The following is a 143,722-nucleotide window of genomic DNA, read 5'->3' on the forward strand; positions in this document are numbered from 1 at the left end:
CTTTAGGGTGATAGTGCCTCCCCCAGTTTGCTGGCACTTGCTGAGATTGCAATGCTGGTGCCATCAAGGGTGTCTGCGCTTAAGGCCTGCCTGACAGGACCCAACCAACCAGAATTACTTGGTCTTTGCTTAATTACCCAGCAAGTTATTGTATACAGTAGTACTTATTGTGGCTTGACAAGAGCTGATAAAAATGGTATATTGAAAGTGGTACTATCCTCTTTGTACCGATGGGAAAAGGGTTCAGTCTCTATCAAATTCAAATACCATATTTTTCAAATTTTTGACAAGAAATACATTTTCCATTGTGATCCAGTACACATAAAATTGAAACAAAGCTTTTAGGAAATAATCCTTTTGATGCACTTACATGTGATGCACTCCAATCCATGACATTCCATTAAAAAATGCTGGCTCCTGGGGCTGGCCCCATGGCCGAGTGGTTAAGTTCGTGCGCTCCACTTTGGCAGCCCAGGATTTCTCCAGTTCGGATCCCGGCCACGGACATGGCACAGCTCATTAGGCCATCCTGAGGCGGTGTCCCACATGCCACAACTAGAGGGACCCACAACTAAAATATGCAACTGTGTGCTGGTGGGATTTGGGGAGAAAAAGCACGAACAAAAAAGATTGGCAACAGTTGTTAGCTCAGGTGCCAATCTTTAAAAAAAAATGCTGGCCCCACCCACTAAGTTAATTTCAGGACCTACTAATTGAAATTGAGCGCTAGAAATGATTGACTCTGGGTGGGGAAGCTTTAGGAAAGTCTTTAGAGGGAAATGATGCTTGGTGTGAACCTTGAAAGCTAAAGAGATAATTAACAGCTTGAAAAGAGGAGAAAGGGGGCTTCAGGCAGAGGGAGCCTTGTTAGCAAAGACAGAGAGGTGGGGAGAATTCGATACGTTTGGAGAAGTGTGTGTAGTTTGGGGTGGCTGGCACACGGATATGGAGGAGATATCGTGAGAGAGAAGGTTGGCGAGGTTGTCAGTGCCCAGATCACAGAGGACTGAGTGTGCTGTGTGGGTGTGGGTGGGGTTGGCTGGGTGGCTAGAGGTGGAGAGGATTCCAGGCAGAAGGAACAGCATATGCAAAGGCGACAGCATGTTCAGGGAACTGCAACTATTTGGTGTGACTGGAGTGAAGAGTATCTGTGGGGATGTGCTGGAGGCCTGATATGGCTCTCAGAGTTTTTTTTCCACTAAGAAAATAGACAAGTATATTAGGGCAGTGTTTTCTCAAGGAGAGGGCAATGTGAAGGCAAAGCTTTGGGGAGACTGGAATGACAATGAACCAAAGGTATTGTGCTACAACTGGGGTCTGGGGAACCCTCTGCCCTGGAGAGAATATTGTTCCTTACCTCTCTTTCCAGCTGGATGGAGTTCTGCGTATTCATACTTGAAAGTCTCTCACCTTAACTCTCCTCTTAGAGCAAGCTTTCTTCTTATCTGTAATGCTTAGATAGAGCTGGGGGTCCTGAAAGTCTTCTTTCCATTGGCTTGGGACACATACGCCTTTTCTAGAAGCAACAGCTTCTTGTCCATGCATAGGGAGACCTAAAAACAGGTAGTAGTGTTGTGCTTGTAAAGGAATCAGCATAAAATTGTAGTGAAAACCTTAGAAGAAAACACAGTATCTCCAAGGATACAAGAAAAAAGAACATGAAGTCAGAATCTTCATTAACTTCTAAGGGCCACAAGCTTTAGGGAAAGCTCTAAGGGACTAGAGAGACCAATACTTTCCAACCTAGCAGAGACCATTTTAGCATCTCTCCTCCCATTATTGGGACTATGCACCTTGCTGGAACTTGGTGGTCTGAGCCCTCTGACCCCCGTCCCCTCCCAACTCTCCACATGCTCAAACCTCCTGCCTCTCACCCACTGTCCTGCATCATCCTGCATCTCCCCAGAGCTCCTAACACAATCACAGCTCTCTCCGCACTTGCTAGACGACGTTGCCACAGGAGTCTGTCATCCTCCGGCAGAATGGTCAGGAAATGCTGCAGTGGGAGCAGCTCCAGTATCTGCTCTTTTGTACAAATGTCTGGGCTCAGGCTTTCATGACACAGCTCTTGCAGTCTGCTCAAAATCTCATGGCAGGTTGGCATCACCTGTTATGAGAATTTCCTAAAGCACTGACATAAGATCTCTTGGCTGGTGTTATTTTCTTGGCTGCATTTCTGCCCCCAGTCGTCGTCTTTTCCCATCATCTCTGTCCCATGCCTCTCTTGCTCAGGTGGAGCATGGAGATCCTAGGTTTTTGAGTCCTTGAATTATTCACTTGTCCCAGATGAGATCTGCTGAGCCCAACACCAAGAGTTCTTCGAATTCTTAATTATTTCTCTTTTGGGCCACTCTTCAGATATAATAAGTTATTACCAATGTAGATATATGACAACTGTTGTTGGGAGCATGTATAAAATATACACAAAGCCAGTCACTACTGGAACTTATAATTAAAAATGGAGAAAAGACCTAAAAGGTACCAAAATAATGATAGCTATAATATCTCAACAATGAACAAAATGGGTTTGGACTATATGTCCTATAGAGTTGAAGGGTATTATTTGATTACAAAATTATGTGTAGTTAATCTTAACATCAAGTACAATGTCACAGAGAAAAGGAGATTATCAGATTAATACAGGTCTTGGTTCTTGGGTTATATGGGGTCCATAGATACTTAAATTTTAGAAGGAGACCAAACATACAGAATGAAATCAGTTATCAATAGAAAAGAGCCCAGAGACTGTCTGTGAAGACCCGAAATCCAAACTCGGTCACCTCCAGGGAGGCACAGTGGGATAGGGCTATAAACAGAAAAGGTTAAACCAAGTCAACTGCATTGTACTCTAGCTTGAGAAAGAATATGGGGAAGGTATCTCTGAAAGGGATGTTCAGAGACAAAATGACTTCTCTCACCTCTAGCACCTTGGGAGAGTGCTTTTTACCCATGAAGATGATTATCTAGCCAAACTGACAGGTACATCCGTACATGGATGACATGTACATCTAATGACACTGGATGCCATTAAACTTGGTTATCATTCTCCCTGGTATGATTCCATGCTGTGTGTCTCCAATGTAATATAGCATAGCATAAGAATCTGGACTCCCATGTAGATCTCCCTTCAAGAAGGAACGACTATTGGCAAATACAATTATCCAACTGACTGACAATTATATTTTTCACTAGAAAGGAATTAATTAACACTCCAGGAATTAATTATACATTAGTCCCTTTTGAGTCTGGTTAGCATTAGTGTCTTGTGAAGCCTGCTCACCTGTGTGAACTAATGCAAGCAGGTTGCCGGCCCTATAGAGTGGATGACCGGAGTGGAACAAGACCCTCCAGCGTTACTGTCATCCTTAGGCAGGCCTTGCTTGAAACTGCAAGTCTATAACATACTAGTAAGTAACTTCACAGCCCATCTTGACAGAGGTTTGTGCCAAACATGTGAAACTAACTCCTGAAGAGCTTCTACTGTTACTTCAGTAACTAAGCGATATTGAATGAAGTTCAAGGTAATCCTTGTACTAAATTTTATTCCATAATTTCAAGGCAAGTTTCCAGCGGATATCACTTAATGCTTACATACAACACACTTTCATGGTTTTTAGCTACATTCTATTCACAGGAGAAAATGTTAATCATATCTTCCTAAAGTAGGTCCTCCAAGGAGTCCATGAACAAATTTCCTAGGTTTGTCATATGAAGCCTTCAATTGTAGAATTTCCACTTGGAATAATTAACACTTTTTCCAAATACTTATTCCCACTGTTTTGTGGATAATTATATATTGATAATATTTGCTCAATGTTGAGACCTTATCTCCTGTCCATGACGGACGTAGGAGAAAGGGCAAGGCGGTCTCACTTCCTTTTCCAAATGTTATCTGGCTTGTTCGTGCTTCATTAATTATATACTGTTTTCTCGAACGTTTGTAAAACTGAAACTATCCTTACTGAAATCCAGTCACATGATTTTCAAAAAGTAGTTCTGAAATGTCTTGTGAGAAGCGAGACTGCCTTTTGAGAAGCTCCGTGCCCAGGTGAATGACTTCTTTGTGTCGGCATTCCCCAAAATGTGTTCTGGGAAAAACCGCGTTGGAGAGATATTATTAGGGTGTTAACTCAAAAGTCTCTGTGGTCAAAATGCTTGAGAAACACCAGGCTAAACAAAGTTAGGCGAGTTCCATTACTGCAGGGCTCCTCAGAACAACTTAATATTCTATTATTAACTGTGCTAGGAGACCATAGTTCCAATCCCAAACTTATTTGTCCATCTTTTATTTTCCCCTCAGGAACACAGGATGGTAAAAGCTTCTTTATATGAAATACTACGTAACACAATCTTATAGTGTCGGAGAAGGTAAATCCGCTGCACGAAAGAACATATACACACACACAGGATAGGACGGCGGACATTATCCTCATTTTAAAATTGAGGACACTCAAGTTCAAAAACTTCAGGCAGTGAGCGCCTGCGGCAAGTGGCTGTCCTGGAAGAGAAAGAACCCAGCTGGTGTCCCGCAAGTAACCTATAATCGCGAGAGTCCCATTTCTCCTTGGAAAGAGAACGTGATTTTAATCCGCAGGGAGGGCGTGCCCCTCCCACCCTGTACCTTCTGTCCTATTGCAAATTGCGCTCTGTGTGTTCCCCCTTTACCCCGCTGTTCTTCCAGGGCCACGGTTCCTCAGCTTTTGACCTGACTTCTCACTCCCAAATCTGGCCGCAATCAAATATTAAGGTACATCTTTGGTTTTAGTTACTTGACTTTTTTATTTTATTGAGGTCATATTGGTTTTAAAATGGGCAAGACGGCCGTTCTCTCAAATACACAAAAACAGGCCCTAAATTATGTTTTTTTCTTTTTTTAAGTTGGGGCGTCCCCATTATTTTCTACGAGCCAGTTGGCCTCCAGCAGTTATAAAAAGGAACGAAGTCCATAGCTCTGGGTATTCGGGGGACGATCCCGAAGCATCACTCGGGGGAAAAGGACCCCGGCGCCGTGGCTTCGAGGTAGCCCCTCCGTGAAGCCTTCCTCCCCTCACCTCAACTCCGCGGCGTGCGGGTCCGCAGACCAGGCTCCGCCTGCGGCCCCCCGCCCCGGCTTTTGGAACCCGACAACCCTCGGGACACCTCCCAAGAGCCCCAACTTGAGGACAGAGCCTCCCGTCGCCCGCCAAACTCCTTAAAGGGGGGCGGGTGGGGCGTGGCCGGAAGTGGCTCGCCGGGGGAAGTCTGTCTCCGGGGAGTCTGCGTTTCCTCTCTAGGAGTTGGGAGGTATCCGCACTTCTATGGTCTGGACCTCGCGCGGAGCTGCAGCACGAAGGAAAGGGGGCGCCGGGTCCGGCGGGTTAGAGCGCTGAACCCTGCCTCCCCTTTTCTGCCTGTGTGCACTTGGCAGCACTATTGGCAGAGAGTCGGAAATTGCCCTCGTCACGATTTTAAAAAATGGAGATACAGAAACCCAGTAAGGCAGCCGCAAAACTCCTCAACGGTTTTCTAGCTGTTTTTTGTTGGTGTATGCGCACATATTTTGACCTGAGTCTAACTTTCATGCAATAACACTGCTAAAATGACCCTAAATAATTAAAAAAAAAAAAAAAAAGGCTTTGCATTTGAAGTACCTTTTAAACTTGAACCCCCGGCTGGGGCTGGACCTGCTGCTCCCGTCCCTTCTCACAGAGCCAGCCCTCTTGTTCCCAGAACTGCAGGGATGAATGAGCACACCTGCTCCTCCCCTCACCCCTGGGCGCCCAGCTGGCTCATCTGTTGATTCAGAGGTTCATGTTACCAACTTTGACTACTCTCTTATTTGGATTTTCGGCTCTAAAAAGAGAAAGGGAAAACTATACAAATACAAATATAGAGTCTAATAAAATTAGAATTGTTTAGGTTTAAAAAATGTAATAGCATCCAACACAGAAAAGGGTGTGGTGAAATTAGTTCATTCTGGGCAAACACAATGGAAATATGCAATCCTGTTGAAAAACTACTTGGCATCCTGTATCAAAACTCATTTAACTCATTTAACATGAGATGTTATCTGTGGGAAATTTATCCCAACCAAATAATCCAAGAGAAAGGAAAAGCTGCATTTCTGAAATTATTCTACAATAGATAACTGTTGATTTTGCTTGCCCAACATCCAGTTTTCTTTTTTCTGATTTTAATACTATGATTTTTATGTGGGAAACTAGTTAGCTCTCATTCCACTTCTGGGGTGGGCACATGACCCAGGCTGGACAATCAGAATATCTCAGCATGGCATGGAGGTAAGGTATGAAGCCAGAGGCCAGGCTGCCTGGGTCCTAATCCTGCCTCTGCTGCTTAATAGGTACTTAATGAACTTCAGCTTGTTCTTTATCCTCTTTGAGTCTCAATTTACTCGCTTGTTGAATGAGGATATTGATAATAAACATCAACTTCCTAGGGTTGTGGTGAGGACTAAATGAATGAAGCAGGTATGCTAAGGCCCATCATGTACTACCGTTATCATTTCCCATCTTCACACCTCTGAGCAGGTTCTCACCACCTTTCCTTGACTTACTTTTCTTTTTGTCTTCCACATACTCCAATATCATCTACTGCAATATCTCAGAATTCTATTTTCTTTCTTTCTTTCCTACTGGAAATACCCTAAAGTCAGGACCGTGTCTTATTCACCTTTATACCTGGGTGCTTAACAAAGTTCCCACTCCAGAAACGGTCCTTAATAAAGGTTTGTTGAACAAAACTGAATACTCTCCAACACAGAGCAGAGAAGGCTGGAAGAATGAATGAAAGTGTAATAAATCCTAGAGGATAAACAAAAGGGAAATAGAGAGAACCACATGAAGCTAGAACAATTTTCTTACAAGAAATGGCTCGATCCCTGGGGATTGCAGACTCTATTTCTTCCTGGCCCTGGACTTACTCTCATATGGTGGGCGGATGAGTTCCAGCGATAGACTGGTACCTAAAGCCAACTTTCTGAATTACTGCTTCCCTTTTCTTCCTTTGACCCATCTCTTCCCCGGGGGATTGGCAGGAGAAAAGACGACTGCCTTCAGAGTGATCAGATCTGCACTGAGGATATCAGATACCACTCTGCAAGACCAATATTCATGTGTAAAAACTCATACATACAAGGCAAAGTAGAGAGGCAGCTCAAGGGGGCGGGCTTCATTCAGTGCATGGAGCAGGTGGATCATGCCAGCCAGGAAACCCTTTCTAATGAGTGATTGCCTTGCTTCTGATGGTGATACTGGGTTAGTGATATCAGCATCTATTTCTCTGCCATATGAGACTCCCTTGGAGCCACACTCATCTGAGACTCAAAAATTCTTAGAGTTGGTAGAGATGGACAGGAACATTTAGATTACCACTGAGTGTAGTGTAGATATCATCTATGTCATCTTGGGCCATGGCCACGGCCGCTTAAGCTATGAACACTCCAATGACACCCAATTCCCTGGTCTATGAGATAACCTATTGTAGGGGCATTAGCTGGCATGCCCCTTTAAAAACCATGTGTCCTTGAGGCTCCTGTCTGCGCTATGTGCCAGCACTCATGATGCTAACAGTCCTGGGCTTGGCCAACCCAGCTGCTTTCTCATGGGAGAGTTAGCACCAAAACCCTTGCGGTCTGAGGGAACACAGAGGCCCTCTGGGGGCTCTGGTCCTTGGAATGCAGGTCATACAAGGACGATCCCCCTTGCCACGCACATAGCCTTTGTTCCTCTGTCTACTTAAGCAAGCTTCTCTCAGGGGTTGATAGCGGGTGCAGGTCACTGTCCAGCTAGCCACCACTGGACCTTTCCTGTAACTCCCAATAAACCCATATGCTTTGTTTCTGTCTCCAGGTCTTTTCTTTGGTGTCTTGGCAACTTATCCCACACTGCTCACCCAGATGGGCGTGTGGCAGAACTCTTGGTGAGCCAGCCAGGAGAACAAAGGAAACTGTGTGAGTGCCAAGACTATGGGGGATGGGAAGGGGAAATCCATGGGGGTAATCCTGGGTTGGCTGATGTCCTCCTTGTGGGGGCCAATTGCCACCATCCTTGATGGATGGGGCCCAGTGCATGAGGACGGGGACACCCTGAAAATGCCAAAGGACGTAGGGGAAAGTCCTGGGCATGAGAGAAGCCCAGGCCATTGCCACAGCTGTGGAGTAACCCCTCTCCACTGTAGGACAGCTTGCAACAAAGGTAAGGGAAGTCATATGATAAATGATGAGAGAAAGAAATCAGAAGCCTGAGCGGTAGCTGCTGCGGTGAGATGGCCCCTCCTTGCCACTGTTCGCTTAACAACAAAAGCCAAAATGGAAGCTAAGGCGAAGGTGAGGCAGCTACAAGAGAAATTAAAATTAGAAAGGGAAGCACAGCTGGTTCAAGTCAAAACGATCGAGGCTCTGTCAACACGCCTACGGGAGTCTGATGAGAGGACAGAGGTCTGACCAGCCCCAACTGCAGGGGTAGAGCCCACGGATCTGCCTCAGCCTGTTTGGCATGTGCATTCCACCATGTGGGATTTCACTGCTGCAGAACTGGAGGAATTGGGGAGCAAGTAAACTAAGCAGATGTGAAAAGGGTAAAAATTTGAGGGGGAACCTTTTAACAATAGTTATATATTATGGTATATGTATTTAAAATAGCCCAAGATGATGGCTAACTGTTTAATGTCAGATGAGGTTTTTGTGAGTAATCTAAACATAATTCTTGGGAACAAATGATTTAAATAAAAATGGGTAAGAGTTTTCAGGTACAATAATTAGGTTTTATAATATAAACGCTTGAAAAACAGCTTCCAAAATCTTTTTGGTAACTTGAAACTTTAGGGTTTTGCTAAATTAAGTTAAATGATAAAAATTCATGGAGCATCTTGGTCATTTTCACGTAAGATAAAATCTTAAAAATTGATTACTAAGCATAGATTTGTCTGCTTTTGTTTTCATGTCTCAAAGAACCTAAAAGATGCTTGAGTTTATTGATAAACGTGTTTTGTACCTGATGAGGAATTTTCTATGAGAAAACATATTTCTAAAAAGTCTCTATACAAGGAAAGTAAAATGTATGTTTTCAATAAAGAAGGTATAAAGAACAGAGATATTTTTCTTTATTTTGTTACAAAAGATAAATTTGTCCTAAAGTACTAGGAAGGAAAAAAAAGACGTGGGACAAAGTCTAAATGTAAAAAGTAAGTGACAAAAGGTTTGTGGAAGTAAAACCTCAAGGAGTTTTGTGTATGGTCAAGTTGGCTGAGATTAAAATAAATAAGTTTCAATATCAAAAGTAAGGCAGTTGCATGAAGAGCTGCGGGCTCCAGCGTGTGCACAGGAGCAAGGGCAGGCCAGGAGCCCGTCTGGCCGGGGGCAGACAGTGCCTGCGGGGGAGGGAGAACACGGTAAATGCATGGTCCAGCCACCCTGCCCCAGCACAAGCAGCAGGTGGCCAGGACTCCCTGCCCCTCCCTTCTCTCTGGCATCAGCACGACTGAGGCTCAGCAACGTGCAGAGACAGCAATCTGCACAGTGACTGCTGTAGCCCGGGGAAGCAACAAGCACCCCTTGGGAAAAAGTGATAAACAACCAAACGCTGTTCTGGTGGCTCTAACAGTGCCCCCAGTGACAGCTGGGGAACACCCTAGCCCCCTCAACTTGGGGGAGCGCCAAAGGAACTCGACCCATCCCTGCAGCGCCTGCAGATGGCTTGGGTATTGGGCGACTAGAGATCACATGTGGAAATAATGTCTTGGTCTACAGGAGCAAAAAGCATTTTGCTGTTGGGGGTGGAAATGAGCAAAACGGCTTCCGTTACTTCTCACCCCACCCTGCAGCAACGCTTCTGTAACACCGCCTGGTGGACAAACCCCCCTGCGCTTGCCTTGTTTCATTATATTGATGGTGTCATGTTAAGTTCTGAATCTTTTCCAGATCTTCAAGAAGCCTCCAGCTCCCTCATCGCCCACCTATGCCAACGAGGATGGGTCGTAAACAACAATAAAGTCCAAGGGTCTGGGGTGTCTGTCAAGTACTTGGGTGTTGTCTGGTCGGGTCAGACAAAAGCGGTTCCTGCTAGTGTTATAGATAAGATACAGGCTGCCTGTCCTCTTTAAAAGTTGGTGCCAAAGGGTATTATCTGGGACAGGGGGACCACCAAGCAGGAGGCCTTCACCCAAGCCAAAATAACAGTGAAACAAATCCAGTCCTTGGGTGTTTAAACACAAGGACAACCGTGTGAATTGGGCGTTTCCAGTTACTCAGAGGGTTTCAGATGGGGTCTCTGGCAGAGGCAAAGCAATAAATGAGTGCCCCTTGGCTTCTGGTCCCAATTGTGGAAAGGGGCTCACCCTGTGGATGGCACAATGGGCACAACAAAAGTGGCCTATTAATGGTCTCCCATTGTGGGGGGCAGAACTCTAGGATGGTATCTGGCAGCGGGTCCAGGGAATGACGGTAACAGTGTACCATGTGTCTGCACATCAGGTGACACCACCACCAGGAAACCAACAAGCAGAGGAGTTAGCTCAGATCCGTCTCCTGGAAGAAGTACCAACTCAAAGAGTGGCAGAGTGGCTACACAAGAAGACTGGACACAAAGGACAAAGGACCTATGGGCTATTGCTAAGGCCTGGGGCCTCCCCCTGCGCTGTGCTGACGTGGTGCAGGTCTGCCGGGTGTGCCCTTCTTGTTCCTTGCAGAGGCCCTGGGCCATTCCCTGGAACAGAGGCCACTTGCCAGAAGCAACCAGCCCACTCAACACTGGCAGATGGACTACATCAGGCCCTTGCCTCTTTCTGGTGGCTGTCGGTATGCCCATACTTGTGTGGACATGCCCACAGTACTGCTGCAGGCATACCTCAGCAAGAGGGCCACACAGAAGACCACCATGAGAGGCCTGGGACACCTCTGTGCTGTGTACGATGTTCCCATGGACATTGGCAGTGACCAAGGTACACATTTTACTGGTTACCAGGTGGAGACATGGGCTGATCAAATGGACAGACATTGGCATTTTCACCTGCCATACAACCCCACGGCCATGGAGCTGGTGGAACAGATGAATGGCTTGCTGAAACAACAATTGAGGACAGAAGAGACGATACCCTAGCCCACTGGATGAGATGCCTGACAATGACATTACATCAACTGAATAAACATGAGATGCACTCAACCCAGTGCATATCAGATGTTGACACAAGGACCTGATGTGACAGTATGTCTACAGACAAGGCCTAATCAAAGAGAGAAACTACAACCACAGCTGGGCACTAAGAACAACTTGCTTTTGCCTCTACCACAGAACTCCCTACTGGGACCCACATGGTCACTTGGCCCTGGGACTGGCAGGTGGAGCCCCACTGGTATCGTCTCTTAACCCCTTGGGGGACAGGCTTAACACAGGATATCATGGTAACACCTCCAATTCCCCAAGGCATTTTCATCCTTTCGCTCTAATGTCTTTATGGATGGTCATGACCTCTCTGTTCTAGTCTCCTCTAAACATCTTACTTTTCGTCCTTAGGACAATGTCTGCCAGCCTTTTCGCTGCTTGGGCACACACCGTTGCTGACATCAAAAACTGCTCCAGCTGCTGGGTATGCAGCGAGCTGCCTCTCTTCAACCACGGGGCGACCATGGCGTCTCCAAGCTGCCAACACCTCTGATGGAAGGGCCCTACAAGAGTGGAGGAACACTGCCCACTTTCCTATTTCTACGCCCCTCCACCTGGTGACATGTTTTCTTTGGTGTCCTTGCCTTTTTACTACTTTTATTTTCATATTGTGCTCTCTGTTGCTGTTGTGGTCTCAAGCTACAATGCTCTTCCTGTGTCTAGCTCGAGGGAAACCGTGGAAGACTGGCGTAATGATATCGTAAGGGCCGTTCCAACACGTGGGGGGTGGAGTGTAGGGGCATTAGCTAGGGTGCCCCTTTAAAAACCATGTGTCCTTGAGGCTCCTGTCTGGGCTATGTGCCAGCTCTCATGATGATAACAGTCCTGGGCTTGGCCAACCCAACTGGTTTCTCATGGGAGAGTTAGCACCAAGACCCTCTCGGTGTGAGGGAACACAGGGGCCCTCCGGGGGGGCTCTGGTCCTTGGAATGCAGGTCATACAGGGACGAGCCCCCTTGGCAGGCATTCAGCCTTTGTTCCTCTGTCTACTTAAGCAAGCTTCTCTCAGGGGAGGCAGCGGGTGCACCTCACCATCTAGCTGGCCACCACTGGACCTTCCTTGTAAGTAACTCCCAATAAACCCATATGTCTCGTTCACTGTCTCTGGGTCTTTTCTTTGGTGTCTCGGCAACCTATCCCACACTGCTCACCCAGATGGGCGTTTGGCAAAACACCTATTTAGTTTATGGGACAGTTATAGTTACTGGAAAGTTTTTCCACTGAGTCCTAATTGGTTTTTATGTAACGATGTCCCAATTCAGGTTTTCCTAATCCTTGGCAATCTTTGGTGTTGCAACATGAATCTAACAGATATAGAAGGACCTCCAACTTCCATCCAGTGACTGTGAGGTCAGTGATGTCACATTAGTAGTATTTACACCACAGAAATTGGCCATGTCACAAATCAGATCTACCCCCTGCCAAAACCAAAACCCAGAACACTGCTCACAAGCCACTAGCTGCCCTCGTGCTTGTGTGAAACCCACTGATTAGGAGGGAATGTAAGATATGCACCAAGTATTTACAACCCAAAGTTGTAAGTGGAAAATGCCATGTGTGGCACAAACTCAATGCGGAAGGAGTGAGGAGAAGGGAAGCGTCCCCTCAGACAATGCAACTTGATCTGAGTTCTGAGGCAGGGGGAGCAGAGAGAGGGTTTCATTCGTCAAAAATATGGACGAGGGGATTTTCAGCAGAACAACTGGCAAGAGAAAAGACCTGAAGGTGAGAAAATCCACCAGGTGCCTGAGAAAAAGCAAATTTCAGAGCGGGCGAGGAAAGAGACTCCATGGTGAGCAGCAGTGAATCTATGGCTGAAAAGTCAGATTGGGCCAGACGATGAAAGAATCAACCGTATTAGGGAGGAGGCTGGGAGCCACCGAAGGTGTTTGAGAAAGGGAGGGACATTACAATAGCAATACCTTTGGAAAATTAATTCTCTGAGCTTGCACTTTGAAAAATTGAGATATAATTTGCACACCATAAAATTCACCCTTTTAAAGTGTACAATTCAGTGGTTTTAGTATATTTGGAAGGATATGCAACCATCACCAACCACTATCTAATTCGAGAACATTTTCATTACCCCAAGAAGAAATTTCACAGTCATTAGCAGTCACTCCCCATTCCTCCCTCCCCTAAAGGTTTGTACTTTTTATAAAACACCCAATTTGGTGTCTGTAAAGTGGCTTGAATTTTGAACCCACATGTGCTGTCTACCAAAGATAAAGAGAAAAAGGGAAAGAGCAGAACTAGGTTTTTCCAAGGTTCAGGTGATGTAACCAGACATCTCTCTCTCTGTAACTCTGCATCTCTGTATCTATCTGTGGAGAGAGAAAAAAAATAGAGAGAGAAGAGAGAGAGAGAAGGCAATATTAGATCCATACATGGGAGCAGAGAGAAATGAGCATGCGTGAAGTAGATCCTCAAATGCACTATCTGAATAAATTAGAAGTTACGAATGTTAAAAAAAATTCCTGCAGGGGTTATTTTTTAAGTTTTCTTTGCATCTCCTGTATCAGTTATCTTCCTGTACCCTTCCAGCCATTGCTATTCCTGGGGAAACCGAGGGAAAAAGCAGAAGGGGCAGTTACTTTGGAAAACCCCTTGCTTGGAAAGCCTTCAGAAAGACAGTTGCTCTCTGCTGCCCTCTGGGCTCTCCACAAGGGGCCGTGAGGGCTGCTGGAAGCAGGAGGAGGGCCTGGGAATCCAGGGCTGTGGTGCCCGAGGCACCCCACCCAGGCATGGGGAGCGTCTGAGCACCAGGAGAGGATCCTCAGCTGGTGTGCAGTCTACTGAAGCATCTTTTGCAGGATGAGCGTGTTTGACAAAAGAAGGGGACCACATAAGACTAATACAAATGGGCTGCACCAAGGGTACATTTTCCTGGGGTGGCCTCTCCTAAAGTGAATGCTTCTTGCCCGCCACCCCACCCCTCGCTGATCACTTGTGGTAGGAATGGTCGGGCATGTCCTTGGAGCGCTCAGTTTTGTTGAATGTCTGCCACATGGAATCCCATTTTGGGGTGGCTGGTCTGAGTCCAGAGGGGCCTGGCTTTGTCGGGAGCACTAAATCCCACTCTGCCAGCCTTCGGGCTGATCGAGCTTTTTATTCTACTTAGAATACTAAGGCCATATGATTTTAAAATCGGAGTGGACTTTTGAATTCATCGTTTGATCCTTTCTTATTACGAGGGAGAAACTAGAGAACCAGAGAGATTAGGTAACTAGATCAAAGCCACCCCTCCAATTAATCCATAGTGACAGAAAGCGGATCAGTGGTTGCCTGGGGACAGCAGGGGGAGAGACCACAAGGGACACAAGGCAGCTTTTGGATGTGATGGATATGTCCCCCATCTCGATCATGGGCATAGTTTCTCACGTATATACATATATATATATATATCAAAACATTGAATTGTACACTTTAAATACGTGTGGTTTAGTGTATGTCGATTATACGTCAATAAAGCTGTTAAAAATAGTCACACTTCCGGTCAGAGGCAGAGCAGGGTCAGGACACACATCTTCACACTTCCCCTGAACCCCAGCGCCGTCTTAAAACCGAAGCCTATTTCAAGTTGTGAAAATGCCTTTTCTCATAATGTCATGTTTTAAAAACTCCATAGTTTCAAATTTTTTATGATGAAAAATAATAATGCGCTTAACAAAACAATAGCAGATGCCGGTCAACAGTTCCACCCTGACCTGGTCCATAGATAGACAGAAGTGTTTCTCCCCGGGCTTAGGAGGAAGGTGGGGACAGAGCAAGACGTGATTTTGTTCCATTGGCCTATGTTTATCTCTGGCAATGCTTGGGAAATGCATCATCTCTGGATGCATCCAAACTGTTTAATTTGGGATAAAAAAGATAAGGATGGGTTTTTATAGGACTGTACTTTGTGGCGTAGCTGATGGCCTCCACTGGGCCAAAATAATTTCTGAACAAGCCCTGGATGAGGAAGAGGCAGGAAACCTTCCAGAGAAGTTCTAACTCCTCTTTTCCTCCCTCTCTCCCTGATCAAACACAGCCAGGGCCGTCAGGTGTGGCCAGCTTCCGAGGTCTAAAATAGCTTCTTTGTGGGGAAGGTGAAAGAACAGGGAGACGGGTGTGTGCGCTCCACCCACACTTGGCTTTATTGCTGAACTGGAGCTGACCAATGGGTGCACAGAGAGCGTCTGTCCAGCCGGCCCGGTGTGCTCACTGCATGGCAAACAACGCCTCTGGGTTCCCCACCAGAATCTGTTTTCCTGAGCTGTTGCCTCTTTAGCATCAGCTAGGAAGAAACATTCACGCCTCTAAGGTGGTTCCTTCCTATTACTTTTTAGAATTGCGAATGTCATACGCGCTTGTAACAAATTCAAACAAGACAGAATCATATGAAATGTAAACAGACGATAGAGCCTGAGCAATGGCCCAGGGAGTCAGAGGAATTCACTGTGATTTCTGGCCACGTCAGGGAGTCAGGGAGACGTCAGTGCAGGTGTGGGAGGTGCTGTTACTGAGTCATCCAAAGTGCTCGCGGACACGGAATCAACTCTGAGAGCTGTCCTCTGGGCGTCCACAGTATGAAAGACGTGTAACCCATTGTGCTCCTTCTTCACATTTGGTTCCTCGTGTCCCTCCCACCCCCGGATCCTTTGCCCTTCTCTGCCGGGCGCTGTGCTCCAGGAGATGGACCCTAACACACTGTATCACTGGTGCTCTATTGCTCTCTGGTGTCTGGACTGAACAATGGGAGGCACCAGAAGGAGAGAGAGTCGGGGTATTTATCCCCCAGCATCCTCTCTAGCAATGGCTGTGTCCCTCTAAGGCGATGGCCCTGCATGGCATCCCTCCACCAGGGCTCCAGCTCTCCACCCCTTGGGGCCTGGGTAATGGCAGTGGCTTCCCATGGTTGCTATTCTCTGGAAGTCTCAACACCCTTCGTGGTTCCTTAACCCTGCCCCAGCTCTAAGAAGGTCTCTGTCTGGAAGCCATTTGATGCATCCATCATGTTGAAATTAACTGTTTAAGATTCTTCTCCTCTCCCACTCTGGGAGGGGACCCAAGGGCTGGGAGCATGACTGTTTAAGTTTTATCTCTTCAGCGCTGACAACAGGGGACTGAAACAAGTGTTGAGTTTACCAGGGTGTTGGGACATTTTACTGGGAGGGACCTTAGACCTGGGTTTTAAAGGTCTGCTGTGTGGATGACCACATCATTGTGCCTGGATGAGGTTTATCCTATGGGGGACAAGGTCCAGGCCCACACAGACCTCATTGTATAGTAACCAGGGCAAGAGGGCCTTAACAATTTAGGCCTTGAATCACACCGTTTCATTGGTGAGAAGGAAGACATTGATGACTATAGTGACAATGATGATGATGATGATGGAATGTCCACTTAACCTCACTGAGTCACAGGAGATTTCATTTTAGCACTTTTTCCCTTTGCCATATTGTAAGATATTGGCTTTTTTTTTTTTTGAGGAAGGTTAGCCCTGAGCTAACATCCGCCACCAAGCCTCCTCTTTTTGCTGAGGAAGATTGGCCCTGAGCTAACATCTGTGCCCATTTCCTCTATTTTATATGTGGGACACCTGCCTCAGCATGGCTTGATAAGTGGTGCAGAGGCCCGCGCCTGGGATCTGAACCTGCGAACCTCGGGCCGCTGAAGCGGAAACAAACAAAATTTATAACAGTTTGATCAAGTACCTGTCAGCTCCTTGAGACAGGGACTGGGTCATATTCTGCTTTGAATTCCTGGCTCTAGCACAATGCCTGGCATGCAGTATGTTTCTTGTTTAAATGAATAGGTGAATTAAGTCAATTATTTTTTTCAGGATACTGTCACTAACCTTTGAACACCACGTTACACATTAGGCCCTTTTGGTTGCAAGAAACAAAGATTCAAGATATGTGGGAGGATTTGTGAAGACACACATGCCCCCTGAAAGACACGGGGTGAGGTTAGCCCTAGGGAAGCTGTGTTGGCCTCATGGCCCCTCTCAACCTGTTTTGTTTGTTTTCTTTTCTTTCTTTCTTTTTTTTTTTGGCTCGGAAAGATTCACTCCGAGCTAACATCTGTTGCCAATCTTCCTCTCTTTTTTCTCCTCAAAGCCCCAGTACATAGTTGTATATTTTAGTTGTAAGTCCTTCTGGTTCTACTATGTGAGCTGCCACCACAGCATGGCTACTGACAGACGAGTGGTGTGGTTCTGTGCCCAGAAACCAAACCCAGGCCACTGACGCAGAGCGCACGGAACTTTAACCACCACGCCAGCAGGGCTGGCTCTGCTTCGCTTTTCTGATTGGCTTCCTCTGCGCACCTTTTGTTTCTGCTTCCTCCTAAATTCAGCTTGCATTTGGCCCCAGCTTCCTCCAACCCTGACTTTACTTCTGCCTGGCTCAAGTTGACATTTGTGAAAGTAATAACCTAACAAGCTCATGTAAGCTTTCCAGATCCATATCATAGTCACATCGTGGGCTGGAGACTGGCTGCTGAGTCACATGCTCAGCATCCCTGGTCCAATGAGCTAAGGGGGAGGGGGGGGGTCCCACAAAGCGTGGTTGCTTGGAGAGCAGGGCCTGACAGAAGAAGCGGCGTGGAGTGGCTATCATTCTGGGGCCTCTCCTATCCTGCTACCAAGCAAAGTCCTTTGTATTTTTGCCCCTCTTTGCTCCTGAATAATTTAAGTTTTCTCATCCTTGATCTTAGAAAAGCCACTTATCTCCTTTCTGCTTAGGGTTTATAGAATTAAGGAATGTTGAAGCTAGAAGGAGGCTCAGAGTTCATCTGCTCCAGTATATCTCAGTGTGTGTTCTATAGAACACTAGGTCCAAAAGATGCTCCATAAAAGAAAGTCAGGTTATTCCAGCACTTTCCTTGGGGCTTAGCTCACACCAGGGACATACTTCTCAGTGGCCTAGTCTTCTGGGAAGGATCCTTCTGGGAAGGATCTCTGGGTTTCCACATGGATGGATCCCTGTAGGGTCTCGGATCCTCGAAAGGTGGTTGAGTGCTTTAAAACAGGAGTCCACGGAAAGGCTCCAAAGAGGACCAGCCATGAACCCCTTGAAATTGTTTGCAAACCTGAGTCAGTGTTGTATGATCATGAGTGTGCACAGGCATACGTGAACACGTTTCCTGAGAAAGCATCCATTTCAGCAGATTCTTACAGGTCTGTCTGACCAAAAACATGGATGAGAACCACTGCTTTAAAGGGACATCAGTTGACTGTGCCTTCCTGAGGCAAACCCCTCTTGGTTCACTTCCAACTTAAACATTTTATCTGCCACAATCCGTAGCCATCCAACTCGTATAAATAGGAAAATGTGCTTTATATGACAAAACCAGAATAGTCCTGATGATTACTTAGAAGGGTCATCCTTTTAGTTTCTAGATATGAAACACCAAGGACCAGAGAAGTAAAATATGTCTTGCCTAGACCAGGCAGCTGGCCCAGTAGGGACTACAACTTTCTCCTTTCCTTCCTTCCATTTTTTATTAACGAATGTCTCGTCAATTCCATTTATGATTTGTTTTCCCTAAATATTTCTAAGCATTCGTTGAGGGCCGGGCACTGTGTTACACATTTCCCCATTAAATGATATAGCAACCCTTCTGTTGGATATTATTATCCCACTTTTTACTTTTACTTTTCAGATAAGGAAACCGAAGCTTAGAGATGTTAAGGAAACTTGCCCAAGGTTGCCCAGCTGGCTAGCGGCAGAACTGGAATAGGAAAGCCTCTTTTTTTCACCGCGCTGATTAATGAGCGGCTTTGTCTCACTTCTGTACTAATTCCGCTGCAGGTTGAAAGACTCGCTCTTTGCGACAGATCCTTCACTCGCGGGTCCTCAAGGTGCGGGCCTCAGCCTGAGACTCCCCAGGCCCCGGCAGAGCCGGACGTCGCCCCCTGGCGGCAGGTGGGCGCCAGCACAGTCCATGCTAATGAGCCCGCGGCGCGGCTCGCGGATTGGCTGGCGCGGATCCCGGCCCTCCCGGGGGCGCGTGCAGAGCGGGAGAGAAGGGGGCGCCGCCGGCAGCCCCGCCCGCCCCCCAGCCCGCCGCGCGCAGCCGCCTCCCCCGGACGCCAGGGCGTGTGCGGGGCTCGCGGGCTCCTGCGCTCCGGGCTGGTCCTTTTCTCGGCCGCGTGTGTTCTGGTTGTGAATTCATCCAGGGTCCAGGATGACGATCCGACACCAAGGCCAGCAGTACAGGCCGAGGATGGCATTTCTCCAGAAGGTGAGCGCGGTCCCATCCCCTGGGCCCCGGGAGGTGCGCAGGGACCCAACTCTGGGAAGTGTCCGAGGAGATGCTGGGGATGCTCGGAGCGTGTGGGCAGGAGTGGAGGAGTGAGGGCATCCCCTGTGGTCCACTAGTGCTGCTCGATGCTATTAAACGACTTATTTGCTGTGTGTGCATGTGTGTCTTTTAAAGACTGTGATGATTAGGTTTCCTTGTAAGCTGTTTATAGTGGAGAATCTGAAGCCAGAGGCAATGGTCTGCTGGAGGCTGAGAACAACCTGTTACTCTGGAGAGGCGGGTGCCAGAGGCAGTTTAGCTGAGGCTGTGTCAGATCTGAGACAGTCTCCTGATATTGTTATAAGGTGCCCAGATGTTAAATGAACATTTTTGCCATTTTTCTGATCTAAAACTGTAGTATTTTAAAGGAAGTGTGTGTGTGGTGACTGTGTATACATAGACCATGAAAATGGTGTGATTTTTAGGATGAAGGGACACCCCACTTCCAGCACCCCCCGATCCCACATTTGAGTACGTGTGTTTGTGTATCTCCAGTCTCTCTGTGTTGGCAACAGAAGTCAGAACCTTTCCCTTCTTTTGCAAAGGCTTTCTCAGACCAAGTGACCAGGCACGGGGTGTCCTGTGGATGTGTGGGAGGTGGAATGCACCTTGTAGGGTGCTGTGTTTGGGGACGAAGTGGCTTATTTTGTTCTGGGCTTTCGAGATGACCAATGTCAAAAGAGATTGACTGAGGATTAGGTCCCAGGTCACTTGTCCACCCTTCCATTCACAGCCACTTTTCACAGTGCAGTGTCCACCTTCTTAGGCTTATCTTGTTGAGTAGAATTAGCTGAATGCTTTGTGACGAGCTGAGCCCCTGGGGCTCAGCAAATTGGCGCGGTCAGTGGCCTACTGTCCTGATTTACCCAGGACTTTCAATGCTAAAACCTGGACAGTCCTGGGCACACTGGAACAGCTGGTCATTCTCAGTCCACCTACTTCAAGAAGCTGGTGCTCATAGTCCAGGTAGTAGAGGTGAGGCGACCATCCATAGAAAAGAGGTGGAACGTTGTCTTGCTCAGAAAGCACCCTTCAAACCCATATTGCAGCCACCACTTCTGAAAAGCAGAAGAAACCACTGAAGCTCCGTATCTGAAAGCCATAAATCATCCAGGATTTCCCAGGGCGCCTTCTTCTCCCAGCCAGGGCAGCTTGGGCTTGGAGGCTCAGAGAGTAGTTGTCTAGAGACGTTCTGTTTGTTTTCTGAATCTTGGACATTCTTTTCCATCATGACTGTTATTTGGTAGATTTTTCTCTCTTTACCTTGGCCTCCAGACTGGTGTCTTGGTCCCCAGCCTCCTGTCCACCCAGCACCCCCAGCCTAGCCTCCCCTCCTCCACACCAGCCTCCCTTCCCACCCCAGCCTTCTCTGCCACCCCAGCCTCCTGTCCTCCACCCCAGCCTCTCCTCCTCCACCCCAGCCTCCTCCTCTCACCCCAGCCCCCCTACCTCCACGATATCTTTTATAAGCACACTGGTTTTCTTTCCCAAACCAATGCTCGACCTGAAACCCTCCCCTGGCTTCCCATGTTCACAGCAAAAAGTCCAACCTTTTCAGCCCAGCCACTCAGGAGCCTGCTCTGGCCCATCTCTCTGGCTTTACCTTCCCCCAGCCTTCCACACCCGCCCTCCAGGGAAGCAAAACAAAGCAGCCACAAGCACTCAGCTGGCTGTTGCTCGATGACCTGTTCACCTTTCTAGGAAGCCCACACCCTTTCATGCCTCAGCTTCCTCTGCTGGGAAAGCCCTTTCTCCCTTTCTCACCTGCCGAGCTCCTGCTCTGCCTCCTCTCAGGCCCAGCTCAGCTGCCCCTCCTCGGTGAAGGCCGTATCCCCCCAGCCCCCAGTCCTGCCGAGTGACTTCCTCTCTGCCCCGCAGACTCTGCCTGCACCTCCAGTACTGCTCTTTCCTTTGCCTTGAGGGGAGGGACCCGTCTGTCTGTGTATTCTGAGGTCCTCAGTCAGGTCACAGAGTTTCTTAGAGCAGGTCTCAAGAGCCTGTGCCAAGGGGCCCTTCAGGATGGACCAGTGAATTCAGTAAATGTTTATGAAGTATGCTGTGTCCCCATTGGGAGCCTTACATGCATTATCTCATCTATTCCACAAGACAGAGGTTATTATCACCATTTTACAGAGAATGGAGCTGAAGCTGAGAGCGGTGAAGTGACTTGCCACAGTCCTACAGCTACCAAATGGTGGAACCACGAAAAATATAGGACTCACCATCATCTGTCCCTGTGTGTGATACGATGCTGTGAGCTTTCCTGTGATGTAGGGCAGAGTGGAGGCCATGGGAAGCCCTGACTAAATGTGCCTGGGGGACCCGGAGCTGAGAACTGAGGGGTAGATGGGGGTTCTAGGCAGATAGAAAGGGAAGGATGTTCCAGGCAGAGGGAACAGCATGTGCTAAGTGTGTGTGTGTGTGATGACACAGAGGACTGGCTCTGGCCAGTCCTGTGAGCTCTTGTTCTGTTGCTGGCCCGTCCCCCTCTAATTTCCAGACCCCCAGCCCAGCCACTACCAGTTGATGCTGCCCTTGGGCTTCACCATGGGCCTGACTCCTTGGTGCCTCGTGGAGAAGCCTTCTGTCAGACTGCTTCGCTTTCTCGTGTGGCTCCTGGCGTCTCCTTTTCTTGGGAGAGGAGTGCAGAAACAGGAATATTAGGAGACCTGGGCGGAGTGTGCTGTCTTGCTCAGATCCTTCTTTCGTTCAACATGAACACATAATCCTGCACCATGTGCTTGGCACTACTGGGTGCTGGGGACACCGTGGGGAGAAGGACACAGCCCCTTCCTCCTGGCACTTAGAGTCTAATCCAGAAAGGCAGGTGCATAAATAGGAGAAAAGTGGGAAGTGGTCCATTCTTCCTGAGGTGGGGGAATCACGAGAGGTTTCACACGACGGGTTGTAAGTGAGTTGAGGTATGAAAAATTAGTAGTTTATTTTTGCCAGGAGGATGGGAAGATGAGTGACATTTTAGGCAGATGCGTGCAATAGCATGGTGGTGTGGGGGAGTCATCAGCTGGCCTGGAGTGGGTAGGAGTTTGGTTGACGGAAAGGCTGATGGTTGAGAAAGGCCCAGAACCAGGGGCCCCGTATGAGGTGCCGAGGAGTGTGATGCTTTCTGTGTTCAGTGAGAAGCCATTCGATGTCTTCAAGTCAGAGAGATGAATAAAATGAGTTGGTTTACATGCGAGAAAGATGATTCAGATTAGAGGGTACGAGTGCTTCTCTATCCTGGCTGCACTTTAAAAAAGATTGACATCAAGTCACCATCCTAAAGAGTTTCTGGCTGACTTATGCAGTAATTAAGTAATTAAGTGAGGTGGAGCCCGGGCATGGGTGTTTTTAAAAAAGTTTCCAGGTGGTTTGTGTATACAGTGAGATGAAACCCCCTGAGGATATTTGGCAATGTCTGGAGACTTTTTGGGTCGTCACAGCTGGGGAGGGGGATGCCACTGGCATCCAGTGGGTAGGGGCGGGGATGCTGCTAGACGTCCTGCGACACACAGGACAGCCCCCTCCCCCCTAACAAGGAAGGAGCGGGCCCCAAATGTGAGTAGTGTTGTGGTTGAGACCCCTGGGCTGGAGGACACCCTGAAGGCCGGAGATGTGCCCGTCGAGAGCTGGATGCCAGGTAGGCAGAACCTGATGGTCCAGAAAGGAGGTGAGATGTTCGCATGAGGCAGGATTTAGTGGGTGCTTAAGGGACACCTCAAAAACAAAAGCAGAGTCATCAGAAGTTGGCCACTGTCAGCTGGGGTCATCTAGAATGCTCCCTGGCCTATGTTTTGCTGCGGGGCAGCCTCCTAAGGACTGTTTAGGGTCTGGTGCTCCTGAGGGTCTGTGGGCCATCAGGGTGAGGTGGCCCGGAGGTCAGCAGCCCCTCCGTGGCCAGGCTTGTTAACAGGAGCACCTTCTCCTCTGTTAGCAAAACAACCCCACGGTTCTGGTTACTTTCCCCATCTTTGTACAGAAAACTACTGATTATTATCATCCCCTGGGAGCCTTCTCGTGCTTACAGGAAAATTCCAGCCCCAGAGATCTTACACAGTGAGTGACAGCTCCTTAATGCGAGGAGCGGCGTGGGTGTTGGGGTGGGGGTGTCAGAGCCCTGTCTCAGCTCCTTTGTGACATCGAGGTTCCCTGACCCGCCTGCAGTCACGCCGCAGCACGTTGGCATCTGAGAGAGGAGACGTGGGGCTGGCACCCCATCAGGGCCCCCAACACGGGGTCACACGGGGTCACACGGGGTCCAGTGGCGCCTGGTTCCCCAGCGTTTGTTTGTTGCCTGGGTGCAAGATGTGGTCCCTGGGAGGCGCGGGGAAGCAGAGTCTGGTTAGGAGTGGGCCCTGACATTTGGGGTGGGGATGGCCATCCTCTCCCTCATCTCTGGAGGGACGCCCACGGGACACCAGGAGGAGGATGTGAGAGCTGGCAGCAGTTTGGAGCAGAAAGGCAAGGGCATCTTGCTCTCTGGAGAACGTGGGAAACAGTTCCACCCTCTCCTCTCTGCCATGGGCAAGGGGGTTTCCAGCTTGAGGAGAAAGACAGAACCCGGAGTCTGCCTTAGTTTGCTGGGGCTGTAACAGAGCACCACAGGCTGGTGGCCTAGACAACACAAGCTTGTTTCCTCGCCGTGTAGAGGCTCCAAGTCCAAGATCAGCAGAGTTGGTTTCTTCTGAGGCCTCTCTCCTTGGCTTCATGGCCGCCTTCTCCCTGTGTCTTCATATGGTCTTCTCTGTGAGTGTCTGTGTCCTAATTTCCTCTTCTTATAAGGCCAGCCGTCAGATTGTATTAGAGCCCACCCTAATGACCTCATTTTAACTTAGTAACCACTTTACAGACGTTGTCTCCAAATACAGTCACATTCTGTGGTACTGGGGGTTAGGACTGCAGTATATGAATTTGTGGAGAGGTGGGGAGAAACACAATTTAGCCCATAACCGAGTTTCTCTGAGTCTCCTTCCTGGGTGACTGGGGAGACTCCTCGGAGGAATTTGTGTGAGGAAAGTTCTGAGGAAAATGGATCAAATAAATCCCAGTGGGCCGAGCCCCCTCAAAATGTTCTCGAGGCCTCTGTGATGTTCCCTCCTCCCACCTGCCCTTCCTTTCTGGGAAGGGTGACGCACCTGCTGGGAAGAAACCTGACTCCCCTATTGTGTTTTTAAAATAACTCTCATTATTCCTCCTCTGAAGGTTATTTTCAAACTCTATATAACTAGATTTTTTTTTTTAATGATTAGAGAAGGAATCAAATTCGCTGACTTTCTCTCAGAGAAACTCAGGTTTCTAACTTGTAAGGCGGGTGTCTCTTTCTTCTTCAATGTATGGACTCCCTGTTTCCATGGAATGCTGCTGTTTCATCCAAAAAAAAATTCTTTTTTAAATGTGGGATTTCAGCTGACAGCTAATGAGGGCTGGGGGAGGCCTGGGGGAGTCCTGGGCTCCCCCAGCAGAAAGCTGGGCCCTTCCAGGAGTCGTGTATAAATCCACAGCTCACGGTCAGTTGAGAACTCTGGAAGGAATGACTCCTGAACCCTGTGGCTCCTCAGCCCCCTGGGCAGCTCCAGGAGAAGGGGGCCACCTCCCAGCCCCCCACACCCTGCTGGAGTCACCTCTGCTCCCCTCGCTGCTGCGGGCCTCTTGGCTGACCCAGGGCCCCGAGATGCTGCCAGGCCCTGACACTGCAGAAGGCCGGGGATGACAGCTCCAAATGGATAGCTTCTGTTCCAGAACAATTCTGTGAGCCAAGAAAGTGTCCGCGCGGGTGAAGCTCGCAGTCAGTCTTACATGAGAAGCCTGGGCACTGCGTGGGCCCGGCCTGTCTCGCCTGCTGTCTGAGTGGTGGCCTTGACCCTGCACCTGATGCTGCCGCTTCCTGAGACCGTGGCTCAGCTGCAGATGCTGGGTGAGCAGCAGTGGTTGAAAGGGAATCCAGCCCTCAGCGCTGCCTTAGGACGCTGTCCTGTGCTCCTTCTCTCCTTGGGGGGGTGGGGCCTTCCAGCTCAGGAGCAGGCTGGCTGGGTGGGAGGTGGCGGGTCGAATTTTCCAAGTCAGGGCTCCCCTGCACCACCCTTCACCTCCAATATAGCCAGCTCCATCTGTCTCTTTCTCCCTCTTTTTTTTTTTTTTGAGGAAGATTAGCCCTGAGAAACATCTGCTGCCAATCCTCCTCTTTTTTGCTGAGGAAGGCTGGCCCTGAGCTAACATCCGTGCCCATCTTCCTCTACGTTCTATGTGGGACACCTGCCACAGCATGGCTTGCCATGCCGTACCATGTCTGCACCCAGGATCCAAACTGGTGAACCCTGGGCCGCTGAAGCGGAACATGTGCACTTAACTGCTGCGCCACTGGGCTGGCCCCTCTCTCTCTCTCTTAAAAATTTTATTTTATTGTGGTGACACTTAACATGAGAATCTCCCCTCTTCAGTTTTCAAGTGTACAAACAATATTGTTAACTACAGGTACAATACTGTACAGCAGATCTCTAGAGCTTATTCACCTTGCTCAACTGAAACTTTATGCCTGTTGATTAGCAGCTTCCCATTTCCCCCTCCCCCCAGCCCCTGGCAGCCACCATTCCACTTTTGGATTCTGTGAATTTGCGTATTTTAGATCCCTCACATAAATGGAATCATGCAGTCCTTCTCCGACTGGCTTATTTCACTTTGCATGTTATCTTCCAGGTTCATCCATATTGTTGCATACTGCAGAATTTCCTTCTTTTTTTTGGTGAGGAAGATTGGCCCCGGGCTAATATCTGTACCAGTCTTCCTCTATTTTGTTCACCACAGCATGGCTTGAGGAGTGGTGTATAGGTCTGTGCCCCGGATCCAAACCTGCAAACCCTGGGCCGCCGAAGCGGAACACATGAACTTAACCACTGTGCCACCAGGCTGGCCCCTCCCTCTTTTTAAGGCTGAATAATATTCCCTTTTATGTATGTGCCACATCTTCTTTGTCTGTTCCTCTGCCGGTGGACATTCAGGTGGTTTCCACGTCTTGGTGTTGTGAATAGTGCCGCAGTGAACGTGGGAACGCTGAGATGTCGTCAAGATCTGGACTTTAATTCCTTTCGATCAATACCCCAGAAGTAGAATTGCTGGATCCTATGATAGTTCTATTTTTAATTTCTCGAGGAACCTCGATACTGTCTTCTGTTGCAGCTGCACCATTTTACATTCCCAGCAACGATGTCGGAGGTTTCTGATTTCAATCTGTTCACTTGCCTGCTTAGAGAAGCCCAGGGCTTTCTCCTGCCCTCCCTGCCTGGAGGACAGCCCCTTCCTCACCGGCTAGGAAAATCCTGCTCACCCGCTATGCACACTTTTCTTGTTCATCTCAGCCTTTCTCTTCTTCTCGTGGTTCTTATTTCAGTCAGTACCTTCCTTACTTTTTGGTGGGAATTCAGTGTGCCATTGCTGTCTGATAGATACTTTGTGCATAGTGTGGTACTAAGTGCTTTAAATGCTTTATCTCATTTAATTTTCACAACAAACGTCTGATGATGTAGGTACTATTGTGACCTCTATTTTACAGAGAAATTAGTCTCAGTGAAATTTAGCAATTTACCCAGTTTGTACACTGGAGCAAGGATTTCAACTGAGTATTTTCTGCACTCAGATCGCTAGCATTTATCCTAGTGAATTTGTTCTTTTCTTTTTTTGAAGAAGATTAGCCCTGAGCTAACATCTGCTGCCAATCCTCCTCTTTTTGCTGAGGAAGACTGGCCCTGAGCTAACATCCATGCCCAACTTCCTCTACTTTGTATGTGGGACGCCTGCCACAGCATGGCTTGCCAAAGTGGTGCCATGTCCTCACCTGGGATCTGAAGCGGTGAACCCCGGGCTGCCAAAGTGGAACGTGTGCACTTAACCCCTGTGCCACCAGGCCGGCCCTGAACTTTTTATTTTCATACGATTGTCTTCCCAACTCTCTCAGGACTGGGAGTCTGTCTTTTACCTTGTTGTAACCCCCACAGTGCTGGGCACTTAAAACACCATCAATAAATACATCAATAAATGTTTGGCTGGTTAGTAGAGCTGTGTTTTTATTCCCAGGCATCTAATCACAGCCCTGTCTACAGAGTTTCAAAGATGCATTAATTGTACGAATGCTACCAATGTTAATGATTCTAACCATAACCCCTAACGTATCTCTCCTTGTAAGGTCTGTATCTTTATGCTCATATATCTTCATACGTGTATAACATGTATCTATTCTTCTAAAGCATTTTTACACAATTACTTAATTAGTCTAAGAGATTACAAAACCGTATCGATTGGTTGGGCACATACTGTCATTGTCCCCTTTTTATGGTACAGAAAGGGGATTCAGAGAGTTAAGTGAGATCCTACCGTTAGTAGAGAAGGGGAACCCCACTGAGGCTGTGAGAACCTTGGGTTCCTTTTCTTTGGACCACAAGCACATGCACCCTCTAAAAGGACTTTGTAAACTTTAAAGGGCTGTACAGTGGTGGGGGGTGTTATTTCATTAAACAGCAGAAGAATAATGATGAGGTAGCGAAGTTCGTCAAGTCGAGAGGAGGCGGGTGGATGAGTGAGCTGTTTTAGTTTGGGTAGTGGCTAGAATGTGGACAGGTTGGGTCTGAGGTGTACCCCTCCTTGAGGATATGTCCAGCTGTACGCAGCTCCCCTGACCTCAGGAGAGGGCTTCCAGCCAGAGAAGGACAGGAAAGGTCTTTGTTCCTACTTGCCTGTTCATATTTTGTGTTTCTGCTCCTGCTGCCCCATGGGCCTGGAATGCCTTCCCCCACCATCCTTTTCTCTTTCTGCTGCCTAATTCCTATTCATCTTTTTAAAGATTCGTTCCAGGAGTCACCGCTCCTAACTTCCTCCTGGCACTGCTATGTTCTCACCTTTAGCATTGTGCTTCCTGTATTGTCCTATTACATCCTTGCACCAGACCATGAGCTCCTTGGGCTCAGGAACCACATCTTCTTGTCTTTGGTTTCCCAGAATCAACCATGACTGTGTTGTTTGTTGAATGACTGACTGACCATTTGCAAGAGAGGCTGCTAGAGTACACAGTTTCCCTCTCAGTGAGGGGTTTCCTGGGGGAGCATGAAGTCTGAAACCTCTGCATCTGATGCTTTGTCAATGCCAATCACCAACATTGACAAGAGAAACACTTGGATTGTCTTTTTGTGCCAACCCATCTAGTTTGTTTTAAAATGTCCTTCAGTCAAAGCCAGCCCTGATGACCTAGTGGTTGAAGTTTGGCACTCACTACTTCAGTGGCCTGGGTTCGATTCCGGTCACAGAACCACATCACCCGTCTGTAAGTAGCCATGCTGTGGCAGCGGCTCATGTAGAAGAACCAGAAGGACTTACAACTAAGATATACAACCATGCCCTGGGGGTGTGGGCAGGAGAAAGAAAACGAAAAAAAAAGAGAGAGGAAGACTGGCAACAGATGTTAGCTCAGGGCGAATCTTTCCCTGCAAAAAAAAAAAAAAAAAAAAATCCTTCCATTGATTTTATTTCCATTTACTTTTTCCATTGGAAAGATATTTTTTATTAATAAAAATTTAAGAATACTCCAAAGACAGTCAGGGCTGCCTTGGCTCTCTTCCTGCCATCCAGTCTTCCTTGGACAGTTCATTCATTCTCTTTGGCTTCAACTCTCTCTTCGATATTCATGACTCTAATTCGCATCTCTGCCCCTTATCTCTTTTAAACTTGGGACATTCATTTCCAGTCACTTGCAGACATTGTGGATGTCACCGCAGCCTTTCACAGTCAACATTCCTAAGCAGAAGCTTTTGCCTTCAGAAGGTGCTCCTTCTTGGGCATTTTCTCTCTTGGTAGCTGGCATCTCTGATCATGTAAGTTATGAACTTTGCCACCCGACCTGAACCAGTCAGTCACTTGCAAGTACAGTTGATTCTAGTTAACTAGAATTAGAACTAGGGGTCTAAAAGCCATGCCTTCTTATCATCTTCCCTGCCGCTGCCTTCATTTATTTATTAATTCATGCATCATCTGTTGATTGAGTACCACCTGTGTGCCAGGCACTGTTCCAGGCGGTTGAAACATAACATCGAACAGTAACAGATGAGAGACCCATCCTTGAAGAGCTTACTTTCTAGAAGCAATGGAGACCCACAATAAACAATGTAATAAATAGGTAAATAATTTTGTATGTTAGAAGGCGAGTGCTATAGGCAAAGAGGGGAGGGGAACAGGGTGGATCAAGGTTGCTGCAGCAAGTGAGCTGATCAGAGTGGGCCTCCTGAGACTAATGGAAGAGGAGGGAGGGAAGGGAGTGAGCCATGAAGATCTCTTGCCAAGAGTGGTCCAAGCATAGGAAGGGCCAGAGCAAAGGCCCTGAGGCTGGAGACTGGAAGGGTGCTTGGCATGGTCAGGGGTCAGCAGTGGGACCAATGTGGCTGGATTGGAGGGTGGGCAGTGGTAGGAGAAGAATCAGGGAGGAAGGGGTCCCAACCACATGGACCAGTAGGGGAACTTTGCCATTTACTCAGAGTGGAATGGTCCTTGCAAGGTTTTGAGCAGAGGAGTGACACATTCTAATATAATTGAAAGACTAAGTGATGAGGGTGGAGGCCCCGTCGTTTCTTGCCCCGACTATTGCAGTATCTTTGAACAGGTCCCCCATTTTTCTCTACTTTGGCAAACTTATTCACGCTTCAGTGTTCTCTCTGGTGTGGGCCACATTTCCAAAATGTGGGCCAGATTGTGCTGTTCTCTAGAAATAGCTGCTGGAACAAAATCCAAACTCTGAGAGTGGCATTTGAGGTCCATTGGGACCTGGCCACCTGTTGCCCTTCCAGCTTCATCTCCCACTGTTTTCTGTTCCTCTCACACACTGGGCACTGTCATCCTCCCTTGCCTTTGCTTGTGGTGTTCTCTCACTTTCTGGCTAGCAAAATCCTTTTTTGCTAAGTCCCATCTTCTCTTAAAAGCCTCTGCCAGGTCTCTGAGTCAGAATGAATCTCTCTGGGCTCGCACACGCAGGGAGGGTGCGTGCGTGTGTGTGTGTGTGTGTGTGTGAAGCACGCGTCTAGATTTGTTGCATTGTAGTCACTCAGTGCCACCTGGGTTGTAAGCTCCTGGTGGTAAGCTTGTTGTGTTCATCTTTGTATCTTTTGTCCCCTCAGTGCTGCAGAAAGGCCTTACTCAGCTTTTGGGAGGGTTCTGGTCGGCCAGCTTTTTTGGTTCTTTCTTGCAGATTGAAGCTCTAGTGAAGGACATGCAGAACCCAGAGACGGGGATCAAAATGCAGAACCAGAAGGTCCTCGTCACCAGCGTCCCTCACGCCATGACAGGTAATGTGTCTTGTGATTTAGTCCTGGCCTGGAACAGACCACACACAGGGGTTGGCAAACTCTAGCCCACGGGCCAATTCGGCCCCGAGTCTGTATTTGTAAATAAAGTTTTATTGGAACATGTCCACGTCCCCATGTGTGTATTGTCTTTGGCTGCTTTTTCACTACAATGGCAGAGTCCAGGAGTTGTACAGGGACCGTGTTATGGCCCACAAAACCGAAAATATTTACTCTCTAGCCCTTTACAGAAGAAGTTAGCTGGTTCCTGGACCACTGGCTCCTTCTGAGGAAGGGATCAGAAAGGAAGGAGAAAAGGAGTCAGTGGGTCACTTCATGAAGCCATTCTTCCCAGGAGGTCATATAAAAAAGGTTTACTGTCACTTTTTTTGTTTGTTTGCCTTGTTTTATTTTAATGAAACCAGGTAGCAGAAAAAAAATACTATTTGGCAGAAAAAAATTGACCTTTGTCTGCTCCACCCTTCCCTACCTTCTAATTCATGTTCAGACCCTTCTTAACCACCCCGTGTGGATGGCAGCGTTGTCTCCCTTCTCTGGGTGTGGGATAAATGATGCTTGCAGAGTATCATTTGAGGATATCAGCAGAAGGGGCTGACCCCAAAAGAAGAATGCCTTTCAATTCACATGTTGCATGTGTTGTATGGTTTTGGTTTTTCAGTAAAGAGGATGTTTCCCGCTGAGGCAAATTGTCTGCAGAAGCAGACAGTTTCTCAAAGCACAAGCCCGGGTCTCACACCGGGCTGGCGGTGCTCCCTGTGAGCCCTCGCTCTCTCCCCCACCCATGACTGATGGTTTATTTTTCGCTCAAGATGCCCTAGTCTTGCAGAGGCAAAGGTCAGGGTCAGGGCAGGGGTTTAATCAAAGTTTATCAAATGTGTGAATCAGTCCTGGTCTGGCACTGTGTCATGAGCTCTAGACATCGAGTCAGGCACCCTGGGCTTGCATCCTTCAGGTACCATTTTCTAGCTGTGTAGCCCTGGTCTCCAATTTCTCATTTTAAAAGCAGAAATAGCAATCTCTGTGTAAGAGAACAAGTGCAGGAATTAAATGAGATAGTACTGTGTGAGTGGTCAGCTCTCAGTGGATGCTCGATGGGTGGCGATAGCTAGCAATTTTCTGTGCTGTCAGTTAATACCCACGATAAATTTAGGGATAGATATGACTGTTCCCTTTTTGCACTTGGGGCCATGGCGATGCAAACAGGTTCATGACTTGTCCCTATGTCACTAAACTCATACATGGCTGAACTTGGAGTTGAGCCCAGCTGTGTGCCTTTAGCGTCCACACTCTTGTCCACTGTCCGTGTGTGTGAGCTGCTTTGCCTTCTTCTTTTTTTCTTTTTGAGGAGGAAGACTGGCCCTGTGGTAACACCTGTGCCAATCTTCTTCTATTTTGTATGCGGGACCCTGCCACAGCGTGGCTTGATGAGCTGTGTGCAGCTCTGTGTCTGGGATCCAAAGCCATAAACCCAGGCTGCCAAAAAGGAGTGCATGAACTTAACCACTTGCCACCGGGCTGGCCACTGCTTTCCTTCTTTGCGCCTGGGGCACACTTGGTTCCTGGATTTGGGCAAGGCTGACTGCCACCCCCACTGCCCCGCCATGTTTTCTCTTGTTCCTCCTGAATGGGCGATTCCAGCTCCTGTTGGAACAGAACCCAGGGAGAAGCTCTATCCTGAAACATCAGCACTAATAAAAGCAAATTGGGTGATCGCGTCCACCTCCTTGGATGACAGGTGACCCAGGGCTTATGGGGACAAAGGTGGCTGACGTGGGAGCCTGCCATGCTGTCAGCGCAGACCACATGGTGCAGATGCTGGTGGCCCCGTAATCTCATTTGATCTATTTCAGGAAATGGTCAAGTGGATGAGAAAACCCTTGGCTCCTTGGTGGACAGCGCTAATCAGTCCGCTGTCTGCCTGGGTCTCTCTTGGTCTGCATTTCACTGTGTAGCATTTAAAAAGACTTGGAGTCGACAGTCTAAAACACACAGTCCTAGGATTTTAAGTAGGATTTTAGATAAAGAGTTTTGCTTTTGAACAGCCAACCAGGAGCAAATAAAGCCAAGAGAACAGAGGAGAACACATTGAAGCAATAATGGTGGGCATGTGGGCACTGAGAGAGATAATGGCTGGACATTGCTCCAGGGCGTGAATAGGAAGGGAGGAGTCGCAGGTCGTCCATTCCCAGCCATGCTGTGGGCAGGTAATTAAGCCCAGAGAGTGTGTGAGTGGGCCATAAGGGCCTTCCTGGGGGGCACCAGAAGAAATACCCCTTCACCCCCTCCGAGAAGGAAAGTTTTATTTGCAACAGTCCAGCCACAAGGACACAGGCAGTGGGGTCTCAGACCCTGCCCTTCTTCCTTGATGTGTTTTGTGGGCTGGTTCCCATTGCAGGCAGGTGACCCAGCTTGGCCTTTGTAAAGCAGGCTGAAGTTGCTGGAAAATGTGGTCATTGGTGTTTGCAAGAAGGCATCTGAGTTGGGTACTTGGTTCCTGGACATCTCATCTTTCTTCCGAGATGCTGCTGCCCTCCTCCTACAAGGAGCATGTTCAGCCAGAGGGCCCAGGTTGAAGAGGAGGTGTGCAGCTTCCTTGAGGTCCTGCCGTGCCCCCAGGAATTCTTGGTGGGAGGGTGGAAGGGGTGCACATTCTGTCCTCATCTCATCTCCGCCTGCCTCTCCTGCTTTTTCTCACACCAGTCTTCACTCTGTGCTGTTCCCAGCCCAGCCCCTAAGACTTGCAGGGCCCAGAGCAGAAGTGCAGACGGACTTGTGTTCCCTTGTTCAAAGTTATAATTCAACCTACAAAGTGTCACTAAAATATGTCCCATCCTCCTGCTTTGACAAAAGTACCGTCACAATGGCTTGGAAGGCCAGGTTTGAATGTAGGATTTTCTGACTCCTCAGAGCTCTGCCTGGGAACGTGGGGGCATAGGAGACCCGGCCTCCCACCCCAGCCCCCCGACTTCTCCTCCCATCCCTGGCTCTGATATACATCCATGGGTCCAGGCTCCATCCAAGTGCCATAGCCAGCTTGCTTTGAGTCTGTTTTTTCTCAGTGTTAAGACCTAGTCTGTTTACTTCCTATCTGATGAATGAGAGACCATGCACAAATTATCTTAGGTAAGAAAAGAAGTACTGAGAGAGAGGTAAAGCCTGAGGGTGTGTGGGGGTGGGGGTTAAGCTGGAAATCTGGCTGGAGTTGGGTCATGGATGGCCCTGAATTACGGGCTGCAGAGTTTAGACTGGCATACTGGGGAGGCGGGAGGGGAGTCCCTGAAAGTGTTGGGCAGAAGAGGGACGAGATCACAGCTGGGCAGGGAGGAGGCAGGGCGGAGGGGGCGTGGAGGTCCGAGGATGATTCGGGAGGTTCTGACGATGGCCAACGACTTCTGGTTTGCAGGAAGTGATGTTCTACAGTGGATCGTGCAGCGACTTTGGATCTCCAATCTGGGTGAGAGCTCGCGCGGCGCTCAGTCACTAAGGACCACTGTGTGTCAGCACACGCGAGAGTCTCTGGAGGGTAGAAACTAAATGGAGGCTTAACCTGTGTCCCTGAGAAATTGACATTTTAATTGGAGAGACGACCCCTTCCTGTGTAAAGCAACCAGAATCAAAAGTGAAGGTGTGATGATTGGGGAACCAATAGTTGTTTCATATAAAATATTGAGAGCATATAAATAACAGGGGTAATCGGGGAGGAGTCAGTCAAGAAAGACTTCTTGGAGGGGGTGATGCATACATACACTCGGTCTTGAAAGAAGTGATGCCTGTGAATTGTGGAGGGGAGCTTGGAGGCTCTGTCTTCCTGGAAGGGGAAACTAGCAAAAACAATGGTGTAGAAATGGAGTGAACAAGAAATGGAGTGGTAACAGGGTGGGGTGGGGCAGGGGAAACTGGGAGAAATGATTTCAGCTGGGGATGGAGGGCAGTGGAGGGATGGGAGTGCACCTGGCATATTTGCAGAATCCAAGTTTTAGCTGGGAGGAAGGCAGTAGGAAGCCGTAGGGGATTTTTGAGCATGGCAGTGTGTTTGACAATCATGTGTAAACGAGGATGTTTGGCAGCAGTTTGAAGGATGCGTTGGAGCAGAAAGAATCTGGGGTCCAGTCTTCCCACTAGAATAAAGGCTGTTGATACAACCAGGTATAAAAAATGAGGATCTAGTCTATGATGGAGGGACTGGGACCTGAAGAGGGAGCATTGGGGAGGAAGTCTCCCCGAGCCTCGGAGGCTGAGCTGTGGGATGGGCTGTGGGTTGAATCCTTGAGCAGGGTGGGCCTGGAGGGCTGGAATTCTCCTGATGATGGAAAGATGCCTGCTTTCATTGGGCCTCTGAGAAAGAACCAGGAAGGTTTTCCTTTTATTAATGAAGATCCAGAAACAAGACTGTGTTTCCAAACAAATCAGAGAGGTGTGGGAATTAAGGTGAGCTGGGGAGGGGCTGGAGATCTGGACCTGGGAGGCAGGTAGAGTTGAGCTCAGGACAGAAGTTGACGATAAGCATGGCCTCCCTTCCCTTTTCTTTTTGAGTGAGGACATCTTTGTTGGTCAAACAGACATTTTCTCCCTGCTCCTGGGGCCTTCTTCAGACCCAAAGGTCCTAAAGAAGCTTCTCCAGGATTTCCCCAAACACCTGCAGCGGTCCACGTGTGGCACCTGTTAACATTCGGGTTCACTGGCTCCCCTCGACTTGCTGAGTTGTCACTCCCAGGGGCTGCTGTGGAATCCTCCTGTTAGCATGCTCCCTGCTGGTAATTGGGGACACAGCCAAGTTCGGGAACCAGTGTCCTCACTCCTTGGATGAAGTGCTGTTAGGATGGGGGTCTCTCTCTGGAGTTGGGCATGCTGTGTAGGGCCAGACAATGAGCTTCTGCTTACGGTCTCTGCTCTTAACTTCCATGTCTGAACTGCTTCTCCCCAGAGGCACAGAACTTGGGCAACTTTGTCGTCAAGTATGGCTACATTTACCCCTTGCAAGACCCCAAGAACCTCATTCTCAAACCCGATGGCAGCCTCTACCGATTTCAGGTGAGTTTTGGCTTTGACCTTGGGTGTTCATTTAGGGTTAATCTTATCTGAAAAGATAATTTCTTGGCTTCGTATCCTCACAGATCAGGACTTTAGAAATGGTGGAGGGGACTAAGATAGTTTCGTCTCTTAAGCAGTAGGGCTGGGGGCCCAAGGGGTCACAGTGTTTAAGCGTGGTTTCCTGGTTTCTTTTGTAGACGCCGTATTTCTGGCCCACCCAGCAGTGGCCAGCTGAAGATACAGACTATGGTAACTCCACTTCTCCTGTTCCTGTGGTAGTGCTTAACGTGCTGCTTCTTTATTCGCTGCATTTCGGTGACATTTGTCTTGCTGTCATCATGACCTTTATGTCAGTTCACATCTGTATTGAGAGTGTTCCCTGGGGAAGGGACTGGGTCTGCTGAGTGTTCTGTGCACCAAGCCGAGCACAGCAGCCTCATGCATAGAGAACCTGCAGATGCCATTTTGAAATATGATGATGATGGAAAATATCATTTTTTTCCTTTCCAGCCATCTATCTAGCCAAGCGAAATATTAAGAAGAAAGGGATTTTAGAAGAATATGAAAAGGTACAGAGATACTTTCAAATATAGGTTATTATAATTGAGTGGAATATAGAATATAGTCTTGAGTGGTTTTGTCCCTGTTGCCCCTATTACCACATTCATATGTACCCTCATCCTCCATCCACCCACGCATCCACCCATTATCCATCCATCCATCCATCTGCCCACCAACCCATCCACCCATCCAGCCACCCATCATCCATCCATCCATCCATCCATCCATCTGCCTACCCACCCATCCACCCATCCACCTATCACCCATCCATCTATCCATCCATCCACCCACCCATCCATCCATCCATCATCCATGCATCTACTTAGAAGCAGCTCACTGAAGTAAATTCTTCCCCATGTCAAGCTTCAGTTTTTCCTTCTGTAATTTAAGTCCTTACCTCAGTGGCTACTGGGCACACAGTAGCTACCACCTTCCTGTTGCTGTCTGCAAACAATATAACCTAATTAATATGCATGATAATGTGTATTACATGATGAACAGATTTGAACTTGAGTTTGTGAGGTTAAAACAATAGCATAGACTTTAGTTTTAGATTGGATCAGTCAGATTTCTCAAAGAACGCACCCTAACCCTCAAAAGGCTAAATTTCTGGGCAGATGGCGGCAATCTTGCTGTGTTTTTATTCATTACAAACATGTTTTTAGAAGCGCCAGCATCACACCAACATGAGGGCTTGTCTTTGTGGATCTGTGATGCTCTCTTGTTGCATATTTTCCCCCACCCTATGCCCCACTTCCTAATCATATTTGGGATACATTTATTAAAAACAAAATCCAGGCCAAGCTGTGGCTTTTGTTGTGGAGGCTCTTTGAGAATCTGGTGTTACTAGAATGAACGCCTTTGCAAAGCTGGGGTGGGAGGCTGTTAGGCTGGGTCTGTAGTTGCCGCGGAGCCAGGGGCAGCTGTCCGTGACATAGGGTTTTCTGCCCTCTGCACACGGCGTGTGTCACGAGGTGCAGTGTTCTCATTTTGTTTTTCCTTCTCTAGGAAAATTACTATTTCTTGAACAAAAAAATTAACTACAAATGGGACTTTGTCATTATGCAGGCCAAGGAGCAGTACAGGTGAGTGGACATCACGTTCGTCCTCTGGTTGTCCTTCCTCCCTCCCTTCTTTCTTTGTTTCCTCTTATTAAAATAAAGCTCTATTGGGCATTTATGTGTCCAACACTGGGCTACGCATAAGGGCTATAAAGACACAGTCTGTGGGTTGGGCAGAAAAACGAACAGGCTGTGATGCTGTGGTGAAATGAGAGCTGCGTGCAGGGGTTTGCAGAAGGAGCTGTGGAAACAGCATTGAACCTGGAGGCTGCATAGGAGGTATCCGGGTGTGGGATGGTGATGGTGGATGGAGAGGAGCGGTGGGGTGGAAGGAAGGGTGTTCTGAACAGACAGAACCAGAGTCTGGAGGCAGACGAGCCCCTGCTTAAAGCAATTCCCTGTAGCTGGAGCAGAGAGTGCAAGGCCTGGAACTGGCAGAAGTGAGGCTGGAGATGTTAGCAGGAGCAGATTGTGAGAGGGCTTTGTGTTGAGCGCCAGTGGGAGCCATAGAAAGATTTTAAGCAGGAGAGACGTACAATCAGAGTCGCACATTAGAACCACTCACAGGCTCTCATTTGCCTGCTGTCCACTTCAGAACTGGGCTGAGAGTCCCCTTGAGGGCTCCGCCTTGTCTAGGAGAGGCAGATGTAAATGCTGAGAGTGTCTGAGTCAGGATGAGGCCAGGCTCTCGTAACTAACAGCCCCCAACTCTCAGGGGCATCAAACCCCAAGATTCATGTCTTGCTCATGTTCCATGTCCACTGTGGGTCAGCTGGGGCCCTGAAATGCTTTGTGTCACTCCAGGACGCATGCTAAAGGAGCAGCACCATCTGGGCTTTGCCTTTGCTGGAGCAGGGGGAGAGAGCCTGTGTGGGTCACAGTGATGCGTGTCACTTCTGCTCACAGCGCATCAGCCGAAGCTGCTCCTGTGGTTATGGCTTGGAATTGGAGTAGTGGTGGATTAGTGAGAATGCTCTAGAGAAGCGGAACCAATAGGATGCATACGTATATAATGAATTAGCTCACACATTGATGAGAGGGTCCAAGACCTGCAGGCAGCAAGCTAGAGACCCGGGAGAGCTGATGGTGTAGTTTTAGTCTGAAAGCTGGCAGACTCAAGACTCAAGAAGAGCCGATGTTTCAGTTTGAGTCTGAAGGAAGGAAAAAACCAGTGTCCCAGCTCAAGGCCATCAGGCGGGAAGAGTTCCCGCTTATTTGCGGGAGGATCAGCCTTTTTGTTCTGTTCAGGTCTTCAACTGAAAATACCTTCATCCAAAAACACCCTCACAGACACACCCAGAATAATGTTTGACCAAATATCTGGGCACCACTGGCCCAGTCAAGTTGACGCATAAAATAGCCATATTGCTTGCCCTCTTCCTCTGGCCTCTGGGCCCCTCCATGTGGTCTAGCTTGGGCTTCCTCACAGCATGGTGGCATCAGGGCAGTCACGTTGCTTACAGGTGGTTAGAGGCTTCAAGGGCAAATATTCCACTGAGGAGGGTGGCAGCTGTTCCACCTTTTATGGCCTAGCCTCAGAAATCACAATACCATTTCTGATGTACTCTCTTGGTTGATACAGTCACAGAAACCCACCTGGTTTCAAGGGAGTGGGGGTGGGGATATGGACCCACCTCTCAATAGAAGTGTAGACATATTCAAAAACCACCACCAGCAGCCATCCCCGATTCTGCATTGTAGTACCCTGAACATTTCCTTATAGCTCATAATACAATCTGTAATTCTATATTTATTTCTTGACTATTTATGTAATGTTTAGACCCAAAGCCACTCAAGGGCAAGGAATATGTCTTTGTGTTAGCCAGCTCAGGCTCCCATGACAAAATACCATAGGCTGGGTGACTTGAACAACAGACATTTATTTTCTCACAGTTTTGGAGGCTGGAAAGTGCAAGCTCAAGGTTTTGGCAGGGTTTGTTTCTGGTGAGGACTCTCCTCCTGGCTTGCAGATGGCTGCCTTCTTGTTGTGTCCTCACATGGGGGAGAGAGAGAGAAAGAGAGAGAAACTCCGGTGTCCTATTATTAGGGCACTAATGTCATTATAAGGGCCCCACCTTCATGACCTCATCTTATTGCCTCTAAACCGTAATTGCCTCTGAAAGACCCCATCTCGAGATACCATCACATTGTAGGGAAGGGCCTCAACATGTGAATTTTGGGGGGCCACAAACATTCTGTCCATAACAGCCTGTTTGGTCCACCACTGTATTTCTAGTGTTTGGAATGTAGTGGGAGATCAATCAGTACATGAATAATTGAATAACTGATTAAGTGATATTGTTGCTAAAAAATTCATCATATGACAAACTAAAATAATTCCCTGTTGATTGGTACTCTTGGACTCCATTCATCACAACTTTCTTCCAATACCATCTGTCAGAGAAGAGCAGAAGAGCAAAGCCACAAGGGACCGTTGGAGTAGATTAGCAATCAGCTGTATTTACATGGTGTCCAGCCTTATGGAGGTTCCACAATACCTCAGGTGACTGTGGCTCATTGTCCTGAGGACATGGGGTAGTTAACCTGATGGAAAATCCAGTTAGGTTGCTCAGGGGAAGTTGGAGCCATCATGTTTATATTTAATATCCAAAGCAGGTTGGTAGAAAGCGCCAGTGGAATGGCACTCTTCACCCATCTGGCTCTCTGGATGTGATGATGTTATCCACAATACGTTAGCTGGCAAATCAGTCCACCGACTCTGTCTTGTGGAGGCCACATGCGTCATCCCACGTTGCCTGGGAAAATAAGCATTACCGAGTGAGAGCACAGGTCGCCGTGGAAATGGTGCTGAATGGGGCCCATGGCACCATCATTAATGTTGCCTGGCTCCTGTAGGAGGAGAGCATAGCATCATTTCCTATCCACAATGGGAAAGGGGGAGGCTGAGAGATCAGAGGGAAGATAAATAGCCTTTTACAGTAATAAGTTGGGCTCAGAAAAAACCCTCACTTGGCATGAACTCTTTGAGGTGACAGAGTGGAACTGACAGGTAGAGAGAAATGAGGACTCCCCGAGGCCAGCATTTTCCCTGTTACAAACTCTGGCATTGCTTGCTCCCTGCTTGTTTAGATGCTGATTATAATGTTCAGCCAAATGATCAAATGTCAGCCCAGAATGTCATCCATACTTGCTCCAGTGGTGAAGTTGGTAGAGACGATTCAATTCTAGGGATAGTCATGGTGGCGTGATTGCATCTCAGCACAGTGCTCTCAGGCAGAGCTAGATCTGGGACCAGACCCCTGGGTTAAGTCCCCCTTCTGCCACTTGCTGACAGTGTGACCCTGGGTGGGGCATTCAACCTCCCTTTGCTTAAATTCTGTGAACTTTGAAGTGAGAAAACGACACTGGGAGGATTAAATGAGTTAATCCATATGAGAGAATTTAGCAGGGTACCTAGCACATAAGTGTGATATTAGTGTTTGCTATTTTTATTATTATTATGGCAAATACAGATTACTTGGGCATATTGAGAGAGTGGTCCAGGTCATCAAGAGTGGGGTCCATCACTGAGCAAAAGATGCAAAGTCTTATTGGCCTTCAACATGGCTCTTGGCTTTTCAGGGCTGGAAAGGAAAGGAATAAAGCAGACAGGTATGCATTGGATTGCCAGGAGAAGGCATATTGGCTCGTCCACCGATGCCCTGTGAGTATTATCCTTCCTGGCTTCACCCATCTCTTGTTATGCCTTGCCACGCCCACCTTGTATTCACCATCCCTTTTGCTGGCTCATCTCCCTCTGGGGCTAGAGTTGAACCAGCAGGAGGAGCTGCTCAGTGTTGGGTTAGCATCCAAGCGCCTCTTGGCTGGAAGAGGAAATACGCTGTCTGGATGGGGTCTGCTTGTGGCTCATCTGTGGTGTGAGGACTAAGTGAAATTACCTAAGGGAGGGACCTGAGTGAGTTTGTGTTTTATGAGGGCTAGGACTTTTTTGAGGGGGTCAGGATACCTTGGAAAAGGAATATAAGAAGAAAAAACTAGAACATAGGCTCCAAAGCAGGAAAATAAAATACTACAGAGAACTGATGCTGCAGAGCAGAGCGTGCCTCCTGTCTCTTGTTCCCTCTCCTTTTCCTCTTCTCAATCCAGTCCCCAGTGGCTGAGCTGGGAGGAGACGGGAAGGAATAAGTGTGTGCTGGGCCTCATTGCTTAGAGCTCATTGCTTCTCTGGCTTTGGGACTTAGTGGCCTAGAGAGACAAGCTGTACAGAGTGATGTAACTTGTCACAGCTCATCACTGGGAAATGGTGGCCTCGTTCCTGAGCACAGAGAGGCAGGCTGTAACCATCCCCCACTGTGGTTAGCTCTGCTGCCACTCAGGAGGTGGGAGATGTCAAAAGGATTCTGGAAAGTGAAGAGTTCAAAACATGTTCTTGCTCCTCCTCCTTTAGTTCCCTTCCCTGCCAGGTAGCCAAATTCTCAGAACCAGAGAGGGCACTGGATCCATCATGATGCCAAAGCTTATGGGTTTTTGAACTGCAAGCCCATCAGATTTTGGCACTTTTCTTATTTTCTTTCTATATTCAAAACAGATTTCCTGGGGCCAGCCCTGTGGCGTAGTTGTTAAGTTCGGCATGCTCCACTTTGGTGGCCTGGGATCGTGGGTTCGGATCCTGGGTGCAGACCTACACCACTCATCAGCCATGCTGTGGCAGCGACCATTGTATAAAGTGGAGCAAGACTGGCACAGATGTTAGCTCAGGGCTAATCTTCCTCAAGCAAAAAAAAAAGGAGCAAGATTGGCAACAGATGTTAGCTCACAGCTAATCTTCCCCAGCAAAAAAACCAAAACAGATTCCTGTAATGAGTTCCTTTTGTCAGGGCATTGGTTTGGATGCCTTCTTGCCAAGGTTAAGCTCCTGAGGTTGATCCCCAAGAAGCTTGTTTGGTTTTGCTTTGTTTCAGGGCTCCTTATCTAGGTAGACCAGTTAGCCGATGCTCAATGGGGAGTGGGTGACAGAGTGGATGACTGAGCCCATGGTCCTGGAGAAACAGAGCCAAGCACATGCCTCCCTGTTAGTAGCTCAGGAGTGAGCTCTTTGTATGAGAAGGGAACTGTACATTGTTCGGCCTGCATTTGGGCATCTGTTCCTAAAGGGAGAGCCTTGGTGAGGATAAGGGCAAATGGTGGATAAGCCACTCATTTGGCAAGATGCCCTGGTGCCCAGTGGCACCCATGACCGAGGGACTCCTACTCCTTCCAGGATGGAGAATGGCTTCCGTATTACCTGCAGAGACCCCGTGGTGTGAGAATGCCAGTGTGAGTGCATTCCTGCAAAGTGACATAGACTGGCTGTGCACGCGATCTGCCCTATGTCCCTGTCCTCTTCTCTGTCCCTGCAACCAGGAGGCCTATAGGGAACAAAATGAGAAACTGATTATCTGAGTTCTCCCCAGTTCTCCTGGGGTAAGCTCCCAGCTCTCACGCCAGGCAGATGACTGAGTAGTGGCTCTTCATGACATGATACAGAAGTACATAAATGTGACAGTGTGTTTCTGACCACTACTTCCACCATCACCACCCCCATCGTCACCTCCACCTCCCCTGCCTCCACCACCTCCCCTACTTCCCGTACTTTTCCACCTTCGTCACCACCATCACCGTCACTGTCATTATCATTGTCGTCATCATCGTAATATCTCAGTGCATTTAAGGCCTTTGTGTAACCTCCTTGGTCATTAGAGCATGGCATGAGTCACTGCAGCTCTAACAAATGTGATGCCAAGGTTCAAATGTGCCTGGTGCCTCTTTGATAGCGCTGGGGACCCAAGTTCAGAGTGAGGCTTTGATGTACTCGGAGCGGTTGTAAAACTCCTCAAACACAAAACTGCGCCTCACATCTAGCCTCTCTCACTGCTGGTCCCTGGGTCAGAACTGGACCAGTGGGTCAGAGGTGAGGCCGGAGTACGTCTGGGTCCTGCTCTTCCAGACTTTCTTAAAACACTCTCAGCCTCTCGGATGCCTGAGAGGTTAGGGTCAGGAACGTGTTCTGTTTGAAGAGCTTCCTGTTTGGAGTCTGTCACAGCCCAGAAATTGAGCAATCTAACTGACAAACTCAGGAAGCCCAGGAGCTTAGAGACTGTCAGGCTGTCTCCAGGAGACCCAAACAGACTGTCAGTTCAGTGGGAAAAAAGCCAACCAGGCAAACAGAGCATTTGGCTCTGTGAAGAGTGGAGCAGCCAATATGTAGACTGACTGTAACCAACTGTTGTGTGGGACATGGCTTGCAGTCTCTGGACTGAGTCATCCCCCTGTTCACTTCTCTGTCCATTAATCCGTGAAAACTTCGTGGGGCCCTGACTCTGTGCCAGCTACGGAGTTGGGTGCTGGGTTTAAAATAACAGCTAACAGTCATTGAGCCTACTGCGTGCCTGTGTTAAGCTCTTGCCAGGGATGATCCCGTTTCCCTGAGGATGCTGTGAGGTAGGGAGTATCACCATCCCCATTATTCAGATGGGGAGATCAAGTTTCAGAGAGTTTCAGTACCTGGCACAGTGCTGGGATGTGAAGACATGTCTATCTGACATGCTGCTGCTGTGGAAGGTGCATCTGCATGTGGTCCGCTCTCCCTGTTCAAGGAGCTCAGGTTTCAAATTGCCATAGTAGGTGAGCAGCACTCTCCCAAACATAAGACCTAGGGGCTGAGGGGCACAGTGAGGGTGCTTGATGAAGGTGGGGGGAAGGAATGTCGTGCCAGATGTTGTGTCAGGGAGATCATCACGGGCAGAGGCCGAGATCAGATGTGGGTGGTGGTGGCCGAGGGATCTGGCCCCAATCTCCATCCTGAGCCCAAATGCCACCCATGACTCAGCATCCTGTAAGGAAGGGAAGTCATGTTCCTCGCTCAATTTCTACCCAAATGGAACAAAGTACAGAGCTGAGCACAGTGCAAACAGCAGTTAATTGTGTAAATGAACAGAGGGAGAAATGGTTCCTTTAGCAAAGTCATTTTGAGGCCTTCTGTGCATCTTTTCTGCATCATCTGTGATTTGTGTGTCTCCCGAGGACATGGGCTACTGACATGTGGACCATGGGTATATGAAGGATGTGGACCCCTGACATGTGGACCATGGATATGTGGAAGACGTGGTCCCCTGACATGTAGACCATGGATATGTGGAGGACGTGGTCCCCTGACGTATGGACCATGGATGTATGGAGGATATGGTCCAGGACAGAGGCTGCCTTTGGCAGTGTGAACTTTAAATCAAGTGGTCACTTGTCTGAATATCAAGCTAAGTGGCCTTTGTTTCAACCACAAATGCAGATATTCACCAGAGAAAATGTCTGCCCTGTTTCCTGTTGAGGTTGAGCTAAATATCTAACGATGGAGAATGGCAAAATAAATTAAGGTATATCTGTATAACGGAACACTGTGAAGCTATTACAATAATATTTTCAAAGACCATTTATTGACCTAGGAAAATGATCCGATATATAATGTTACATTAGAAAAACAAGATGGAAAACTCCATATACTCTGATCCAAATTAAAAAATAAATTCGACATCTATTTGGTGAATGCCCACTCTATGCCGGGTGCTGACTAGGCAATGGGAATATTTGACTTGTGAGCCAAGACAGATGTGGCCTGTGCCCTCACGGAGCTTGAAGTCTGGTGGAGAGACACAGGCTAAAATGATTGCACAGATGAGTTTGTGCTGTACAGAATGCCAGGACAGCTTGTGAGAGGCGGGGGTCCTGTGTCAGACTCGGGGTCTGGGAACACCTCTCCGTGGAAGTGACGTTCAAGCCATCATCTGCATGGAGCTGACTTCTCTAGCCCTTCAGTCTAACTCATCTCCCTGTTCCAGCCTCATCTCTCTCTCTTTCTCCTGTTTTATTTTGTTTATAAAACAATTTGGTATTTTATTTATTCTTTGTTTTCTGTCTTATGCACCAAAAGGGTCTGAACTGATATACTAGGGAAGGGCATGATGATGAGAGAGAGAGGAGAACGAGAGAAGGGACAGGAGGGACGTGGTGGAGTGTCCCCAAGAAGTGTACATCGGCTCCCCCTGGCCCTGCTCTGAATGCTGATTCTGGGCGTGTCGCCTCCTCATGGAGCAGCTGCTGGGGTACAGAGGTCCTTTCATAACCTGAATTATGAAGCGTTTAGCAAATTGCCTCTTTGGCTTATGCCTGAGGGATGTTGTCAGGGCGTCACACCCTGGCATCCACAGTTCCTCCGGTTGAAGGAGGAGGCGTGACCATCTCTGGAGGGCTTTCCTCACATGGCTTCAGGGCTGAATACATTGCCTGCCTCCTTTTCTTCTGGCAGCCCGCCACAAGGATACCGGTTGCCCTTGTTTCCTGTGCACTGACAGTCAGTTCTGGGTTATCTTCATTCGAGCATCCTCTTGAGTACCAGAAACTGCATCAGTAGTGGCTCTGGTGGCTGTCTGGGAACAAAGACTTTATGTACCTGATGAATGAATGAATGAATGAATGAATGAATGGAGCCTGGGAGGTTCCCAAACCAGCAGAGGCAGAAGGGCAGCACCCTGGGAAGTTTTGAAGGCAGGGCGCTGGCATGGGACCACAGTTTGATCGGGAACAACTGAGACTTACGGAGATGCCGAGAGGAGACAGGAGCCTGGGCAGCGGGGCAGCCAGAGGAGCTGCCTGGACACTGTGTCGAGCTGAGGAAAGACAGGAGGTACTGGCACTGGATGGGCCGGCAGAAGAATGAAGCCCACTGGGTGGTATAGCTTTGAGAGTCCTTGGCCATCTGGTCTGGGCAGCTGAGGGCAGCCCTGTGCCGATTACGGTTACACAGGTGCAGCGTTGAGCACCGGGGCAGCCGAATTTATATCAGAGCGTGGTTCAGGTTCCAAGGAAAGAGTTGGAGAACTAATTCAGGACTTGAGCAGACAACCGCACCGAAGCTGCTGAGGCAGCGCGTGCCTGTGGAAGAGCAGCCAGCCGGTGGTTGTAAGGGCACCATGGGCGTGGGCTGTGTGTATGTGTGTGTGAGTGTATATATGTGTGAGTGTGCAAGTGTGTAAGCATGTGTGTCGGTGCGAGAGTGAGTGCATGCCTGTGAGTGTGAAAGTATGAGTGTGAGTTGTGTAAGTGTGGAGTATGTGTGAGGGTGTGTACATGTGAGTCTTTGAGTGTGAGTGTGAGATGGTGTGTGTGACTGTGTGTGAGAGTGAATGTATGTGTATGTGTGTGTGGGTTGTCAGTGTGAGAGTATGTAAGTGTGTGTGTGAGTAAGGGAGTGTGTGTGGAGTCCGTCTTCAGTCACCTCAGGGGGATTTGTCTGTACCAGATGGAGGGGCAATTCCTAGAACCCTCTCTAGGCAAAGGCATTGATTCTGAGGACTCCCCCCACCCCAATGCTGGGTGAGAGCCCATTGAAGGCTGGCTTGGACTTCCGTATTGTCCCTTCATAGCACTTGTCACACCTGTAACTTACTGTTTGTGTGATTAGTTGCTGAGTGGCTGCCTCCCCTACAATACTGGAAGTGTCTTGAGATGCTTGCTGGAGATGCCTCAAGGCAGGGGTTTCATGTCACATTCACCACGGGCTTGCCTGGGCTGAGCACAAAGTCAGCCATGAATATTTGTTGACTGAGGTCCACGTGTAACAACTAGGGTCAGGAGGCCACTCTCTTTCCCTGTGCTCCTCTCCACCCATTTTCTGTTTCTTTCTTTTTTCTCTTCCTTGCTTGGGCTGTGTGCCTAGGATTTGCCCCCACAGTAGCCTGTTGAGCTAAGTTTCCAGATTTAGCAAATAAAGTAGAGGATGCCCAGTTAAATTTGAATTTCAGATAAACAGCAAATGACTTATGTCCCAATGTTTTTATACTTCTTGTATATTTATACTAAAAAACATATGGAATATATAAAATAATATATGAAAATAATGTGTTGTTTATCTGAAGTTCAGATGTAACTGGGCGTCCTATATTTTATTTGGCAACCCTACCCCTGAGCTAAAAATGTGCCTAATCCTGTTGATGAGGCTGAGTCTGTTGGGGAAGAGAGCCCAGATGGGTACCTGGCACCAAACTGACAGCGAGGGAAGTGAAAGACCCACATTGCTGGCTTCAAGGAATTGAGAGACAAAGCGAGACGCTGGAGAGTTGGTTACCTGATGGAGAAGGGAACTGACAGAGACTGAGACCCAGCTTTGGGCCAGGCCTTTACTTGAATACAAGCTCTTGTTCAGTAATAGCTACCCTCTGTTGAGAGCTTCATACCCTATCTTGTTAAAAGCTCACAAGAACCTGGCAAGTAGGAGGGATCGTCTCCATTTCTCAGAAGGGGTAGTGAGTGCATAGAGGAGAGGTAGTTTCCAAGATCTTCCTCACAGCTAGAAAGTGGCAGAGCCAGGACTGGAACCTAGAGGTGCCCGACTAAAGCCTGGACTCTCCAAAGCACTGCACTGTAGGGTGGGGAAGGAGCACTGTGGGAGGACTCAGGAATCCCGTGTGCTAATCCCGGTGAACTCTTACTGAGTTTCAGTTTTATTTATCCATCCGTCCATTAACCCAACCATCCGTGCACTCATCCAGTCTTCCATCCACCCGTCCACCTACCCACCCAGACACTCATCCATCCTTTTATCCATCCATCCATCCATCCACTCATCCACCCACCCATCCATCCATCCATCCATCCACCCACCCACCCATCTATCCATCCACTCAGCCTCCTTCCAACCCATCCACCCATCCATCCATCCATCCATCCATCCATCCATCTATCCATCCATCCATCCATCCATCCATCCATCCATGCCTCTGTGAAAGATTCTGGGGATGCCATGGTGGCAGAACAGCCCCGTGAGGCTGACCAGCTCACCCAGAGGGTCTTACATACCCTTGTAGCTCCCTGTGTGCTAGGCCACAGCTCTTCTCATTTTAGTCTCATGATTGACAGCTTGGCCAAGACCCAGGTTAATCAGAAACTGGAGACTCTCCTAGAAGTGGTCCTTATGTTGTTTTTATTCCATTTAGCCAGGAATGAACAATGTGCTGGACTACGGCCTGGACCGAGTGACCAATCCGAATGAAGTTCAGGTAAATCAGGTAGGTCTCTCCTGTATACTTTGGGCAGGGCTAAGGTCAGATTCTTAGGCTGGGCAGGTGTCCACACATCTGTTTGTGTCTCTTGGGGCAATGCTATCTCCCCTTTTGAGACTGCCAAAGAGAGCGGGACTTTGGCTCTGTGATATCATCTTGGGTGTTGGGGGGAGGGTCCTGCGTAGAGACAGAAGAGAGAATGTGGAGTGCAGGTCACAGCAAATGGGATCTAGATGGTTGTTTTCAGAGTCACTTTCCTCTTTGAAAATTTGATGAAAGTTATGAGCTCATTCCACCCAAAGATGCACAGCCAGACATTTTGCATACAATTTCAGCCAGTGCCCTGACCCCCGGAAGACTATGGTCTCCAGGCTCAAAACGCTTGAATAGACTTTAGGTTTAAACCTTAATCCACATGACAGGACCTGGAAGGTCACACTTTCTTTTGCATCTCAGTGGGGTGGGATCTTTGCAAAGATGCTCCTATGTTTTTTGTTTTAAAAGGACCCTTTCCCCAAATAGGCTGCCATTTATGATGGATGGCCAATTTCCCATGACGGTTTTTTATTTAAAGAAATGCAGCTCATAAGCTGTTGACACAGTGAACATCCAGGTTAGGGTTTCTCAACCATGGCACTATTATTTTGGGCTGGGTAATTCTTTGGAGGGCTGTCTTGTGTATTGTAGGATGTTTAGCAGCATCCCTGGCCTCTACCCACTAGATACCAGTAGCTCCATGCCTTTCCCTGCCTGTCAGGACTTTCCCAGTCCTGACAATCAAAAATGTCTCCAGACATTGTCCAATGTACCCTGGGGGACAAAATGGCCCTGGTTGAGAACCACTGATCCCAGTAAACCAGGCTGAAACCCGCTTAAATGAGTCTCAGATGGTTTCATTGCTTTCCGTCTGATGTTGTCTTTGGGCAGCAAGGGTCAGGGATCTCTTTAGCCTAGTGTGTCATCTCTCAGCCTTGGCAGTGCCTCAGGCTTGAGTGAGAGCCGGGAGGGATATGCTGGGAAAGGAGGAAGAAGGCAGTCAAAGGAGAAAGAGGAAGGAGCGGGAAAAGGTGATGAGGTAGCTCTGTGACCATGTGTACTTTTGCCCACTGAGACCTGGAACTCCAGATGGCTGTGGGGACCCCCCACCAGTGCATGAGGCAGAGGCCCAGGTTTAGGGATGGAGGCCATGTGGAGAGAGACAAGTCTGCAGAGGGCGTCACCCAGGGGAATCACTAGGTCCCTTGTTCACAACTCAGAGTGACCCTTCCTTTGATAGGCGTGTGGCACTGTCAGCCTTCAGCGGCCTTCTCCATGTTCCCCTCATCAGATGACAGACAATTGCTGAGGCCTTGTCGGCTTGGTTGCCATGGCAATGGAATCATCAAGGAAAATACTGAACCCAGTGGAAGATTTGCTTTCTTTATGAATAACTGGCAGTCCTGGAAACCTCGCTGGTGTGGAGGAAGGGAGGGTAGAGATAGAAAGCACATCGGTCACTCTGACCCCAACCAGCCAGGATGTTGTTCATGTGTTTATGTGTGTTTGTCTTAGTGAATGGAGTGGGGACCTTTAACTTCAGCTCTGGGGGAACAGCTGAGGAATCCAGCTGCTCCATCCTCGGTGCTACTTTGGGGTAACTTCCAAGGAGCATGGCCAGAGCCCCTCTCACTGAGAAGGCATCTCGGGCTCACTGGCAGTCAGGCTGGGAAGAGAGCGTGCCTTCTGGCTTTCAAGGCCGTTTCTTGCCAGCTTCTGGCAGTGCTCTGAGCTGAGCATCAGAGGGCGTGAGGCTGAGGGCTGTCTCCATGGTGGTGAGGTGGTGACGTTGGACGCAGGCATGCTTTCACTCTCTTTACCATTATCTTCTCTCTGTCTCTCTTCCTCCAGCTCTCTTTCTCCTGTCTGCACTCTGGCTGCTGTGGAGTATTAAGAAGAATAAAGAACTGTAATTCTCATGCCGGGGCCCCCTCCCCTCAGCCAGCCCCAGCAAGTGTGTCAGATCCAGCTGTCAGGGGAACGGAGGCTGGTGCTGTGCTTGATCTCTTTGCAACATTTACCACAGTTGACTAAGGGTCACCTGTTTTCCCATGAGAGGAGAGGAGAGGATCGCAAGAACGTCAGGTGTCGCCATGAGGCCTTAGGAGTGCGAAGGTTTCGGATTATTGTCTCATTTCAGACAAAAGCTCACAGTCCTGGTTTGAACAGAGAAGCTATTTCTGAGAATTAGTGAATTCTCGAGAAGATAGGTCCGTTTTCCTTAAATGAAGGCAGAAAACCCCAAAGAAATAAACACCGTCAAGCGTAAGAAAGGAGGCTGTTCGGCTGGCAGGTGTCCAGAGCCCTGGGTAACCCACTTCCTCGGGCTGCTGGCCACTGGTCAGTGTGGCTGCCCAGCCCTGGGAGGAACTGATCAGGGGACAGGGGCTGGGGACCACACCCAGAGGGTGTCTCCTCTCTCAGTTCCCATACCTTGAGGCATAGCGGGGCGCCAAGCATGCAAACCCCTACCTTAGCTTTATATCAGAGTTTGAGACTGAGTGGTGGCCGGGCTCTAGCCTGGCATGGGCCATGGTGGGCCTAGGCTGGCCCTTCCTCCCTTGATCTTGACAGGGTTGCCATGGTCATTTTGTGACGAGGGCCCATGTGACGTGCTGAAGAGAGCTTTGATATGGGAATGAATGCCAGCTCTGCCACTCCCTGGCTGTGTGATCTTGGACAAGCTCTTGAGCCATTCAAAGCCTCAGTTTCCTCATCTATAAAATGGGAATTGCAGTAGTGCCTTCCTCAGAGGATTCAATGAGATCACTTATGTGAAGTACCTAGAATGGTATCCAACATGTAGAGACACTCCACGAACAGTAGCTATCATTGCTATTATAGCTGTCGCCATGCTTTGAGAGAGAGAATTGAGGGGGCCTCGTAGACCCTAGACCCATTTTTGGAGGCTGTACCTGGCCAGTTTCCTCTTCTGTCCTTACACCTCATGCTTCTGCCCTGTTTGGAGGTGGAGGGAGGAAGATACACGCCACTTCCTGCCTCCCTGTCTTGTCCCATAAGCAGTTGCTGAGAACAGCACAGTTTACACTGACGTGCACAATGGTCTTTGGGTAAAAGGCAGAAATATGCCTCCTCAGTTTTAAGTCCTGTGCTCTGCAGAGCCTCAGCCTGGTGCCCTCAGTGAGGGAAAGCCCCCCATCTCCTCCCACTAACTGGGGACAGATAGCTTTCTTCTTGTGGCTCCTGTGTGACCAGCGCTGGCTGGGAAGGGACGACTGTAATGGCTGATGTTTGCTGACCGCTCCTTGTGTGCCAGGCACGGGGCTAAGGGCTTCCCCCCCTTCACAGCCCGGTTAAGACTCCTGCAACCTCGTGAGGTAACAAGTTTTACCGGCACCTCTGTTTCATAGTTGAGGAGACAGGCTGGGGGAGAGCAACTCACCCAGGACGCAGGGCTGGAAATGGTGAAGCAGGATTTGAACCTCCACTGACGGGCAACCAAGCCCACTCCATATCCTGCTCGATGTGCTCTGTGTTCATTAGGTGGCTCCTAGAAGCTTTGCTGGATGTCATTAAATTCTTGCAGCAGCTTGGTAAGAGAGGTAATGTCGGTTCCATTTTTCATATAACAAAACAGAAACAGAGAGATGTAGCCATTTGCCCACGCTGGCCCAGCCAGGATTCACATGTTGGTCTTCTTCCTTCTACAGTTCTTGCTCTTTCTTGATATAACTCTTATCCCTCCCCCTGCCACCACACCCTTGGGTCCTGCACCCAAGGCTAGTTTCCTGGGCAGGTGACCTTTTCACTGGCCCACGGCTCCACAGTCCACAGGGCCCCGCACTTGTTTTAGTGTTCCGCTGTCACCATCTTAAAATTCTTATTCCTTGTTTTTATGGACAAGGGGCCCTGCATTTTCATTTTGCACTGGGCCCTGCAAATAGTGTGGTCCATCCTGCCTCCACCTGATCAGGAAGGACGTGGCAGGACAGATGCTTACTTCAGATGGTCACAACCTGGAATTCCCACCTCCCTGGCCAGCTTGCTGCCTCCCTTCTGTTTCCTGTCTGCCTTGCATTAACCACTTCAGTTCCCGGATTTCCGGGTTTCTGACTTTTGACCTTCTTTCTGCTCCCAACGCCTGTGTTGCCCGATTCCTCATCTTGGTTTCACTCCGTGGCTTGCCCGACCCTCACCTCTGTTTCTGCACAGATTCCTGCCTGGCTGCTTGATCCCAGGGTCCTCGCTTAGCCTCCCTCTGGGGTCCCGCACTCCCTTCTGCAGTGGCCCTGGGGCCTCTCAGAGCATGGCCCTGACCCCTCCTGCCCTGTAACCGTTGTTTGCAGCCTGCATCCGGGTTTTGAGGCCAACAAGCCGACTACAGAGCTGTGTAAATAAGCTTTAGATGTGTCCCTATTTGGGCAACTCTGCAAGTGAAAAATAGTAAGCTAGAATTCCAAGAATGCAGAGCATTTGAAGATTCCTTAGGCAGAGTATCTTACTGTAGCAAAGTGTGTCACTCAGATGAGGAATAAAGAAGTGACTTCACTCCAGGAGGGCCAGCTGTTGAGAAAGCAGTGGATTTGTGCATGACTTCCAGGGTGAAAAAAATGTTTCTGTCTTATTTTATCATGAGGTGACTTTCTTTGAATTTCTTAGAAATGTATGTGTGTGTATTTTTTAATTACTTCTCTTTATTTTAAATTAATGTTTCTTATGGCCTTTAGCTAAGTAATAATAATATTGATAGATTTATGAAATTTGGCAAATAAAAATATGGGATGCTCAATTAAATTTGAATTTCAGTAAACTGCAAATAACTTTTTTTTAGTGTAAATATGTCGCACATGCTGCATGGGCATCCTGCATTTTATCTTGTAATTAGGGCTGACATTGTACCATGCATATTCTCAGCTGTAGTATATGAACCCTAGTCAGTAGTCACTGTGTGTTGAATCTCTGCTGTATGCCAGCTGCCTATGTCTCTTATCTCATTTAATCTCCTTTTTTTCCATACCCTTTTACAAATGAGAAAACAGAGGCTTTGAAATGCTAAATAACTCATCCAAAGTCATGTAGCCAATAAGTGAAAGAACCAGGATTTTGACCTTGGTCTGATCCCAAAGCCATACTCTTTCCTAAGCCTTTGCTGCCCCTGCCCCCATGAAATTCTCTGCCTTTTAGAAAACTCCAGAACCCTCTCCCCCACAGCCCCAATACACACACACCCCCCTAAAGGGACAGGGATCCCTGTCTGTCAATCAAGAGGAAGCTGATCCCATGGAAAGCTATTTTTAAAGCTAGAAATCAAAGCTAAAATCCATGGACAGTCCAAGGTGGAGGTGAGGGAGCCTCACATTCAACTGAATCCCCTGTAGTCATCAGAAGATAGCTGGTCATTCTGGGAACCAGACAACCAACAGCAAACCATACCACCGAGGCAGAGCCCTAAAAGGGGAATAAAATCAGATGAAGTGAATTAAAATATAAAAAATTGTAAAGCCCTGAAGACTGTGGGAATGGCCCTAGCAGCAAATATATTAGGCCAGAGTCAGATGGTGCTAGGTAGACCCGAAACAAGCGTGCGCGTGACTGACGTGCAGGGACAGCTCCGCATGGAGCCCAGAGAACATCAATGCGGATTGAGAATCTGGCTCATTTTGTCTGTGTTCGTCCACTCAGGGGCCTCATGGTCATAAAACAGTGGCCGATACGAAGCTTCATCCTGGGTCTTGGGTATTTTGAAGGAAGATGTTTATGATGTTGGCAGCTGATCACAGGCCCAGTACAATTGTGATCTTTACCATCATTAGTGTTTTTTCCCCCAGCTTTATTGAAATAGCATTGACATATAACATATCTAAGTTTAAGGTGTACAGTGTGCTGATTAGATACATGTATATATTATAAAATGATTACCACAATAAGGTTAGTTAACACCTCCATCCCCTCACATAATTACGATTTTTGTGTGTGTGTGGTGATAACATTTAAGATCTGCTCTCTTAATAACTTTCAAGTATATAATACAGTATTGCTAATTATAGTCACCATGCTGTGCATTAGAGTCCCAGATCTTCTTTATCTTCTAGCTGGGAGCTTGTTTTACCATCATTAGTGTTAATTACAGAGTGTTTCCGGTGTTTGTGTTTCATTTTGTGATTGGGGCTCCAGCTCTCTTGTTGTTTTAATGTTAAATTAAATGGCTGGACAGAGTCCTTCCATTGGGCAGCAGACTCAGCTTCAGGGCAAGGAAGGAATTGGGGACCAGCGCAGGCTACTTCTGTTTCTCATGGATCACTCCTCAGCTTTGCAAAGGGCAGATCTAGGTTTGAATCCTGGCTCAACCAATTGCCGACCAGGAGATGTTGAGAAAATTGCCGGTAACCTCACAGGAGCTATTCCAAGTTTCCTCAGCTGAAAATCGGAATAATAAAACCTCCCTCCCTTAAACTTTGTGAGGGCTCAAAGAGGTGTAAATTTATTTTGCACTATTTGCTAAGTGGTTATCATTATGAAAAAGTCGAGCTTCCCCTTTGAGCAGAGGGCATAGGCCAGGAGATACTATTCTGAATAATCCACTTCAGCATGACTCAGACAGAAGAATCTATGTTAGATGTGAATGCAAATCCACTCTGACCCCTGGATCCTTTTCTACCTGAAATGTGTGTCTTCTAAAACAGCGTCTTATGTTGGGAAAGAATAGGAACAAATAATCAGTTGCCAAAATATTTCGATCATTTGGGAAGTGTTTCCTTTTAAGAGGAAAAATATTCTGTTAAGCTTAGAGTACATCTCCATTTTTCTAGACCCCTGAGTACACAGAAGTGCCCCCCCCCTTTTTTTTTAATATTTATTGAGCATCTCTGCACCATACATGATGCTAGGGAAGAGAGACATGGTGGCCCTGCTTGGCGTGTCATATGTATATTAAACAAAGAGTCACATGAACAAATATATAATTACGGTTGTGGTAAGTGCTATGAAGGAGGAAGTCAGGGTGTGTGTGAGCTCCTCCACCCAGGAAGAAAGGATTTCCTGTGAAAAGCAATTGTGTGATAGCAATCTAATGAAGCAAGATGAAACCCAGCGTGGATTAGAAAGGAGAGAGGAGTATGTGACATTTCATATATGTGAAAGACCCCCCTTCATTCCTGGTCAGTGGGCTCTCGGCCAAGACTTATTAAGGGAGATAGTGTCTTCCTTGAACTTCGACTCTATTCCGAGTGAAGACTTGGTTGTGTTAAGCAGCATAGATATTAGCAGCCAGGAATTAAGATGATCAACGTGAAGTATAAGAGTCAGCACCAAGCAGCCCCTGGACACAACCAAACAGAGGAAACTGAGATTGGAATCACCAACTGTGCCCAACATTTAAGAGCTGCATGGGGCAGTAAAGTGATACCAAGAAACCATGTTGGATTGTAGAAGATTTTAGTAGAAGTCAGGTCTGAATAGTTTCCAGGAGCTTCTAAGACTCTAAACAGCTGCTCTTCGGGCCATCCTTTCTCTGCTGTGACTCAAAAAGTCCAGAGAGGGTGCTCTGCCGCTCATCCACAGCATGGACTTGCTCCAGTGAGAGGATGGGCCCCTATGATCTTCCATTTACAGCTCAGCTCTGAGACTCAGCTTTCAGTGGATGCTGGTCTCGAGTCTTTTAATTACGTGCTTTATTTTTTGGCAACGTGCCTTTTTTTTCCTCCCAACTTGTGGTATTGGTCAAGTTGTTATGAATACCGAGGAATGAATCTCACCGTTCATTCAGAGCTCTCTCCTGTGAGAAAAGGAACAAATGCTCAAGCTTCACGCTAGTTTCCCCATCTTTATCTCTCAGTCCACGTGAGATGGTGTTGTTGGCACTATCATAGATTGGGATCAATCCCCAACCTAGTCTTCAGTTCATCTTGCGTTTTAGGACAGCGTAAAGCTGTAGTGGTGAATCATGCCCCGTCTGTCACCAAAGCTCTTAGTTGATCTCGTTCTCCAGTGGTTGTGGAGAATACAGTAGACGTGGTGGTGATGGGGAAATTCCATCTTTTAAGCAAGAAAAGATGGACAGTTTCATGGCGGATTTTTATTTTTCAAATGGGTATTTGAACTGTCATGATTTAATGGCATCTGTTTAATGGCTTTTGCTTCTTTGTTTTATAGAAACAAACAATCACCGCTGTCAAAAAAGAGGTAATTAGTCTCCCAGTTCCGGGGAAGTTTGATTTTAAATCTGCTAACAAATTATATGTACTTTGGCATTATGCTCTGTACTCAGAATGAAATGAAAACCATGTGTGATGTTCAAACAATTGTTTCCCAATTAATGGACGGTGCAGAATGACAAAGCATCTTTTTTGTAAGATCTGAATGGGGCTGATGCTGAGACTCAGGATCTGAAATGCTCCCAGAAGGCACAGATCTGAGGGATGTGGGAGCCAGTGCTGCAGACTGTCTGCTCCCCACCCTGGCTGTGCTCCTACACTTACAGGGCTGTTCAGAATCTGTCCAGGGTGGTAGGTTACCTGTTTGGCAAATCTTGTATCCCGGGCCCTGGGATAGACAAAGCCTGGGTAAGACAGAGCCCTGGGAAGCATTGGCCGTTGAGGTTAGCTCTGCTTCTGGCAGAGGCACGTGAGGGAAAAGCTAAGGATCTATCTCCATGTCTTGGTTTAATGCTGCTTAGAATTTTTTTTTTCAGTTGATGCCTTTTCTTAGACTAACACGTGATGAGTTAAGGAGGCCCCTAATTTGGAGTTCGGGGTCACCTGTCTACTGTGGGCCTGCACCCTCTTGGTACTGAGGTGGCTGACTTGAAGGAATGGAATGGGGTGCTATGATGGTTAAATGGCTTCTGGTTCTGGAGGCCATATGTAAGTGTCAGTGTTATTGACACTCAAGGGTGAGGAAGTTGGACGTTTTCTAACAACTGTGTCTCTTCCAGATCATGTATTACCAGCAGGCCTTAATGAGGTCCACGGTGAAGTCCTCAGTGTCCCTTGGAGGGTATGTGCCTAATGTCTTGGTCTTGCTGAGGTTTGAACAGTAGGTGGACGAGAGGAGAACTTCTGCTTTAAGGCAAACTTGAAAGTCATAGCCTGACTTAAGATCCTAAAGGATTCTGAGGGGCAAGACCAGTCTCTTACGGGTGAAGTTCCTAGTTCTTCTCTCAGTGTGAGTCTCCAGGTCTCATCTTGGATTAGGCCAAATCGGGGGCGAGTGAAGTTCTATAGAAGTCTGTCATCTTTCTTGGAATCCACTAGCGAGTGGATGGAGACGATGGGAAGAGTTGAAAGTTCACAGACCGCACCCTGTGGGGATCCACGATAGCCTGTGTTCCTGTCATTACTTGCTCAAATTTATTAGGGATATGTGGGTTATGTTTACTGGTTCAATGTACTGTTAAAATGTCCGTCATTAATCTTTGATTTAAAATCCAATTAGGGTAAATTGGAAATTTATGTTTGATTGATTGAATATTCTGGCTACCTTGATCCATTCCCCCATAGGACATTATTTTGGAGACAGAGAGGGTTCAGTGCTCCCCGAATGTAAACAGTTATACTTTTGAAATGTGGAATTCATTTTAGGACCAGCTTGCTGGCTCTGGGATTTTTCTGCACAGTGAAAAGGGACCTGGCTGATTCCTGGGGATGCATAACGTGACTAATCGTTTACTCTGACTGTGTGAGAACTCGGGTGCTGAAACTGACGGAGATGCTGTGTTTCGTCCACTGCCTTTCTTCTCATCCTGTTAGGGGTTAGGCTCTTGTAAAAACCTTCATGTATCTTTTTACATCTTCCCAAATCCCTAGTTTGCAAAAATACCGCCTGCCTGAGAAAATGCACCCTGACCTCACTCACGCTTTTCAGCGACTCCTGTCTGCTGCTGCTGAGCCTGGACACAGATGAGAGTGCACCGGGCACTCAGTGGACACCCACTTTGGGTTATAATGATACTCATTGTTCTGTGATAACATCAAAACTGTCTACTCTGATGTTCCAGAAACCCAGCTTCATGAAACCAAACAGAAAGGGCATTGAAGGAGATTCAGAGGCTACTGGATACTTCCTAGACCACTTTCCAATTTTTATTTGTCTCAGAGCCTCATTACCTTAATTTTCACATCATTAGTGTTTGGACCTGTGGGCCAGTTTTTTTTTCTTCTCTTCAGCGAGTCTGCTGTAAAGGTCTAACTGAAGAATAAGAGAGTCTTGAGCGAAATGAAGCCAAGGGGATCGAGTCCTGCACAGAATGCACCCAGTGCTCTGGTTTATCCCTAGGGCATCAAAATGCTGTGGCTGTGGGCAGACTTTGTGGCAGGCGTCTCATGTGTATACCCTATGGGGTGGAGGCACGGCAGGTTTTTCCAGACTGCCCAGACACCAGGAAAAGCGTTGACTCAGAAGGTCTAACTCAATAGAAGGAATTAGTTCTTGCCCACATTTGTGAGTGTGGGATTCACACCTCAATGAGACCATAGGTTTTGAATAATGGGTCTGAGTTCGCAAACCTAGGCCTTAGCCTGACGAAAGGTGGAACCCTATGAGACAGCAGAATCTCAGTGAGTCGTCCGTGGCAACCTCGTGCTTCCAAGATGGTGCCAAGACACCTGTTTGAACACATGCAAACTGAGTCGGCTTTGAATTTGGAAAACTCATGATAAAATGTAAAGGGGACATATTCTTATGAAATAGGTACAGAGATATTGCAAAGGGACTGGGTTGGGAGACAGCGTTTCGTTTCACGAGTAGAACAGGGACAGATCTTGTCAATACCTGCCAATCTCGAGGGCTATTAGAGCATTTTTCTAAGAAGACAGTAATAAGTATGTAACCAAGTTGATAAAGAAAAAGGAGGACAGGCTGGTCAATCAACCCAAACATTGATTTAGCCTCTTGGGCGTTGAACTTCTAAGAAATCGTTTTCCATTTGCTTTTCAGGATTGTCAAATACAGTGAGCAGTTTTCATCCAATGATGCCATCATGTCAGGCTGCCTGCCCAGCAATCCTTGGATAACAGATGACACCCAGTTCTGGGATTTAAATGCCAAATTGTATGTATTTGATATATTGGGATTTTTTAAAACAGATTTTTGAGTTATAATTAACATGCCATACAATTCACCCATTTAAAGTATACAATTCAATGGTTTTTACTGTATTCATAGAGTCATGCAACCATCACCACAGTCAATTTTAAAACATTTTCATCACCCAATTAAGAAAGCTGTACCATTTAGCTACCCCCCGCCAATACCCTTCTAGTCCTTGGCAACCACTAATCTACTGTCTGTCTCTTTGGATTTGCCTATTCTGGACATTTTATATAAATGGAATCATACTGCAAAAGACCTTTTGTAACTAGCTTCTTTTACTTAGTATAATGTTTTAGGTTCATCCATGTTGTAGCATGCATCAATGGTTTGTTCCTTTTTATTGCTGAGTAGTATTCCATTATATGGATATACCACATTTTGTTTACCCATTCTTCAGTTGATGGGCATTTAGGTTGTCTCTGCCTTTTAGCTATTAGGAATAATAGTAATTATGCTGCTATGAACATTCACGTACAGGTTTCTGTATTGACGTGTGTTTTCTTTTCTCTTGGGTGTATACCTAGGAGTGGAATTGCCAGGTCAAATGGTAACTCTTTGTTCAGCAATATATTGTTTTTGAAAAGAAAACAGTCATCTTTATGGCTTTGCATATTGGTATCTGAGTAGAGTCGGAATAAGTTCCCGGATGGCGGGGCCGTGAGCTTGCCTTGGCAATTACACCACTCACTCCTAGGCTCTGTTGCTGAATTTTGAACAGTTACTGCTGCTAACTGGGCCTGCATAAATCTCTTGTTTGGAAGAGGGGCAAGGGCAGCAATGCCGAGGGAGAGTCCAAGCTAGCAAGGAAGGAAGAAGAGAAGGGTCTAGATGTCAAGTCAGAGGGAAAGGTAGAGCGGGGGGGTGGGGGGGGGAAGGGGCTGGTGTCTATGTGTAAGACCACACTTAGGTCAACACCAGGGCATCCCCACCTGAGCCGTGAGGAACATAAGGAACTTACAGGTAGCACAGATCAGCCAGGTAAGCGGGCAGAACTGGGAGCCCTATCGCCTGTTCACACCCCTGCTCTGGGCAGCTGCGGGGTTACGGAGGGCCTCATCTGGAGTTTGGGGTCCCTCATCTGCCAGGGTCAACTGCAGAGCTGGACTCTAGAACCACCTTCTGGGGAGTCTTCCCTCCCCCTCTGCAGGCTCCAGTTATTAGAATGGTTTTCTGGAGCCTCTGCCTGTCTCCCAGTGTGTCAGGTAAGAGAGGTGAGTCTTCTTGTGGACAAGGATGTGCAGAATTCGGCTTTCCATGGAGGAGAAGGCAGGGCCACATGGCCAGGAAACGGGTTGTCCTGGGAGGGTTTGGGAAGAAGATCTGGACAGCTGCTGGATTTTAAATGAAATGGAGAGTGTGCGATTGAAGCTTGAGGTAGAGATTTGCTGGTGAAAAGAAGAGGGGTGCTGTTTTGTGTAGGATCCATCATCAGAGGGGACTGGGTGGATGCCAAATGCCCCCCTGTAAACGGGAAGCCTTGTTCTTCAGGGGTTAGATTCTAGAGCAGTATTAAAATTACCTGGGAAGCTTAAAAAAACGAGCGAAAACCAATGTCCAGCCCCTACCCCCAAAGCCTCCTCTGTGATTGGCCTGGGTTACCCCGTCACCCTGCAGTGGTTTTTAAAAGCTCCCAATGATTTTAATGAGCAGCCAGAGTTCACAGGACTGGTTCAGAGCTTTGGCTCCCAGAGTGGGTCTTGGACCAGCAGCGTCAGCGTCCCTGGGGAACTTGTTAGAAATGCAAATTCTTGGGCCCCACCCGAGACCCCTACTGAATCAGAAACTCAGGATGGGACCCAGCAATCTGTGTCTTCATGAGTCTTCCAGGTGATTCTGGGGCACACTGAAGTTGGCACACCACTGTTTTGCTCCAGGCTCTGCTGCTTTTTGTGTGAGCCTGGGCAAGTACTTAACCTCTCTGAGCCTTGGTCGTCTCAGACATAAGGTGGAGATGGCAGTATCCAGCTCACAGTGTTCTCTTAAGGATCCAGTGATGTATGTGTAAGGCACAGTGCTTCACGGATGGCGACACTCCGTGGATGGTGGCTGTTAATGTTACTGCGATATTCTTACTGTTTCATGCTGTTGTTGTGGAAAGTGTAAACCTGCTTGGCTGACTTCAGATCCGTAGACGTGAATTGTACCCGGTCACAGTTCCGGCCACTACATCAGTGGGAAACGTGGTGTCATGGACTTGGAAACCTTTGTCCCCAAAGGGCCATGTTGGGTTACAGAGAATTTCATTAGGAATAGGAGGAAAACCACCTATTATCCTGATTTTCTGGAATGTGAGACCTCAGCTAGCTGGGCTGGAATGTCCTTCCTGGGATCAGGGAGACCTTTCAAAACACGGGAGTGGAGTGTGACTTGTATCTTAGAGGAAGCTCTGGGAGAGGGTGCCTAGGTGATAAGTAGGGCTTCCCGGGGGTGCGTGGCCTGAGGCAGGTATAGGAAGAGCCACCAGATGTCCTCTGTTCCATGGTGAAGGGGCAGCTGTGTGGTGGGCAACAGGCGGAGGCTACAGTACCTGTCACCACTGCTGTTCTGGAATTCTCTCCTGGTCTGGTGTGGCAGCCTGACTCTCCGTGGCCTGTCTCCACAGGCCTGGAGGAGGCATCTGTGTTCTTTTGCCCCAAAGGCTACGGGAGTGGCTGGAGTGGGAGGCCCTCCCTGTGGGCGTACTTCTCACCTTTGGGGTGGCCAGCTCCTGATGTGAGCCCCAGGGGACTTGTCCGAGGCTGCATCTGCCTAGCAAGTGATGACTTGGGTTGTACATTTGTGCATGGACGTGGAGCGGGGGGAGGATTGGGTTGAGCCCTGGGCTGTGGGACAAATGGAGGTTAGTGGGGGTTAGAGCCCCCCACCCCCACCCCAACCCCGGCCACCGCCTGGCTCAGCCCTCCTCGCATTGAGCGTCTGGTGCATTTACAAATCATCGTTCTTGCAGGGTGGAAATCCCAACCAAGATGCGGGTGGAGCGATGGGCCTTCAACTTCAGTGAATTGATCCGAGACCCCAAGGGTCGACAGAGCTTCCAGTACTTTCTCAAGAAAGAATTCAGTGGTGGGTCTTTGATTTTTTTCAATAAACTTTTTACTTTTAGGAACACTCCTGTCCTGTCGGGCAGAGGGTTTCAAGGACTGCTCAGCAGATATTTTCACAGCTTTGCTCGTGCATCCTCTTAAACAGGCCCTTTATAGACCTGTCCTTTCCATGGGTTCCAAGAAGTCCCACAGGCGTCTGCTCACACAGTCCACGTTAGCATCATTCACGTTTCCAAGGGCTCCATCTCCTCTGGGTGTCCTCACTTCATGTCACCAGCTCCAGAGCTCCTGCATCCCCTGCCACTAAGGGCAGCTCCTCAGGGAAACTCGACAAGAAAGGAAGCAGAAAAAAGCTTCTCTTTTTGTCTCACCGCCTGGTTTTCTTCAGCTCAGTGCTTCTCTACCCTGGCTGCACACTCAGTTCACTTGGGGATATTTTAAAACCTGTTTGCCTGGCTCCCATCCCCGGAGGTTCCTTTTTGATTGGTTTTGGGTGGGGGGGGGGACCCTCCCCAGGTGCTTCTAATATACCACTGCCGCAGCTCCTGGGCTGCTTCCTTCGGGGTCTTAGGAGGGTGCGGATTTTAATGGGATGGGTAGGGCCACACTTTCTACCTTGTCTCTGGATGGCTTATCATGGGAGGCACTTGCGACTTCTTAAGCAAATTGCACTGAGGAACATATGGGAAAACTGAGAAGCCAGAGTAGAACCAGTTTCATTAGGCTGAGCCTTCAATTGACTTCACCACCTTTGCTGAAACACTTACTTTTATGGGACCTGTTTGCTTCCTTACTGAATCCCCGGCCCTGGGGAGCATCACATTCAAGGCTCAAGGCTCAGCTGCTTACTACCCAAGACCCACTTGCCTGTGGGGTTGCTCTGGAAACTAATCCCATGGGACATGCCATTAGCCCATTTGAGTGATGCAGCACATTATATTACAATAGGGACTCTTGAAAATCCTTTTCTCTAATCAAGCCTAATTGCCATGATGTAATAAAACCCAGAAAAAACGGATGGAAAGGGAAGTGTTCTTAGCGCGGGGCCAGAAGCAACTGGCGAATGAGTGGTTAGGGTGCCATCTAGTGGCAAAGTGACAAACCACACCCTGAGCCTATCCCACCTACACATTAGTTAGTAACAGAGAATCCATGAAAAAGATTTCCCTCCATTCTTAAAAGAGTACTGTCGGTGATATCCTCATGAGCGTCCCTAGGCTTCACGTATGAACAGGGCAGATGAATCATGAGTTTATTTAATTAAAATATTTAATTGAGCTATAATTCGCATACCATATAATTTGCCCTTTTAAAACATACAGTTCAATGGTTTTTATATATTCACAAAGTTGTGCAACCATCACTACTATATAATTCCAGAACATTTTCAACATCTCAAAAAGAAACCCCTTACCCATTAGAAGCCATTCTCTATTCCTCTGTTCCCCACTTCCTCCCTCCGCACCAGTCGTGGGCAACTACTAATCTACTTTCCATCTTCATAGATGTGCCTATTCTGGATATGTGATAGAAGTGGAATAATGCAATATGTGACCATTGTCTTCTTTTGCTTAGCATAGTATTTTCAAGGTTCATCCACGTGGCAGCACGTAAAGTGCTTCGCTCCATTTTATGGCCAAATATTCTGTTGTATGGCTATACCACGTCTTGTTTATCCGTTCATCAGTTGGTGGACATTTGGGTTGTCTCCACCTTTTGGCTACTGTGAATAATTGCTCATTTAGTTTTAACCCTAAGCAATTAATCGTCTTTTGCATGGGGAGGGGGCCTGCAGTCCACTTGGTGTAAGAGGATTGTCTGTCACTAAGAGCATCGCCGGCCCGTTTACTCCTGCCTGTGATCTGAGTCCGAAGAACACCCTGAAGAGGAATGACCTGTGTAGAGTTAGGGGACGGATGTCAACTAGTTTAGAATTGTGTAGCCTTTTCCAGTCTGCAGTACCTGGGAGCTTTGCAAAAAATGCTATAAAAGGAGAGGAGGGGATGCTCTTGTTCATGTCTCCACATCACAGCATTCTGTGATTTATGTATACACATACACACATGCACACATACATGCACACACATGAATACAATGCACACACATACACACATGGGCACGTACACACACACACATACGTGCACACACACCCACACGTGCACATACAGGCTCTTGCTCTCCCACTAGTGTGACCGTCTTTATTTTCTCAGGCAAAAATTGCCACCTGGGATGGCTGTGCCAAGGCATTCGCAGTGTACTTAGGTGCTGGGGAAATGGGTTAGAGAACTTCAAGCTGGAAGGGAATGAAGTTGTGAGGAGTCTAGCTTTCCTTCTGGGCCCGGAGGAGCAGAGTCGCTCTGGCTCAGGTGACCCTCTGTTAAGTGCCCCCGTGGCCAGGCTGCCCTGAGAGTCGGTCGTCAGCATTGCTGCTTGAGCAGCCTCTCTGTAAGCAGCTGGCATATGCCCTGTGAGGGGCTCTAACAGTTGGGGTCTCTGTGCACAAATAAAGGAGGCAGAAGTCATGCACAGTGATTGAGCATGAGCAAAGTAAACAGGGGCCTTCGTGAAGAAAACCTGTTGCATGGCGGTGCATGTTTACAAGCCTAATCGTGTGTGGCCTTGTTCAAACAATATTTGCTACGGCCAAATTCTGGGACAGAAAAAACGTGACAGCCTCTGGGGGTTGATATGAGCTCTGGCCTGTGTATCGTTGGGGAAAGAGCCGTGTTCACAGCAGCCACGTGTGGCTGCAAACATGGTGGGTGCTGAGTTCATTTCAGAGAACACGTGTGGAGTGCTTGTTCGGTTAACAGTGCTCTCCCGGGCCCTGGCAGTAAGTCGTGGGTCCTTCTCACAAGGAGTGTTTTGACCGACCTCACAACGTACTGTGGCTTGTTCTCCAGAAGGGAAGATGTTCACCGTGCCGGGAACTGAGTCCATCCCAGCTGACCCATTTCTTCTCTTTCCTCTTTTCTTCTCCCAACTTGTTTCCTGTCTGTCTGCTGTCTTCGTGGACCCCCTCCTGCCACGCAGGGGAGAATCTGGGATTCTGGGAAGCCTGTGAGGATCTGAAGTATGGAGATCAGTCCAAGGTCAAGGAGAAAGCAGAGGAGATTTACAAGTGAGGATTAGCCAGACTGTTGGAGGATCCTCCGCTTGGGTCCCCACTGGCCACCCCTTTGCGTGTGAGGTGGGGATGGAACGGGAGGTACCACCCTCCTCGAGTCAGTCTCGGTCGCTGCCCCTGTCATGCTTGGGAAGGCTTGGGGCTCCTCTGAAGAAAGCCTGGTGAGGCACATCGTGGGATTCCCCTGCTCCTAGGGGATGTGCTAAGGAGTTTAAAAAGCCAGCTGCCCTAGGGGGCTGGCCCCATGGCCTGGTGGTTAAGTTCAGTAGGTTTCTCTTTGGCAGCCTGGGTTCAATTTCCCAAGCTTGGACCTCCATCACTCGTCAGTGGCGATGCTGTGGCGGTGACCCACATATAAAACAGAGGCAGATTGGCACAGATGTTAACTCAGGGCGAATCTTCCACAAAAGGAGGAAGATTGGCAACAGATGTTAGCTCAGGGTGAATCTTCCTCAGCAAAAAAAAAAAAAAAAAAAAGCCAGCTGCCCTGAATTACAGCCCAAGGTGCTTTGTCTTTGACTAAACCTTCTTAGGGCTCCTGAGAGAGGTGTGTGTGTGAGAGAGAGAAAAGAAAGAAAATAGGTGAGATGGGAAAACCTATTCCCCAGGCCATCTTAGAGAAGTGAGGACCATGAGGGTAGGGAGGTCCCACGAGTGTCTGGGACAGGGAGCCCAGCTTGGGGTACAGATGTGGACCATCTCTTGTTTTTCACTGAGTGGCTCTGGGCCGCACTTGCTCAGTGTAGCAGTAAGTCTGTCCTCCTCCACGCCTGGCTCTCCTCCAGATTACCAAGAGCCGAGGGTGGTTCTCCTGATGGCCGGGTAGAGGACAGGGGAGGTGTGATGAGACCACCGGGCTGTTGAGGTGCGGAGCTGCTGACACTTGCACCCATCCCCTCCCCCCCAGCCTGGAGGGTGCTCTGAGCTTGGTGTGGTGACATCCCTGCTGGCCCTTCTCTCTGCACCAGCCACAGTGGACACCCGTCTTGGTCTCTGAGGCCCAGTGCATTTAGTTCCTACTCGTAGACTTAGCTGTAGTTCTCTGAGACCAAACACCGTGCTGGGCGGGAAGCAGCCCTCCACAGCCACCGGACTGGCGCTGAGCTTCGGGCAGTGGGCCAGATGCCTGCCCCGCCCCCTGAGCGCTTAGCCTTTTGTCCTCTTGCGTCCGTCCTTTTCTTGGACTCAGAATGGACCATCCCGGTTTTCAGAGAGGCGCTAACACCACTGCAGGGAGGAGCTTGAGCTCCATCTCCGCATACTTAGGGGCTCCTGTACTTTCTCAAAAGTGTGCCCACCTTCTCCCCCAGGGAGGGACTCTGCACACCAAGAGAAGTGGGGGTGAAGGGAGGTTGTTGTTCCAGGAGGGTCCCGTGACGTCCTTCCCCGGAATGATGGTGCCTGATGGCCTCACCCGTGATGACACACGCACGACTCCTGATGCCACAAATCTGCCAGGGAACTTCCTGCCTCCACCTTCACAGCAGCTCCTCCTTCCCCGGGCTCCCCAGTTACGGAATCTTAGTCTGAATTCCAGAATTTTAATGTACGGTTGGGAGTGTGGCAAAATATCCAGGGGAGTACTTCTAACCCCACAAGGACTCAGAATGGGAAATTGTAGGGAGCCCCGAGGGCCCGAGATCCCAGCTGGACCCACAGGACTCAGGAAGCGTGGCCGAGCCTGGTTCTCACTGGGGCCAGTGGCAAGGATGCTCAGGTCATCAAACCTCGGGGCACTGGGATTAGGGGCTGCCTCCCAGCTCAGCATTTGAGATTCATCACCCCACACATCTAGACTGGGCCAAGGGGGAGCAGAGGCCCCAGAACACCTGTTTGGAGGTGTCCTTGCCTGGTTCCAGGTGGGGCCCAAATCCTGCTAAATAAGTTGGAGACTGGATTCTTCACCCTAATGGCTAGGGCTTAATCCAACCTGGATTACCTCACCCGCCTTCTGCTCTCTCTATTAGAGATTGGGAACACCAAAGTTAAAATATTCATATTCCCAATACTAGCATGCCTGCTTTCCTGCTTCTAGGAAATGTTGCTTGACAGCCTGTTCAAACTCTTTGGCGTTTCCTAAAAAGGGACCGCTTTTATCCCGATGACCTGAGCCATGTCCAGCCCTCCCTCCCAAGCAGCTGTGAACTTTTCATTAGCCAGCTTGGTTTAGCTAGTTTCACTGACGTTTTCCTCCCTGGCCCAGGCTATTCCTGGCCCCAGGGGCGAGGCGGTGGATCAACATAGACGGCAAAACCATGGACATCACCGTCAAGGGGCTGAGGCATCCCCACCGCTACGTGCTGGATGCTGCGCAAACCCACATCTACATGCTCATGAAGAAGGTAGGTGGGGTCTGTGCCGAGGATACTCGGGGGCCAGGAAGCCCTTCCCTCCCCCAGTACCTGGAAAGTTCCTTACCTGTGGGAGAAAGGAAGATAATACGTGGTTACTGCTTTGCTGGTGTTGGGATGCTTGTGTCTTCCACGTGTCCTGTGCTGGAACCTCCTTGAGCCCCCAGCTCACTGGCCAGGGAGGACCACCTGCAGAAGCTGTATGGATTCTTACGGGCCTCTGTCTCTGCAGTTGTGGTACAGGCAGTAATGACATTGGTCATTGGTACGCACACAACCCACGAGGTTGGCATCGCTTCTCCAGAGTCCAGTAGTTTGCCCAAGCCCTCACCAGAGGTGGAGCTGGGGTTCAAACTTGGGCTCCCTGAGTCTGAAGGCCAAGCTCTTAGTCACTACCGTAGAATGGTGGCAGTTCTGGTGGCCTGGCCCTAAGCAAATATAACATGGGGGGGGGGGTTTAGTATCTGAAAGAGAAAAATTCGGTGTGACTATGGAAAAACCCTGTGAGAATTCAGCTTGCCTTCTAGATTATTAATAAAAAGTGAACATGGTCAACTTTTTCCAGGAAATTGTTAAAGAAAAATAAAGGGAACCTGAAAGAAAATCAGTCAGTTTCTTAAGAAATTAGAATTTGAGGCTCAGAGTTAGCCTTAGACAAGATGTCTAGTGTGGCTCCTATTTGGTGGCATCCCCAACAAGACTTTCTTCAGTAGCTTCAACTTCTCACATAGCAATTATTTCTTTTATGGCCAAGTATCTCTAGAAACTTCATTTATGCTGTGGGTTTGCGCAAATGGCCAACTTCTATTAGCTTCTCGATTTTATATTTTATTTAGTCTTTTATGTGTATTTCGTTATAAAGAAATATTTTTACTTAACTTTTAAAATATGCAGTAATTTAGAATTTTAAGCAAGCCAGATGAGCCATTTTTTCCTACTATTTGTTTTTCATCAGTGAGGTTTCTCTGTGTTTACCGTAAAAGAAAATTCACAGCAAGTTTTCTTTAATAATGATCTTCTTTAATGTATTTGAAAATACATTTTGATTCTTAAAAATGTGGTTTTCATGCAATCTTTTAGGGAGATCCCCAGGGAAGTCAGCTGCTAGCCAGGACAAAACAGAGTCCCGGGTAACGTAAGAAAAGAATGATATATATGCTTATTGGACTCTGTGTCACTCTAAGCCATGTCATATGACAGTAAACTCAACATGACCCAATGGTTCCATAATCCTTATTCCTAGACTGTCTTCTAGTTCTCACTTAGTCTTTAGAATGGTACCATTTCAATAAATTTAAAAAGATGTTCTCAATTTGTTGTAGAGAAATTCTCACAGTTGTCGCTGTGGGCTTCATCTCATATTTGCTATGACTAGAGTTTCCAGTTGGCTTGGAAGTAGCTGGTGTTCTTCTCTGAACCTGCCCAGGATCCCAGGAAATATCCACACGAGAGGAGTCTGAGGCTGGGTCTTTTGTTTTTGTTTTTGTATTTTCTTGCCTTTATACCCAGATTCAGGGCAGAAAGGGATGTTAGCGGGCTTCGAAGTGGGCTGCATGCTCATGCCTGTTCATTTTCCCTGGAAGAAGGTTTTGGGTGGGAGAGGTTGGACACAGGTGTCTTCTTGTCTCATGCCTGCCTCACTGGAACCCCAGGTTGATTTTAGTGTGAGGGCTGTAGACCGTGGTTCTCTAACCTCGAGTGCAGCAGAATCGCCTGGAGGCCTATTAAGACTCAGATTGGCCCACCCCAGAGTTTCTGATTCAGTAGGACTAGGGCTGGCCTGAGAATGTGTATTTCTAGCCAGTTGCCAGGTGAAATTGATGCTGTTGGTCTGGGGGCCACACATGAGATCTGTTGCTTCAGACACACACAGAACACCTTTCACACAGGGAGGCACATTCACTTAACTTCGCCGTCTGGCTGCCGAGAGAGGGCTTGAGAATGGCAAGTGCATTTGTTTGATTTGACACTTTCCCTCTCGTAATTACTGTTTTTCTCTTGTTCCCACCAGGATTCTTATGCTCGCTATTTAAAATCTCCAATCTATAAGGAAATGCTGGCCAAAGCTATTGAACCTCAGGAAACCACCAAGAGAAGGCAAGTGGAACGGTCTGTAATTTCTGGTTGCCTGCTGTTTTGTTTACAGAGAAGTGAGTGACTCTTTCAGCCTAATGGCCGTGATTGAGATATTTGCATGATGAAAATATTGAGGACTGGGAAGTACTGCTTAGGGTATGATTGTCTCATTGGCTTCATAATGCCCTGAAATCACCCTAGCAAGATTTCCTTAGTAATTACTGCCAGTAAGTTTTGTTTCCGTAATGCTGGTTTGAAAGACTTTTGATTATCAGACCGATCATTACCCTTATCACAAATAGAAGTGTCTTATTGGTTTTTCAATTGTTACACTTCACCTCCCAAACTGATGTATGGGAATTAATTTAGCCACGTCCTCATATCCTTGCAACATCCTAAGGAATAGCAGATTGCACCCCAAGAGAAAGTGGTAGACTGTGTGGGGAAACGACAATGACGTTCTAAGTATCCTGCCTTTTAACTCGCTGGTTCTCATCTTCCTTGTGGGAGACGTGGATCATCTCATCTGGCTGAGCCCTTGGGCAAAGGATGAAATAATGTTCTGAAAGGCAATTTGAACTCTTTTTTTTTTTGGTGAAAAAGAAAACTCTATAGGGTTTGAAGATTCAAAAGAGTAACCAAATGACAGCTTGAGCAGGACGTGGGACATTGGCGGAGGTTTCCCCAGTGCCAGCACATGTCCTATCCCCCCGTGGTTCATAAATGTTCCCCTGTGTGCCAGCTCAGCCCACGCTGGGCTCTTTTCCAGCATCCCCAGTCAGTTCAAAGGAGGGTGGTTGGACCAGAGCCTTTATCAAAGGAGCTTTAAAAAAACCTCCAGCTTGGTTTCATTCTTGAGGATAATGGCCCCGTGGGGAAAAGAAGAGAAAGGACGTCTTTGTGGTGCTGTTCTTCTAGCTTACCTGGTAAGGGAGTTCAGTGTCCCTGGGGACTTGAAAGCTTCTCCTTTAAGCCACAAGAAAGGGCCATAATAGCTCCGTAAGTCCTGCCAGAAAGTAGGGGGAAGGGAGGGCAGTCTCGTACTCCTCTCTCCAGATCAGTTGGGGCAGACCTGAGAAATCAGCCGGGATCTTCTCCCAGGCACCCCGGGGGCTTTGAGTGCTGTGCTGGCGCTAGACCACAGGGGCAGCGCTGGCTTTGGGGTGGGGATTGAGGTCTGGCAATGTCACTGCTACTGTGATTGAGAATGCACGTGTGAATGCTTTTGTGAAGTGTGAAGCCTGGCCTGTAAACACATGGGTATTGCAGTGGGGGTGGGTTTGTTCCATAGCTTGCAGATGTAAGGCAATGTATAAAACTTAATTTTTCCAGAACAAATTAAATTGAGCTCCAAGCCCCCTTCCCTCCCCCCACTTGGCAGGGCTGTTGGGAGACCCAAAATCCAGCATGACATACTGTCGGGGAGCCTTCTTCCTCCCTAGACTTCTAGGGCCTTATGTTGTCCAGAAATATGGGGACGTCCTGGGTTTTAAGTCTACCATTGCTGCTGAAATGCTTGTTTTCCAAACCTGTGGGTGGCCTGGCTGCTCACCATCACCTGTATCATTCACTCATCTGGAGCTTGTCCTAACCCCCAAGGCCATGATAGAGAGAGTTTGGTCCCAGGAATCCATGTTTGGCTTCTGTAGAAGGTTCTGACTTATCCGGTACATGCACACAGTACCACCAACTCACCAACCCTCAGGCTCTTCCCCCCTTTCTGTGCTCATTGAGCCTGGCCGTCTTGGACAGCCCAGCTCTCTCCCTCCTTCTCAGAACCTTGGCTTTTGAAAACAAATGCTCCAACTCTCCCCTGATGCAAGAACTCTGGGCTTCCAGTACCCTAACCTTTCTCGCCCCTTCTTTCAGGAAGAGCCTATAGGAAGTTAAGATGACAAATTGATTTCTAAACATTGTAGAAGGTATGTCTGTAATTGTCACCATCCAAGCAGCTTCCTGTGCCTAGCCTAAAATCTGATGGCAGTTGGGACTTGCTGTGGTCCCATCCTCCAAGGTGGGGGAGAAAAGAGCTGAGGTTGGACATGTGTATGAGGACCCCACTTGAGGTTCACGGGAGAAAGAGGGAACAAGTCCCGATTCTGGCCTTCCAGCCCTGCCTCCCACCAGGTGTTACAGTGTCATTGTTGGGCAAGCAGTGTAGCTTTCCGCCAACTGCCGATCCTGTCCTTCCTTCCAGCTCCGGCCTCCCATTTATGCGGCGGCACCTGCGCTCCAGCCCGAGCCCTGTTATCCTGAGGCAGCTGGAGGAAGAAGCCAAGGCTCGAGAAGCAGCCACCACGGTGGACATCACCCAGGTCATGAGCAAGCTGGACCGTAGGAGCCAACTCAAAAGAGAGCTGCCTCCTAAATAAATCTGCGATTCTGGGCGGGGTGGGGTGGGGTGTGCACTTGGGAGAGGCAGACAAAGAAAGGCAGAGTCAGAGTCTAGAGGATTCCCTTCCCCATTAGTGGGGCGGTGGGGTATCCAGGTTCATCCCATCTTCCTCTGACCCCCGTCATGGCAGACTTCCCAATACCACAGCAACTAGTGCTGGTTTTCCCGCTAACTCACCAACGGACACGGTCGGCAATGGTGGGGGGAGGTCACCTGACTCAGTTGCTGTGTGACACCTGTCTTACCTTTGGGAGTTCTTGTAGTGACAACTGTAGAGAGAACAGGCTGCCTTGTGTGCCAGCATTTGCTTTGGAAAATTAAAGAGAAGCCCTCTCCCCACCCCCAAGGCGTAGTTGTTTCAGGCGTTTGTTTAAAATAGCTTACTGAAGCTCCTCATCCCATCGCTGCGGTTTAGACTCTGCTTCTAAAGCAGTCTGAGATCCTGTGGGGGCGAGTTGCAGGGTTTCCCTAAAGATGCCCTTCCCCCGGACTCCTTGGTCGCCGCTGCCTGGAAAGGCCCTGCTGAGACATTTTCGTTTCAGCTTGTTCTTAGTCACAGGTATTGAGGGCTGGTGGGCTCTCTCCTTCCGTCTCGTCTCCTCATCCTCTTATTCATGCTGGGGCGATAGGGAGTTTGTAGGAATGAATGACTCAGGCCTGAGGCCTCCAGAACGGTCAAGGTGAAGTGGCCTTCTGAGAAGCATCACTTTGGGTCAAGGACAAAGGCACTGATGTCTTCATTCACGGGAGGAGGGATGGTCGATATCTGTGACATTTTCAAGATGAATCAGAGTCAAAGATAACACTCTCTGGGATGTTTTCTAAATGTTGGCGCTTCCCTGCTCTGTAGCTGTAGACCAGGCCAGCCCTGTGGTCCGGGGTTGGGGGAGGACAGGTTGAACTCTGACCTTGGGAGGCCTATGAGGTAATTCTTGAAGTTAGCTTTTCCTTCTATGCCTGTGTAAGAATGTGAAGGAGATAGAACAAGTCGATGAGCCAGGGACGGACCTTGCGCAAGAAGACTCCCTCATTCAACACATTTACATCCTATGTGCCAGGCATCAGTGAATAAAATAGATGTGGTCCCTGTCTCATGGAGCTTATAGTCTAGGACTGACAAAAAATAATGAAGCCAGCTATATCATGTAGCTGTTGCTTGTAACAAACAACCACACAACTAGCGTGGCATACAATAATAAGTGTCTATTGCTTAGGCGTGCAGGGCCATCCATGTGGCTCTGTTGATCCCGGTGGGGCTCACTCCCATGCTTGGGGGTTGATCTGCAGTGGCCTAGGCTGGGATGAGTGGGATGATTCTGCTGTGGTTCCTGTGTCTCTCGTTCTCCAACAGCCTAGCCTACACATGATCCTATGGTGATGGCAGAACTGCAAAGGAGTGAGTAGAAACACATAAGGTTCTTGACGGGTAGGCTTGGAACTGGCCCGTGGTCTCTTCCACCTCATTTTGTTGGCCAAAGCAAGTCACAAAGCTAGCCTCGAATCAAGGCGTGGGAAAATAGACCTTATCTCTTTAGTGAGAGAAGTTTCAAAGTCTCATGACAGAAGACATGGAGATGTGGGCGGGCGGGGGGGCGTAGTATGTGAAGAATTGAGGCCATCATTGCAATCAACAACGCAAATATATGATAAAGCCTGTAGAATGTGTTATAAAGGAAACGGATGTGGTACTATGATAGGGAAGGTGGGGGTGTATAGACTAAGGAGGCCTCTCTGAGGTGGTGACAGATAAGCAGAGGATGAGAAAGAGTTGGCCATACAAAGGATGTGGCTAGGCAGGGAGAGCTTTCCAAGCAGAGGGGACTGCATGGGCAAAGGCCCAGTGGTGGGAAATGGCTCAGAATGAACTGAAAGGCCAGGTGAGAGGAGTCTGGTGGACAAGGGGGAAATGGTACGAGATGAGGTTAGAGAGTTCGGCAGGGCCAGGTCATCGAGGACTTTCTAGGCCATTGTAAGGAGTTTGTGGCTCTTGGTTTCATGTTAGCAAAATTATTCCATTACTCTCCATTTTCCCTACTCATAGACTGGTTTACAGTCTGAAAGAGAAACTAGAGATATACCTTGTTTATCTCTCTTTTGAAGAATATGGGAGTCCTCCAACTCAGGGAGGGCGCCCCAAGCAGAAATTTCAGGTAATGAGCCATTGTAAACTGAGTGACAGGAGGGGAGGGACCATATCTATCTCACTCACCACTGGAAGTCTAATGCCTGAGTCCTGGAGGATTCTGCATAAATGTGTATTACATGAATGGATGGATGGATGGATGGATGGATGGAAACAGCCCTGGATTTGGAGGAGGCCTCTCGGGCTCCAGTCCTGGTTCTCCCACTAGCCATGTGGTCTTGATCAAGTCACTTCACCTCTCTGCTTCCTGATTTGTGGAATGAGGGGTGGGGACCAGATCTATGCTTCTTAGAACGTGCTTTGTGAATTCAAGGAGGGTGCCCAGCCTGAGGCATCAATTTTACTTGAAGATTTGGAGTGGGTGGAAAGTTAGGTAATTTAAAAATTTCACATTAAAATAATCATGAATATATTATGAGTTAGATGCAAAATGTACATGAATTTTTTAAGATAAAATTTGAGACATCAAAGACATTTCGTGTGTGACTGTGGCAGGTTCAGGTTTTGCCCTCAGACTCCTGGGAAGCATGTTTACCCGACTCTTGTACTGTTTGTCCTACTTTCGTGGGAAAGTTTGAGAAGTATGAAACCAGAGATATTTGCTCTCCCTTCTAGTTACCCCATATGAGCTGAGATTACACATGTAGCAAAATGGTGGTGAGGATCGTGGGGGTGTGGAATCCTCCAGGTTACATGGTATGTCTTGTTCATCTTTGACTCAACCATCCCCCATCCCACTCCCCACGTGTGAGATGTGTTTCCTTCACATGTCTCTTGTCCTCCAATAGACTACCAGGTACTCTGTGTCAGACACATACTAGTCAGATACATGTGTTGATGGAAACCTTCTCAATGTCAGACACTCAAGGATCCCACCATCTAATGAGAGATGCAGGCATGTAAACAATGTAGGTCGTTATTCTTTATTGGATGAATGGGTGAATAAGTGTTTCAACATTATGCATCTACAGGAAGGTAGATGATAAATGGCTTCACTCCTGGATGGCAGCAGTTACATTTCACAAATGTATTTGAAACACCTGTTTTGTGTAAGAACCATTGGTGGGTGCTAAGGCAAATACAAAAATGGACAAGATGTTCACTGCCCACAAGGCGCTGACATGGGTGCGTAGATGCAAATGGGAGTAACAAGAGGCAGAATGCAGTCGAGGCTGGCTGGCTGTTGTCCAACGTGTTAGAAGACCACAGGGGTGGGAGAGAATGGTTTGGCCTGAGGGATCGAGGGAATCCACCAGGAAATGCTCATGTGGGGTAGTAAAGGAGCCACAGATTCTAGCCAGGTTTGAGGTTTTGTAAGAGTGTCTGCTGCTAGACTCGAGCAAGTGGCAGCTGCTCCCGCTAGCTTCGTTTCTGTGCATCAAATATAACAGTAGCCCCACAGGGCCTATTTGAGTCTCAAATAGCATCAAAAATAGTTCTTATTTGGACAGTGTTATTGATATATTGAAATCATTATGATATTCTCTATTATGTCATGTTTAGGCACTATCTTAATTCCTTAATGTCAAATTTTAAACAGCTTGAGTCTCTCTACCCACGTTCTTGTATAACTTATGCTAGGAAATAAGTAATGCTATAAGCCACCAGGATTTCCTTTGTAGAATTTCATTTTCAAGCTTGGCTTTTAGAGAAAAGACTGCATTTGTTGTTGAGAGTTGAGTGGAGGTAAAGGGCTCAGGACAAGAAAATGCAAGTTGAGTACTTTGGACAATGCCTGGCATATAATAAGTGCTCAATAAATGCTAGCTGCTATTATCATCATCATAACCATTATCACCATAACATCACCATCACCATCATCCTTACCCTCACCATCACGGTCATCATCAAGGCCGTCAGCAGCACCATCATCATCATCAGCACCATCATCCCCATTATCAATACTGTCATCACTGTCATCATCATCATCCTCACCATCATCCTGAGCAACCTCATCCTCACCATCACCATCATCGTCATCTTTACCACCATCAGCAGCAGCAGCACCATTGTCATACCATCATTGTCACCACTACTCCCATCATTATTGTCATCACCATCATTATCACCAGCAGCAGCAGCATTCCCAGAAGTTTCGTGGTCTTAGAGTAAGCTTGTGCTGTCTTGCATCTGTCAGTGTTGTCCAATACAGTGATGTGTTATTCTTTATTATGTAGGGCATTATCTGAGATGTATTTACATCATTGTTGACCATTTACTTCTTTTCTCTCTCAGAGTCTTGTAGTGTGGCCCTCCCAGTTCTCCAGGGACCATTAAGAGATATTTGAGAGGAGGAGAACCGGGAGCTAATGTCATGTCCTCTGTTTGCAGCTCCTGTGAGAGGGCTGAACAGTAACAGTGAGGTGACTGGTTGGTCCTTTGGTCTTGAATTTCATGGCTGATGTAAGGGTCACTTCTGACTGGGAAGGTCTTGTGTGGGGCTGGGACAAATGGGATGACTGGTAGGACAATGATGTGTTCACCTGTGAGGATTTTTCTCCATGAGGCCCACTTTGCTCATTTGCTTTTGGGAACGGGGGGAAAGGGAGACTGAGAATGAACTGGAAGGGACACCGTGCACACAGCATGCTACACCTGGATGTGGCCCTCTTCTCACCTGCCTGCTCCCAGAAGTGGGAGTTCAGGTGGCCATGGGGTTGCCTTCAAATTCTCAGCCAGTTTCTGGACAGAAAGTGAGTTGCATCTCTTTGTACCATCTGCTTGGCCTTTCATTAAAAAGCCTGTGATTGTATCCTCATGTCAATGTACCTGCTCCATTTCATGCTCCTTCCCCCTTCTCTTGGTTCCCTTGCATAATAAAACAGTGGCACAAACCAAACCAAACCAAGCTCTCCTTCGCTGTGTCTCTGTCGTGTCACATTTCTTCACCATGTGCCTTGCATGCCATTGCTCTGCTGCCTCACACCAATGGTGGCTGTGCTATGGGCTAGAGATGCTGGGTCTCTGAGCACAAGCCCCTGGAGTCTAGAGGAGGGGCCAAAGTCATGGTGGGAGGGGCCAAGGTTCTGGTGGGAGCAGGTGGAAAAGACATCCTGCTTAGAGTGTCCAGGGCCAACGGGGCTAATGGCTATTTGCCCAGAAGAAACGACCTTCTCGGGCAGGTAAGTAAAGTAGGACAGTGGCCACTTTCCTTACCTGTCCTGTCATTCATCCTGGAAAAGAGAAGGTGCTGGGGGAGGAGTGGGGTGGGGAGGAGGGCACAGAACCAGGTGGGGGTATGTGGAGTGGCTTGTCCTGTCATAAGCGGTATGATCTTGGTCAAGTTGCATTATCTGCATGAGCCTCAGTTTTCTTACCTGTGAAGTGGGGATTATAACGAGTTTATCACCAAGTCTGAGTAAGTGGGATTCAGTTAATGAACTGGGGGTGAGGGTGTCAGTCAGTTTGTCAAAGGAGGAGAACTTTGATGCCTCTCTCTCTCTCTTAACAAAGCCTATTTCCTAGTTTTGGTGTTTTGGCCCACTTTCCAGGACCCCAAGTCCTATCTAAACCCCGTAGGCAAAAGGATGGTAATACGGATCAGTAGAAAAAGCGAGGGCTTTTGGGTTACCCAGACCTGGGATCAGATTCTCACGTGGTCACCATAGTAATCTATTGCCAGTAACAAATCAGCACAAACAACCACCATTTATTAGCTCCCGGCTGGCCGGGGGGATGTGGCTGGGTTGTCTGCTCAGGGTGGCACGCTCCAGGTGTTGCCAGGCTGCTCACCTTCCTCTCTGGAGGCTCTTGGAACAGTGTGCTTCCAAGCTCATTCGGGTTGTCGGTAGGATCTGGTTATCATGTTGCGGGACTGACGGCTGCATTTTTTGCTGGCTGTTGGCAGAGAGCTGCTCTCAGCTCCTAGAAGCTGTTTGGATTCCTTCCCACATGGGCTTCCTCCATCTTCAAAGCCAATGATGGGGAATTTCTCCCTCGTTGAATTCCCGTCACGCTTCAAACCTCTCTGATTTCTGTCTCTGGCCTCTAGACTTGGATTCGAAGGGTTCATATGATGAGGTCAGGCTCACCTGAATGATCCTTTAAAGTCACCTTAAGCCATGTGACGTAGCCTGACCATGGGAGTGACTATTGCATGACACTCACCGTTCACACCCTTACTGAAGGACGCGGGCGGGAATCTTGGGATTCAGTATACCACAGCCACTAATTGGCTGTGAGAGCCTGGGAGGGTAATGAGCCCCTCTGGACCACAATGTTCTGATCTCTAAAATGGGGCGGTTATAGGTTTGTAGAGTACCTAGCACGTAGTAGACGCTTAGTAAATGATAGGCCATACTCTTTCACCTAATAATTGTCTCACAAACCCTTAGACAGGGCCCAGCCTTCACCCCTATTGTTATTCTTCTTTGCAGACTGTGTCCTAAGTGGAGACACCTGTCCCTATGGAAGGGCGGCACTAGAAACATCGAGCAGAGCTCCACAAACTTACCGGGCATAATGATAACATAATAACAAAGCAATGACCTCGGGTGCTGGTTAGAAGATGCTTCCCTGAGTCGCACCCCCTGAGATTCTCCTTCAGTGGGTCTGCGGTGGGGCCCGGATCTGCATTTGTAATGGGCACCCTGGGTGATTCTGATGCGCTGATCTTCAGGCCACACCAAGACGTCCAGCTAGCGGTTACGTGTGCACACTGTGAAATCAGCGAGCCTGCTTTCAAAGCTTGTCACACCGTTCCCAGCAGCGTGTCCTTGGGGCTCGGCTTCTCAAAGCATTAGCTTCCTCATCTGTAAAATGGGCATAATAGCGGTTAACTGCCTTGCTGAGCAGCTTGGGGAAGTAAATGTGATAATCCTTGTAAAGTGCTCAGCCCAGAACCTCGCGTTTGCTGAGTTCTCACTGCATATTAACAATAATAATAATTACGATTAGTATAATAACCCAGTGGCCCCAGGCCTGTTCCTTGCCTCTCATTTGTTGGCCTGTGGATGTCTGAGCAGTGGAACAGAATCAGTGGCTCTGAGATGCTGTTTCAGGTTGAAATCTTGCTTGAACTTCAGAGAGCTGGTGGGAGAGAATGGAGGCCACCCCACTGCCCCCATGGCAAAGCCCTCTGTGGCCTCCTGGCCTTTCTTTTTCTCCAAAAGCCATTCTTGGATGTGCCCGTCCTTTTCTCATCAGGTTGGGACTGGCACACACAGGTAACCTGGAAACTGGGCCACACTCCACAGAAGCAAGTGGCCTCCAGCTCAGCACTCAGCTGCCCTCCTCTGGCCCCAGGGCAGTGCCCAGGTCCTGGGGCCAGGCAAGTCCCTGTATATAAGACGTCCATGTGCTGTGGCAGTTTCAAAGAGGGTTTGTTCTTCCCTGAAGTCATTTCCAATTCTCTCTTGGAGGCAGTCTTGGTGCAACTACCCCAGGGGGTCTGCCTCCTCTCCAGGACGAGCACATCCTCCAGCTCTGGTCATGCTGGGCTTTGATGTGGCGTGTGGCCACAGCAGGCCTATAGGAGGGGACACAACAAACCTGGCCGATGGGTCCGTGCACTCTGTGAAGGGAAGAGAGGTGACAGCAGAGAGCCTTCCCGAAAATTCCAATTTTAACTTTCTCTGTCAGCTCGCACAAAGGTCTCCCGGGCTCCTTGGGCTGAAGCCATGCCTGATCCCATGCTCCTGCCCCAGTGCTCCCAGACTCTGGGGCCATGGCGGCCCGGGGAGGTGGAGATATTCCCCTTGCTCCAGCCAGTAAAGTCCTTGTCCCATATTTCCTGTTTCCTCCTCCCGGCATGTCCAGGTTCCATACTCAGCCTTTCTTCCCGGCCCTCCTGCTCTGCCCATGGAAGACATGGGAAAGTGCTGAGCCTGGACCATCCCCAAAGCATGGTTGCTGTGGTCGTGGGTTGGGGTTCGGGACAAGGTGGGTGGTCTCAGGCCTGGAAGAGTCAGCAAGGCACGAGCTGGGACTTCTTGTGCCACCTCCACTGCTCTGTTAGAAGTGTTTTAAATGCCTCCGGTCCTTAGTTTGGGAACCAAGGACAGAGAAGGGGTGAGATGGCATGTAGCAGTTAACTAATGAGCCATTGCTCATTGGGGGACTGGAGCTGAGGGGTGACTGGAAATTCAACCTGGCCACACCCCAGCATCCTAGGCCCAGAAGAAGGTCAGTCTGTGCCCTGGGATGCAACTGCCTAGCTCTGGGGACTGCGTAGGGCTTGGGGACAGGCAGGCCCCTTGGCAGGAGGCCTCTGTGTGACTGTGCCATTGTCCTACATGGCTTGAGGCACCCTTCCCAACTCCCTAGCAGGCAGCCATTCCAGGCCTGTGCCTGGGCTCTGGAAGGGGTCAAGTTAGCAGAGGGCAGCCCACGGGCCCCATTGGCCAGCCGCACAACTCACTCTGAGCCGTCTCTTTCCCTCTCTGCAGCCGGGCCAGCACACTGCTCCCAGCCCCCACCTGGCCGTGTACACCGGGACCTGCCTGCCCCCCTCTCCTTCTAGCCCCTTCTCCCCCTCCTACCGCTCCCCCAGGAGGCCCTTCCCCTCGCCCGGCCGCTTCATCCGGCGGCCCAGCAGCACCGTCTGCCCATCGCCCATTCAAGTGGCCTTGGAGAGCTCTTCGGGTGCGGAGCAGCAGGGGGAGGCCAGCGGATCCAGGGCCCACGGTGGGCCCCCTGACGCCAAGAGAAGCGAGGCCGCCCCTGACCACTCCCAGCCTCGGCCCCCTTCCAGGGCCCCTCCCAAGGCCCGCATGGCACTGTCCTTGAGCAGGTTTCTGAGACGAGGCTGTTTAGCTTCACCAGGCTTTGCCAGGCTCTCACCCAAGTGCCCCCCTGTGTCCCACGGGAAGGTGCAGCCCCTGGGGGACGTGGGCCAGCAGCTACCCCGGCTGAAATCCAGGAGAGTAGCCAAGTAAGAACCAGAAGGGATTGTGCTGTGGGTGTATGTGTTTGTGCACGTACATCTCTGAGTGTGTGTGCATGTGCACGTATGTTTGTGTGTGCTTGTACGTCTGTGGTGTGTGTGCATGCATGTCTCTGTGCACATCTGTGTGCATGTTATATCTGTGGTATGTGCATGTGTGCACATATGCCTGTGTGTTGTGTATGTGTGTGTTCATGCATGTATGTCTATGGTATGCACTGAGGTCTGTGGTGTGAACACGGTCTACAGCTTGGGGCTGGGGGGCTGGGTAAGGAGGAGGATTCTGGGCTAGCAGACACCACAAATAGGCTGTTTAAACCCCTTGGCCACAGGACTGCTTCCAGAAACTCAGTGTTGTCCTCCCCTGTCTTCCTGAGAAAGAGGAGAAGGAATGAATGTCTTTCTTTTCCACCTTTTTTTTCCTGCTATGTTCTTCTGCCCACCCTGCCCACCCCGAGGACATTCGTTTAATGAACCCATTGCACTGTTCAAGGGCAGGCGGGGTCAGTAGCAGCAGAGGGAGCCACAGGTGGTGAGAGGCACGGGGCATGTTCTGGGGGGGTCCCCTCCCCTGCCTTAGGTGCCCTCGCCTTGCCCACCCCGCTCCTGCATTCACCTGCACAGACTCTCAGAGGGGTATGCGGGGTCCTTGCTCCTGCAGTGGTTTCTGGGAAAACAACAGTGCCCAGTCTCTGCCGAGGGGAGGCCCCGCTACCTTCCTTTTGGGTGGGGCTGCAAGCCTGACCTCTGGGTACCCCAGGTGCCCTGAGACAGCTCCCTGGGGGCAAAACAGAGGCTCCGAGGGGTGCTTGGTAACTCCTGGACCAGTGACAGAAAGAGAAGCTGTAGACAGTGCAAAACAGAGAATCAGTCCACCCTTTATTTGTTTTTTGGGGAGACAGTCAGGGCACCCCTGGACCCATCAACATGCTCCTGGGTTTGGCCTGCCTGGTCTTGGAGAAGGAAGGCGTCCTTAGGTTGCCATGGAAACCCAAGCATCCATGGTCTCTGCTGTGCAGTGTGCTTGTGGGAACAGCCAGGAGCAGAGGTTATGACCTGTTCCTGCCTGTGTCAGTCGGGGGAGGGTAGGAGGGAGTCAGAACCGAGGTGAACATGTCTATTGATTCTTCCCAACTAACCTTGCTGAGGGAATGTTCTAGATTTGCAGCCACTGTCATGCCACACACATGGGCTTGGGGCTTCTAAAAGGCTCTTTTCTCAAGGGCCGCCACTTCATCAGAAGGCAGTTTAAAAGGGTTGAGGATTAAGTACTGACATGTCCTGTAGGAACATCCCAAATTCATCAAAATCATAAAAATTCAAGCCTCTCGAAAATGAAAAGAAATCATCTTCTGAATTATCCTGAATTCAGCATGAAAACATGAGTCCCCTTCTACCCCAATAAAAGGGATCCGCTGAGCTAGTCGCTGCACACACAGCTTTTAGCAAATGCACCTGCGGGCTGCTCTTCTCCAGGGATGTCAGGGCAAGCTGGGGATTCGGTGTCCCTCTGCCCCCACATACTTGCTTTCCTTTTGTGCCTGAAGCTTTTTCCAGATCAAAATGGATGTGCCTACGGAGAGCGGGACCTGCCTGATGGACACAGAGGACACCGGGACAGGAGATTCGGGTGACCGGGCCATAGAAAAGGAGGTCATCTGCCCCTGGGAGATCCTGGCCGAGGGGAAAGCTGGCTGAGCCCAGGCCTTGAACCATGAAGATGCTCCCAGTAGACTCCACCAGATGGGGCCACGCGACACGCTTGCTCTCGAACCGAAGTGCATTAAGATCATATTTGGGGGCCGGAGAGACAAGATGGGGTGGATTATGGGGAAGAGTACTCTGGCTGGGCTCCCAGTGGCCGACTCCTTCCCTTTCTCCTGACCTTTCCTCCCTTGGGCAGAAGACAGGCATGTGGACCAGAGGACTTTCCTTGCTGCCTTAAAACCCATAAAAGGTGAACTTGTAAGAGTCTCTTGGATTGGAATGTTAGTGTATGTCTGGTATTATTAGTTATCTATGAGCTATTATTTGTGGGTTAAACCCATGTCTTCTTTGGTTTTCTTGGCAAAGGGACATTGAGTCACTTCCAAGAATTTCTTCCCTGTCTAAATTGGTTTGTGCATGGCACCTCTATCAGTGGAGCTCTCCAGGGGGTGCCCCAGGGTGTGGCATCATGCAGGAAGGGGGAGCTGGGGAAATTCATCTTTCTAGAATGCCAAGCGTGTTGTTCAGATCCACCAAGAAGCAAACACCAAGACGGGATTAGACGGGCAAAGGATTTGTTAGGGGAAACGCCTGTGAAGGACAAAGGGAGAGCGCTGGAGAAGGGGCAAGGGTTTTCAGACCATGCAGGTGCAGGGCTGACTTCTGGGGAAGGAGGGGTGGGCAGGGAGAGTCTCAGATGGCAGCACAGTTCCAAGAAAGTTTTTGGCCAGCCTCCTGGAGTGTCCTTGAGCCAAAGTCACCGTTGGAGGGGTCCTGTGTCTTATGGGAATCATTCTGCAATAGTACCTACATGTCCAAGGTCATTGGCTGGGAGCACCTCTGGGAAGACTGGCCTTGGCATGGACGTGCTGGTGGCCGTCAGTCCATATGCTCCTTGTAGCAGGAGGTCGAGTGTGCATTTTCATGTCCACTGCACCCACACAGTAGGCACTTCTGGAGGTCTGACCCTCAGTGCACTCCTCCCACCTCTTCTCCAGTTATTCACTCAACAAGCGTTTATTGAGCCCCTACTATGTGCCAGGCACTGTGCTAGGCCCTGGGGGTGCAGGTGTGGGAAGACTCCTTGCCTCATGGTATTCATCTAGAGCAGTGGTTCTCAACTCGGGGACAACTTTTCCCCCAGGGGACATTAAGCAATGTTGGAGACATTTTTCGTTGTCCAGATTGGGGCAGGGAGTGCTCCCTGCATGTGGTGGGTAGAGGCCAGGGGACTGTCATCCTGTACAATGTGCAGGACAGCCCCTGTCCCCTCCACAACAAAAGATTATCCGGTTCAAAGGATCAGTGCCACTGTTGAGAAACCCTGGTGCCCTGTTGAGAGATGCCCTGTGCTGCTGGGCACGTGCCCCTTCTCATTGTGGTTTCTGCCCCAAATCCTGAAGTGTTGCCCCAAAGAGTCCTGCTGGGATCATAATTGGATTGGACAGTGGGTTGAGATTAAGGGCTACCTGGTGAATAAAATATTTGTTAAAAGTTGCATGGAAAGTCCTCATAGGAAAAAAATTCAAATGGTTTGCCAAACCACTCATTATGCCCCTCCCTCTAACCCTCAGCTTCATCAGAATTCAATTAGTAGATAAGGGCCTCTCATTTGCTTTTCACCTTGGACAACTTACCTTATTAGCCCATAAACACTGGGGCTGCTGAGTCGTCTCTGCGCGCTCCTCAAGATGAATGGTGGGTAGGTGCGTGGCCGAAAGCTGGACTTGCTGGCCCTGCAGGGAAAAACAGATGCTTCACTGCTGAAAGAGCATCTCATTTTAGATTCTATAGAGTCCGCTCCATTGGGCTCATAAAAGAGTCACTCACTCATCCAGGGTAAGGAAACTTTTCTCCTGGAGCGTAAGTGAAATAGGCCAGCTCGTTCTTGGAAGGTGAGTGGGCCAATTAATTTGATGTCTTTATTGCAAAGCTGGTCTAAAATGAGGTTAAAGGCAAAGCAATCCAGACCCTTAGACTACCAGAGTCTGTGTGTCTGGAAATAAGGAGAATCTCAACCCTGGACTTGCATGCTGGTGTTTCTGGGGCTCCACTCCCAAGGCCCCCAGGGTCCTAAAGAGAAAAGAAGACCATGTGGATCCCCAGCATCAATGACTGAAGGCTGCAGGATCCACTGATTGGATTAGGTAAGATCCAGGTTGAAGCGCAGTAACAAAGAGACCCCAGAAGGAAGTGGTTCGGACATGAAGGAGTTACTGCCTCTGTCACATAATTGTCCAAAGGCAGGAGGCAGTGCAGGGAGACTGGAGTCTAGGGAGGAGAAGAAATCCAGGAACCAATACTTTTTTATCTTCGTGCTCCACTCTGCCCCTGGTCACCAGTATGATGACTCTCCATCTCGGGTGGACACTAGAATCTGCTGGGGAACCTTGAAAAATCCAAATGCCCAGGCCACACCTGGTCCAATCATGTCAGAATCTCTGGAGGGAGAGCCCTGGCATCTGGATTTTTAAGAGTCTTTCCCAGATGATTCCAATGTCCAGGCAAGGTTGAGAAACACTGCCCTGGGTGGTGATCCAGTGTCCAGACTGGAGTGGCAATGAAGCTGGTTCAGCATCCCCATGTCCATGTACATGCCCAGGGAGACAATGGGAAAAGAGGAAGTGGTGGGAAGGCAGTTTCTTAAGTTCATAACCTGGAAGTAGTTTGTGCCATTTTCACTCACATCCCATTGGTCTGCACAGGGTCACATGGCCACACCTAGCTGCAAAGGAGCCTGGGAAATGTAGTCTCTAATTAGCACAGCTTGTGAATAGCTAAACTTCTGGAGGTTCTAACAGTAGGAAGGAAGATGGGGAGAATGGATATTGGCAGACACTTTGTCTCTCCCACACTGTAACTACTGTACAGTTTTGGCAGGGAATGGAAAGTAGGATGGAAAAAGAGAGAATATAGGAGATGGGGCACAAGAAGACAGCAGTGGCTGATTAATTTTTGTTTGGCCAAATAGTTGGTAAATATCTATAAAATGTAGCTGTGCTCTATTCCATGATTGGGTGGCTTTTCAGTCATTCACACTAAATACCTGCTAGTTGCCAACCCCCAAGCAAGGTACTGGGAGTAAAGCTGATTTCCTCATGGAGTGCTATTATTGCTCTGAAGCAAGCTGGGGAAGTCGGATTTATGGGTCACTGGTGGAGTGTAGGGCTGCGGGATGCTCGAGTCTTGCCCTGTCCCTTCTGACTTGGGACAGTTTCTTGATGAGGAAATCAAGAAGTTCCCAGATGAGGAATGGGAACTGGGGGTGATAACTGGACCTTCTTCATAGGGTTATTTGGAAATACGTAATTTTTCTTTTTGATGAAGATTAGCCCTGAGCTAACATCTGCCACCAATCCTCCTCTTTTTGCTGAGGAAGATTGGCCCTGAACTAACATCCATGCCCATCTTCCTCTATTTTATATGTGGGACGCCTGCCACAGGATGGCTTGATGAGAGGTGCGTATGTCTGCACCTGGGGTCTGAGCCGGGGAACCCCGGGCTGCTGAGCAGAGCTTGTGAACTTAACTGCTACACGTTGTTAGTGCTGTTGAGTCGATTCCGACTCCTAGTGCCCCTGTGTACAGCAGAAAGGAAGCCTGCCAGTCTTTTTGTGTCATCCTCTCACCTTCCAGTGCTGTATCAGATATACTTGGCTGCTATCCATAGGAATTTCATGGCCAATTTTTTTCTGAAGAGGGTGGCCAGGTCCTTCTTCCTAGTCTGTCATAGTCTGGAAGCTCTGCTGAAACCTGTCCACCATGGGTGACCCTGCTGGTATTTGAAATAGGGGTGGCATAGCTTTCAGCATCACAGCAACTTGCAGCCGCCACAGTATGTCAGCCAACAGACTAGTGGGTGGTTCCCTGGCCAGGAAACGAACCCGGGCCTTGGCAGTGAGAATGCTCAATCTTAACCACTAGACCACCAGGTCTGGCTACATCACATGAGCTGATACTTATATAACTTTGCCTGTTCAGAACTTTATAGGGTGCAGGAAGAAAACAACTTTAATTTTCCCCTCCAGCTCTCCCTGTAAACCTACATTGTGAGTTATTTCTTTTCCTAATCCTGGATGAAACCACAACTTTTCTGGTCCTTGTCAGATAATAAAACCTCCAAACAGTGTCAGTGACAAGAATCATCTCGATTTAGCTCTGTATGGAGTTTAGATGTTAGCATATGAGCAAAACTCGGAACTCATCCAAAGGTGAAGTTCCTTCTCTCCTCCAGCTTGGACTGTCCCAGGCTGGGACGCCTGTAGTGGTGGCGATGGAGAGAAGGAGGTCAGCTGCCTCCCTCTTCCCTGCCTTGCCCTTCTTGACTTCCTTCCCCGCTCATGCAGCCTCTGGCTCCTGGAGGGCTGGGTGAGAGAACCAGGTAAGTTCTTAGTTGACTGACACAGAAACCAACCTTCATGGTGCTCACTGGGGTTTCCCTGCTGGCTCTTACTTAGACGGAGGTTTTCCTAGATTCTTGGGGCCTCCTGGCCTCAGCTTCCTTGGTCAGAAGAACCATGAGTCTCCTGCAGTGGCTACGTGAGGATCTCTCTTGACCCTTGAGCATCCTATGGCCCACATCCTGCTTGTGGTCACACCCCTTGTTGTGTGGGGCAAGATTTAAATGGCTGCAGACCAGCTCCCTCCTGTGCAGCCCCTTCAGACCCCGGCATCCTTGGCCCGACAGGGCAGCCCTGTCCTCTGTCCCTCCTCTCTGCTTCGTGGCCTCATCTGACCTCAGCTTCCTCCAGTTCTTTCCCTCTCACTCTGGCAGCACAAGTCAAGCCCTCTGAACGGCCCCTCACTTAGCTTAACAGAGGGCAAAGCACCTCTTCCCCAACAGGTGGGATTGCAAGAACGACTTTCTGACCATAGCCAAGGCTAGTCCCACTGGTGTGTCCAGCACCTCATTTTGACCTTGACAAGTGGCTGGTACCTACTGTTTTATTCTTAGCCTTTGGGACCACTATAGAAATGGAGACAGAAAGAATCCTATTTTAACATCCCATTACATTTGTCAAAGTTTCAGGATTGTCCTTATTTTATTTCTCTTGAAAATCTATAAGCAGAGCAATTTCCTTTCTCCAGGAGTCTTAAGGCCTTTGTCTCTTTGCCCTTTGGGGAGGGGACCCTTGGTGGCCTATCTGAGGCTGTGAATTCATTGATTCTCAGAGTGGACAGTGCTGCCCCTTGCTTATTTGCTGGGAAAGAGAAGAAGGATCTTTAAGGAGTCTGTATTGGCCAAGTACTCCAGGGACCGTGGGTGGCCAGAAGGTGAGCTGGGGAGGGTGAGGGGACCTGGGGCCTGGGCTCACCTTGGCCTCAGAGGCCCAGCCCTCTGCTCTGGGTGCAGTCTCCTCCTCACACTTCACCAGAAGAGGGAGTCCGAGGCTCACGGATCCCCAAAGAGCGGCGACGGGCATTTCCCCTTAGCCCTGTGTTGAGAACAGAGAGGGATTGGAGAGAGGTACTTTCCTGGTTGCAAAGCCAGACTGGGGTGCGGTTGGGGAGCAGCAGAAGGGACTGGGTCTCTCCTATGCACTTTGTCCTTCTGTCCTTGGCCCCAGGGCCCCTGGAGCTGGCCAAGGTGGAGGCCGATGAGAGAGAAGCCTCTTGCTCAGCCTTGTCCTCCCTGCGTTGCCCTTGGCCTTGGGGCCCCTGCAGGATTCTCCTGGCTGCTGTGCCCTGTTGGGGATGAGAGGCCGCTGCTCTGTTCCTGATGGCCTTGGGTGAGGGTTGAGACTCTCTGCGGAAAAACTGCAGAAAGAAAATTCCTTCCCTTGCCTGTAGACCACGACCAGTGGAACCCCACCCTTTGAGGGCCATCTCCTTGCGTCAAGATCTGACTCCTAGGACTGGAAACTGAGCAAGCCTCAGCCACCTTTTGCTCCTCAGACTGAGTGATTTGTCAGCTCCTCTGTGGAGCAGGTGAGGCTGGAGGGCTGGGGCATCCAGAGAGGCCGGAGTGGGGTGATACACAGGGGAAATAAATGATATCAGAAAACTAGTTTTCAGCTTCTCCGCTGCTGGGAGGGACTGGTGTATGGCCATGTGACAGAGCACTGAGGGAAGAGCATACTTATTTTCTTCTCAAGAAGTAGAACAAGAATGTTCAAAGGCTCCTGAGTAGGAGGGGTATATTAGGGATGCCGAGTTGGGGTATAGGCATGGTCTTATCAGCAGCAGCCGTGTGTAAGGAGGGGAGGGAGCCTGCCCATGTGCACAGAGGTGTATGTATACACACACGTGCATACGCCAGCACCAGGGACCATGTGTGTACCCCCTGTTCTGTGTGTGCGTGGAATGTCTGTGTGGTGCATACATGGGATGCTGTGGATGTGGATCTGATACTGGCTGCAGTGGGGACACTATGGGCACCCCAAGACGACAGTAGATCAGTGGTGAACTTGGAGACCACAATGCATGTGGAAAGCAGCACAGGATGTGTCCTTGAGAAGCCTGACGTTCATGAAGAACACCTCTGTCTCCCTGACCCCACAGCGTTTAGGGAGAGATGAGCACAGCATGTCAGACAAGGGTGCTGGGGTGCAGTGATATTCAACTGACATGAGCGAGGCCATATTCTGGGCTGGTCCTGGGCAGAATTACAGCAGGTCTCGTCTCTGAACCTCTGGAAAGAAAACCTGTTTTCATAGTCTGTCTTCTAACCAGCTTTTGCACCCCCTGTTCCCCCTCCTCAACGAATTGGCCTTGTCCTGAAGTTCCCGATCTTGGAGGGCTAGGGATTCAGACAAGCACAGCTCAGAGGCTTACATTCAAAGAACTCTCCATGAACTCCTGCTGGCGTTTAATCCTGGCTACATCGCTGTGGGCGGACAGCGTCACCACCCTCATTTTACAGATGTGATCTCTCCACTTAGAACTGCTAGGAACTCTCCAACTGAAGTCTAACACACGTTCTTCATATATATATATGTGTCAGTTAGTAAATATTTCAGACCTTGCAGGCTACATTTGGCCTCTGTCACATATTCTTCTTTTTAAAAATGAAACATTAGGGGCCAGCCCGGTGGCGCAGCGGTCCTTCCGCTTCTCAGCTGCCTGGGGTTCGCCGGTTCGAATCCCGGGTGCGGACATGGCACCACTTGGCACGCCATGCTGTGGTAGGCGTCCCACATAGAAAGTAGAGGAAGATGGGCACAGATGTTAGCTCAGGGCCAGGCTTCCTCAGCAAAAAAGAGGAGGACTGGCAGTAGTTAGCTCAGGGCTGGTCTTCCTCAAAAATAGATAAATAAATAAATAAGAAACATTAAAAATATAAAACCTATTATCTATCTGATAAGGGGCTAATATCTAGAATGTATAAAGAACTCCTACAACTCAATAACAAAAAAACCCTGCAACCTAATTAAAAAATGGGGCAAAGGCATAGACATTTCTCCAAGGAAGATATACAAATAGACAATAAGGATAGGAAAAGATGCTCAACATCACTAAGTGTTAGGTAAAAGAAAGTCAAAACCACAATGAGGTACCATTTCACACCAGTTAGGATGGCTACTACTAAAATAACCAGAAAACAACAAGTGTTGGAGAGGACGTGGAGAAATGGAACCCTTGTGCATTGTTGGTGGGAATGTAAAATAGGCAGCCCCTATGGAAAATGTACGGTTGTTCCTCAAAAATTAAAAACAGAATTACCATATGATCCAGCAATTCAGTTTCTTGGTGTACACCCAAGAATTAAAAGCAGGAACTTGAACAGATATTTCCACACTCATGTTCATAGCAGCATTATTCATAGTAACCAAAAGGTGGAAACAACCTAGTGTCCATAAATGGATGAATGGATAAGCAAACTGTGGTGTATCCATAAATGGAATATTACTCAGCCTTAAAAAGGAAGGAAATTCTGTCATATGCTACAATGTACACAGATGAACCTTGAAGACATTATGCTAAGTAAAATAAGCCAGTCACAAAGAACAAACACTGTATGATCCCACTTACGTGAGGTCCCTAGAGTAGCTAAATTTATGGAAACAGAAAATAGAATAGTGGCTGCCAGGGGCTCAGGGCAAGGGAAACGGGGAATTATTGTTTAATGTGTACAGAGTTTTGGTTTGGGAAGATGAAAAAAGTTCTGGAGCTGGATGGTGGTAATAGTTGTACAACATTGTGAATATACTTAAAGTCACTGAACTGTACATTTAAGAATGGTCAAAATAGTAAGTTTTATGCCATGTATATTTTACCACAATAAAAAACCATAAAAACCATTCTTAGCACAAGGGCCATATAAAGAGGCTGCTGACGGGACTTAGATCCAGGGCGAAAGTTTGGTGACCTTCCTTCAGTGTTATTATTAGCATCATTATGGTTTTAACCAAGTGAGTCATTATGATCGTTATTACTGTGTATTATAGTCAATGCTTATTTAACTTCAGCTACCTGTTTACCCAACTCTTTGCTCATCATTGCCCTAGGATCCCACTTTCTCCTTCCAGATCCAATTTTCTTTGTACTGAAGTGCATCCTTTAGTGATTCTTTCATTGATGGCTTTGAGAATTAAACTGAGCTTTTGTTTGAAAATGTCTTTATTTTACCCTCGCAACTATTGTACCCTATTACTATTTTCATCATTACTATTAAATGATTGTATAGCTGAATAAAGAATGATAGATTGGGAGAAATTCCCCCTCTGCACTTCAGACATTATTTCATCCTCTTCTGCCCTGTCTTGTTGCTGATGAGAAGCCCAATTGCTGTTGCTTTATAGATTTTCTTCTTCATTTTGCTTCCAAGAACTGGTCTTTGTCTTGAGTGTTCTGCAGTTTCCTTGCAATGTGTCTGGGTGTGGATGTGCTTGTGTGTATCCTGCTTGGATGGTGCTTCTTCAATCTGAGGACTCAAGTCTTGTTTCCTTTCTCAAATTTCTCATCTGTTTCTTCTTTGAGTGATGGTCCTCCCTCCTGTCTGTTCCCTCTGTTCTCTCTCTTCACGAGCTATTATATGTTTGTTATATCTCAGGGGGAAATCCCTCTTTTTTCTGGGTCCCCTTTTCCTGTCCTGGGCAGCCCTCCCGTTATCCCAGCATGATGGAGGGGTCTTGTGTCTGGTCCTCCAAATCTTTAGGCCCATAGCCACCTCTTGTTGCTCTCCCCGGGGTCCTGTGTAATCATTTTCTTCATTCAGTGTTATTTCTACATTTTATAACAGAGGGGAGTCCATGTTACCTCAATTGTCTATCCAGGGCCTTCTTTTCTGCCACCACATAACTGCCTGCCTCTATATCTATTTAGCTATGTCTCATATTATCACAGACATATATATTCATATATGTATAAATACTGCTCCAAGTTGTCAAATTATAGTATTTCCCTCTCTATTGTGGCTCCATTTTAACAGAGACCTCTGGCTGAAGGAAATGCACCTCCAAACTTGGAATTGTAGGCACCACAACAAGCTGTGGATATAATTTGGAGGCAGGGAGATTTACATTCCTTGGTGAATGTCTTCTGAGGCTGACTCTGGCTCTGGTCCTGCTGTGAAATGCCTCTTCACTCTCCATCCTAAACACACAAATGAGTCTACATCATTCACCTTCATCTTTCCATCCATCCACCCACCCATCCATTCATCCATCCATCCACCCATCCATTCATCCATCCACCCACCCATCCATTCATCCATCCACCCACCCATCCATTCATCCATCCACCCACCCATCCATTCATCCATCCACCCACCCATCCATTCATCCATCCACCCACCCATCCATTCATCCATCCACCCACCCATCCATTCATCCATCCACCCACCCATCCATTCATCCATCCATCCACACATCCATTCATCCATCCATCCACACATCCATTCATCCATCCACCCACCCATCCATTCATCCATCCATCCACACATCCATTCATCCATCCACCCACCCATCCATTCATCCATCCACCCACCCATCCATTCATCTAGCCACCCACCCATCCATTCATCCATCCACCCACACATCCATTCATCCATCCACCCACCCATCCATTCATCCATCCACCCACCCATCCATTCATCCATCCACCCACCCATCCATTCATCCATCCACCCACCCATCCATTCATCCATCCACCCACCCATCCATTCATCCAGCCACCCACCCATCCATTCATCCATCCACCCACCCATCCATTCATCCATCCATCCACACGTCCATTCATCCATCCACCCACCCATCCATTCATCCATCCACCCACACATCCATTCATCCATCCACCCACCCATCCATTCATCCGTCCATCCACACATCCATTCATCCATCCACCCACCCATCCATTCATCCATCCATCCACCCATCCATTCATCCATCCATCTGTCTGATGGGATCCACTTGGACCCACCTATGTGGTATGAAGCTTCTTTTAAGATGAAAACATCTGAACAAACAGCAGCCTCAGAAAAAAAACCTTATCTAAACTTTTTTGCTGACTTAAACAAAGCCTCTCAAAAATACAGCCTCTATAAATCCCCTGTCTGGGAAGTTTATAGCCAGGAAGGAGATGGGCCACTCATACTTGGATGAGAAATTACAGAAACAAAACCTTACCAAAATGTTGTCTCTCCTTTGCTTGTTTTCTCCTACTTATTTCTCATTTCTTCTCACCATTTGCTTTCCCTTGAAATCCCAACCCCTCTTCTTAAGATGATAGATAAACCTTAAATCTAGCTGTTCAAGGAGCCATTTCTTTGTGTGCTCTTATGTATATGAATAAATTTTGGTTTTTCTCTGTTAATCTGAGAATTAATCTCTGCTAATTAATCTGTTAATCTGTCTTTTCTCAGTGAGTTCGTAGGCCCTGAAGCACAGAACATAAGTTGGTAGAGGGAAAAGTTTTTTTTTTCCTTACATGTCCATGCATCCATGCATCCATCCATCCAAGTTTTATGGAGGGCCTACTAGGCATTGGGTATGCTGTCATGAATGAAATTTGGTTCTGTTCTCAAGGATTCCTAGTTAAGTTGGGGAGCTTACTTTTAAACTAAGTATTAGAATACACTGTATTAGGAGGGGTGAGAGCATGACAGCTAAGAGCACATTGCCTGGTGCACACTGCCTCAGATCAGATCCAGGCTCTACCCTTTCCTAGCTGAGTGACCTTGAGCACTGCTTTAAAGCGCTCCACACTTCAGTTCTCTCATCCATAAAATTGGGATCAGAGTAATACCTGCCTCATAGGGAAGTATGAAGATTATGAGCTAATTTATGTAAAAAGCTCAGACCAGTGCCTGATGCCTGGTGAATGCTTGATGAATACTTGCCATTTTTAGGTATAAGGTGATATTGATGCCAAGAGGAACCTCAAGAAAGTCTTGTTGGCCCCAGAATGTGGCTCTGGGTGTGTATGTTGGGCTCGTGTGTGGAAAGCTTTAGTTCCCTTGAGGAACATGTGGTAGGGAGGGCCAGAAACATGAAAATAATCTCAGAACACTTACCTTCAATAAAATGCAAAAGAACTTGTTGAGATATTATCCATATGAAGTGAGAAGGCACAGAATGAGGGCTAGATATCCACCTGTGTAAGGAGCTGACATAGACTGTCTTCTGGGATCCAGTTCCTGGAGGCCCAGGGAAGGAGGAATGAGCAGATCGTATTTCAGTCAGCAGGGAAACGTGGTTCCCTATGCCGGAAGTACAGCAAGCTTCCTACCCAGTAGGGCCCAAACATGCGACCGGTCATTAGCTTCTGTTGTCTATGTTGTTAGTTAGATATTATAGAAAGACCCAGATTACTGAGTTATCTGCCTTCCTGGCAGAGCCCCCAGCTCTGGTCCTTCCCTGTGCTAATCCTCCAGGTTCTCCCATTCTTTGGCTTCAAGATGAGGAGAATTTGGAGCACTGTAGTAACATTACACTTGAGATTTTCAGCCAAGCCTCAGGACTACCGGAGGGCAGGCCTCTGTCACTCTGTCATGGTCATTGAACCTTATTTGTACAACCCATTACTCTCATCTCCATAAATTTCAACAGTGGGAGCTTCTAAAGGGCAGGAGTCGTGTCTACAGACTCATCTTTTTACAGAGCCCAAGGCCACACCAAACACTCAGTTTGCGGTTTGGAGTGTTGAAGATGTTGGATCATCTATTTAGATAAAAATCTCCTGACTATATAGCAAATGTCCAGATACAGTCATGTGTCACTCAACGACACGGACACGTTCTGAGAAATGCATCGTTAGGCGATTTTGTCATTGTGTGAACATCATGGAGCGTACTCACATAAACCTAGATGGTTCAGCCTTCTGTACACCTAGCCTGTGTGGTACTGTCTTAGGGACCACAAAGTCTCTAAGATATCATGTATGTGGTCCATTGTTGAGTGAAACACGATCATGTGCCACGTGACTGTATATCACTTTATAAATTCAGGCTAATATTGTGAATTGTAGGTCATTTTATCCACTTTTAAATTTCTCATTAATCTCTAGTATTTTTGTTTAAACAGGATGAAAAGTCAATGACTTTATAGTGGTTATGATCTGAATTTTGCAGTGTCTTTTTCTTTTTTTGATGAGAAATATTGACCCTGAGCTAAAATTTGTCACCAATCTTCCTCTTTTTGCTGAGGAAGTTTGTTTCTGAGCTGACATCTGTGCTAATCTTCCTCTATTTTGTGTGTGGGATGCTACCACAGCATGGCTTGATGAGTGGTGTAGGTCTGTGCCTGGGATCTGAACCTGTGAACCTCGGGCCACCAAAGCAGAGCATGTGAACTTAACCACTAGGCAACCGGGCCAGCCCTTGCAGTGTCCTTTTTTAGAAATCCCTAATGGTGATTTTACTGAACTACTGGTAATACTGGACTAGAATGGGCCCTAAACCCAATGACTGGAATCCTTCTAAGAAAAGGAGACAACACACAACACACAGAGACACACAGAGGGGAGATGGCCATGTGAAGATGGAGGCAGAGATCGGAGCAATGCAGCTACAAGCCAAGGAATGCTGAGGATTGCCGGGGCCCCCAGAACAGGAAGCGGCCAGGAAGAATCCTCCCCTGGAGCCTTCAGAGGGAGCACTGCCCTGCTGACACCTTGATTTTGGACTTCTGGCCTCCAGAGCTGGGAGAGAAGAAGTTTCTGTTGCTTTCAGCCACCTCAATTGTGGCACTTTATTATGGCAGCTCTAGGAAACTAATACATTGTGTCTGTATCGTGGTTTGATTAAATGAACATTAAGTTGTTTTTGATTTTTCATGTAAACAATGTTGTAGAGAACATCACCGTGCATTCCTCTCTGTGCACAAGTACCTCCCAGCACAGAAAAAAAGAGAACAATTTCTGAGATAAAGAGTGTGCATATTTTTAAAACCAATCCACTGTGTTAAATTGCTTTTTAAAAAGTCTATACTCATTTAGATTTCTACCAACACGAATGTTATAAGAGCAATCATGTCCTTATATCCTAGCCAGAACTGATATTGACACAGTTATATTGTCCACACTAGTGGTGGCGTTTTTTACTCAGCAGTGACACCACCTGAGGTCAAGCATATTCAATAGAAGCCAGGACACGAGGCCAAATATGCCAGGGCTCTTGTCCCCCTGCATACTCCTAACCCTGGGAGGCTGGGACAGCGGGGACAGTCACAGAGACCGCTGGGCACATACCTCCCTGGCTGTCCTCTGGGGCACCCCAGCCTGGCAAAGATGACCCAGCTGCGCTGGAGCTTTGGGTGTTTGTTGGTTTATTTGGTGGCGCCATCATCCTTGGTCCCAGCGTAGAGCTTAACAGGAAGTGAGGGAATCTTTATTATGACCTCAGTTACAATACATTTGTGTCACTTCCGTATGAGAATTATCTCCCTGAGAGATGGTGATGTCCTTGGTGGATGCAAAAGATACAGAAGAGCCTAGGTTCCTGGAGGGGAGAGAGGTGAGGTGCTGTTTTCAGTCTCCTTGTTGAGGTTCTGCCCTTGAGGCTTCTGGTGCCCCCACGCCTTCCCCAGCAATGCGTTCTACCTCTGGAGACGTAAGTGTGATCTACCCCCTTCCCCCGGTATCAGGCCTCAGAATGTCAGCTACTGGGTCGTCCTGACCCCAGAAAATGACTCAGGTCCCTCGGGCTCACCCCAGACCCTTACTGTGGGAAGTCCCACCCGGAGAGGCTGCCTCCACCGTTGCTGAAATAGAAGAGTCAGGTTCTGCCAATGACTGCTTAAAATTCATGTTGCCATGGCAGCGTGGCATTAGGCCACAGGTGATCCGGCTGCACAGAGCTTTGATCTCAGCAAAGGCATGGTTTCTTTTGCTCTTGAGCTGGTTGCGAGGGGACACTGCCTTGGGGTCAAGCTTTGGCTTGCTCCTGGGCCTGGGGATTGTCCCAGAAGCGGAAAGCTGGGCACAGGTAGACAGAGGATGAGGCCTTCAGAAGTCGGATAAGCCCTGAGACTGAGTTGGCTTGAAACCCTGAGGGCAAGAGATCTGGGTCTGAAGAGGGAGCAGTGAGAGGGGTCTGTAATGAGGGGATGCGTATGCACTGCTTGACTTGAGAGGAAAGCACAAATGAGATGGTTTGTGTGCGTTTTTAGCAGCAGAGCTAAGAAAGGGAGTGGTTTATCCCAAGATGTGGCCCAGCTCAGCAAGTCTCAGCAACGTAAATAACTTCAGGATTCATTCAACACCTGTTACTATGACTTACAGTGTGGTTGGTGCTGGGGGATGCGAGAATGGCTCGCACGGCTTTGGTCTTCAAGGACTTTCCAAGTTGTCAGGGCACTAAAAGGTGCATCAAATAATACAAAGCAGAATGTGATCAATTCCCTGGAGAAAGCGGAATTTCAGAGGGAGGAGAACCACCCTACTGGGGCCATCGGGGTTTCTTAGATGAATTTAGGCTGAACCTTAAATGAGGAGAGGAAAAGGAAAGCATACCAGTTGGAGGTAACCACAGGACACTGGTATGGCAAGAGGATAGAGAGCGGATGCATTCAAGAACAACAAGGAGTCTAGTTTATAAAAGGGATAGTAGGAGATAACGTGGTGAACTTAGGTTGATCCCAGAGCTGAGCTGAGCAGGATAGACTTAATTTGATGGGCAACTGGGGAGCCATGGAGGCTTTTGAGCCTGACAACGGCTGATCAGAGCTACATTTTAGAAAAGCAAATCCAGGGATAAGGTTTGGGATGGACTGAGAAGTGAAGCATCGGTGAGTTTTTGAAATCTCTGAAGGACTGGAGAGGTGAGAGGACTGGGCTAGGCTGATAGCAATGGGATTGGAAAGGGAAGAAGAGAGGTTGAATGGAGCTAGAACGTGACCTCACGGGAGCAGAGAGGGTGGAGTCAAAGATGGCTGAGACTGTGAAACCCAGTGGGTTAGAGAATGGAGCTGCCTGCCATTTGATGGGACGAGGAGATCAGAAGGAGCTGTTTGGGGGAGATAAATTCGTGATGTTGAGTTTTAAAATGCCAAATGGGTCCTTGGGAGAGGAGACAGGAATGGGGATGCAGTTTTTGTGGATGTTCTCATAGATAAAATGAAAACTTTGGAGGCCTGGAAATAGATGAGAGTATTGAGGGGTAGAGTAGAGGGAGAGAAGAGAAGAGACAGAAAAGCAGAATCTGGAGGAGAGTGGGAGTGAAAATGGGCTGGAGGAATGCGGAGGGTTGCCGGGCAGCACTGAGGACCTGCTGCCGGTTACAGAGCAAGAGTCCCTGGAGGGCACCAGGGAGGTCGTGAGTCGTGTGGCTGCTCCGTGTCACAAGAGTTTTCATAGGAAAATGCCTCAGCCCCACTACTACCTTATGGGTCCAAATATATGTCCTTCAGTCCATTCTCCCTGGAGGCTCACTCTACATGTTTGACCTCATAAGTCACATTTTTGTTGACTTTCGACCCTTATTTTTTTCCAAGACACAGTTGAAATTCTCTGGTAACATCTCTCCTATGCAGCATGTAGAGAAAAAAGTTTTATCCTTAAACAACCCTTTCTTTCACATTTCTCCCCACCCGCTCGACCCATTGCGTGGGATGAGGAGCATACAAGTAACAATGTTACTTTCCTTCCCTCATACATATTTATGATCATTTATATTCCATCTGTATTTCATTGGTTCCTAAACTTTGCACCACTAAAGACCTTTTTATTATTCCATTCCACCCACGTTTACCAAGTTTAAAAGGAATTAAGAAATGGAATTTATTTACCATTTATATGTTTTCCATTTTATTAATTAAAAGTTATGGGCCAGCCCAGTGGTGTGGTGGTTAAGTTAGTGTGCTTGCTCAGCGGCCTGGGATTTGCAGGTTTGGATCCCAGATGTGGACCTACACATCACTCATCAAGCCTTGCTGTGGCGGCACCCCACATACAAAACAGAGGAAGATTGGCATGGATGTTAGCTCAGGGACAATCTTCCTCACCAAAAACAACAGCAACAATGACAACACACACTTATGTAGCCCCCATCAGCTCTTCTGATCCTTAGCTCTTCTGATATTTTTTTGATGCTGCAAGACATTCATATGGTGGAAACTGGTGTGAGGGATGGAAGGACCAGGGATAAAAGTAGAGGGTAAGCCAGATTATGAGTATCATTCTAAATATGAGATTTTTCTATGAATACGGTGGAAAGTCATCAAAAGATTTCAGATCAGGAAAGACATGACACGATTTGCATGGTTGAAAGTTCTCTCTAGCAGCAGTGTGGAAAATGGATAAGCTCAAGTAAAGAAGTAGCAGTGAGGAAGGAGAGAAACACAAAGATTTAGGAGCCATGTAGGCAGTAGAATCGATGGGACTTAGGGACCATCTGGATACAAAAGAGTGAAGTCAAGGCTAAGAAAACGGTGTTTGGTGGAATGGGATTCAGGTCTGGAAGGCAGCAAGGTAAGGTCGTACCAGATTCCAAAGAAACAGTCTATACACAGAGAGAGCTCTATCTGATGGAAGGATTATGAATCTGTAGGGAAATTTATTAGGCAGGGTATAAATTCATTCATTCAAGTATCAATGCCATAAATATTCATTGAACACTAGATATATAGGAAACTGTCTCTTCCCTTGAGGAACTGAATGTCTCTTTAGGAAGACAGATGTATAAATAAATAAACGTCAATACAATCTACTCTAACGAAAATATATGCAAAGTTCATTTTGGTATATTTCCCTCAAGTTATATTTGTTGCATATATAACACTTTCTCAAAAAAATATACTAGATATATCTACTGTCCCTACACCAAGGTCATGATATTTTACTTATTATAACTAATTTTGCTATCATCTTTATCAATTTACTCTGTTTCTCAGCAGTGCAGCAAGAGTTGAGACAGGAGGGGCTGGCGCTGTGGCCGAGTGGTTGAGTTCATGCACTCTGCTGTGGCAGCCCGGGGTTCGGATCCTGGGCACGGACATGGCACCGCTCATCAGGCCACGTTGAGGCAGCGTCCCACATCCCACAACTAGAAGGACTGGCAACTAAGATATGCAACTGTGTTGGGGGAGGCGGGGGGGTTGGGGAGAAAAAGCAGAAAAAAAAAAAAGAGTTGAGACAGGAGTTGGAAAAGGAGGAAAAAATATTATTTGTAGATAATATGATTGTAAATATAGAAAATTCAAATGAATCACCTAAAATTATTTAAATTAACTAATAGTTTAGTAAGAGGGTTAGGTGAAAAAGGCAATAATTGAAAATTCAGTAATTTTCTGGTTTACCAATGTGGTAGATTTATTATTTGTGTAAAATTCTTCTCTCCTTCCCATTCTTGCTATGACTTCCCTGAAGTCAGCGTATACTTCCCATCCTGTGGGCCATGTGACTTGCTTTGACCAATGGCAATGTGGGAGAAAGCGACAACGTGCCAATTCCTATCTGAGGCCTTAAGAAGTACAGCAAGTCTCGAACAAGCTCTCTTGGAGCTTCTGCCCTCTACCCTGAGAGGAGCCGATCCCAGGTACCCAAGTCTCTTTTGGACAGTGTCCAGAAATGAAGACACATGGAGCAAAGCTGAACTCAGCTGAAGCCTGGAGTCCAGGCCAGTTCATCTCATCCTGGACAAGACCAGACAGACCGCAGCTGACCTATAGAGTGTGAGACACATGTTAGCAGGTGCAAGCCACTATGATTTTTAGAGATATTTGTTATGCAGAATAATCACCCCCATAAAAAACTGACTAATACAACCAGCAATAACCAGTTGGAAAATGTAGTTACAGAATAGATTGCATTTATGAGAGCTCCCCAACTCCAATTCTTCCAGAAAGGCAAGAAAGGCATTTGACTTTAAAAATACCACCAAAACTTCACTGAGACATTTAAAAGCAGACTTGAATATATTGAAGGCTATGTCATATTTCTCAACAGAAAGAGCTTGATGAGCATTGATTCTTCCAAAGTTAACATTTTGTTTCTGCTGCACGTTAAGTAAGTGCTTTAAATTTTTAGGATAAAAACATACATAGTTAAGAATTGTTAAAAGAAGTTGAAAAGAAGGAGTGGCAATGGGGAAGAGGAATTGACACTTCTAGATGTTAAAACATGCTATGAAATATGTTTATATAATATTACAAACACTGTGGTACTTGTGCAAATTGAATGATATCATAAATGGCCAAAATATGGATATAGGGATAGTTAGGAATTTACAGAAAAGATGATTATTCAATAAATGGTGCTAGAACAATTAGCTCTATGTGGAAAAATATTTACATACATATCACAAGTCAAGCAGCAAATTAAATTTCAGACCAATTAAGGGGTTAAATGTAAAAATTAAGTCATATTGAAATAGAAGAAAATACAGACAAATTTTTAAAAATTTCAGGATCAGAAAGAACTTTTTATGGATAAAACTATGTAAGACAACTAGTGCCACAAAAAATGGTTATTTGTATGAATTTTTTTTTTTTTTTTTTTTTTGCTGAGGAAGATTCATCCTGAGCTAACATCTTTGCCAATCTTCCTCTAGTTTTCAGTATGTGGGCTGCCAGCACAGCATGGCTGCTAATGGAGTGGTGTAGGTCCACGCCTGGGAACTGAACCTGGGCCGCTGAAGTGGAGCACACTGAACTTAACCACTAGGCCACCAGGGTTGGCCCTGAAAAAAAAAAATCTTAATCTCTGCCTCATACCATACACAAAGTCAATTCAAGATGGGTCACAGCCCCAAACATAAAAGCTAAAACAATAAAGCTTCTAGAAGAAAATACAAGAGAATATTTTCATGACTTTGGGGTAGATGACCTCTTATAGCATTCATAGAAAACATAAACCATAAAATAAAAAATTGATAAATTGGACTTCATCAAAATTTAAAACTTCAGCTTATCAAAAAAAAAAAAAATACCAGCAAGAAAAAAAATAGGCAGACCATAAATTGGGAGAAAATGTTGGCAACACATTATATCTGACAAAGGACTTGCATCCAGAATATGTGAAAAACTCCTACAATTCAACAATAAAAAGACAAGTAATCCAATTAAACATGGGCAAAAGACTTGAACAGACAGTTGACAAAATGATATACACAAATAGCCAAGAAGCAAGTTAAAACCACAATGAGATAGCATTGTCATGCCCTCGAATGGCAAAAATGGAAAAGATTGACAACACCAGTGTGGAGAGACTGGGAGCAACTGGAACTCATACATTGATCATGGAGTGTAAAATGGTTACACACTTTGGAAAACTGTTCAGAAGTTTCTTAAGAAGGTAAACATATATCTGTCTTTTGAACCAACAACTACACTCCTAGGTATTTGTCTTAGGGAAATGAAAGCATATATTCTCAAAAAGCCTTGTACAGAATGTTCTTAGCATCTTTATTCGTAACAGCTCAACTCTAGAAACTACTCTGGTGTCCGTCAATAGGAGAATGGATAATCAAACTTTGTTAAATTCATACAATAGAATACTACTCAGCAATGAAAAGGAATGAACTACTGATATATGCAATAGCATTTGTGAATCCTGATATGAATTTAGCGGTTTAAAAAAGTCTTTAACTGTAATTCCAAACCTAGGAGTCTAGTTGGAGGAAATCATCTGAAATACAGTGTTATTTACTAACGAAAAACTCCCCAGCACTCTAAGTTATCAGATATGGAGAACTGGTTAACCGAATCATGTCAGCGATGTAGTCATTAAAATTATTTTCACGAATGGCGTTTAATGATGTGAGAAAATTCTTATAATATGATAAAGAAAATAGCAGAATATACAACTGGCTATACAATATACTTTCAGCATTGGAGAAATGCAATTATAAGCTAAATTGTGTTAGGTAGTTCTTTTGGTGGCTTATCTGAAGAGCATGCATTATTCTTCCCTTTCGAAAGGTGGTTGCAAACGATCAGTCATGGGTTGAATTTGGCCCACGGTCATATTTATTTGGTCCAGTGGTTTTTTTTAATTGAGGTAACATTGGTTTATGACATTATATAAATTTCATGTGTACGTCATTATATTTCAACTTCTATGTCGACCACATTGTGTTCACTATCAAAAGTCTAGTTTCTATCTATCACCATACAAACGTCCCCCTTTACCCCTTTCACCCTCCTCTCACCTGCCTTCCTTTCTGGTAACTACCAATCTGTCCTCTGTATCTATGTGGTTTTTTTTTTTTTTGAAATCTTCCATATACGAGTGAAATCATATGGCATTTGTCTTTCTCTATCTGACTTATTTTGCTTAGAATAATACCCTCAATGTCCATCCATATTGTCACAAATGGCAAGATTTCATCTTTTTTATGGCTGAGTAGTATTCCATTGTGTAATGCCTTCTTCACCCCCTCATCAGCTAAAGTGTTGATGGGCACTTAGGCTGTTTCCAAGTCTTGGCTATTGCGAGTAATGCTGCAATGAACATAGGGGTTCATATAACCTTTTGAATTAGTGTTTTTGTATTCTTTGGATAAATACCCAGAAGTGGAATGGGTGGATCATGTGGTATTTCTATTTTCAGTTTTCTTGAGGAATCTCCATACTGTTTTCCACAGTGGCTGCACCAGTTTACATTACTACCAGCAGTGTATGAGGGTTTGCTTTTCTTTGCATCCTCTCCAATACTTGTAATTTCTTATCTTTTTAAGATTTTATTTTTCCTTTTTCTCCACAAAGCCCCCCAGTACACAGATGTATATTTTTGGTTGTGGGTCCTTCTAGTTGTGGCATGTGGGACGCCACCTCAGCATGGCTTGACGAGTGGTGCCATGTCTGCGCCCAGGATGCGAACTCGTGAAACTCTGGGCTGCAGAAGCAGAATGTGCAAAATTAACCACTTAGCCATGGGGCCAGAACCTCTTGTCTTTTTAATAATAGCCATTCTTCTTTTTTTTTTTTTTTGATAATAGCCATTCTGATGGGTGTGAGGTGATAACTCATTGTGGTTTTGACTTGCATTTCCCTAATAATTACAGACGTTAGACATCTTTTCATGTGCCTATTGGCCATCTGTATATCTTCTTTGGAAAAATGTCTGCTCAGATCCTTTGCCCATTTTTAAATTGGCTTATTTGGTTTTTTGTTGTTGAGTTATATGTGTTCTTTATATATTTTGAGTATTAACCCCTTATCAAACATACGATTTGTAAATATCTTCTCCCAACCAGTAGGTTGTCTTTTGACTTTGTTGATGGTTTCTTTTGCTGTACAGAAGCTTTTTAGTTTGATGTAGTCCCATTTATTTATTTTTTCTTGTTTCTCTCGCCTAGTGAGATATGGTATTCAAAAAGATACTGCTAAGAGGGATGTCAAGGAGCTTACTGCTTATATTTTCCTCCAGAAGTTTTATGGTTTCAGGTCTTACATTCAAGTCTTTAATCCACTTTGAGTTAATTTTTGTTTGTGGTATAAGATAATGGTCTACTTTCATTCTTTTGCAAGTGGCTGTCCAGTCTCTTCAATAAATTGTGTTGGGAAAATTGCTCAGCTATTATTTCTTTAAATAAGCTCCCTGCTCCCTTCTTTCTCTCTTCTCCTTCTGGGATACCCATTATCCTTAGCTGTCCTTTCTAATAGAGTAAGATAATTCTTGTAGATTTTTCACATTTTAAAAAATGAATTTCTACTTCTCTTTTAAGATGTAGTAATAGATTTTTACATTTCTTTTTAAGTCTCAGTTCTCTTTCCTCTTCTACCTACATCATTTCTGTTTCTATCTCTGAGCTCACTAATTCTTCCATATGATCTTCTCTGTTTCTAATGCTTTCTAATGCACTCTCATCTCATTTACTGAGTTCTTTGGCTCCAAAATTTCTGTTTGGTTCTTTTCTAGAGTTTTAGTCTCATTGGCAAAGTATTCTTCCATTCGCTGATTTTTGTCCTGAGCTGAAATGCCTTCCTGAGTTTTCTTGTAGCTTGTTGAGGTTTTTCATGGCAGCTATTTTGAATTTTTTATCAGTTAGATCACAATCTTCCATGACTTTACGTTTTGTTTCTGGAGAATTATTATTATTTTTTTGTGATGCTATGTTACTGTGGCTTTTTGTGGTGCTTGCTGAGTTATTCCTTTGCTGGCACATTTGTCATAGCAAACACGTTTCTTATTTAGGCATAGCTATATTTGTTTGGATTCAAACTTTTCCACTGCTTGGAGATTAGGAGCTTTTCTTTCATTTTTCAGTAGGTGGCGCTACTGCACTAGTTTTTGTTTTTCTCACTTGCACTGCCTCTGGCTATATTTGAGGATCTGCGCTACACCCTGAGCACCTCTATTTGGGGCGTTGCCAGTACTCTTATTGTCACTGCTGGTGCCTCTGGGGGTCACTGATGCCTTGCTGTTGCTGGTGTCACTGCAGTAGCTGGCTTCACCGGAGGCACAGGGATGGCTGGCGCCTCATCCAAGTGGGGATCACCTGGGTCGGAAGCTCCTCCATGGCAGGGGGAGGGGAAGTCGGGTGGCAGCCAGTTTCACAGGGCACTGTCTAAGCTGTTGCCTGTTGCCTTGTGGCTGCAGGTGCAGCTGCAGCTGGCTGGCCAGAGTGGCACGTGTACCTCCACTGCTGCCTGCTGAGTTTTCTGGGGCCAAGGGCGGCTGGCACAGCTCTGGGCTCTGCCTTTGCTGCTGCCCTATTTGGCCTTCACTATGTGCTCCAATCCACCACCTTCGTATGTACTGATGTGTAGGTCTCTCCCGTGTCCTGGTGTTGGGCACTATCAACATTATTGGGTTATAGATGTTTTATTTACTGTAGATTGAAGGAGAGAGACAAAGGAATACTCTCATGCCACCATGATGGTAATGTCAGGTCCAGTGTTTTAAAACTAATAAGAACTCATTTCTAGTATTTAAAAAATGAAAAAATTTGCATATAAATTGTGTTTTCCAGGTCCTCTTGAAAATTCCACGTCCTCTTGAAGATCTGGCATCAATGTGCCCACAGAGCACCTCCCAATTAGAGCTGAGTGGCTCTGTCAGACAGGAAACATGCCCTCCAATTATTTTTTTCCTACACGGTTTCATTTACGTTACCCACCTTGCCCCTGTAGGCATTTGCTTGTGCGATCCCTGATTACACATGGAATTTAATCCTTGGATTTTCTCAGAGCATCAGAGAGCTCTTTCCCTCAACCACATGACTTTGGCTCTTTGCCATCAGCTTATGGAATTCATTACTATGATCATTGCAGGAAGTCATTGAGGATGTGGTTCTGTACAATCCACAGGACAAATTTTTCTCTGCACTCAATGCCAGAAAATACATCTGCTTCTCCCCAGCCATAAATTTTTTTTAATCCCATGGATGCCATGAATCACATGGCCAATCATAGTTCTCTCAGCACTGGCTTCTAACAAGATCAGAGCCAAATCCTCCATAAAGTACAGCATATTGGAGCCACATGACACACATTGTATGTATAGAAAAAAAGAATGGAAGGAGTTGCCTTAAAGTATCAACAGCAACATCATGGGGAGGTTTCCTAAAAGCAGACCCTGAGATGAGGATTCATGTGCAAGTGATTTATTATGGAAGTGCCTCCGGGAGAAACCAGTCAGGGAGTGAGAGAAGAAACCAAGGGAGGATGTGACTTCAGCACAATGGAGAGTGGCTTCAGTCTCCTCCCACTCGTTACTCTGGAGCGTAAGTTATGCCTCACAGGGTTTTGTCTCTTTTGCATATAATCAGCCAAGCCACTTGCACTCTGTGTACATTTGGGCACAGCAGCTCCAGTAACCTGAAGGTAATCCTTTAAAGAGAGTTACAGGTGCTGGTGTTTAGAAGCAAAACCACACTGAACCCAATAAAGGAGCTCCAGAAATGGTAAAGTGGATCTGGGGGACTTCAGTGCAGCAAAGCGTCCACTAGCCAGTGATCATTTCTGAGAAGCAAGATCATGTGTGATTCTTATACTTTTTAATACATTTTTTGTAACTTTCAAGTTTTTACATATTTGGAATATATTATTTCATGACCAGAATAAAGATTAAAATAAAATGTTAAACCACCCCTTGACACTATTTTCCTGTAGCCACTAGTCTTTCTTCTTTTCCTCTTTGCTAAGTTTCCCTTAAAGAACATTTAAGGTAAATTTAAAATAAATTTTGTCTATTTTTCTTACTCCAAAAGCAATACATATTCATTGTAGAAAAGCTGGAAAATACGGAAAGTAAAAAATATAAAATAAAAGCTCCCAATCCTACCACACAGAGATAAGCACTGCGATCACCTTTAAGTATATTCTTCCAGGTGTGTGTCTAGTGAAAATGAGATAGTATAAATACCTGATTTTTAAAATTGTTAGATAAACTTTAAAATTTGAGAATAGTTTTAGATTTACAGAAAAGTTGCAAAATAGTACAGAATTCTCCTATACCCCTCGTCCACTTTAATACCTGCTTTTTTCACTTAACTTGAACTCTTGTCATGAACACTTTCCTGTGACAATAAATATTCATCTCAACATCATTTTTAATAATGGGATTATATTAAATTGTAGAGATAGAGCATGGTTTATTTAACTAATCCCATTTTGTTGGCTATTTGGGGGTATTTTTAATTTTTCACTTTTATAGGCGTTTCTTACAAAAAGTTCCTAGAATTAGAATTGCTTGGTCAAATGGGAGAAAAGCTTTTAAGGCTCTCGAGACCTGTTGATCATTTGCCTTTCAGGAGAATAGTCTCAGCAGAATATGTGAGCACCCATTTCAGCTACTGGGGTAGTTGATAAGGTAAATATAGTAAGCTAGCATATGTAGTTAATTAGAAAAGTCTAGAAGGCTTACAGAACATTTCAGTGGTGTGGGTGGTGCCTCTCCTACTGTTATCTGCTAGGGCAGGGGCGTTCAAACTCTTTGACTGCCATCCACGGTAAGAAAACATTTCATGTGGCAGAGCAGGTACTGTTGACGCTCCATCTACGCGCCCTTCATCTACCCTGAGGTCACCACAGACAGTTCCTCTGTGCTCTGACAGCTGCCCCATCCTGCTGTCTGAAGGTGTTCTCTGGCCATGGGGGCATACTTGGTCTGTGTAGGGGGGCATCCTAGAAGTGCCAGGGAGCTAATGCCCAGGCAAGACCCTGACCAACGGAAGATGGGCATTTGTGAACCAAAGCTCCAGCTCCCTCACCTTTGGTGGGACAACTCTGAGGCCTGTTCCACAGAGTGTCTCAGAGTGTCTGCAGAGGGACTGAGCTCCAGTGGCCCATAGTGGCAGTCGAGTCATTCACACACACTTTATTGGCTTTCCTCCCTTCCTATTGCATTGACTGCACTACTGCACTTTCTGGAACCACCCCCCAAATAAAACATCCAACAAACAATTCTTACCTTAATACCTCAAACACACTCTGATATTTTCTTTTCTGTTCTATTTTCTTCTGGACATGATGCACTAAATTGATTGGACGACTCACTCATGGGTCTCAGTCTGCAGTTCGAAAGCCACCATCCCAGAGGGTCGGTGTACTGAGGAGAACTGGGTCTTGATCATAAAGGCACTTTGATAGTCAAACTCTTCCTCGGGAGGCACAGCGAGCAGCTGAGGCCAGTCGAGAGAGTTTCTAACAGTCGGTGGACGCCTCCACTTCATCAGATTTCAGACGGACAGTTCTTGTCAAGGGGGCTGCTTCATTGGCCTCTGCCGACCATTCTGGCATGAAGCCAAACAGACACAATGCCCCCCTTTTCTCTGAACAGTCCTTCGGTCCCCTCAGAGAAGACCAGGGCTGGGAGTGAGGGTGAGGAGAGCGTTTCGGAAGGAGCAGGAGGAGGAGAGGATGTGGACTTTCAAAGGTCAGCTGGAGTATGATTAGTGAACACTTAGAGATTTATTCCAAGTGCCTTTCCTGACTGGAAAAACAACAATAAAGGAAATAAAGAAAAAAAAGCCCCAAACCCACAAGTGGGGTAGAAGTTGAAGAAGACTTTAATTCATAAGGAAAAGGGCTTGAATAATTGATGCTGCCGCCACGCCAAAGATAATTTCAGCTCTCTCTCCATCTCACAAAGACATTTAGCATTGATTGAGATCAAAGGATCTAGAACCCCCGCTGTGAGGCTGAAAGGCAAGACTCGAAGCGGCCTTTCTCCGCTCTGATAATGTCGTCTTTATGTAGTTAATAAACTGCACACTTCAGTCAAACTATATCATTACAGAAGACTTAGGGAGCTCATAATTTAAAAGCAAAGAATTGCCTCTGTTCTTCACTTTGAACTAAACAACATTCTGTTGAATGAGGTGGACATCAAAGTCTTGTCACTATTACCAGTGTGGATTGAGCAGAAGGCCGCACAGAGTGGGTACTTCAGTCAACAAGAGAAAAAAAGAGAGGGAATGAAAGAGGAAGATTAAAGATATTGGCTTATCAACCCAAAGGCAGTGCCAATGTTTTATTATTATTTTTTCCGCTAGGCACGCTTCAGGTGGCTTGCTTATGCAACGAGTGTCCTTGCTAAACAGATGTACATGAACTGGGTCAGCCTGTTCATTTTTCACCTTGGCCCCATTCTGATCTTGGTCTCAACCACCCTTGTGTTCACCTTCAGCCTGCCTGCCCCTCTCGCCTCTCCTGGTCCCCGGGGCATCTGTGCTCCTGCTTCTTCGGGCTCCCTTTGTGAAGGGCAGTAAACCCGCATCGCCCTCTCTTGGCGCTGGCTTGTTTCTCATCGCTTGGCTTGCCTGGCCCTACTCTGCCTCTGAGCCTCCATTGGCTGGCTGGGAGAGGGCATCCTGTGCACAGGACGTATTTGGGGAGATGCACCCATTCAGAGCAGGGGTGTTCTGGGATCGAGAACCCCATTCCAGGCTCTGTTGTCGGGTAGTTTTAAAGAGTGACACCACGTACAGCACCTAAGACCTCCCCCCGACACTGCTATTGAAGGAATGTCTTGGCATGGATTCGCTGGAAGGGATTCTCAGGCAAGTGATTTATTTATTGAGGAGGCTCTTAGGAGAAAAACCTTTGAGGAAGTGAAGGAAGCAGGATAGAGGAAGAAGCCCAGCAAAGATGGGGCTCAGCTGAAGTCTGGTCTTAGCCTGATCCAATAGGAAGCATAAATGGCACCACAGATTGTCCCACCTTCAGGCAAGGGATCAGTACCCTGGATTAGTCAGCCATTGGCTGCGGGCTGCCCTGGGGGGGCGGGCTAACATTCCAGGCACATCCCAGGTAGGAGGTTGCAACAGACCAAGGGCACTTCTGCAGATAATGGGGCAGCTGTGAGTCCTTTGCAATCAACATGCACAATAGCTGGGAGTTGGGCGCACCAGCCTGGTAAAGGGTCTCTGGGCAGGGTAAGTTGACTCATTTATCAGATGACTTTAGAAAATGTACATATCACTTAACCCAGCAATTTTGTTTTTAGGTTTTTATGTGGAGGAAAATATGGATTTGTAAGAAGTTGTGTTGTTCTCATCATTGGCATCATAACCATCTTCATCACCCTTTGGTGAACATGTATTTACTGAACTCTTTCCATCTTTCCATAGAGTATCTCATTTAATTCTTTCGACGATTCTGTGAGGTATTGCCAATGTCTTATAGACCAAGAAACTGAGGCTTAGCCAGGTTGTGACCTTGCCTTAGAACCCACGGCTGGAGAGTGGCAGGCCTGTGAGACGCTCATTGCAATATTTCAGTAACAAGGATTTAAAAATAATCTACTTCTCCAACACTGGGAAGAGTAAGGTAAATTACTGTATTTCCATACAATGGCATAGTATGTAGTCAGTAAAAATGCCATAATAATACAGGAATGGGTCCATAATACATTGCTAAGCAGAAAAATTACTCGACAAAGCCACATTGTGTGTGTGTGTGCGTACGCGTGTGTGTGTACATGTGCACAGACAATATCTTTAAAACATTCAGGGATATTTTCGTATCTGCATTTCCTCTTACCCTCCGCTGGACCTCCTCCCCACCCTCTATCCTCCGTACTGAAGTTCAGCTCTTTGGTGCTTATTGCCTCAGGGAAGGGATGTGAAATAGAAAGCAGTGGAAAAGGAAAGGAAAGTCAGTCATCAGGGTTTGAGGCTTAAAAACAGAAAGGTCTCAGGGTTGAGACAACAGAAGATATGATGGACAAACTTACCCCCAGCCCACCCCAGAAAAAGATCCTCTGGGGTTAGAGCGAGGAGGAATGGAGGTATGCTGGGGAGGGGAAGAGAGGGAGGGAGCCTGAGAGCTTAAATGCTGGAAGGTTCCGGAGAAAAAGTCCTGAGCCTTGCCCGTCACTTGGCCCAGGCTGCTGGTGGCTGTGCGGAGGTGGAGGTCACTTCAAAAGCTACAAGAACCAAGGGGATCTGAGGCCGATTCCCGAGAGGCCGCTGACCTCGGAGACGGAACGCCGTGTGGAGAGGAGCGTGGGATGGGTCCTCAGGCGGCCTCCAGGGCACACCTGGCTTGCCGCTGCGCTCCAGGGGCACCCGTGAGGCAGACACACTGGACTCACCGGGCCTGAGGGTGGGAATGAGGGGCAAAGGGCAGTGAATCGTCTTGATGGACGCTTAGATCCACGGACCAGATCCCTTTGCCCCTCCTCCTCTCCCTCCTTCTCCTCCTCTCCTCCAACTGCCATGGGAATCTGGACAAAACTCTAGCGAAAGGAGGAGATTTGAATTGGCGAGATTGAGTTCCCGCCTACAGTGGAAAGGAAAGCGGGCTCACGGTAGAAATCAAGTTGAGCTAGAGGAAATAAAGATCTAATTCTTGCCCACCTGAAGCTGTGGACGGGGATTTATGCCCAGGAAAGGAGTAAAGGCATACCGCAAGATTACAATTCAGCGGTAATCGCTGAGTGATTTCTGTTTCCCTCTTGGTGCTTTCTTGTGCTGTTCGTGTGTTTTTGCAATATAACATTTATTAATTCTGAAATGAGAGAAAAAATGTTATTTCAGATCCTTCAACAACAACAACGACGATAATAGCTCACATTTCCTAAGGAAGCTCAATCTGCCGGACACTGGGCTGGCTGCCTCATATTATCCCATTCATTCCTCCCCGCTGCCCTGTGGGGTAGGTACTGTCACGGTCCCATTTTACAGAGAAGAAATTTGAGGCTCAGAGAAGTTAAGCAACTTAGCTAAAGCGGCAGGAACGTGCTCACAGCACAGGTCTAGCTGACTCCCAGTCCTGCGCTCTGTCCATTTCGCCCCGTTGTCTCTCAGGGGAACTTTTTCTGCTAAACACAAAATTAACCCAGGCATCTGGGATGGGGTTGGAGATTCTAAGTGAGCCCAGGTGCTGAGCAGAGCTGGCCTTGCCAGTAACAGAAGAGTCCACACAAAGGGCTGGCCGGCCTGGGGCCTGAGGACACAGCTGTGTGTACAGCGTGAAAGGAAAACTTGCCATGACGAATTATACAACAATTATACAACAATGAAAGAATCGTTTTTGAAAGGATTGAACTGTTATTAAAAGACAAAGGCACACGAATCGTATCAACACTGATCTACTCAGTGTCATTTCTGAACTAGGCGGTATTTCTTTTTTCAGGTACGTTCTCTCTGACGTCTGACGGAAATAGAGAAGCTCACACAGGGAACCAGGGTGCAGCTTGATGAATTTTCACAAAATGAGTGTGCCCACATAGCCAGCCCGCAGATCAAGAAACAGACGTTTCAAGGACCCCAGGATCCACCCTCACGCCCTCTTCTAGTTACTTCCTCATTCATAAAGGTAACAGTCACCCTGACTTCAAACACCTTAGATTAGTTTTGTCTGTTTTTTTTGTGTGTGGAAGATTGGCCCTGAGCTAATACCTGTGTCAATCTTCCTCTATTTTGTATGTGGGATGCCACCATAGCATGGCTTGATGAGTGGTGTGTGTAGGTCTGTGGCCAGGATTCAAACCGGCGAACCCTGGGCCACCAAAGTGGAGTGTGTGAACTTAACCGCTATGCCACTGGGCCGGCCTCAAGTTTTGCTTGTTTTCGAACTTTACGTAGATGGAACTTTCTGAACATTATATAGGATTGTACAGCGTGTTTATGAGATTTATCCCTGATGTTTATGTAAAGTTTATTCATGGTCCTTCACATGTAGTATTCCATATTCCATATTCTTATTAGGTAACTATATTTATTTTATGTAAGTGTAGATAGTAGAATTTACCCACTCTCCTCCCAATGGGCATTTGATTGTTTCTATTTTTTTTTCATGTTGTTTGGTGAGCAAATGTATGCATTTCTTTGGGACGCATACCGAGGACTGGAATTGCTCAGTCATGGGGTGTATGCATGTTCTGCTTTGGTAGATACCATCGAACAGTTTTCCAAGTGGTTGTCCTAAGGGACATCCCCACTGTTTGGGTGGGTGCATAATGGTATGTCATCGCCTTAATGAGACTGAGTACCTGAATGCCTTTTCATGTGTTTCTTGGCATTTGGATATCCTTTCTTGTGAAGTCCTGTCCAAGTCCTTTGTAGAGAATATTATGTGAAGGGATAATTCCTATAATCCTTTGTGTGTGGTAGAATTCGCCCATGGTTGGTTCAGTTGGACACGGGGTCTACGTAGCATGACTTTTGATGTTCCTTGCTCAAAAGTATATGTACCCACTAGTCTTTTCACTGGTGCCTGAAATGTCTACATCACTCTTTCTTTCCAGTTAAGACATTACCCTAAAAATGCACCTGTTAGAGGAAGGGGGGGCATGGCGTGTAAGAGGTTCTTTTCAGTTGTATGGAATGGGGGCATGTTCAGGTTACTGAGGTCAATGGGGTTTACGATAAGGGAATCAAGGGACAGGAATTGTTTCAGCAGTCCCATAGCCAGGCCCCACAAAGAATGGGAACACCTTCTATCATAATAGGAGTGCTGGTATTTCAGCGGTGATTCCAGTCATCCAGCAGAGTGGCCTGGTCATATTATTGCCCTCTGAGCGGAAGGCATCAGTTACCAGCCCCTTGGCCAGTAGGTTCCTGCAGCTATTGACAAAGTGGCACTAGACTTTATTTCTTCCCGCTTCCTGGATTCTGCCATCTTAAGGCTTCTACAGTCTCAGAGCATCTATGGCATCTAATGTCTTCTCTCCGTGTGCCTTTCAATGGCTTCCTCCACCCAGCTAATCACATCTCTCTCTCTCTCTCTCTTTCTCTGTGGGCCTCATTTTTCAATGACAGAATCTGATTGGACAGCCACTGTAGGATGCTCTGTATGAGCAGAGCTCTTGCACCAAACTACCTCAAGGGCCACTGGCCAGCCAAGATGGCTGCTCACGTCAGTCACCTATGTCAGCATCATGTGGTACAAAACACAGCAACACATGTGCAGGGACCATTTCTGACCCCTTTGTTTAGAAGCGGGTGGTGGGCATGGCAGAAGCTCAGAGGTACGTGAATGCCTCTCCAGTAGGCCAAGTCATCATTGGGCATTAATACTTCAGTTCCAACTAGTCAGATCAGCTGGGCCCATAGTGAGAAAGACACGTGGAAAGAATGTTCGTGAGACAATTCTATAATTGTTGGAGACATTCACATATATTTATCTCGTTTCTAACAACAATTACTGGAGGGGAACAGAGATTGTGTTAATTTCATTTTAAGGACACTGAGTGCCAGAACATTTCAGTGGCTCCTTAACTTACATCTTGTAAATGGTAGACCTGGGGTTTGACGTCGTCTCTGTTATTTTCATTCATCCATTCATTCTACAAAGATTTCTTGAATACTTACAATGACTCAGGCACTGTCCTAGGCTCTTGGGCTAGATACATCTGTGGATGAAGCTGACTTACTGGCTTTCAAAGAACCCGGCCCTGCTGAGGAGGCCAAGCTTCGGCAGGGAGCCATGTTAGTCAGGACTCTCAGCTGCAGTTGACAGAATCCAAGTCAAAACAGCTTAAGGGAAAGTGAGTTTTGATTCGAAGGATACTGGAAAAGTAACAGGGCAGCTCTGAGGACCTCAGAGTCAGAGGCCCAAGGACTTTGCTCACAGACTGTCACTCTGCCTCCCATCTCTGCTTCTCTCTGGAAGCATGTCCTTTCTCTCAGGCAGAAAGCATGGGTGCTGGAAGCTCTGGGGTCCCATTCCTTACCATGGGATGGGGCTCTGTGATTAGACCATTCTATCAAACATGTCTTCCTCAGCAACCAGAGAATTGAGGTCTTTCCTGAGAAATTAGGGGTAGGGAACAATGCCGAGAAGACAGAAACTATAGCTACCCAGGTGCCTCAGAGGGCTGCCCCTGAATAGCCAGGAGTAAGTAAGAAGACTGGATGCATAAGGGATGGGGGAAGGAGGAGCATGGGAGGACTCCACAATGAACTTGATCTTCATTCAGGCAATATTTATTGAGTTCCTTCAAAGTATCAAGCTTTGGATGTGGCACTGGGAACAGGGAGATAAGTAAAATATCATTCTTCTTGAAAAATTCAGTCCAGCAGGGAAGTTAGTCATATATATAACTAACAATTATATCATGTGATAACAGACAAAAAAAAAAACCCTGTTGTGACCACTTTCTTAGGACAGGTGGGCCCCTCCCAGTCCCAAGGGATAAACCATGATTGGACCTAGCCAAGTGTAATCCTCACTTTGAGGAATTGGTTTAGGGGTGGGCATGTGACCAGATCTGGCCGATGATGCACTAGGGAACTCTTCTGGGGAGAGATCTGGCACCATTTTCCTGACTTGAGAACAATTGTATATAGATATGGCCTTTGGAGAGAAGGCAGCTATACTGGGATGAGACTGAGGATGAAAAGCCAAATGCTGAGTTTCACGATATGGAAAAGAAGAAAGAGCCAGATACCCAGAGGGCCTCGTTGAATTGCTGTGCCAACCTCAGAACCACCTACCCCTGGACTTCTTGTTAGGTGAAATAGTCAGATCATTTCAGCCACTGTCAGGCACTTTATAACTGGAAGGAGGGCACACCCCAATGGACATGCATGTGTGGAGGGCCGCAGGAGCATGGAGGAGAGAGGTGGGTGTTGCAAGTGGGAAGGATCATGGAAGGCATCTTGGGGAGGGTATTTTTGAGGTGAGCCATGCAAGATAGATAGATGTGTTAGAGAAGGGGAGTAACGGATGGGGAGAAGAAACACCTCAAAAGAACAAGGCAGAAGGGCATGGCATTTTTATGACTTAGCCTTGGATGTCACATAGTGTCACTTCTGATGTACTCTACTGGTCAGGCAGCCATCAGGCCCACTGAGGCTCAAGGGGAGAGGGAGTGACAAGGTTCTAGAAGAGCATATGAGAAAGAAGATGTTATTGCAGCCATCTTTGGAAGATGTGATCTTTTTGCCACAATCCTTTATCATGGGCTCCATAACTGCCACAAGTCAGTGTAGTGGCCAGGTGGTATTTTCTGTGCCTCCAAATCTCTCCCTCTGCACATAGAACCCACCTTTTCCTCTTGCTCACCTCAGTCAGTCACCACCATAAACCTGCCCTGACCAATCAGAATATTTATCCTGTTTTTCTGGTCTCAGTGACAGGCTCAGGAGTAGTCACCTGACCTAAGCCAGACCTACAAGAGTTAGCCCTGGGACCTTAGCTAGAACTACCCAGAAAGAATGTTACTCTCTTCACTGTGACCATTGGCTCAAAGGACCAAGTAAGCTTGGAGCTACTCGGTGTGCAGCATCTTTTTAAGGCTCCATGTCTAAGAGCCTGCTTACGAATGAAGCCAAAACCGAGGAAAGCAAAACTGAGAGATGAAGAGAAAGGTTTCTGGTCGTATTTTTATAAACCTATTTCCAGCTATACACAGGGGTAAATTTCCCTCTGGAGTTTTTATTTATATCTACCAATAAATTCCCTTTGGGGCATAAGGTTGAGTTCAGTTTCTGGCATTTACAACCAAAAGTGTTCTGATTAACATAGTGAACTTCCTACATAAATATTAACATGGAGAAACTGAATCAGAAGCTTGCAATATTCTCCTTGGGAAAAAGATTCAAGGTTCCAAGGACATCAAGTCACCATGTTAAATATCTCTTCCTCCTCCAGAATGGACAGATTAGAGGCAAAGCTGGGCCTGAAAGGAATGAACCGATGGCTGAGAGAGATCTGCATGGCTCAGGAAAGGTGGGACACATTGGGTTGGTTCTGCTCTGTTTCTGATATCTGCTTTTGGTCATTTTTATTGAAATACTGAACCCTGGGCAGGATTGAAAACATTTGTTAGAGGCCGGCCCCATGGCTGAGTGGTTAAGTTCGCGCACTCTGCTTTAGCAGTCCGGGGTTTCGCTGGTTTGGATCCTGGGTGCAGACATGGCACCGCTCATCAGGCCATGCTGAGGCGGAGTCCCACATGCCACAACTAGAAGGACCCACAACTAAAATATACAACTATGTACCTGGGGGACTTGGGGAGAAAAAGCAGGAAAAAAAAAAAAAGATTTGCAACAGTTGTTAGCTCAGGAGCCAATCTTTAAAAAAAAAAGAAAACGTTTGTTGGTCTGATAGAGTTTCCATCCATCCATTCATCTATTCATGCATCCATCTCCACATCTGCCCATTAATTAAACAAATATCCATTGAGTTTAAGGAACTTGCACAAGGCCTTCTGAGAGAGAGGGTTTGAAGCATCAGGTCAAGGTCAAATTAGCAAAGACAATTCTGTGCCTGGAAGCCAGGGCTCAGCCTGATACCCTCTTTTTCATCAGAAAATTAGAAAATGTAACCTAGATACTTGCTCACATCCCTTCAAGAGCTATTACTTGATAATTCAAATAATTTTCAAAATGGACGATAACTTAAAGTGATATCTGGTCCAATTTTCTCATGTCTGGGACAAGAAAGCCCAACCTTGGGGAGCCTGAGGGATCTGTGCAGAAATCTGACATTCACTTCATTCCCCCTTGACTCCATGTCTTGACGAGGCGGTGATGGCTGGCGCGCAGAAGAGAAGAGAGACTGTAGGTAGAACACGAAGGTTATGGGGCTCAGGGCCAGTCAAAAACCAGAAGCAGGAGCCGTCCTGTGGTTGAGTGGTTAAGTTTGCACACTCCCATCTGGTGGCCTAGGGTTTCGCTGGTCCAGATCCTGGGTGTGGACATGGCACCGCTCATCAGGCCATGCTGAGGCAGTGTCCCACACAGCACAACCAGAGGGACCTACAGCTAGAATATACAACTCTGTACTGGGGGACTTTGGGGAGAAGACAGAGAAGAAGAAAAAAAGAATCAGAAGCAGCTGGTGTGATGATGAGGGTGGACGGTGGGCCCCACACAGGCAGGAAAGTAGAAAAGAGAGCTGGGAGCCAGAGAAAAGCTGCCCCTGTGGTTTTTTTCCCCCAAACAATTGAAACTGCATATTGCGTCGACTCCATAAGGAAACAGGTCCAGCTGCCTTGTGGGATGCCGTTTGTTTCCGAGCGGTGGCCCCAGGAGCATGTGAAACGTCGGCTCCGGGCAGGCTCACGGAGGGCGCCAGGCGGCTCTGCCCAATAGCTGTGTCTCTGATTTCTCTCCTCCAAAGAGGAAATTGCAGGCATGTTACTGCTTTGCTCAGGACCGGGGATTATGGAGCTTAAATTCTCTCCTCCAAGCCATGTTCAAATTTTTGACTTAAAAGGGAAATGTTTCATTTTAGGCCAAATGCATCCCCCTCTTTCCCCCTTCCTGGAACGAGAACAAAGCAATTCAAATCAGAAAACAGAGGGAACTCCATGCGCACTGTCCACAGGGACCCGGCTCCCAACTGGATCCGACGGAATTTGATTGAAGTACAACTGAACCCCTCCGCGTTTGTTCAAATGTCATTTAAATAGAAACGTTTCAAATCTCTGCCAAGGCACTGCCCAGGGGGTGGCGTGGAATGGAGTCGGGCCCTCGCTGCTCTGCGGGCTGCTTGGGCTGGAGACCACAGGGGCGGGACCCAGGCGAGGCTGACTCAACCGGGCTTAAAAGGGGGGAAAAGTAGTGGGAAAAGGGAGGAGGAGGGAAAGAAGAAGGATGGAGGGGGGTGGAGGTGGAACTTTCTGGGCAGTTTTTACACCATGGATACAAGATATAAATGAGACGTGATGCGCGTTTTGGCATCAATTCTTTATTTTTTAATTTTTTTTAAGGCATGGACAAATTCAAAGCCTGGGAAAATTCATGATCAGGAGAGAGGTGAGGCTTCAAGATTTGGTGAGACATCCCCTTTGGTGTCATGATGCTGCCAATGTGAATGCACCATGCAGCCACCGTTTTGACTTAGTTTGGGAAAAGGACAACGTGTTTGGCTTGCTGAGCTGTGTCGAGGCAACTGGATAGGATTTGGTTTGAGGGTGAGAGCTGAGGATGTGAGTCTTGGTCTCCTTACCCCACAGGGTAGGGTGGCCGTGAGGTCAGGGGTTTGATGCTGTTGGTACCTAGCCCTGGGAGTCTGCAAGCAAAGCCATGGTGGACCCTGATGATGCCCAACAGGGAGGAGTCTGGGTACCCCCTCCTTCCCTCAACTGAATGGCTACTCTTTTATGTTTACTATTTTGTAGTTCTGGGTAACACTTTATAGCAAGAAGAAATCTGCTACTACCAGCACAGTTTGAGAACTGTTAAAGTAGACATTTTGAAGGGCCCTTGGTTCTGACATTCTGAGATCAAAATTGGGAAGAGGTCAGAGTGAGGTCATTCTCTCATCTCCGGGGACCCATTAGCATGGGATGGAGCTAATTTACTTCATTAAGATCTCCCTTCCCAAGACAATAGGCTTACCTGGCTGTTGGAAAAACCACATTGTGCCAGGATGCACTATAAGCAACTTATTCAGCGTATTTGATTTGTGTCAAATCATCATGACATGATTGTGTCTGGTGCCTTTGGGTGTCCTTCAGCCTTTGCTTATGGGAAGACTGCAAAGCAGTGGTCCTCACATTTCTCAGGATGAGGACACCTTTTAAACATCAAAAAGTTTTTGTGGACCCTCATATAGTAGCAGCTGGCCTTTCCTTATCTGTGGACAGAAAACATGTATAATGAAAGAAATCCACTCTGAATTGAATAATCCTTTGAAATAAGCTTGCATGTTATGACTATAACTACTTGTATTTGAAAAATTCATTGCACATATATGTGTAAGACACTATTTATTCATTCTAGAAATAATGCTCAGTATAAAGACAATTTGAGTGTCTTTTCAGTTACTTCAGCATTCACAGATTGGTGAACATACATATACACAAGCTTGCTGTTGTATTTAGAGGAAAGATGGCAAATGTGTGGAATCTATGCCTCCAGGCCCCTGTCCTGCGCTTATTCCATCATCTCACTTTTTTCCTGCTGAGCCTGAAACTCAGCCCCAGAATCCTTCTCAACATAATCCTCTAAGAAATCACTACCAACCTATGGGAGTTGGCCCATGAGGTCACACAAACTTAGTTCCTTCCTCTGATATAGACTGAAAGTTTCTAGAGGGTAGGGTCAGGGGATGCTTACTTAGCATTGTTCTGAGCCTAAAGACAATAATGAAAGACTTCTAGAACTTGGGAAGGATTCACATGGGCCTGGATTCATCAGGCTGGTCAGTGACTTATGCAACCCTGAGAAAGCTCAGTATTGGTGATCCTACAAGATGAGCCTCCCCCTGAATTGAAATCATTAACCTAAAGATGTGCGAGAAGAGCAGCCCAAGAGTCACTACAGTGAGGTCTCCCCCCTCCTACAGACATCTGCTCTCTTATCTTAGAGACCCTTCTAAAGCAGCAGGACACACTCAAACAGAGCACATCCCCTTTCATCACTGCGTTCAGCCAAGACGTGGTTCTGAGGAGTCCCTTTCAATGAGGATCATGGATGGAAGTGATGGCTCATGCAACTGAGAAAGGACTCAAGATACATGGGGCTGCTCACTGTAACCCAGCCAATTATTGAAATCATAGAACTTCAGAGCTGACAGACACCCAAGAATCATCTCTGTTTACAGATGAGAAAACTGAGACCCACATCAGTGAGGGTTCAAATATAATTGTTGCTTCAATTAACTAACAGTGATCTAATTTGGTACAATCATACTTCCATAGCCTTGGTCAAATTTCAGTGACTTTGGTTAAAAATCACCGAAGATAAGCCATTTAATTTCAAGACGGTGTGCTAAGCCCTAAATTAAATTAATTGTGCATCTTGAACCTGCTGGTGATAAGTTAAATTTGATGAAAATCAGTTCATTCCTTTGCAAGTGGCCATATAATAACGGATAGGCAAGTGTGGAATGCTCCCCCATTGGGGGCTGGGATGAAACACTGCGCCATTCAGCTCTTTATTAGCCTGTGTGAGACAATTATTCTGGAGGAAAGACATTGTCCTGTTCCCATTGTCGATGTGCCAAGAAAGTTCCCTTACCTGCCCACAGCTTTTCTTCCCTTCCCTTTTCAGAGATAAAAGGCCATAGGGTCAAAATCCCAGTTGGCCTTTTTATGGAGATTGGCAAACCAATCCCAAAATTCATATGGAAATGTAAGGGACCCAGAAGAGCCAAAACAGTCTTGAAAAAGAAGAACAAACATGGAAAACTCATAGTTTCTCAATTTCAAAACATACTATGAAGCTAGTAATCAAAACTGTGTGCTCCTGGCATAAGGATAGACGTATGCATCAATGGAATAGAATTGAGAGCCCAGAAATAGACCCATAAGCTTATGGTCAATTGATTTTAGACAAATGTGTTGAGACAATTCAATGGGGAAAGAACAGTCTTTTCAACAAATGGTGCTAGGACAACTGGAAATCCACAGGCCAAAGAATGAAGTTGGACTCTTACCTTACACCATATACAAAAATTAACTCAAAATGGTCAAAGACCTAAATGCAAGAGCTAAGACTTCTAGAAGAAAGTGTAGGTGTATGTCTTTTTGACCTTGGATTAGGCAATGGTTTCTTAGATGTGACACCAAAGGCACAAGCAACCAAAAAAATTTGATTAATTGAACTTCTTCAAAATTAAGTGCTTCAAAGGACATTATCAAGAAAGTGAAAAGACAACCCACAAAATGGAAAAAATATTTGCAAACCATATGTCTGATAAGGGTCTAGTACCCAGTGCTTGTGCAACTCAAAAAAAAAAAAAAAAAAAACAAATTTAAAAAATGGACGAAAGACTTGAATAGACCTTTCTCCAAAGAAGATGTACAAATGGCCAATAAGCACATAATGATCAATATCATTAGTTGTTAGAGAAATGCATGTAAAAACCACAATGAGATACAACTTCATACCTACTAGGACGGCTATAAGAACAAAGACAAACAATAACAAACGTTGGTGAAGATGTGGAGAAAGTGGAACTCCCCTGCATGGCTGGTGGGAATGTGAAACGGTGCAGCCACTTTGGAAAACAGTTTAGCAGCTCCACAAAAAGTTAAACATAGAGTTACCCTCCGACCCAGCTCTTAGGTATATAGCCAAGAGAGTCAAAAGCAAATGTCCACAAAAACTCTTGTACTCAGGTATTCATAATAACATTATTCATAACAGCCAAAAGGTGAAACATTCCACATATCCATCAACTGATGAATGGATAAAAAAATTTCTACAATGAAATATTCTTCAGCCATAAAAAAGGAATGGAGTACTGATACATGCTATATCACAGACGAACTTTGAAAACATTATGCTAAGTGAAAGAAGCCAGACACAACAGGCAGCATATTATATGATTCCATTTATACGAATGTTCAAAATAAGCAAATCCAAAAAGAGAGAAAATAGATTAGTGGTTTGTAAGGGCTGAGGGGTATAGAATTTCTTTTAGGGGTGATGAAAATATTCTGGAATTATATAGTGATGATGGTTGAACAACTTTGTGAATATGCTAAAAATCACAGAAGTGTGCACTTTTAATGGGTGAATTTGTGGTATGTGAATCGTATCTCAAATTTCTTAAAAGGCCATGAGGATAAACTTGGGGGATGGACTAAGAGAGCTAAGAGGGCAAGTGAAAGCTTAGGAGGCATCAAGACATTTCTACTGGCCACACTAGGGTTTTCCTTAATCATCAAATGTAAGAGCGGCATGTAAGAGGTCATTTGTCCACAGTGACAGTGGCCCAAACTAGGCGACTGGGGCATGCATATTTTGGCTTTTTTTTTTTTTTTTTAAGATTTTATTTTTTCCCCTTTTTCTCCCCAAGCCCCCCGGTACATAGTTGCATACTCTTCGTTGTGAGTCCTTCTAGTTGTGGCATGTGGGACGCTGCCTCAGCGTGGTCCGATGAGCAGTGCCATGTCCGCACCCAGGATTCGAACCAACGAAACACTGGGCTGCCTGCAGTGGAGCGCGCGAACTTAACCACTCGGCCACGGGGCCAGCCCCTGGGGCATGCATATTTTGGTCTCATTTCTTCCACTGCTGAGTGACTTTAATCTGGTCATTGGACATCTCTTTATTTCTGTTCTACCTATAGGTGGCTCCATAGAAAAGAAAGAACATGAGCTTCAGAGCTAGACAGAGTTGTGTTGAATCTTAGTTCTGCCCCCTACTCATTGGGGGACCTTGGGCAGGTTACTTGGCCATAAACCTGAATTTCCTCATCGGCAACATGAGTTGGTGGGAAGACTCAGTGTCAAGTACCAGGCCCCTGGTCCATACCCCGTCAATGTTGACACCTTGCTTTTCCCATCTCCTTGTCTCCCTAGGGTGGTAAGAGCTCTGTTTCCACATGAGGCAGCATGAGTAGGGGAAGGCTGGGTAAAGAGGTAAATTGCACCCCCCAGATACCCTCACCCAAGCTCTAACAGGAAGGGCACCTGATCACAGCCACATCCCTCAGGCCTAGATTTTGTCTGAAGGCAACTTCCCATGAGCCCTACAAGATTTCAGCTGGACCATAAGGCTCAGGGCTGGATGAATTTCCCAAACCAGCAAACCACCATTAACCATGTAACTATGATGAATTTCCAGGAACGCAAGCTTCTGTTGCTTCCTTTCCTCCCCTGGAAAAATTCAGATTACTCGCCAGGTTCCTAGGTACCTGCACTATCGCACTGGCTGCCGTCATGTCGCCGGACTTCCCCTAGTGACTTCCTTGCCACCCCCTCCTTAACATCAAAGAGAGCCCTCAGCAGAGGCAGAAACTGAGTCAGATGGTTCCTTTCAGAAGCCACCCCCCTCTCTTTGCCCTCCCTCCACACGCTGACCTGCAAGCTGGTTTTCATTCTCCCTCTCTCAAGCTGCGAAGAGTATCTATTCCTAACACTTGTCAAAAATGAAAGCGAGACCTGCTTTCAAACGTTCTGTCTGTACTTGCCGGCCAGGAAGGCAAGTCTGTCTCCAAAGAATTTGCATTTACAATTCCAAATATGCACTTGTGCTAAGACGAAAGAATGTCTTCTTGCTTTCAAGCTGGGTTTGGCGTGACCTCTAGGTTTTAATATTTTCAACAAAGTGTCATTTGACGATTCAGCCGCATTCAGAAAGAGGAGAAAAGTGAATGTCCTTTCACATATGTGCCGACTGGATCGAGAGTCAGATGAGAAGACTTGCCCGGAGCCATCTGCTTTATTTTATCTTTTGTTTTCACTTTTACTTAATTTAAAAAATCTCCACAGAAACATCATTGTTTTCATTTCCAGGTTGTAGCTTCTGTTTTGGTTAAGAAGGTCAACAGGAGCTTTCTCAAGAAGACCAAGGTGTCTGCACTTCCCAACACAAAAGCACCAGCCAACTCATTTGTCCTGTCTCACTCCATCTCTCAAGTCCAAGCCAGCACCCTCGGGCACCCTCTCCCCAGCTCCCATAGCAAGGGCGTCTGATCACAGCAATCCCCCATGTCTAGATTTTGTCTGAGGGCAACTTCCCATGGATCTTACAAGAATTCTACTAACTGGGCTCTTTCGAGGGCTACCCCCAAACAATGGTGAGCGGTCCTGTTCCCAAAGCCTGCTCAGAGTAGTGGGCTCTGGGCACCCCCGCCCCCAGACTGGGAGCCCAGAAGCTGCTAGGACAGGAGCAGTCCCATGGGAGGCCAGGAGGGGGTGTCTTGTGCTTCCCAAATCCTGTTTATAGGCCATGCTCCCCCTTGGTCTTTAGCTCTCTTATTCCTCCTCCCTTTCCCATGCAGAAGGCTCCATCTTGACAAATATGTGGCGGTCACTCCACGTCTCAGCCCTTAGAAAGCTTGTCACAATAATCAGTGCTGCCCCAGGCCACGCCACCCAGCCCCGGCTTCACTTAGAAGTCTGCTGAACAGTGGGATTTCTCACGACAGCTTCATTCAACACTCCGACAGGCCTGTGGGCACAGGACGGGGCAGGTTTACACAGATGCTGGCCCCTCTGGCACCCGAGTAGGTGTCTGATAACCTCACTCAGACCACCCTCGCAGTCAAGAGCCCCCCTCAGGTTTGAGGAATGAGCGGCCAGTCTTTGGAGAAGACTTTTGGGGGAGTTCTCTAAGTGCCTAGTGTCTACGGGCTGGTCGGGGCAGCAGGACCTGAGCGGACGCTGGAGGGCCGTGACCTAGGCTCCAGCATTGGTAGAGCACACGGGTGCTTTGCACAACCCTTCATGGATTCGTCATGGGCGCCCTGTGAGGGATTAACATACCCACTTAGACACCAGGAAACAGGCTCAGGTCAATGAAGTGCTTTGCCAAAGGTCACAGAACCAGTAGGTTGCAGAGCCACAGACTGATCAGAGGCCCTCTGAGCTCTTCGCCCGAGCTTGTCCCACTGCACCACCTGTAAAAACAGGCGTGACCCCCTGGAGGCTGAGGAACGATCCAACCGTCATCGAGTGCTTTCAACTGGTAAAAGCCTTTTCACATCTCCTTCCGTTATCTTGTTTGCTTCTCCCACTAGGTCTCTGCTGGTGTGGTTGAGGGAGGTGCCAGACCTGGCGCTGGTCTCTCCTCCCTGCTGACCCCTCACCCAAGGGACCCCACTGACCGTGTGGCACAGTCTGCTCCCAGGAGTGTGTGGGTGACCGTCCTCTCCTGAGGAGCCTGCCTGGGCTTAATGGCCTTTGTTTGCATGGTGACGGACGGGACTGACCTGTACCAAAGAGGAACGCGATGGAAAGCCTTCCTCGGGGCCCCTGGAAAGGCTCTCGCTGGGCGCTGGCTGTGCAGTGCTTTTCAGCAGCTTCTGTCGACGTGTCTTAACAGCAGGGGAGAGGGAACTTGTGCGTATGTGTGTGAGGAAGAGTGGCCCTGAGCTAACACCTGTTGCTAATCTTCCTCTTTTTGCTTGAGGAAGATTGTTGCTGAGCTAACGTCTGTGCCCGTCTTCCTCTATTTTATATGAGACGCCGCCACAGTGTGGCCTGATGAGCAGTGCTAGGTCTGCACGTGGGATCCAACCCTGTGAACCCTGGGCCACCAAGGCGGAGCGCGTGAACTTAACCACTATGCCAACAGGCTGGCCCCTGCAAATTTTTTGAAGAGTTATATTTTATCTAAAAAAAAGTTCATGGAAAATTACATTCTACTTCATCACATATCTATTTCTCTCTTTTTTAAAAAATTGTAGTAAAATGCACATAACAAAATTGGCCATCTTAACCATTTTTAAGTGTGCAGTTTGGTGGCATTAAGTACATTCACATTGTTGTGCAACCATCAGCGCCATCCACCTGGAGAACTTTTCCGTCTTCCCAAACTGAAACTCTGTCCCCTTTAAACACCAACTCCCCATTCCCCATCCCCCCAGGCCATGGCAACCAGCATCCTACTCTCTGTCTCTGTGCCCCTGACTCCTCTAAGGACCTCGTGTCAGTGGGCTCATACAGTGCTTGTTCTTTTGTGACTGGCTTTCCACTTAGCACAATGTCCTCAAGGTTCATCCATGTTGTAGCATGTGTTGGAATTTCTTTCCTTTCGGGGCTGAATAATATTTCATTTGGCACACACACACACATATATATATATCACATTTTGTCTATCCATTCATCTATATCAGTTGCTTTTACATAAAATGTCTTCAATTACTTATGAGTTAAACAAATTATTCACACCATAATAAGGCCTGATAAGTAGGGCTAGGGGTGGACAAACTTTTCCTTAAAGGGCTGATAGTAAATGCTACAGGCTATATGGGCCATATGGTCTCTACCGCAATCATGCAACTACACAACTCTGTTGTGACAGTATGGCTGCCACAGACCGGAAAAATGAATGAGGGTGTCTGTTCCAATAAAGCTTTATTTACAAAAATAGGCAATGGACGGGATCTGCCTGCAGTCAGTGGTTTGCAGACCCCTGGTCTGGGGGTCAATATGCTGTATCAGTAAGAGCGCAGGCTTTGGCATCAGTGGGGTGATTCAGGTCAAACAAAAAAATGTTTTCCTCTCCAGGGCTCACACATGCAGTGGGCCAAGACCCAGCTGCATGCTCTGCCCCAAACTACCCTCGGTCCTGACCTTTAGGTCCTGCGGCTAAGTCTGGCACCCTTTGGCCAAGCTCCTCATCCCAAAGTGTCTGATTTTCAGATGACCTGAGTCCTTCCTGGTACTACCACCCAAAGTTTGCCAAATATGTCTGCAAATGACCAAATGACGATTGTGTACAAGAAGGTTTTTACCCCGGAGACCCTCAGCCCTCTGCAGACCCGGATAGAGAGAGACCCTGGGGGAACGCCTGCAACTCCAGACGGCGGTTCAAACGAAAACAAGAGCTCTATGTCACTCTGTCCCAGTGAAATCTTTGTAGTTGCTTACAAGTTGTCCATGTTCATTGTCCCTTCTCGGAAGAGATTTTACTGGGACACTTGGCACTTTGCTTTGGCCTTCTGGAGATGCTCTCTCCAAACTGAGAATGCTGAGCTGTGTGTGGGTGCCATCTGCCAATGTCTCAGGAGCGGAACACACAAGCCTGGCACTGGGCACATTGTGCAACCTCGGAAACAAGATTTCCAGGTGGAGACTTTCTCCTCTGCCTTCTGGAGAGCCTTAAGACATTTTTACAAACAGCTTTATTGAGGTATATTTGACATACAATAAGCTGCATATAAAATGTACAATTTGGCGGATTTTGACATATATATGTATACCCATGAACCCATCACCACAACCAAGAAAGTGAACGGATCTCTCTCTCCGAAAGTTTCCTCATGCTCCTTGTTAATCACTTCCCCCTGCTCCTCCCCACATCTTTGTCTCCAAGGTGCACTGGTCTGCTTTCTGTCATTATAGATTAGTTTGCGTTTTCTAGAGTTTGGTTCACTCCTTTTATTAAGCATAATTGTTTTGAGATTCATCCATGTCATTGAGTGATTAATAGCTTTACTACGGATAGTGTTTCACTATATGCATATACCACAACTTGTTTACTCATTCTCTATTGATGGGCATTTGGGTTATTTCCACTCAATTAGGTCAAGTTGGTTGATAGTGTTGTCCAAGTCTACTATATCTTTGCTGATTTTCTGTCTACGTGGTTTCTCAATTATCGAGAGAGGAGAGTCGGAATCTCCAGTTACTATTGTAATTTGTCTATCTGTCAATTTGTAATTTTCTTCTTGCAGTTCTATCAGATTTTGCTTCATGTATTTTGAAGCTCTGCTGTTAGGAGCACAAATGTTCAGGATTGTTATGTCCTCTGGATTAATTGGTCCCTTTATCATTATGAAACGATCTTGTTTATCCCTGGTCCATGGCTCACAAGGCAACATTTTGGTTGCTTAAGCTTGGTTTCACCAATTAAGACTGTGGGGACCAGGGTGAGTCCAATCCAATGTGGGAGGCCAAGTCATACTCATGTCTGGCCTGCCCCGATGGCCTGTGCAACACGCCAGCTCCAGTTTCCTTCCCATGTTCTCCACTGGGAGGGGCTTAATGGAAGCCAGATCCAGGGTGGGGTAGGGTTATGGTTGGGGGTCCAGGACTTGAAGTATCTTGGTTTATCACTTGCCACACTCCCCCATCTGGTGACATACGAAGACCCAGGAATGACAAGGAGGTCATGGTGACGTCGTCTAGACTCTAAATTTATTTTTAAGAGACGGCTTTGTTGGAACCAGGGCCCAGACTGTTCAGTGTCTTCTGGGATGGTGCTAAAAGGATCTACTGTACAGGGCAATGTCCTAGGTTTACAGTTTCCTGACTAATTCCACCATAAACTTAATTGCCTTTTCTTTGGCTTTGAAGACCAAAGACTCCCCTTGGCACAGGGCTTCCTCCCACACACACACCCAGACTCCTGGCAGGAAGCAATGGCTGAACGTCCAAGTGCCAGGGTTCCTTGACTCATTCTCCAAACGGTTACTCCTGCCTGGCCCGGGAGCTGGACGCTCCCTCTTCAGGAGGTGATGTCAGGGAGAAGCTGCTTTGCCAACAACATGCTGGAGCATTTGGAAGCGAGTGCCCAGGAGCTGCCGCTTCTAAGCTTAATCCTGAGTGCTATCCTGGGCACCAGGATTCCGGCTCCTCATTTCAGCTGCCCCAGCCCAGCCCTCTACAAAGGAGGAGCCCTGCCAGCTCTGCCAGACACTTTACCTGCTTTGTCCCACAGCTCATTTCATTCTTCCTACAACCCTGGAAGGCAGGTTACAGGGTACCCATTCCACAGAGGAAGACACTGAGGCCTGGGTGAAAGTACAGGGGTTGTGTGAGGATACATGGCCAGGAGGCATAGAGCTACAGCTCAAATTCAAGTTGTCTGACTCCAAATCCAGAGCTCGTTCCATTACTCTACATGAATCTGTATTTGTTTCCTAGAGCCGCCATAATAAATTACAAACTCAGTGGCTTAAAACAACAGGAATTTATTTTTTCTACAGTTCTGGAGGCCAAAAGTCCAAAATCAAGGTGTTGGCAGCACAGGTTCCTCCCGGGGGCTCTGAGGGACAATCTGTTCCCTGCTGTTCTCCAAGCTTCTGGAGGCTGCTGGCAATCCTCGGCATCCGTGGGCTTGTAGTCGCGTCCCTTCAGTCTGAGCCTCTGTCTTCACCTGGGTCTTTAGGGGACCTGCTGCTTGTGATGACAATGAAATAAGTTGGAGCACTGAGGGCAATGTGGGAAAGGTGAGTGAGACAGAAGGAGGATCTAGAGTTTAGGACTTCCGGGCTGAATCCTGGGCAGTAAGCTCAGGCTTTCCACGCCCGAGTTTCCTCATCTGTAAAGTGGGGATAGTAATGGTAGGCACCCCATGGGGTTCTCAAGAGAGTTAAATGTATGTAAAACTTAGCCCCACGCCTGGCATAATTAAGAGCCCAGTTAATACTAGTTATGAAAAAATACGATTGATAAGATGGCTCCCATCTCACCGTGAGTGAAACCCAAAGCTCTTGCTGGGGTGGACAAGACCTTCCACGATAAGAGCCCGCTTATTTCCGATCTCGCCTCCGACCCCTTGCCCCTCCGTGCTCTGCATCTCAGCTGCCCTGACCTCGTGGCTGGTCGCTGTGTCTCCCCAGGGCCCTTCCTTCGTGGTTCTTTCTGCCTGGCTTGATTCTGGTCTCTCTTCAAAGGTCCTCTGATTTGACACTTTGCCTGATGTCCCTATTTAAAATGCCACCCCTTAAAAAAATAAATAAAATAAAATACCACCCTGGTCCTTCCATGTGTCCCCCTTCCCGGCACTTTTGGCCCTGCGGGCAGCTTTATTTTTTCTTAGCCCTTACCAATAATTGATATATGATATATTTATTTAACTGATTATTTCTGTCTCCCTCTCTCAGAGTGTAAGCTTCTGTTTGGTTCATTGCTGAATCCCCAGTGCCCATGACAGTGACCAGTTGATCATAGTTCTTAATAACTTGTTTGTTATGTGCATGCGTGATGAATGACTGAATGGGTGAAAGCTGACTGGCCAGCCCCAGTTGGTAGTGTGGGCCATGTATCCAATCCTACCTTACCAGCCATCTTTTGAAGAGGGAAATGAGCATGAGTGTCTACCATATACGCCAGGCACTGTACTCAGTGCCTCAATTAATTTTACATCTACTTTTATAGGTGAAGACCAGGCTCAGAGAGGTTAAGTCAGTTGCCTAAGATCACACAGTTCATAACGGGGGCGGGGCGGGGGGGGAGATGGAATTCAAATTCGTGTCTGCTTGTCTCAGTGCCTGCCTGTTTGCCACCACCCTAAGCCGGGGTCTCCCTCAGCTTTGGATTCTAGAGGAGGAAATTATGGGTAAAGATGGAATTTGTCCCGATCGGGGGGCTCCATGGGAAACCGTCTAAACTTGGCTCCCAGAGGAGGGTCCTGGCCTCTGGAATTCTTGGCAGGAGGCGTGAGATGTGCCTGGAGCCTCCTGTCACTGACCTCGAAGAAGTGTCTTCGGAAAGTCTTTTACTCTAAAATCCCCTGCAGCTTCCAGCCACCCACACCTTGCATCGTGTCAGCAGAACCCTCTCATATTTGACATTCTTTCCCCGAGTCCCTGACCCCAGCAGTCTCCAGCACAGCTCTCTTCTGCATTCCCACCTCTGTGGTGAGTGGGGCCTTGGGGGAGGAAGAGCAGGGCCAGGAGGCACCAGAAGACCAGCCACTCCACCGGGTCGGGGAGCAACGGTTCCTCTGCAGCTCTGTCTCAGAAAACCCACGGCTAGGAAAGGCTCCAGAAGCTGCCGTGAGAGGTTGGGGTCCTTCGAGGGACCTCTGGAGTCAGGGGCCACGGGATTGCAGCTCAGCATGTGCTAGTCCAACTTCGGAGGCAATTGGCCCACCGCGCAGGCTGGCAGAGTCATCCTCGGGCTGTAGGTGGGTCTGTGCTCGGGCAATGGAACCTCTGCACCCCGGATCCCCGAGTCCACCCTGCATTACTCCCTTCTCCACCATGGTGTCTCCGTTAGAACCAAACTGAAAGTGCTTGTCGAGCCAACATACAACTTGCTTCTGTCTCCTGCCCCTTTGTGCCCACCTGGAATGTCCATCCCACCTTCCCTGCCAATCCATCGTCTGGTCAAGACCTCACTCAGATCTCATATCCATCCTGAAACCTTCCCAGGTTAACCCGCCTTAGATTCTGACACCAATTCCAGTGTGTGTGGGTTTTGCCCACCACCAAGTGATCCTCTGTGACACCAGTTGGGTGTCCTACGCTTTAACTCAATCCCGACACTATCCACCTGCAGATAGCGTCAGATCGCACAGGTTAAGGGCTCAGTCCCACAAGACTGCCCCTGCCCCTGCTTCAGATGCCAACTGCAAGTCCAGGTTGTCACCTGGGCTTCTGACCTGCTGGCTGTAGATCAGAGTTCCCAAGGCCCCCTCCTTGTTCAATTAATTTGCTAGAGCAGCTCACTGAACTCAGGGAAACATTTTACCGACTATATTACTGGTTTATGGTAAAATCATACAACTCAGAAACAGCCAGATGGAAGAGACACATAGGGTAAGGGCTGGGGAAAGGGCCTGGAGCTTCCATGACCTCCCCCGGGGTGCCACTCTCTCCAAATCTCCATCTGTTCACCAACCCGGAAGCTCTTTGGACCCGTCCCTTTGGGTTTCGATGGAGGCTTCGTTACATAGGTGTGAACGATTAAATCACTGGCCATTGGCGATTGATTGAAACTCCAGCCCCTCTCCCTTTCCTGCAGGTCCAGGTGGGGACATGTTGGGGTAGGTGGCACTGAAGTTGCAACCCTCTAATCTCATGGTTGGTTCTTCTGACAACTAGCCTCCGTCCTTCAGTGCATCTGGAGGTCATCTCATTAACGTAACAGGAGACATCTTTGCTGCTCTCATCACCTAGGAAATTCCGAGGGTTTGGGGAGTTCTGTGCCAGAAACGAGACAAAGACCAAATATGTACATATCTTATTATAAATCACAATGTCATTCAACTCAGATCCCTCCAAATTGTATTCCACACAGGGCCAAGAGTCTCTCTAGAGCACGGATCTGGTGAGAGCCCTCATTCCTCCACTTGGGATGAGCCCGGAGGCTTTTGAAGGCCTTGGGGTCCCACCTCACCTTCTCTCCAGCCTCATCTTTGCCGCTCCTGGCCTCAAGAGCCACTCTGGCCACTTTCTGTAGTCTAGCTTTCTTCTTCTTCCAGGCCTTTGCCCACCTGTTCCCCCTGTGTACTGGGTTGAATAGTGTTCCCCCAAAACTCATGTCCTTCCCAGAACCTCAGAAGGTGGCTTATTTGGAAATAGGGTGTTGGGATGTAATTCATGAAGATGAGGTCATACTGGAGTTGGGTGGGCCCTTGATCCCATGACTGGGGTCTTTATAAGAAACACACAGGGGAACAGGCCATGGGAAGACGGAGTCAGAGGTTGGAGTGGTGCAGATGCAAGCTGAGGAATACCAGAGATTGCCCGCAACCATGGGAAGTTGGAATAAGGCAAGAAGTCTCCTCCCCTAGAGCACGGCCCTGCTGACACCTTGGTTTTGGCCTTCTGGCCTCCAGAGCTGGGAGAGAATCAATTCCTGTCATATTAAGCCGCTCAGTTCGTGGTACTTCGTTACGGCAGACCTAGGGAACTAGTACCCCCTGTCGTGGACACTGCCTTTCCGCTCCCCAATCCCGCGCTCACCCCGTCTGGCGTTGGTCACCCACCTCCTCCTGATCCCTCAGCCTCAGCACACCAGACCTCACTTTCTGACCTCCCCAAACCAGGTGGGATCCTCCCCCAACACATCGCATTTTTTCATATCGTAGCAACTTCCTTGTGGATTCGGGAGTGTAGTCCTCTGAGCCGTTCCCGGCAGATCTAAGCCTGTCTCCCAGAGCGTCTACCAAGAGAGGGTTTCCCTGAACGGTTCTGGGGTGGAGCTTGCCACGAACCCACGTGCCTTCTCAGATCCCCTTGACCGTCCCTTTCTTGCCCACTCTGGGTTGGTCTCCCATGCTTGCTGAGACCCTCCTCCTCCTCCAGACTTAGACGGACACCTTCACTTCCAGGGATGGCATCTGGAGTAGCCGCCAAGGGGCCAGCTGATACAACTGGTGGAATGGGCTCCTCGTGGAGAGAAATTTGACCATCGGGCCAAGGGAGGGAGCCAGGCAGACACAGCCTCCCTCTTTCTCTCTTCGGGGGATTTCTCTGGAGAGCATTTCCTCCTTATAGCCATTCTGGGGAAATCCTGTGTGGCCAGACACACACCTGCTGAGCAGCATCGTAGTAAGATGGTAGCCAGTGTGATGGGGCATCACTGGGGCATTGCTTCACGGTCTCCTTGCCTCCTCTCCCTCCTTCGTCCTCGCCGCCCTGGGCTTGTACCGCGCCAATAAAGCATCAGCACCTTCATCTTTGCTTCGGGCTCTGCTTCCCAGAGGGCCCAGTCTCAAACAGCGGTCAGGGAAGACGAGGAAGCACGACCTCCTTTACCTGCTCCTCGCTTCGAGAGTCCCAGGGCACATAATCACGTCAAAGACTCTGAGCAGGTCTGCAGCATGAAGCCAACCCGGCTGACCTTACACGCTAGCACTCACTGAGTACTTACCCTACGGTAAATATGACTCTAAGCACTTTATATACGTTAACTTGCTAAAATTCCCACTGCAACCTTCTGAGGTAGGTGTTGGTGTTATTCCATTTTACAAACAGGGAAACTGAGGCACAGAGCATTTAAGTAACTTGTCTAAGGTAGCATGGCTAGCAAGTGGAGAAGCCTGGCTTCTAATCCAGGAAGCTTGCTCCGGAGTGTGTACGCATATCATAACGTCATATACACTCTGGCTTTAACTCAGAATTGCTCTTATTTTTCAATGGTGGAGTTTTTAAAAAATTACATCACCTGTTAACATCACCTGAGCTGGTTCTACTGCAAACAGTCTGCTCTAAGTTTATCTTGATTTCCTGCAGAGATGTCGGCGCAACCAGCAGCCATCCATCTGTCTTTATCTGCTCAGAGACATAGCCCAACCCCCTTATGAGCTCACAATTTCGCACTACAATAAATATTTGTAGGAAAGGAAGGAAGGAGTAAAGGAGGGAAAGGTTGTTCTTATAAAAAGACCAGGCTCCTGTCTTAAGAGCAGGAACCCTAGACAGAAATTCAGTAGCACTTTAAATTCTTGGTCATGGCCCCAAGTCGAAGGAGAGAGTCTTTTAGAACATGGATAATCAGCAATTGCTCTTCTTCTTTGTGGCTTCTAAACAGGGGGATGGCCAAGAAGAAAACCAGAAGAGGCTGCTGTGATGATGAGACATGGTTCCCTGGCTTCTGGGAGTGGAGCTGCCAGATACAGTTGCATAGGTTGTGCACTGCACAACTGTAGGGGTTGCTGTTCCCATGATTTTCCACTGCACAGTTGCCCTGAGCGGGAATCACACTATGCAGCAACCACAATGCTGAGGTTTGGGTGGGGTGCAGTGAGGGTAATTGCACGACTATAATCATTACAAACAGAATCTGGCTTATCTGAGTGGCTCAGGGTGTAGTCCATGCCATATCACAAAGCACCAGGAAGTTCTGACACTGGCGCCTGGAAGCCTGCCCTGTCTGAGGCGAGGTCTGAGCTCTAGTGGGAGTGTCTGTAGTGGCATCACCCGGACAACCTGGCTCGAGTACCCACTTCCTCCCAGCATTATGTGGAGCTCTGACTTGCCTCTGTCAACATTCTGGGCTGGGTCATTCTTTGTTTTGGGGGACTGCCTTGTGCACTGTGGGGTGTTTAACAGCATCCCTGGTGGCTACCCTCCAGTTGTAACAACCAAAACTGTCCCCAAACATTATCAAATGTCCCCTGGGGAACAGAATCACCTGGCGTTGAGAAACAGTGCCCTTGGGGCTAGCCCGGTGTTGTCTAGTGTGGACGTCACTAGCCGCGTGTGGCTCTTCAGCACCTGGGCTGGGACCGGTCCAGACTGAGATGTGCTCTGAGCCTAAAACACACACCAGATCTCTAAGAGCTAGTACAAAACAAACCAAAAGGAAGTCAAATATCTCCATAATTTTAAAGCACTGATGGCATGTTAAAATGATAATATTCTGGGTATATGGGGCTAATTAGAATATAACAGTGATTTCACCTGTTGCTTTTTACTTTTTTTAGTGGGACCCCTAGAAAACTGAAAATTACATATGAGTCTTGAACTATATTTCTAGCGGCGAGCACTGGGCTAGCTTGTTCCTCCTTGCATTTGGTCCTCTAGGGAACGTCATGGCGTCCGTTTGCTAGGCCTGGCTCTGTCTTACCCCCGCTCCACCGCGGCCCCGTACCTGAGGAATGTTCTGCTGCATCCGAGCCCCCGAAGACCATGCACAGGCCCGCCCACTTTAAGAATGCCCCAGGGCTGCAACTTCGCCCTGTCAATAGCTCCCGGGAGCAAGGACCCAACAAGCCTGCTCCTCTATCCCAGCTGGTCACACAGGCCGCCGCCCCACAGACATCTGGGTGTTTGTGTCAACCAGTCATGCGGTCCTACTGTTTTGCCATTCTAGAACCATTCCATGGGTTTCTTAACCCTTGTTCCTGACTCTGATCTTCTCCAGCTGTGACCTTCCAAATGTATTGCCCCGATCCTATTGATCTCTCCTTTAAGAGCTTTCAGTGGCTGCCTCATGATGCCCAGAGAAAGCCCGGACTCCTCAGCTGGCTGTTTGAAGCCTATTTCAAACTGGCCACAATCCACTTTCGGGGGGCCTTATTGTCATGGGGTTTCTTTCCTTTTCCAACCAAATGGGTATATTTCCTTGCATGTCCCCTTGACTTGGCACTTCCCCCACCTCGTTTCTGCCTGTCGAAACCTATCCATCCTCTGTTGTTAGTGCCATGCAGCTCCCGCGACCCTGTGGACAGCAGAGCGGAACCTGCCGGGTCTCGTGTGCCATCCTCTCACCCTCCAGCGCTGTGTCAGACAGTGCTCTGCTGCTAGTCATAGGGTTTTCATGGCCAAGCTTTTCGGAAGTGGGTGACCAGGTCCTTCTTCCTAGTCTGTCGTGCTCTGGATGCTCCGCTGAAACCTGCCCACCACGAGTGACCCTGCTGGTATTTGAAATACTGGTGACATGGCTTTCAGCATCACAGCAACACCCAGCCGCCACGGTATGACACCCGATGGATGGGCGATGTCGTTCCCCGACAGGGAAACCAACCCAGCCTGCTGCAGTGAGAGCACCAAATCCTAACCACTAGACCACCAGTGGTATTCGCCCTTTAAGACCCTTTCGAAGCCCTCCTCCTCCAAGAAGCCTTCAGAGTTTACATTATCCATGGTGGTCTTTCCAGCTGTCAGAGCATGTCCGCACCAAGTCCCTGGGAACAACCATGTGATTGTCTCCAGAAGACGCTGGTGTCCAACTCTTCTTAATCGACCGTGTCTCTCCTCGGCTGTCCATGTCTCCAGGTCTTCTTTACTCACAGAGCTGGCAACCCCTGGACTGGCCTTATGTGAATATCCTCACTAGAATAACGAGAGAGGGTATTTTAAAATTGAGGATCTCCCTCTCACACTGGAGACGGATGGTGATCCTATTTAAGCTTCTTGCTCTTTCCTAACCCCCCGACGCTGTGCCAGGCACATCAGGTCTTTATAAACGTTTGCTGATAGGTTTACTGGAGAAAGTGGACCCCACTCAGAAGAACAAATCAAACAAGGGGTGGTCCAGGCCCCTTGAGATATTTTGGATACAGCTTGGAAACAACTGTCCCCGTCCCCATGTGTGATCTGCCCCAGCTCATAGTCCTTCTCTGAAGGGGAAAGGGTGAGGGGGCATTGATGGCAGTGGTGTCCCCGTTCTTTGGCAGAACATCTGAGGGACAATCTCCCTGGCTGTCTTTTGGATGACCGATTTCCTAGGAAGTGACCATCCTCTCTTCTCCAGCCACCTTATAGCTCAATATTTGAACTGGCAAATTATGGCAATTAACCAGAATGGTGGGCCTCATTTCTCTGCATCCAATGGTGCCGAGCCCTGGAGATGGGGTTGTAAAGCCTGGTTCAAAGGGAGACAGCCTGCCAAGGAGGATGGTCCTTCCTGGATGACACAGGCCACATCCAATCACCCCGCATCAGGTGTTACTGTCCTTCTATTTGCATTACAGAAAAGCCACTCTTGGTTTATTTGGCCATAAACGACCCTGTCCCCCTCCCCCACCTCCGCCCCCCACCGATGACCTGGCCAAGCTGTGAGCATCCTCACCAAGGGGTTGATACTCTGCAGTAAAAGTTGCCGCTTCTCTTTGGCTTTGTCCTCAGGGCAAGATGAGAGAAAGAGACCAGGGGCCTCCCAGTCCTTCTCAGGGACCAGTCCAGCCTGGCCGAGCCAGGGAAGAGCAGACAGGAACCCCTGCCAAATAGCTGTGTCCACCTGGCCCTCGGAGGGATGAGCCTGGTTCTGGGGTTTTCCGGGGTCCTGTGCTGCGAGCAGCCAGTAGGTGTCTCTGTTGCACACTGTTCACCTGCCCCTTGGTTCTTGGAGGAGGATGTGCTCCAGAAACCAGTTACAGAATAAGGCGTCCCTCCCTCTCCGCCCACGTGACTTCACTCCCTGGCCCAGGGGTGCTCTGGGGGTTCCTCGGGCCCTGAAACAGGAGGGGGCATTTTGGGGACTGGGAGAAGGCTGGGAAGGCAAGACCAAGAGTGAAGGGATGGAGGAACCCGAGAGAGTACAGGTCTGTGCAGAGTGGAAGAGGAGCTGGGGAGGTGGGGCGCACGTACAACGTGGGTGGGAAATGGGGAGGGGGGAGGCTGTATTACAAAGGAGTTAAATCCACAGCCCCTGGAGGAGGGGCTGGGTCTGGGTTTACATCCTAGTGCTGACTCTTACAAGCTGTGTGACTTTAGGCAAACGACTCAAACTCTCTGTTTCCATGAATTCCTCTGTAAATTGAAGAGGTGATACCCCATAGGGTCATTGAGACGAAAGCCTACATGAACAGTGCCTACCACATAGTAAACACTCAATTAATCTAGCTATTTCTATTCAGTAGACTAGGCAGGCAGGAGAGGCTGGTACAAACTCGCACGGCCCCTCCGCCACTTACCCGCCCCCCAGTCTCACCAAAGACAGGGAAAGGAAGCCAATAAAATCAGGCGGTGGACAGGAATGCCCCTTCCCTTCGGTTGCACGGAGATCTGCTCCCACTGGGGATTGGATGAAGTCTCCGTGGTGAAGGCAGGCTCACCTGGAGAAGGCAGGACGCAGCTGAGGACTTGGAAGCCAGCTCTGTTCAAACCAGCAGGAGGCGCGGCTGAGGGGGTCTCCGAGGGACTGCGCATGTCAGGGTGGAACGCTTACTGTAGTGGCATCACAGAGGACCAGGAGAGCCCCGAGGATGGGAAGTGGCAAATGAGTGCTCCCTTCTGAATTAGGAAGAGAGAGCAAATGAGCCCTGTGAACCGATGACCAGCAGCTGAACCCTTCCTGGGAAGACGCTCGAGCTGATCCCCAACCATAGGGGGAGCACAGGCTGTGCAGCTTAGTGGCTAAGGGCAGCGGTCCCAGGGTTCAAATCCTAGCTCTCTCACTGGTTATGTGGCCATAGGGCAAGTGAATTAAGCCCCTTTAGTTACTGCCCGCCGTGAGGATGTTGTAAGGACCCCATCAGTTAACCTGTGTGAAGTGCTAAATAAGTGATGACTATTACTGTGAGACAAGAGGAAATAACGGGATGATGTTGTAAAGAATGCATTATCCAAGACCAATGTAACTTAAATTCATCTTCACTTTAAGGGGAAAATATGGCAGGTTAGGGTTATAAGGGGAAACCAATAATTTTGGTAAACCAAGGCCCAGACAGAAATAACCTACCCAAGGTCCGAAGTTCACCGAGGGCAAAGGAAGGATCTGGTCTCCTGACTTTAAGTCAAGTGCTTTGAAAAATTATTTTCCTTCACCCTGATGTCAAGATTTAATCTGTAACAGCATTTCTACAAATGTATCTCAAAGGAATAGTAATAGGTGCTTCTAGAAACAGGGTCTTATGGATAATTAAATTTGAGGAATGCTGAGTTGGAAAAATTAGGTAGGTTCTGTTTTTTTTTTTTTACTGCAGGACTTCTCAGAGCCTTTAATATGTCTGCACACATTGGGAACCTCCTAGAAGCATTTCTCAAAGGAATTAACAATGCTATCCTTGTTTTCTTGGACCACCTCAGGGAGCTAGTATTCATGGAACATGGTTTGGGTTACACATGTGTGTGTGTGTACATATTATAAATAATAGCTTTTGATTTGGGAACATCTGTGGGGTAGTGGAGTATAATAACTAGCTCTCTGGGCGTACTATATGATCAGGTCCACAAATAGGCACATCGTAGTGGAACACATTTCACTTAATCCATGTTGATTAATGTATACATACTTAACAAGAAGGGTCCACACCAAAAGACGGCACTTACATCTGCATGGTGGGGTTACAAGTTATTTTTACTTCCCTTTTGTGCTTATTTGCACTTTGCAAATGTTCTGCAACGAACACATTTTTCTACAGCCAAGAAGAAAAGCCATTCTTTATTGCTCAATCAGTGCTGTGGCATCTCCTTGAAAGAACGCCGAGCCTCTGGGGATTAACGGCAGGCCTATCTTTACTAATGACTTAAACAAAAGGATGGAGCTTGTGCTCCTCACATCCTCACGTGATGCTAAATTTGGTGGGGTGGCTCACACTCAGAAAGCCAAGAATAAAATTCGAAACAACCGTGACAAATTGAAAACACGACCCTACAAAAACTGGATGAAATTCGATAGCACAATTATAAGGTGATATATTTAGGGCTAAAAGCAGCCACTGTATGTTTAGGATGAAGACAGGACCAGCTTCCAATGGGTCAGCAACTACCAGGTGAGCCCCTGCTGGTACTTGACTCTGAGCTAAGGTTTGGGGCCAGACACAGGTAGAAAAAGACCTAGCGGTGGTCACTGTCCACAGGCTGAGGACAGATGAGCAAGATCGTCTCCATGAACATATTTTCTGAAGATAAAATCCTAACAGAGTGGTCTGGCATGACTTAGAACTGCTGGTTCCCAAAGGGAAGAGTCTTTGAAATCAGGACAACTCTCCCGCTCTAGGACTGCCATCGTGTGACCTCACCACATCAGGATGTCATCTGTCCCCCACCAGGCTAGGGGAACATTTTAATGTCACGTCCATGTGCAAGAGGCACTCTTGGGCCTGCGGAGTGGAAGGAGAAAAGTTAGAACTTCTGGGACATTTTACTGGTTTCTGGGGAAAATCAAATTGAATATTTGAAATCTGAACCATCTCCAAAAAGCTGGTCTTGGAAAATCCAGGGCATCTGGTCGTAGTCAACAGAGCACCCTGCCTTCTTCAAAGCTGACTGGATTCCACACACATAAAAGGCCCGTGACATGCCCCGGCCCCCGAGTCCTCCCCCCCCGGGGTCCCGCATTAGTCAGCTCCTCATTAGACTGCTGAGTCGAGTCTGTGTCACCCTCCTGAAAGGGTTTGGAGAGGCTGGAGGGTGTCCAGGCAGGAGCCACAGAAATGATCAAAGCAGTGGAAACTAGGCCCTGTGAAGCAAGGTTAAAGGAATTGGAACTATTTCGCCTGGAAAAAGCCAGGGAGAGTCTCCAGAAATGAACCACACAAACCCCACGCTAGCCTGACTTTCTCTCATCCAAAGGGACCACTGGAAGTCCCATCGATAGTTCACAGTGATTGTGCACTTATTACAACCCAGGCTTTCTGTTAAGAGCTCTGCATGGTCATCTCATTTGATCATCACGATGGTCCTAGGACAGTCCCCGCCCTTTGGACGAGGCCCAGCAGAGAAGTTGGGTAACACTGCACTCGTTGAGTGGTCGACATAGGATCTGAGCTCAGAAGGTCAGTTGAACGCCATTTCAGACCATTTTCCAACAGCAAATGTTGTTTACAGGTGCCCTCCACAGCAGCACCCTCGCTGGACGGCACGAAACTTGTAGATGATTGCTAACAAGGAAAACTTGTTAAATGACTGAGGGCACTGAGCTGTCCCCAGATTTGGTTTCAACAATATGCTTTATACACTGTCACATAAGCACTTCCCCCTCGGCTATATCAGATGTTCCAGACTCAATTGTGTCCCCTGGGCAGAATTCACATGTTGTAGTCCTAACCTCGGTACCTCATATTGAGACAGTATTTGGAGACAGGAGCTTTAAAGGGGTAATTAGGGTAAAATGAGGTCATTAGGGTGGGCCCCAACCCAACATGACTGGTGAACTTATGAGAAGAGGAGATGAGGACACACAGACAATTAGAGGGGAAGGCCAGGCGAGGACACCGGGAGAAAATGACCATCCACAAGCCAAGGAGAGAAGCCTCGGCAGAGACCAGCCCGGGCAACACCTCCATCTTGGACCTGCAGCCTCCAGAACTTTGAGCAAATAAATTTCTGCTGTTTCAACCAGCCAGCCTGCGGTGCTCGCTCATGGCAGCCCCAAGCAAACAGACACACAGGGAAATCCTCAAACAACCTCCTTTTCAGAAGAGGAAACTAAGTCCTGGAGGGTTCTAGTGCCTCTCCCACTGTCACATGGGGAGTTCGTGGCAGAAATAGATTCAAGCCCCTTTCCTGCAACGCGGAGTCCTGTATCCCTTTCAATACCCCCCAGGAACGTGGTGGAGAGAAAGAAAACACACAAATATCAGATAACACTCACCTGGGAGGTCAGACCTCGACTGACACGGCAGGATTCTGATTCTGGATCTCAGCAAGCACGGGCTTTCCCATCCCCTAATATGGATTCGCAAAGAGTTTTAATAGCGAAGTTAAACGCGGGGCGGGACGACCCTGTTGACTACAAAACAAACGGGCAGAAAGGCCTGGCAAGATGCTCTTAAAACACACGTCTGAAAAAGCTTAGCCGGCTCCTCAAGGGGATAATAAAATGGATCAGAGGGTGGAAACACAAATCCAGCCCATCTTGAACTCTAGTGAGGTTCTTGCAGATCAAAGAAGAACACGCTGGCTATCATCCTGCCAGAGAAAATGTGGAATTAGGCCTCATAATTAGACCTCCGCTTAAGAGCAGAGGAGTGATTACACTGAATAAGTAGAAATAGAGGATTAAGTTCCATGAGCCCCAGCTCGGGCTCCCGGGGCCAAGGTGGGATATGGGGCTCGCAGGAGAGAGCAGCCCACGGTGCTGAGGGCTTTGAGCGGGTACCCAAAGACGACCAGGATCTGGCTTCCCTGGGGGGAAGCTGGTTTTTGGATGGAGAAGCAGCACCAGGAGGGGGCTGAGGGGGTTGCTAACAGCTCCTGGAATAGAACAGCTGAGGCCTCTGATTTCTGTCCACCGAGGGCTCAGT

The 143,722-nt window shown here is 47.6% G+C and overlaps 1 protein-coding gene and 1 long non-coding RNA gene across 3 annotated transcripts; one reads left to right on the forward strand and one right to left on the reverse strand.

Annotated features, from left to right (window-relative positions):
• The first annotated feature begins 18,985 nt into the window (after positions 1–18,985).
• Positions 18,986–83,557, forward strand: RGS9 (regulator of G protein signaling 9). Of its 2 annotated transcripts, none has more exons than XM_005597249.4 (19): positions 18,986–19,385; positions 30,661–30,757; positions 34,179–34,229; positions 35,700–35,806; positions 36,004–36,055; positions 36,317–36,375; positions 37,376–37,452; positions 41,011–41,092; positions 48,414–48,485; positions 56,628–56,657; positions 57,409–57,470; positions 59,409–59,522; positions 62,512–62,627; positions 65,642–65,729; positions 67,939–68,077; positions 70,098–70,183; positions 72,360–72,477; positions 81,087–81,571; positions 83,131–83,557. In XM_005597249.4, the coding sequence occupies exons 1-19, from the start codon at positions 19,329–19,331 to the stop codon at positions 83,279–83,281; spliced, it is 2,043 nt and encodes a 680-aa protein (XP_005597306.2). In that variant the 5' UTR covers positions 18,986–19,328; the 3' UTR covers positions 83,282–83,557. The 2 variants fall into 2 exon arrangements, with proteins under 2 accessions (XP_005597306.2, XP_001499594.2); XM_001499544.6 differs by having other exon boundaries at positions 48,414–48,476.
• Positions 83,558–130,313: 46,756 nt separating this feature from the next.
• LOC138916118 (uncharacterized) lies at positions 130,314–143,214 on the reverse strand. Its single transcript, XR_011422852.1, has 3 exons — positions 143,071–143,214; positions 139,589–139,766; positions 130,314–130,530 (listed from the first exon to the last, which is right to left on the reverse strand). It is a non-coding gene; the product is annotated as an uncharacterized lncRNA (long non-coding RNA).
• Positions 143,215–143,722: the final 508 nt, after the last annotated feature.

This window comes from Equus caballus, chromosome 11 (assembly GCF_041296265.1).
Source record: "Equus caballus isolate H_3958 breed thoroughbred chromosome 11, TB-T2T, whole genome shotgun sequence".
NCBI classification, from domain to species: domain Eukaryota; kingdom Metazoa; phylum Chordata; class Mammalia; order Perissodactyla; family Equidae; genus Equus; species Equus caballus.

Excerpts from the sequence above, each read along its gene's own strand:
- RGS9 (XM_005597249.4), top strand. The coding sequence starts at position 19,329 with ATGACGATCCGACACCAAGGCCAGCAGTACAGGCCGAGGATGGCATTT. Across the intron at positions 62,628-65,641 it reads TCTCAAGAAAGAATTCAGTG|GGGAGAATCTGGGATTCTGG; the intron begins GTGGGTCTTTGA and ends CCTGCCACGCAG. Across the intron at positions 65,730-67,938 it reads AAAGCAGAGGAGATTTACAA|GCTATTCCTGGCCCCAGGGG; the intron begins GTGAGGATTAGC and ends TCCCTGGCCCAG.